General features: G+C 45.0%; 2 protein-coding genes and 1 long non-coding RNA gene across 3 annotated transcripts; 1 reads left to right on the plus strand and 2 right to left on the minus strand.

Moving 5' to 3' along the window:
* The first annotated feature begins 11,643 nt into the window (after positions 1–11,643).
* On the plus strand, positions 11,644–67,430 carry ARHGAP31 (Rho GTPase activating protein 31). The gene is made up of 12 exons (XM_072361519.1): positions 11,644–12,350; positions 44,149–44,251; positions 44,746–44,890; positions 49,924–50,006; positions 50,695–50,802; positions 52,421–52,566; positions 53,444–53,642; positions 55,369–55,493; positions 57,853–57,912; positions 58,702–59,328; positions 59,641–59,945; positions 60,755–67,430. The coding sequence occupies exons 1-12, from the start codon at positions 12,251–12,253 to the stop codon at positions 63,215–63,217; spliced, it is 4,464 nt and encodes a 1,487-aa protein (XP_072217620.1). The 5' UTR covers positions 11,644–12,250; the 3' UTR covers positions 63,218–67,430.
* Positions 52,708–53,869, minus strand: LOC140265516 (uncharacterized). Its single transcript, XR_011906275.1, has 3 exons — positions 53,766–53,869; positions 53,476–53,548; positions 52,708–53,039 (listed from the first exon to the last, which is right to left on the minus strand). It is a non-coding gene; the product is annotated as an uncharacterized lncRNA (long non-coding RNA).
* Positions 67,431–74,113: 6,683 nt separating the features above from the next.
* UPK1B (uroplakin 1B) lies at positions 74,114–86,499 on the minus strand. The gene is made up of 8 exons (XM_072349821.1): positions 86,237–86,499; positions 81,106–81,193; positions 80,392–80,592; positions 78,824–78,898; positions 77,928–78,050; positions 77,453–77,632; positions 75,953–76,036; positions 74,114–75,346 (listed from the first exon to the last, which is right to left on the minus strand). The coding sequence occupies exons 2-8, from the start codon at positions 81,172–81,174 to the stop codon at positions 75,296–75,298; spliced, it is 783 nt and encodes a 260-aa protein (XP_072205922.1). The 5' UTR covers positions 81,175–81,193; positions 86,237–86,499; the 3' UTR covers positions 74,114–75,295.
* Between the last annotated feature and the right edge of the window lie 49,841 nt (positions 86,500–136,340).

Here is a 136,340-nt window from a genome sequence, read left to right on the forward strand (position 1 = left end):
ATGAGAGGAAGAAACTGCAGAAGACTTGCCAGATAGCATAAGATAATAAAGAACCTAAGGAAATTGCAATCTTCCCTGGGACAGCCCACAGATTGAATAAGAAGCTAGATCTGCAGAATAAGTAATTCATTGCAAAGTTATTCACTGAGCTATTGGAATCAAATAAAAGGAGGGAGAAGGGCCCAGAATATGCTAAGGTAATAGAAGTTATGATGCTATTGGCACGTGAGGAATACACTTCCTCGGAAGGGTGACAAAGAGGATTTGGCTTCTTTAGTGGCATTTTTCAGAAGCAGAGCAAGAAGGAAGAAGCTAGAAGAAAAATAGAAGCAGTTTTTATCCACAGCCCATAGATCCTGGGGCCCGGAGCTGAGCTGTCACTTCTTATTTTTATATCCTACTCTCTGTGTGTGAGTGTTTTACCAAGATGTTTTCTTTTCTCCTATTTCGTATTTTCAGCAATTGCTATTGTTCTGCAGCCTACACGCTGGCTCTGGGAACCCAAGGACGGCATGAAAAGCTGAAGTGCAGGAAGCATTGTACCAGGAAAGGGCAGAGCAAGAGGGCTGATAGGGGTGACACAGAGTCCAAGGTCTTCTGGAAACATGGCGCCTAACCATGTCTGGTGCAAGTGCTGTGCTCAGATGCACTTCAAAGCTTAGGTAGCAAGTTTAAAAAAATTTATAACCCTCAGATGTGAAAGCATCTGTGGTTTCAAAAGGCTGTAATAAGTGGTGCTAGACTGGAGTGAAAAGAGTTGTTTTGGGTTTTTGTTTATTTTATTCTGTTTTTGAAGGCTCCTGAGGACAAAGCATTGAGGGTTTCCACTGCTGTTCACTCCTACTCTGGCCATAAGGAAGCAGGGATATCAGGGTTGGAGCACCTCTCATATGAACAAAGGTTGAGGGAACTGGGCTTGTTTAGCTTGGAGAAGAGGAGGCTCAGAGGAGACATCATTGCAGCCTTCCAATACTAGAAGGGAATGTATAAACAGGAGGGGCAATGGCTGTTTACGAGAGTGGATAGAGACAGGACAAGGGTGAATGGTTTTAAACTGAGACAAGGGAGGTTTAGGTTCGATATGAGGAGGAAGTTTTTCACACAGAGGGTGGTGACGCACTGGAACAGGTTGCCCAAGGAGGCTGTGGATGCCCCATCCCTGGAGGCATTCAAGGCCAGGCTGGATGTGGCTCTGGGCAGCCTGGTCTGGTGGTTGGTGACCCTGCATATAGCAGGGGGTTGAAACTAGATGATCATTGTGGTTCTTTTCAACCCAGGCCATTTTATGATTCTATGATCAGTAAACATAATCAACTTTGATACCTATTCCAAAGATTAACTGGAAAAGAGGTGGTGATCAAGGTCACATTCATCTGTGGGTACCCCAGACAGTTTCAGAGGAAGACAACAATAACTTGGAGTGAATAGGGGTGTCTTGGAAAAGTGTCTGTAAAGTTTCCACAAGAACGGTGTGTGACAATGTCTGCTCAAGATGGTATGATATAAAAATATCAGGTAGCAAAATAAGATGATTGGAGCAATCTATTTTAATTGTGTTTCAGATTTGTAGTTATTTCCAAAACCTGATAATAATTACCAGAAAACAAAACAGAACTAAACTAAAAAGGTTGCTTCCTGTCAGCTGGCAATTAAAGCATCCTGATTTAAAACTAAATATAACCTTTCCTCTAAATTTAGTAACTTTTTGCTAGTTGGAGCTCTCTGTGCGTGTAAATAGGACAACCTAATCACTACCATTTATTCAGAGCCATAATTTGCATTTAGTTATGTTAGAAAATAGTGAATGGCTTTGCTTATTTACATGGTAATTATTTTTTTACTTTTGATTTGTGTCAGTCTATCTCTGGATAAGAATAGGAATTCAGTTAATGAGCAGAAAAGCGGCGTTTTAATTCTGCTTTTTATTAGATGATAAAGCTGTACAGGAACTGTGCGGGATGTGCAAGACAAGTTGATCAGAACTCATTAATGAAAAGACATATTATTCATAGGTAGTGAATTCAGTTGTTTATTTTTGGTCAGAACGTCCCACAAGATTTTAGAGCTGGAATAATTTTAAGAAAGTCTTCCTTAGAACTTCCAGAAGAGTCTATAAATTATAGAGAAAGGAATTCTTTCTGACTTCAACAAACTTCTCCCAGACCTTGTACTAATGCCTTAATTCAACGGTGAGGGATTAGGCCTTAAAAAACATCAACATTTCACATTCCTTTTTCAAACAGCTCTATGTTCTGAGAGGAATATTCACTTCATTTAAAGGCCAAAAGCACAACTAAAAGGAAAATTAGGCAGTTCGTCCCTAGCAGTCCTCCCATTGCTCCTCCTCCATTTCACATCCAAACTATGGTTCCTGCAAGAGGCTCCTCCTGGAACAGAATCCACCATACAGCCTCTCAATGCAGTGTTTTGTCAGTGGTCCCTTAGATAATTGATTTCATCTCATCAGCCCTCTTCTTGCTATCCTTAAGCTTCTCAGACATCATTAATTCATCTTCTTCCCCAGTCCTCCCAGCTGGTAAGCTTTTTTGCTTCCCATCCAGTTGGACTTCAGGGGTTCCTCCACCTGTCCTTCCTGCTGTAGAAGGTCACAAGAAGCAGTGTGAAATCTCCTTGATTTCAATCAATTCCTCTCTGGCTTGCTTGTAGGTAAGGGGCTGCAGCATTATCTTAGAGAAGTTAGAAGAGGGAAGTGGCTGCTGGCCAATCCCGCTCGCATCTCCTAAGCAACCACTAAAATAGACGAACAGCCTTTTCATAGTGGCATTATGATAAAGTGATTTGGCAAAATGAGAATATAATTTCCTGTTGACTATTAAGGCTCCACAAACGATCTTTAGTCACTGAGCACAGTGGATCTGTGTTCTGCAATAAATAGCAAGTATGAAATAAACTGCTTTATTACTGCAACATGAACCGAGAGGATCCCAGATTTCTCGACCAGACTGTGTGTACCAAATAAGGAGCTGCTATAGAGACAGGCCTTTGTTTTTTAGCTCGCTGTCCAAAATCTTCCAAGCTTTTAAAGTCTGTGTCTTCAAAATTTCCCTGTGCACTAATGAAGGCTTTAACATTTTTTGATTCTGGTTTTACTGGGAAATTAAAGTTGTTGCAAGAAGTCCCAGGACTCCAGGAGTTGGTACTTTAACACAGTTGCTATGTATGAAAATAAAACTGCCACCCAGAAAACTCAACATGTATAAAACTTGATTTTCTTCTAGAAAGGGCCATCTCCAAATGACTCTTTCAGTCTATTTTATTAGTGATATTTAAGTTATTCAGGTGGTCTGCAATACTTTGAAGTGAAGCAGTGCCAGATCTTGCTTACTTTATCCCATAGATCCTGTCTGCTAAGGGTCAGTCTAAAGGCAGCCTTTCCTTGCCGCATTAGTTTCTCCCTCTTACATGATTTGCCTGTTGTAATGCCTGAATTGCTTTCTTTCCACTTCCTTTTCACTCACAACTTCTGCCTAAGACTGCTGTCCTACAACACCCATCAATTGGTGCCAGGTGCCCGTAGTGTTAAAATATTATTACCTACTTATTTTCTCCCCCAGCTGCATTTTTCCTGTCAGCATGCATTCTCCAAGGCAGCTCTTAGTGCTGGTTCCATTTTCAACTTGCAAATACTTGGCATGACTGCAAGAAAGATGCTACATAACTAGAACTGAAACCATTGGATTTGTCCCAACATCTCTTAAATTTGCCAGAGAAGAGTACATACATGGTGACTGGTGGAGTGAAAGCACAGCATTCTGGCACTGGGGACACGTGCTCCCTCTTTCCCTCTTCTCAGGCAGGAGCACCAGATGCTTGCGTGGTTTGGGCAGATACCTTTTCAGCTGATCACTCCCTTGCCCTACATTTTGCTCCGATGCTCAGCAACTTTCTTCCCCTTCTGGAAATGTTGATTCTTGTTGGCATCTATTTTTTGCAAGCTCTGACCTCTCTGATGCTTTATGGGCCTAAAGGAAAACCCAAACCGCATCCAGCTGAAGGATGTTCCTGGAATTTCCCTCTGGGATACACATCCATTTCTGGTGAGAGAGGATTTGGCTTAGGAGGACAAAAGAAGCAACAAAATTGGAACCTAAGATGATGGAACAAAATCCACTTTGGATGGATATCTGCAATTTCCAAGCTCTCATCATTTAGGCTGCTGTGGATCAGGCAGACCCCACCTCTTAAAGAAATCTCTGCTCATTCTCTTTTCTTCCTGTCTGGCATTTTTTTCTTTCCATTCCTACCCACCCTCCTTTTTTCTTTTTCTTCTTCTTTTTTTCCCCTTTGGCTTCATTTGCTCAAAACAAGCTGGAGGAATCTTAACATGATTATTGCTCTACTCACCAGTGCGGCTGCTTTTTTTTCCTCACTGCCCAGTGCTAAGGTTGCAGAAAATGGCAGCCAAGCCCCACAAGAGCACAGAAAAGAAAAATGGAGTGGTGAGTGAGAATGACATCTGACTGCACCTGTAACACTATATATGTACACAAACAGCCTCTGCTACAATCAAGGCAGATAGCGAAGGCTTTCCAGGAACAACCTGCTGCTAAACCATGCACTGGCAGGACTACAGGATTAGGGGTGAGGGAGAACAGAGAGCAGATCTTCCATTGCCCCTTGCCGCCTGGCTTTGTTTTCTGTTTGCCTTCACCCTCCCCGGCCTTCTAACACCTCTCAGAGATACGCTTGGAGCTGGACCATACCACAGAGCTTGTAAGCCCATGCTAGACCTTGGAGCCAGAGGGACAATCGCTTCCCACTTCCCAGTACAGTATGTTACAAAGGGCCGTTGCAAAGCTTGGCCGCCTGACAGTTTCATTTGCAAGAGCGCTGGCTCCTATCCAAGCAATTCTTTCAGGTCTCATTGTTTGGTAGGAAACAAACAAGGGGAACAGCACTGGGTGGGCACACGAGAAGAGGGTCTAAAAATAGCAGGGCAGCATTATGGAGCCAGGCTTCTTAGCCAAAGCTTCTTCTAGAGATAACAAAGCCCCTCTGCTCTTCTGCAGAAGAGACAGCGGTCCTGCTACAGCTGCCCCAGTTACATGGGAGATGGCTTCCCAGATGTCCTGACCATATTGGCCTGCTACTGTGATGTTCAACTAGCCATAAAAGTTGAAAGCAGTCGATTAAGCTGTGTAAGTAATTGCAAAGTACTCAAAGCACGTTATTTGTTCCAGCCTGAAGTCTCCTGTGCACTTTCTGCTGTAACTCACACTCGAGACAACTTCAGACTGAGTTGGGAAATAACCTGAACAACAGATTTAGACAATGTGAGGTGTCAGAGCCACGGCAAGCCAAGCACGTTTGGCCTGTGATGGAAAGACGATAACTGTGCCATCTTTTTCTGGAGGTGTTGAGATCCTGTAGGATTCAAGCAACACAACGCTGCTGACAGCATGGCAGGTCTGGTGACATTTCCAACAGCAGAGAAAAAGATAAAAGGAAGTGGGCCAAAGAAGTTTAATAAAACCAGCACGGCCTGGCATGTCACCCCAGAAAAAAAAACACCTGCTACAACATCCAGGTGAAGAAATGTTATAGGTGAGGTGTAGCTTTCCCTAAGGGAGAATATGGGAAGCTTTAACACTGCGTACATCCTGAGAGGAGGGCACTCAAACGTCAGGACTCTTCCCACATAGCTGATTTCCCTGCTCAGTAACATCAGCATCCGAGAGCAAAACAGAAGGGCAAGTTGTTTTTCCACTTAGGCACATGCCTGACCATACAGAGTGATGTGGTGAGAGGCAGGAAGGGAAAGCCTGGAAGGGAGAGAGGATATGGTCAGCCTTGTGAAGAAGACAATAGGAGATGACTTGTGCAGACCCACCACTACGCTCCCTACAGGGATTTAGCCCAGCACGTTGAAACAAGAAACAATAAATGTGCCGGAGCCACCACTTGCAGAAACACCTGGCCTTGCTGGCCACAGCTGCTAGCACTCTGCCCATCACAGCTGATATCCCTCTCGCAGAGGTGTTTGCAGAGGGCACATGTGGCTTTTTCAAACTTGTATTTATTTCCTCTCCTCTCTCTTCCTTCCATCAAACCCTGTTTCACCTTGCTAGAGGCAGAAGGAAGGGGTGAAGTAACCGTCTGCCCTAGCCAAAGACCATCATAATAGGAACTCTTCCTTGGTGTGCTAGACATTCAAAGACAAAAGAGGAGTCATAGTTGAAAGCTTGTGCTAAAACAAGATGTAGCCCTTTCATGAAAAAGAAGTTTCTTGTACTTGATCAAGAGAAGACCCCAAAATAAAAGGAATCGGATTTTAAGTGATTTCTAAAAAAAATAGCACGTAACAGGCTAGTTTTTATCCCTGAAATAATGAGCATCTTTTGAGTAATGTTTTTCTTTTTGCAACAGGTTATAACAAAATGGCTCTTCTCTTCTAGAGGAAGTGATCAGAACAGATTAGTGCTTGAGTGAACACCTCTGGAAAGCCAGTTATTTCATCCCTTCCATCCTATCTCTTACAACAGGGACTATTTCTCCATCCTTAGCCTAGCATCACCATTAAAATGAAGGAACTGTAATGAAATGCTGTTGTTGTGGTTAACCCACAACTTCTTTCCCCCAGTGCAACAGTACTGGCAGACCTGTTAATAAGAGGGTGGGAATACAGGCAGTGGAGAGGATGCTGGCATCAGTGTTCTCTGAGTGGCTGTAGCTGTGCTAACCAGAAGTTTAAGCATTGGGGCCTCTGTTGTGTACTAGCAGTGCTGTTGATTGTCAGAATTGAATGTAGGAGAGACTAAATAGTTTCTCTTTCAGTGGTATAGACCTCTAGTTCTACAGATTTCTCATTTCTGCTACAACAGTTCCTATACGGTGAACACTGGTGAAACTCCTAGAACCAGTGCAATGCAAATGTGAAGGAAAAGACACTGAAAGTCATCTGCTCTCTTTCACACTTGGTATAGCAGCTGGACACGGTGATTAAGCAAAAGGAGTCTGAAGTGATAGACAGACGTCTTCAGGATTTTCTTCTGGTGTTAAGTTTTCTCAACTCCTGGCTATGCTTGAGATCCTGGTTATCACCTGTACTCACAGGCTGGTAGCAAGTGAGGAGGGATGGGATTACATTTAAAGCGTTTCCCACATTCATAGATGCTGTCAATTGGCTTTTTGCTTTCCTATAGACTCACACAGTAGCTTTAAGGAAGTTGTTCAATTACTGTAGGCCCCTTTGCTTATCTAATTGGGGGAAACTGGTATTTATACACACTAGGGGAAGATCTCCTTGAGAGCAGCCCGGTGGAGAAGGACTTGGTGGTCCTAGTGGATGAGAAGCTGGACATGAGCCATCAGTGTGTGCTTGCAGGCTGGAAGGCCAACTGTGTTCTGGGCTGCATTAAAAAAGGGGTGTCCAGCAGGGAGAGGGAGGTGATTGTCCCCCTCTATGAAGCTTTTGTGAGGCCCCATATGCAGTACTGAGTCCAGGCCTGGGGCCCACAGCACAGGACGGATGTGGAGCTCTTGGAGCGGGTCCAGAGGAGGGCCACTGAAATGATCAGAGGGCTGGAGTGCCTCTCCTGTGAGGAAAGGTTGAGGGAACTGGGATTGTTTAGCTTGGAGAAGAGAAGGCTCCAGGGAGACATCATTGCAGCCTTCCAGTATTTGAAAGCAGCATATAAGCGGGAGGGAGAATGACTGTTTATGATGGTGGATAGTGATAGGACAAAGGGGAATGGTTTTAAACTAATACAGGGGAGGTTTAGGTTCGATATGAGGAGGAAATTTTTCACACAGAGAGTGGTGATGCACTGGAACAGGTTGCCCAAGGAGGTTGTGGATGCCCCATCCTTGGAGGCATTCAAGGCCAGGCTGGATATGGCTCTGGGCAGCCTGGTCTGGTGGTTGGTGACCCTGCATATAGCAGGGGGGTTGAAACCAGATGGTCACTGTGGTCCTTTTCAACCCAGTCCATTCTATGATTCTATGAAGAAGGGTGGCCAAACAATTCCCATTTTAGTCGGGAGTGTTTATTTGCACTGAGGCAACGTGTTGAGGAATCACCTTTCTCCATGATGTGCTGCTTTGCTCATACTCAGCACAGGGCTGCCTCTTCCATGTTATCCAAAAACTGTTGGCAACGTGCTCACAAGAGGGCACGTGTGAGTTTGGAATGGCTCCGTGGAATGAGGTTTGTGGCCTTCCTGCCTCACTGAACAGGCCATCTCTTTGGTAAGATGCTTGGAGAAGTCTCAGAGCACACCTCTAAGAAGGAAGCCTTCACTAGCTATGTGGCTGTGTCTCTGAGTATTTTCTTTATAATACTATTGCATATTATTGCGCTATCAATGGAGTTTTGCGCTGGGAAACATAAAGCCTTTCTATAATGGCTTTTATATTGTTTAAATAAAGAACAATTAGAGTCCCCTGTCTAGAATTAGAGGCCCTCTGTGCTAGATGCTGTACAAACACAGAGTGAAGCAGCTTCCACAGGTTTAGGGTATGAGCAAGGGAGTACAAAGGGCAGTGAGAACTGAAGGAATAGGAGGAGTTAGGAATGAGAAGTGGTAGGTGCTCCGAGACAAGGAATGCCCCAAATCTGTGCTATGATGGGTGCTCAAAGAAACAAAAGCCTCCACACCAGCCTTTAGACTTCACAATGCGATGGGAGTAGGCAGGAAACCCGGACGGAGAGGGGCAGGGGAGGAAAGAGCATTCAGAGGGGAGGGGAGGGAGGTTGAACTGGCATGTCAGGGTCTAACAATGACCCGTCTGTGTCAGGAAAACAGTCGTACTCAGCAGGGCTATTTTTAGGGGAATTCACCCCTTGGTCCTTCCATTCTCCCCCACCCCCAGCCACTCTTTTGTGCTGCATGGCGCCTGGAAGGTCAGTGGAGATTTCAAAGCCATGGGTAGGGAAGAGCTCCACACCACGAAGGAAATGCAGTGGGGAGGGGAGAGGTGGGTGCCCAGAAATAGCATATCGTGGTCAAGGCTTCTCCCAGGGCTCTCTGGTTGCTTCTGGGATTATGAATAGCCCACCTGTGCAGATGAGGAGGAGCACACAGTCATTACCCATGCCATGTTAATCCATATACACGTGTGGGCTTGCAGGCTGTAGGGTGAGCACCTTGTCGGTGGAGAGGTGGCCCTCCAGCGCACCTTCATGCTACTATGCTGTCTGTAAATTCGTGTTAGAGCTCCTGCTTGGCCTGGTATTGTTTTTATTTTGCAGACTCACTTTTTTTACTCCCCCTTTTTTTTCAAAGTTGGATAAAAATCCCCCCCACATACTTTACTTTTTTGCCAGCTGTTTCAGCTTTGGACTCTTTTTTATTATTCCATACATGTGGCCCAAGCTCTTTTCCTCTCTGGCTTTACCATGTTTTCATCTGAGAAAGCTTTTCCAGGAGGGACACTGGATTACATTTTAACCCCACTGCTCACCCCAGCTATTGCAGACTTCCCTGCCTCCCAGACTGCACAAATCCAGGCTTCTTATTTTTTCCTCTGTGGAGGAGAACATCGCCCCTTTCCCTCAGAAAAAAATCCCCTGGCTCAGCACTGATTTCAGGCTGTGATATGAAACGCTTAGTTTGTAAAGCCTCCCTTGTTTGGTTCTCACTCACCTTGCCTGACCTCCTCCTCCCAGCCTGGGCTCCCCGGGCAATCCCTTCTGTCCTCATGCTGAACCTTGTCCCGCTGCAACACAAGCCACCCTGCCATGGCTCAACCTCTTCTGGTGCTCCTCACATCGTGGCATGACTCTGCTTTCACATTGTCTACCCATCCCCACAGCGTTTTTGTCTTTGGGCATGGTGATTCCCAGTGGTGAAGCTGCTCTGGGTCTCAGCATCATGCGAGATGTGAGTGAGAGGATGTGCTTCCCACACAAAGGGCAAGGATATGGGTTTCTTTTCCTACAGAAGGTGGCCAGGCACGACACCCAGCTCTGAGTGTCCTGTTATCTGTCTGACCCGTTTAAAGCCTTGGCAGACAGGCAGGCAGGATGTCCTGTGGCATGCGATGGGTTTGGCAGCATGCTGTTACAGGGAGGGATCCTGATGTGAGGTACTGGGAGAATCCCAGTTTAGATTCAAGGCATTTTGAAGTGTTGCGTGGGCTTGGGGGGTTCCTGAGAACAGCCATCGGGCTGGTGGAAAGAACTCAGGAGCAGGAGGGTGGGAGCTGACAGGCAAGATAGCTGCTCTCCGATACCCTTCTGCGAATCATCTTTCTGTCAGCCAGCTATAAAACAGGGATAGTGGTGATAATTACAACGATAAGCTGCACAATAGGATTTATAATTGCTCAAGGTCCTTTACTAGGACTGGTGGAGTATTTCCTCACATGCAATGTGATAACATTCAACCCTTTTGAAGACAAATTTAAAGAAAAAAGTTTAAAAAAATAGAAAAAAATTAAAGAAAAAAGTTAAAAAAAAATTTAAAAAAATAGTCGCCACATAAAGGGACAGAAACTGAAAGGATTTTGGCAGCAGAAGGATTGCAATGGAACTTGGTTTATCAGAGAAACATTGTCAAAAGCTTGTCAGAAGGGGTGTGGGTCTGTGGGAGGAGGCCAGATTTCTGTGCTGGTGGGGGTTGAGGTAGGAGGGATTTTGAAGGAGTCCTTTGCAATGTTTCCTGGCCAACTTTCCTTCAAAACAAAATAAAACAAAAACCCCAAAAAACTTCTTGGACCGATTATGGCTGTTTTTTAGTGAAAAGCTGCAAGGACCTGTTTCTGTTTGTTCATTTTCCACTGAGACCCACAGAGTGTTCTGTGGCATGGGGCAGGAGGGGGCAGCGAAACCCTTGGAGAGCAAGGCTTGCCTCCCTTTATGGAGCATACATACCATTGGCATCCTCAGTCCTAGAAGGAGCTCTGAATTTCTGGGAGAGAAAATACAGAGAAAACCTAAGAGACTGCTCTCACAAGCAGAGATGTGTGTAACGCAGAGAGGTGTTGGATGGGTGCAGGATCTGGTGCTGATGGAAGAGCCATCCCATTTTCCTTCTTGTCACACCTGGGTGATGCAGCTTCTTGCCTTCTAATCCCTTCTTCAGCAAAGGGCAGCTTTCTCTGGGAGCTGACCGTGCAGCACAGGAACAGCATCTGTTTCTGCTTGCTGAGAGCCAGGGAGGAGGGAGGAGGGTTCCCGCCTCCCAGTCTTTCATTTCCCAACTTTCTGCTCCCGTCTCATGCTTTACCAATCCCAGCCCATGCCTCTGGAGAGGCAGGCATACCCTGAAGGGATAGAGCCATGGTGGAGGAATGCACTGGGACAAAGGAACTGACCAGTGGTGGCAGGGATCTCCTGGCCTCCCCTCTTGGGCCTTTTTGGGGCTGAGCCTTGTCAGCTCAGGAAGCGCCCAACCACGAGCCTCAGTGGTGCCGAGGGAGCCGTGATTTCCTCCATCAGCCCGTTATCTGCCCATGGCCAGGGCAGGCTTTCCCTCTTCCTCCCCCGTCCTCCAGCCCCTCGCTGCCTTTCCTCAGCCTCTCTCACACAAATGCACTTTACTGCCAAAAAAACGTCCTCTGCATCCCTCCACCTCCCCCCCTCTCGCTCCGCTCCTCCTCGGCAAACTTCCTTTCAGCGTTTTTTTTCAGCTGGATAATCCTAGGATTTGTCAAAGAGGGGGAAAGGAGGGAGAGCGGGAGAGGGAGTCAGGACAGGAAGCTGGTTTCTCATTCCTCACGCTGTCCGACGGCAGGAGGAGGGGAAGGGGGGGAGCCAGCGAGGAGCCTCGCACAGGCTCTTCCCCAGTCCCTTTCCATTAGTCCGCTGGAGGACCCACTCTCCTCCAAAAGCTGGGAGAAGGAAGACCAGAGCGGGACACTTGCGGCTGGCGGCAGCGACAGCCTGGCTGACGAAACCCAGAAGGGTGACTGCAGAGCGTCCCAGGGCTGTGCTGAGGGACAGAAGTCCCCAAAGCCACCACCGCCTGCCCTCATCTCACCAGCTCGGATGCGGGCACCCGTCCACCAGCCGCTTCCCCTCGATGCGAAGCCTTCCGGGAGTGAGCTATGATCGCTGCTGGGCAGCCTACTTGCACCCTGACCTTCCCCTGCCACCGGAGCAGCCCAACATCTGGTGGGGATTAATGTTGATTTCTCTGTCCGGACGCCGTGTGGGACCCCCGATGCTACCTCCCAGGAGCGGGACGCGGGCGGTGGTCTGAGAAGAGCCAGTTTTTGTCATCCCGCACCAGGCCGGGGGGTGGGGGGGAAGGCAGGAGGGGGGCGAACCTCTTTTGGGACTAACCTCATGAAGAACAAGGGAGCCAAGCAGAAACTCAAGAGGAAGGGAGCCTCGAGCGCATTCGGCTGTGACCTGACGGAACATCTGGAGAGCTCTGGGCAGGATGGTAAATGCCTTTTTATTCTTACTTTGGTTGCAGAGGAGTAGAATGCGTGTCCTGGCTTTTGGGTTTTAGTTTTCATCGGCGGGACTGGCAACCGAACCTTTCCCAAAGGTGAGGGTTAGGCAACCTGGATCAGTTTTATCTGTGGGAAGTGGAATCAGTGCCCAGGCACTCACAATGAACGAACAAGTGGAGGATTGCTTTGGTGATGTGCCTGCATGGCTCTTGCATGAGAAGCACAGTGTGTGGGGATGGGGCTGCGTCAGTGCGGGCACAGATGGCCCCATGCACATTGTGATGCCCTCTCCCATCCCCTTGGCCTTGGAGAAGGTAGGCATTAGGGAGCTGGGCTTGGAGAGAAGCGTGTTGCCTCTACTCAGACCCAGTATTCCTGAAGTCTGTGGGACAAGAGTGCAGCAGGACCTGTAGAGGGGCTGGGGACATCCCATCTGCCCATCCTTGATTCCTGGTCCTGTATTGTCCTTTTCCTGGGGTACTGAGGCAGGACAGAAGCTGGAGGTGGTGCATGGCTGGGTGTGAGGTGTGAGGGGCAGCTGAGCCAACATTTTCATTGCTCTGCTTTCTATCTTTCCCTCTTCTCCTCCTCCCCCCTACCACCCTGCTCCCAAACATGAGATCGAAACATCGTAGCTCAGATAAGAGTGATAAGACTAGAGGGTCCCAAGTTGGAAGCAGTGACTCTTGGTTGTGGGAGGATGCATGGTGATTTTTCCAAGAGAGGGTTGGAAGACTAGAGAAGAAACAGAGAGTTTGACTTATGGAATAAGGAAAGATAAATCCACGCCTGTTCCCATCCCTGATGTTAGTACTCTGTGCCAGTTGGAGTCAGTTAACTTTTACCGATGTCAGGCTGCTCTAAGCAGGAGAGCTTCCAGCAGCAATGTCAGCGCTGTGCAGGCAGGGCTGTACAATCGGGTCTTTCATTTGCTGATGAGCATGGCTGATGGAGTGAAGGGAGGAATAGCACTGGCAGCGGGATGGACTATATAGTGGATGTCCTTTCCACGGCACTGGGAAGAGGACAGAGCATATATCACTGAGATAAAATGTTATATACATGCATTTATTCAGGTATGGGGGAAAGCCAGTCATTCAATTTCATTGTGAGCCGACAGTAACAATTACCGTATCCTTTAACTTATATAGCTCTTAACAGCCACTGAATCGAAGCAGCCAGAATAACAGACTTAATGAACTGATACTGCTTTGGCAGTGCAAGATACAGCTAGATAAACTCCACTCGGTGCTTATGTGAGCGGCAGTGGTGGAGGAATAATTTACAGCTGTTTACAAGAACACTGAAAAACAGCACGGGGAAGGCAGGTACAGCCACTATATTCAGCTGGAGCATCAAGGGGGATTTTTAAGGGAGAGACATAATTACTGCAGCTGAAATTAGGCCAGAACAGCAAAACTTATTACCAGAAGCCCTGCAGTTCTTTAAAATAGTTTGTTTGGGCACAAGAAAGAAAGGCATTGTCTCATCTGTGGGATGGTTCATAGTGCCAACCTACTTCTCCCTCAGCACTGAGGAGAACCAGAGAGGACGTGAAGTCCCTTTCCCCTTTGTACAGTGCTGCTATTTGCTGAATAGCACATCCCGTGGCCCAGTGCTGTGGGATCCAGAAATGAAAGACTCGGTTGTTAGAAGTTTATTGAGAAGTAAGTTGTGTTGGATCGGTAGGAATGTAACCAAGAGTGCCAAGGTGGCCTTTTGGGAAGAAGAGAACGTTCAGATGTCACCAGCACGTCGTGAATTTGCAACCTGTACTTTATGAAACAAAATCAGAAGAGCAATAGAGCGTGAGAGATAGTTGGTTTGGGGATAGTTACATCGTCCTGCCTGTTCTCAGAGACAAGCCAGCACTTCTGCAGGCAGAGGCTTTGTCACAGATGCAAAGTACTGACAGTCTCTGCTTGAGATACGTGTGTTTAACTGGTGGAAGCAGGCTCTGTCCGTTCCTTGCTTGGAAGCAGTACCTGTCTGTTCATGGAAGCTGGCAGCACTGAGGAGGGGGAGAGCACGTCAGCTGCTCTGCAGGGAAGGGTTTGAGGTGAATCTTTGTGAAAGCAGGTTCTAGGACAGCCAATTCAATCTGCCGTTTTCCCTTGGGATAAATGGGCAGCTGTTACAGACAGGGGGTGCTGTGTGGTGCGCGTGATGCTCTGCAGAGGAAATGCACAACTTGAGCTCCTGAATGCTTGTGGTTGTTGAAGAGCGGCTTGTGCTTTCTGCAAGGACCTTAGTCCCTGTGTCCCTGCCAAATTCCAGTGGAGAGGGTTATGTTAAGCTTAAGGTATCAGCATTTCCTCTCCTGTCATTTAACCGTTTAATAAATAGCAGTGGTCTGCATCAGAGATGGCTGCGTTTCAATGGAAGGTGATGAGATCCCACTGCTCCCTGATCAGAAAAGCTGAGCCCAGTGTAGTGAGCCTAGTAATGAGCTTTATGATAATACAGTAGAAGCTGTGTCAGACTTGCAAACAGTATTTAAGAGCGGTGTAGGTGTAAATACTTCATCAGGTTCACTGGGGGTAGTTCAGGAGATTACAGACTGTTAGCCCTATGTTGATTCTTCAGATCTGACCCAGCTTAGTAATGTGGACAGATGTTGCTGTCTGGCGGCTGGTTTGAAGCTCGGCTGCCTTGAATTTACCACATTTCAAGTCAGTTCCTGTCACTGCTGCGTTTGACCCTACTTGGCCTTTTCCTGCCAGCGGTCTAGACACAGAGAGCTGTTGTGCTCCTTATGGGGGCTGGCTGTTATCAGTGCTCCCAAGCATCTGTAGTCATGAGTCAGGCCACAAAAATCATCAGATGAGACAAAAATGGGTGTTGGGTTCCTTAACTGCTTTCTGTTTTCTGAATCTAAAGTGCACGTCTGAGTTACGTTTTCAGGTCTTTCTGTTGGCAAGAGGACTAACTCTCTACTGAAATGCTTCATTGTGTTGGACTTGGTTAAAGTGCTGTACTGCTGCAATGGATCTAGTGAGTTGTTAGCACTCAGGGCTTTTAGAGCCTTATTTTGGCCTCCTGATAACCATCCAGGTGTCCAGAGGGGAAAAGCACGTAGTGCTTCTGCTGAACTCAGTGGGAGACACATGTTGGGACTCTGATTTCCTCAATGGCAACTATTTTATAGTGATGGGTGGGCCAGCAGAGAATAGGTGACACAAGGCTGTGCACAACCCTTAACTGAGGTGAGACAATCTGATCTGCTTAAGAAAACAGTCAGAAACAATAGTCTTGCTTTTGGGCATAACACAGAATGTTGCAAGAGGGGGCTGAAAAGTTCAAAGCTGTTAAAATGAGAGGAACTAAGAAAAAAATGAGGTTAATATTCCCAGTACTTCTAATGTGGAAGACTCAGACTGGGTTACGAGGTACTCAATCAGGTACAACTTCCATTCTTTTTAAACAGCAACGACCACAGCATCTATAAAAATTGGATTGTGCTTGTAAAAGACAGTCTGTTCTTTTGTTCTGGAATCACTCCTGACTCAGATGTACCTTTGCATCATTTGTTGAGAGCCAGGTAGGACTCAGAAAAAAAGCTGAGTCTTTCTCTTCCATCTTACTATGATGGGCAAAGATAGGCTATCAGCACAGCAAAAGGCCAAGTCTCAGACTAGGCACCTTATTCTCAGCCTGCAGGTCTGATTGGCACGTCCTAGTCTCCCCCATCAGCCGTTAATTCTGGTGTCACTGTACCCCTCTGTGGTTTGCTGCACATCTGTTTCCTGCCTGATGTTTGGTTGGGATGCAATGAGCTCAGCTTTTCCCTTTAACCCCCTCCCACATTCCCCGCGGCTCCCACAGTGGCACCCAAGCACTTTCTGTCACATTGCCCAGCACTGGTTATTGCCTTTGTTTGTTGTTTGCTGCAGAAGTAGGGCCGCTTCACTGGAGGACCTTTGAAACCACCAGACCCCTCGTATTCTCCTTGCCATGGCCAGGCTCCTGGTCAGCCAGCATCATTCCCTGGGGGCACAGAAGGAAGGGAGCTGTGCTCTGCAGAAGTAGCACAGGGAGACGTTATCAGCCTTTTCAGAGACTGCCCCTGCCTTGTCACAGCTGCATCGGAATGAAAGAGTATGAAAAGTTTTCATTTAGAGCTAGTGGTCTCATAAAAATGTAGTAGTTCTGGCTGGCACTAGTTCCCCAAACAAAATTATAACAGCTTATGAGAGCTGCAGCAGGTCAAGACGTTACAGGAGGATTGGCAAGGGTTTCTGAAGGGAAACAGTAGCAATAATTCAATTAATTAAACCTATTACCATAGGTTTGTCCAAGGAAAGGTGGCCCTGGTTGCTCTCTGACTGGTTTGGGACAGCCTTGCCCGGCTTTGATGCCATGTATTTCATGATGAAGCTGCCTCATCTGAGCTAAGAGAGATGAGAGCTGCCATTCGGGAAGGAAGTTTGCTTTGAGGACAGGATCCCTTTGGAGCCAGCCCTCAAACCTGCAGCCCAGATGTGGAGCAACTTTTCTGGGTCACAGAGGGCTTTCCTTCCTCACGTGTGCAGCTGTGTGTGTCTGGGATAGGAGCAGGCAGGGCTGAGCATGGGTGCGTGCAAAAACCCTTAGCTCACATAAGTGTGTAGCAACTGGTTTGTGCTTTTGCCTAATGCTGTTGAACATCTAAGATTTACCCCATGTCACAGCGTGAATTTCTGGGCTCCAAAGTGGAATTAGATGCTGAAGAATTACATTGCCAGAAAAGATGCATTTGTGTCTGCTTACTTTATTTCTTTTCAAGCTGCTCTCGTGTTGACATATTGAAGTGAATGCATGCCCTTGCTTTTGATTAGGTGCTTTTGGTTAGTGATGCATGCAGAAAGGCCTGGGAAAACTGCTGAAGGATCATTAATGGCGATGTGGAGGAAAAAGACAAGGCCATTATTTTAAAGTCTCCTTGGTAAAATGAAAACGCCACATGCTCGTTTAATCTGCTGCAAAAGAATGAAGAGCTGCCTTCGTCCTGCTCTCGAAATTAGAAACTGTGGCACTGGGGAGCTCTGTCTGAAGGACTGATCTGAAAAAGAAACCTTTTTCACTTTTTGCAGACAGGTTGCTCTCAATCCAGATCAGCTCCCTAACCCACATCGTTCTGGGGCTATGCAAACTCTTGTCACCTGGGTGTGGGAAGAAGCATCAGGGGCTGGGAGGAGAAGGGGACAAGCAAAGCCTCTTTGGGTTGGTTGGAAAGGGATTGGATGTGCTGCTGCAGTCTGCTCTGCATTTCCCACTGCTGATGGAGCAAACAGCCCCATGATTTGTGCTGTGGGGTGTCTGCTCCAGGTTGGGAATGTGTCATCTGCATGTTAAGGCTGCATCCCCTTATCTTTGTGATGGGAGCCAGCAGGACAGCCTGGATCTGAAATTAGAGGCAAAAGAAAGGGATGAGCAAATGGTGGGCTAGGGCCACCATTCCAGTGTGCAAGGCACGTGTAGAGGACAGAGAGGTGAGATGCTGTGCTGTCAAAACGGAGAGCACAGGGGGAAAACTGTTAATAACAGAGTTTGCTTTTCTCCACCCACTCTCATAAGCGGAGCATCATGTTATGGGTCCCAGACATCAGACTCTATGGCAACAAAGTGAGAGCAGCAAGACATTGGGAACAACGGGAGCAGGAGCCATCTGTCTGCTTCTGCAGCTCCACTGTTCCTCCTTGCTTTGGATGATGTTTATGTTACTTACTCAATCTGTTTCTGGTTCCTGAGAGCTGGAGATTTGTGTCCCCGTGCCATGGTGTTACTGCAGATAAACATTCATATCGAGCTCAGCTCCTTGTACTGTATTGACTTTTCGCTGTTAGCTCTGTGATTAGCAGAGAACTCTTCCATGCTGCTTCCTGCTTTCCCTTTCCCTCACCAAGCACTGCGGGAGGCACACGTGTCATCTACACGCCCAGCCTTCTCCTCCGTCCTTGGTGAGCAGCGTGAATCACATGTCTTCCCTTCAGATCCTAGATGAAAAAAGTGTATTTTGATTTCTCTTTGTTGGTGACAGCTGATTTCATCTGGATGTGGGGCAGCAAGGATGGTGCCTGTGATGTGACAGCTTGCAGTGGCTCAAGCAAATACCTGTGGTGGATGAAACGCTGGCACTGCATGAGATGGATGTGCAACGCAGCTGGTGTAGTTGTGAGAATAAGTGATCTGAGTGATCTCAGTGCTCGGTTCTAAAGTTTTCAGTGTGGACCTGGTTCTGCTTTGGAGAGTCTGTTGCGCCCATAACTCAGACTTTGCGTATATGACACAGTTTTACAGCATTTGCTGACAGTCAGGGCTGTGTCAGACATATGATTCAGTGTTTCTGCTTTATCAGTGCTGGGTGTGGGGTGAGGTGGCTTTCACACTGGCCATCCGTGTCACTTCTTAGACCACATCTCCGATCTGCATCAGATGTTGTTTCCCTCCATGTGAAATACAAACTGAGGGTGACTAAGAGGAGAGAACTACCGGTGTCTGCCTCCAGTCTTGAACCACCAGCAGAGGTTGGGTAAACTTGTGACTTTGACACAGCAACCTGTGTGTGGATGTGGTGCTCAGGGTTGTGGTTTAGTGGTGAACTTGGGTGATGGCTGGACCTGATGATCTTAAGGATCTTATCCACGTTATTCTAGGTACCTAGCACAAGATCAAAGCTGCTGACTGGCTCCACTGACGGTTACTTTAAGAGCAACTTTCCATCCAACCCCAGGGCCTCGAGCCCCAGTTATCCTTTGTTAGCATGCCAGAACCTTCAGCTTCTCTGCTGATAACTTCAGTGGATGTGTTTTGCATTGTCAACACAAAAAAAATCTGCAGCATGTTTACAATGGACACAGACAGAGCAGAGCAACATAAATTGAATTTACTCTGGAATTAAATAATGTGGGGCAACTGTGCTGACTGTATTATTAACTTTCATCTGTAATTCAATAACGTAACCCTCTGTTTTCTATATTTAATCTGAAGCCACAAGCAGACTTTCTGGTATTCTGCACCAGTGTGACAGTAGATGTGCAAGTGCCTACCATGGGCTTGAGACTGTTCTTGTCACATGTGTAGCCCTTGCATATAATGAAGTTAAAGACACTGATAGAGAACTTTAGCCTCACTAAAGTGCCAAACCAATGCTATCATGGTGTATGGGAATGAGGAGTTGAGTCCCTAACCCTACAAGTCTTTTGGCACGCACCACTGTAGCAGATAGTGAGGTCCTCTTTTGCCGCACCCTCTTGCCTTTAACGTGATAATAGCTGGATTGGATTCCCAGTTTTCATCCAAGTGGAGACTTCTCTTGCTTTTAACAAAAGAGCACCAGAAGAGAAAGAGCAAAACACACACCTTTTGCTTTTAGTTGCTGGTCCCTTGTTTGCAAAGAGAGGCTCAGCCTTGGTTCAAAATGCCCTGCCTCCATCCTGGTGCCAGCAGCTGTGAAAGCCCCAGTTCCCAGCAATGCTTGGTTGACTGGATGGCCAGTTGGACTTAGGAAAACTTATGTGCATGTGGAAAGCAGCAAATGTGACAATGGCACTGAGCAGGACTTGCTCCATGAGGTCCTTGTCTTTCCTCTATGGGGAGCCCAGAGCTGGACACAGTGCACCAAACATGGCCTTACCAGTGCTGAGCAGATGGGAAATCACATCTCCCTCCACTTATTATTAAGTAATGCTTTTCATGGTTTTTCTAATGGTCCTAGTAATGTGCATGGTTTCTGTCAGAAATTGGCCTTGGCCTCCCAACATAGGCTGAAAATGCAACTGGGGCAATACTGAGCGTCCTTTCTGCTCCGGTTAATACTAAAAATGAATTACCTTTTCAGAAAGAACCCCTATTCTTTAATGCTTTCTGCAGTCTTGCTGCTGGCCAGCTTGAGCAAGTTAATGTATGCTTTATAGAATAGGCTGATATGCTGTATCTTATGAGAGCTATGCATGCCTTGGCTTAATAGAATGCCACAAACAGTGCTGCAAGGCAGCACATCATCCTCAGGTTTATACACATGGAGGTGGAAAGCTGAGGACTGGTGGTCTTACTTGTTTCTGTGCCAGTGCCTGTGTTATGTGTCCTGCTCCATCACAGGGACTGGGCAGGGCAGGGAACGTGTGTGTCCCCATGCAGGATGCTCAGCTGTGGCTGCTGCTCTCCAAAATATGCCCCGAGCAGCTGAGCTGGGTTCATGGCCATTTATCTCCTCCTCCTCTTTGCCCTCTTCTATGCTCAAGGCTCAGCTAACTAAATGCCTTTGGAAATGCTATTATCTTCTGTGCTCTCGGGGGCCAAGAGCAGCTTGAAGATTTATCATCTGGAACAGGAGGCTTTGTTTCATTCTGTAAAGCACAGAACAGTTAAAGAAAGAACAAAAACTAACCCCCGAACAAAATGCGAAACTCTCTCTGCATCTCATGTCCTTTCTCTGTTTTCTTCCACCTAGGATGGTGTGTACATTTGCTTTTGCAATGTGATTAAATGCTGTCAGGCGGCTAAATGGTTAGAGGAGGTGTACCTGCATCTCTAAAACAGGGAATGAGCATCCAGAGGGCCGGGGGACATTCCTGCTTTAACTGCCATGTAACTTGTTTCCCATAGATGACAGACAGGAGGTTGGCTCTGGTACAACCTTCATTTAGAGAATATCACTGTGGTTTTCACCGGACACAGCAGCATCTGTGCTGCCTTTTTTACCTGGAAAGTGCTGACGTGCTCACAAACTGTCCCTAAATGTGGGATGCAGGGCACAGAAGGCAAGATCCAGTCTAGAGCTCTGCAATGCTCATTGCCTGTATTCCTCGACTCATCAAAAATGCTGATAGAGCAAACCCAGAACACTAGAAGGAAAAGGATAGGTCTGCCATTCTGAATCTGAGTATTTCAATTGGGATATTCTTGCTGCTGTAAGAGTTCTGCATTTGCCATCTCTAGCAGTGAGTGCGACCGTCTGTCCTGCTGCAGACAAGTGGCTTGGCAGCATAGCAGGGCCAACCTGTGCATAAAAAAAAACCCTTGCTCCATGTGCACTTCATGCTTGTTTTTCCATTCATCCCTGCAGTCATCCCTTGTGAGGCTCAGTGGTGTGATGGGAAGATGAGCCCTCTTTCTGGACCCCAGAGCCACAGTTCGTATGAAATAAATAAGCTGTCAGCAGGTCTGAATTGCTTTCTTTCCTTGTGCAAAATGAGAGAGGGGAATGGCTTCACCATTTTGCTCATTTTATCCTCTCTACTTGCTATTGCGTTTGCCTCACCCTTGGTCTGGTCAGGTAGTCTCAGATCCACAAGACACTAAATGAGAATGAGCTCTACTGAGAGATTTATTGCACCTTCTGCTTATAATCAAGCCAGAAAAATAGTGCAGCAGCCTTCCTTACATAATCCTGTTCTCTCCCTTCGCATCCCATTCCAGCTGGAAACCAGAAGTGCAGCAAGGTAAAGGAATGAGGCAAAGAAAAAGATAAAACAAATAGCCTGGATCCTCTGAAGAGACTGTGGAGTTGGCTTGAGCTGACAGCTCCAGGTCACAGAGAAGGCAAGGGGGATTCTCCCCCGTTGCTAGCACTTTTGGTTTCCCTTCCTTAACTCTTTAGTTTTCTTCTTTTTTCTCTCCTTTCATTCAAATACCTTCATTGCCAGGATGGCAGTTTGCACACTTTGCCAAAGTCAATATATCAAGGGTCTGTGCCTAAGGCGGGCTTAAGAGCAGTAAATGGGAAGGGATGGTTTTGATCTATTGACTCTATTATTCTTCCTTCCTGGCTCCATTGCAAGTGTCAGTCACACGCTGCTGCCTGAGGTCTGCTATGCAAAGCCACAAAAGGGCTCTGAGCCAGGAAATTCAGTTCCAGATCCCAGCAAGGCTCAGATCTGGGATCCCACCTTGGGCTTGGAAGAACCTGCAGGAGGTCCTTCTGTGGCCCCGGCCCCAAATCAGACAGGCACGGGGACATGGGCACTGCTATCAAACCTGCTTCAGAGCTAGGGAAGTGTAACAAATACAAAGCAGGGTTAGGACTTCTAATTAGTCCTCATTTCTAGCCTGCTAAAATACCCATCTGTCACTCCACTTCAATAATGGGATTTGAGAAGATTAACTGGATATTGCTTAGGCTCCTGAACATGACGGCTAAATAAGCATGTTGCTATTCAGCCTCAAGCCTTGCTCACGGCAATTATAGCCTAAGCAGGTTCACATCTGATTAGTGCTTGCATGGGAGTTGCCCAAGAAGGTCTCCTGCATGCAGAGGGTGGTGATTCAGGAGATGGCAAGCTTAGCCCCACTCAGCATCTCCTATGGAAAGGCTACCATTTGGACACAGAGTAAAACAGGGGTACCAGACTTTTGTTCTTTAAAAACTTCCAGTTTATCTTTTGCTTCTAGGGGAGAGGGACCTTTTCACACACGTACGTACTGTACTGTCTCCTTCCTTTCCCAAAAGCAATTTCAGCTGGAGCTGTGGTTTGTTTGGACTCAGTGTCCCATACTGTCACGTAGCTGGGCTCTGCCCAGATCAACGGCTGCCACCTCCCAGCCTAAAAGGTGGGTGGAGTGAATCTTGTTTTCACAGTTTGTGAAACATTTCAGGATATAAGGCGCTCGTTAAATTATTGATGTTCGCTCTTGGCCACTAAAGACAAACCTGAACTGCAGCTCTGTAGCTTTTGAAGCTCAGCCCTGCCCTAACAGTGGTTCATAGAATCATAGAATCACAGAATCACCAAGGCTGGAGAACACCTCCAAGATCATCCAGTCCAACCATCCACCTATCACCAATACCTCCCACTAAACCACGTACCTTAGTACAACATCTGAATGTTTCTTGAACACCTCCAGTGACAGTGACTCTACCACCTTTCTAGGCAGCCCATTTCAGTGCCTGACCACTGTTTCAGAGAAATGTTTCCTTATGTCCAACCTGAACCTCCATGGTACAACTTAAGGCCATTCTCTCTAGTCCTATTGCATGGGAGAAGAAGCCAGCTCCCACCTCACCACAGCCTCCCTTTGCGCAGTTGTAAAGAGCAATAAGGTCTACCCCATTCACCTCTTGTGACAGATCTGAACTCACTGCAGGATGGTGCAAGGACCTAGCAGGTGCACAATGGGTGACAGCACGGGTTTCCTTCATAAAATTGCGTACCTGTGAAGGAAATTTAAGTGAGAATAGTTAAGAAAACCCAAAAAGCAAAAGACAACACAGGGGAAAGAGTTGTGCACGTTTGCTTCAGAAAAATGGGCAAAATTAGAGAAGATGTGTTCTTTCCACTTGCTAAAGAATGTTTGCAGACTACGAAAGGATTCTGTGGCTTTATGATTTTGGGGGCACTACAAGCACACTTGACCAGCCCATATTATGTCAGAGATATTCTAGCTTTTAAGTCCCTACAGTGACACACATCCCCTCTGTCCATCATGGGGGCAATGGCCACCCCAGCACCCTCCTTCCTGGGTCAGGCTGCATGCTAATGAGCCCTTCTGGCCCACAGCCTGACAGAGCCATGATTCAGCAGCCAAACAATGTCTGATTGTCCCATTCCAGCAGCAGAGGGACAGTCCCCAGCATGTGGGCTCTGCATGGATGAAAGCTGAGTTCCCAGATTGGAGCTGGAACTGCACTGAGCAGGGGAGGAGGCGGAACTCTACCGATGACGTGCCATGAGTTATGTGGCTCATTCTGCCATTGCACAAGGCAGTGAGGAACACCATGGTGGCATCACATGCCTAGAGAGGAGGGCTGCTGGTGCTTCCTTCTGAGCTAGAGACAGACCTCTACCCCAGTATGTGATGTTTTATCTTGCAGCGGAGCATGACATTTACCAACTGACTTCTGCAGCTAGGAGATGGAGAAATGATCCAGCATCTATCTGAGCTAGCAGAAGGGATTACCTAAACTGGAATTTGGCCAGGATGCTGTCTTTATTTCTGCTAATGTTGCAAAAAAGTATTGCTATAAAAACTTTCTGCAAGATTGCAAACTTGATTTTATAGCCACTGATTTAGAAGGGGGTCTATGCTTACAGCACAGCTTCCTCTGCATGTCGTGGGACATGGCTCATTACTGGCTTATGAAAAGGACTGCCCCTATGAGTCACTGGCAGCCATTTAAATTGATTCTGATTTGGAGACCAGGCCCAGCCTTAGGCTGTTGATAGAAGGTAATGATAATGCATCCAAAGGAACAGCTGGGAGGGGAGGAGTGTGGCAGAGAAACGAAAAACAGACCAGAAGGAATGAATGTGGAAAGGGAATGAGGATGAAGATGGAATGGAGAAAGCATGTGAGGAAATCCCAATATGCTTGAGACAGAGAAGGGCAAGGCTGGAAAAACCAGCTTGGGAGCAAAACTGACCATATGGTGAGTGCCAGTGAGTGGGATAAGAGGGAGGACCATCAGTGGGTGTAAGATACAAAATTCTGGCAGCTTTTCAATGGGGGTAGACTAGATAAAGAGAGGCTGTTCTGGGCACAGACAGCCGGGAATCGTGTTCAGCACCAGCTGCCATCAGTGAAGGAAGATGCTCACAGAACCAACGGTTCTTATCTCAAACTCCTCTTCCAGATTCTCATGAAGGACTGATCCAGCAAGAAAGATGGGGGAATTATGCCCGACTCTTTTCAACCCCTGAAACCAGCTTGGATTTGGAAAGTAGAGACGCCACTGAGTTACTGCATTGCCAGTGATTCGGTTTTTCATCAGCTCGTTGCATTTTTTCATTCTCCCTTTGGTGCCTAATTGATTTTAAAATGAGCTTCATTCTCTGAACGGTTCCAGAGTCTATGGGCGTGAGCAACAGCAGCTTTGTCTCGCTTGAATAAGCTCTCAATACTTAATGTTTCAACATGCTCATGCTAGGGGCACGCAGTACATCAGCTTCCTTTGTTTTGGAAGCCTGTGCAATGGTGCTATGAATCAAAACTTTTCCAGTTTTACAGTCTTCAGCAAGTTCCTGCGTTTAGATTGCGCAGCCTTGTACCAACATCGGGTCTTGGCCTGACGCCTTGGCCAGGAGCTGCAACGGCAGAGAGCTGGCTGACTTCTACGGCAGCACTGTAGCTATTAAAATGTAAGGAAGTTTGATTAAGCATGATCTCAATGCCTTTTTCCTGCAACACCCCTTCTTGCGTTCGCAATGTGTTTGTTAGTGTCTCAAAGCCCTTAGTACAGCAAGATCCAGCAGTCAGAAAGACAAAGAAACGCAGCCCAAAAAAGCAACTCCTTGGCATTTGCCTTTGAAGAAACATAGAGCATGAAAGGATTTTTTCTTGCTTCCTCTTGCCTCGCTTCCCCCAATCTTTGTTATTCCCAGCAACGACTGCCTTTATTTATTTGCCTCTGTTTATTTGCCTCTTCCCCAACCACTGGACAGACAGAGGCTTCGGTGGGGAGCGGTCCAGCCCTGCTGCTAGAGAGGGTGAAACAATGGGACTTTAAGTGGGGTTTCTCCAGGTTCCCAACACAGAACAGTTGCCTCTTTCATGAAGCGCCTGTGGGATGAGCTTGGGATTGCTACACCCAAAGCGTTTCCATGCTGCAGTGGCTCTGCGCAATGAAATGCTGCTGAGAACACTGCCTGCAGCGCCCCGAGCTACTGGGGTGTCCAGTTGTGAGAGCCTCTTTCTTCCAAGCCTGTGCTGTGTTTGCTGTCCACATGCAGTCTGGGAGCAGCTCAAGTCTGGAAAGCGTTTAAGAAAGCATTGACTTTTAAAGGAGAAATGAAAGGGGGAAAAAAAAAAAAGAAGAAGAAAATGGCAGGGGTAATAAAATAGAACCCAATGACTCGATGCAGTGTGGCCAAACTGTTTGTAATAATTTCCTTTAAATTCCTTTGATATAGAAAAAAATTAATTACGAAATCATGAAGCAGGAAGCAGTCATCCTGCCAGCCAGTGACATGTACAGATGGATCAGAGCAATGAGAGAGAGATGCAGAACAGCAGGAGACTTGAGAAAACCTTTTTTAGCTCTCTCTTCTTCTTCCTCTTGTTGTTTAGTATATGCATCCATGTCGTGCTAACATTTCTTGCCCAAAAGGAGCTGCGGGAACCTCCTGCTGTTCCTTGTCTCTCCAATGGCAGCACCAAACCTTCCTGCCATGACGCATCTCATCTGTCTGGGCTTCCTGATGGATTTTGCAGTCCCCAGATGTTTGGATACCCTATTCAACTCCAAGCAGGCTGTGAAACATTAAGTATTTTTAAATACCCAGCCTCATAATTGCTTTGTTTAACTTTGCAGCATTCTGAACTCATATAAGGGAATAATAAAAAGCACCGCTGTTTTCCTTCAAAGGATTTTGCCATTGCCACTTCTCAACTTCTGTGCTCACAACGGCTTTTGCCTTTGCACTAGCAAGGTTATAACATTCCTGTTGGCCGGAATCATGTTTTTCCAATGCTCGTTTTCAGAGCTTTCAGACAGGAGTAAAAAAGGACTGGGGTTACCCGAGTGTTACTAGATCCAAAATACGGGCTCCTGAGATCAATTTCCCTGAAATCTGGAGTGCTGGGCTGCAAGGTTTTTATCTGAGTATGTCTCTAGCTTGGCTCCAAAGGAAGGCAGGGTGAATACTACTGGCTAGGAGCCTACAGAAGCAAAAAATTAGAGGCTTTAATATGTCACTAGCTGAGCGCATAATGGATATTCTTTGGATTTTATGATTAGCTGTTGTGTTTAGTTGGCCAATGCTGCCTTCCTGATGCAATTTATAAAGTAGTCTCAGGTCACGGATAGGCAATCCAGATTCAGAAGTTGGCTGGATTCACTTGAGAATCACTGACTTTTGCAACATTTTCTTTGTGGGTGTTTGTTTTTTTTGTGTGAGCAGGGCAAGCTTGCTGATACATACCTGTGACTTCCACGTTCCAACTCCCTTTCCACTCTGAGTCCATCAAGACATCATCCACCCAAATGTTTGCCTGCATACTGTAAAACCAAGGGGACAGTTATAAACCAGGCTGTGCTGTTAAATCATGGCAATGCGCCCAGCATTTCACTTCAAGGGTAGTGTGTTATGTGATTCATACCACCATCCCATGCTCTCCCCAGAGCCATCCTAAAGCCTGGGATGGCCTGAATACTGTGTGTGTGTGTCTAACTCTGCATGGGACTGAGGGCCCTCTGTGCCTGGAGAACCGACACATTGGCCTGTACCCCACAGCACCTACGTCTGCACTTCTTACATCTGCACTGATGTGTCTCCATGCAGTCTCCTCCTTTCTCTGCCTGGGTGGGCTGGAGGCACAGCTGGCCTGACTGGCGTTCCCTAAGGGCTCAGCTGTCCTCTGATGTAAAGCTATGGGGTAGAAGGGAATGTGCAAGGCTTTGTGTCAAAGCTGGATGGTACAGGGCTGTGCAAGCCAAGGGGCTCAGCTAGGAGTGTGCTGTTTGGCTGCGTGTTGTCCCATGGGCCCTTCCTGGCACATGGCTCTCAGTACCCAGAGTGTCCTTCTAAGTGCTCCAACACCTGGAATCTCTACAGTAGTACCCTAGGAGTAGAAGGGATTCACGTACTGACAGAGAAAGTGTCTTACATCTTGTTCCTGTGGCTCTGAAAATTTTTTATTATTTTTACACCCCCCCCCCCCCCCAGCACTTTAACAGTGTACCTCCATTTCAGTACATTGTCTTTTAGCATTGAGATCCTCTAGAAGCACAGGCAGTGTGGCACCAGGCCAGCTCCTGACCTCAGTGACACCAGTATAAATCTGGGATGCTGCAGCCAACCCGTGTAGAAGTGCTTCAAATCTGCATATACAGCAAGTGTGCCCTGTTGTAAAGGGGTCATGAGTTTGTTTGGCAAAACGGTAAAACAAAAGTGATGTCTACGTGACTTGGGTACATGTCAATCTGTCCTGTGACAAAATGCTTTGGTGGCACCCACACTTACCTCTTTATCACCAGAATGAGACACAGATTAGCTCCAGGAATGTGCAAGGGTTGCACCAGAATGAACCCAGCAGGAGTGAGAAAAAAGAATGAAATTTTATGTGGGTTTGCTAACATCAGGTAACATTATTGTTATTCACTGATGTTGGCATTGAAGATGGTGGTACCATCATCTCCCAAAGAAATAGACTGTGTTGGCCTGAATCTCTTGCAGGACAGAATGCTGAGAAAGCATTGGTGAGATTGGATGTGTATCAGAGGAGCACTCAGGTGGAAAGCCTCAATGACAGTGCCTGGATGGGATGTTCTGGGCACCTGGAGCCGAGATATTGTCTGTTTTGAGAGTGCTTGACTACAGAATGACCTTAAATGAAGCCAAACTGCAGACAAATATGATCTACTTTGAGGCTTGCTGCAAAATTCTACTTTGACCAGGGCCCTTCTCTGCTGTAATCAGAGAAAATGAACTGGTTATAAACTGTGGGAAAAACAACATCATGGCAGAAGGTCCATTGAACCTAGGAGAGATGCAGAGTAGAAGACATAAAGAGCCTGAACTCGTTCCTAAACAAAACCACATCCATAACATGATAGGGACCAACCAGGGAAGTGCAGCAAAGCACTGTCTTCAGACAGAAGCCAAACATGTTATGTCAGAAAGATACAGAGCTCAGAGCTGGCATCTGGCAAAGCAGAGAGAGCAGCACAAATGTCCAGAAGTCCCATAAGGCTCCTCTGTGATGGAGATACTTCACGTGGGCAGGGGAGTGATGCTGAGGTAGTGAAGGTTAAACGTGGATCCTATGATGGGGCAGAGAAATACGGTCTGGGTTTGGTAGCCAACTCACAGCATATCTTTGCTCTCATCTCTCCCATGAGCTGCCCTATGATGCTGTGACAGCACACTCATTTTGTGGGTACTCCTCATGACTGGGCTCTTCATGGGCTAACCCTTAGCTTTGTACAGAATGACATGAACCAGGATGGCTGGCAAGTGCCTGTGTCCCACTCTGGAGTGGCCCCAAGTGCCTGTGTCCCACTCTGGAGTGGCCCCAGCAGGGAATATATGGAGGAGTGAGCATCCATCACTACACCCAAGGAGAGACATGAGCTCCCAGCACGGGTCTCTACCCTCTCAGCATTGGCAGCTGCAGGCTGAGAACAAAGTCTGTGTGTCCCCTTAGTGAGCCAGGGCAGCTGGAGGTGGATTTCTTTTCTGTTGATTTCATGGCAGCGTTGCTGCTTCAGGGCACTGCCGTGGTGTGAGGAACAACATCCCAGAGGAGGCACCCAGCAAATTGCTGAGTGCTCCACAGCTACCCAATGTGCATGCCCAGCATGGGAAGCGGTCAGACCACCCTCGTGGCATCAGCAGAGCCATCATGTTTGCTGACATTTCAAGGGAATGCAGAAGGGAACAAAAGCTGGGAACAGATGCCTTTGATCCAGTTTAGAGCTGCAGCTGGAAGATACGGGGCTGAATCAGAAATGTCGGACCCAAATCCCTTTTTGCAGGGATTCAACTTCAGTTCAGACCCCCAAAGGTAAGGTTTGAGTTTTTCTCCAAGGGAAAAAGTCTACACAGAAAAGCGGGTGCCCCGTGAAACAAAGATCAGAGGTAAAGAAAGGAAACTAATGGTCATTTAGGAGAAGAGGATGGAAAAAGCAAGCAGTTTGGGATTACTGATCTGTGAACAGACAGAACATCACAGCGAATGACATCTCCCAGTGAAATCAACTTCCCTTACCAAACCCAACCAACCTCCATTCCCTGAAATGATCAGAAGCAATGCAATTTCTCCCCATATGGCCTCTGGGTCTCACCATTATTGTGGCATTCAGTTATGAGAGAACCATTCAAGAGGAAAAAAGAAGAGAACTGGAAAGGAGACCAAGCCACAGAGCTTGGATCCCATTCCAGCATTCCCAGCACACACGGGTCCTGCTGTCTGGTCTTTTGGTACAAGACTAACTCTTATAGCAACCAACCCAAAACACCACTTCAGTGACCTGCTTGGCACTCTCTGACCCAAATCTCCTGCTGTGATTTTAGTCTGTGACTCCAGATTCTGGCTGAATGTTTGGGTAAGGAGGGTCCTTCTGATTTGGTAGGAGCCTGGGAAGAGTTGAGCCTCTCCCAGAAAAACACATCTGCGTGAGGTTTTCAGCTTGACCTTCGGGGTCAGTGGTTCTGATAAACCAGTTGAAAGCCACGTGTGCTTTATATCAGCTTCTGAACTTTCAGGGGTGAGTACCTATTTATTCAGAATTTGGATGCAAGAAATCTGGCTGTGCTTTTGTTACAGTGATGGTGTCAAAACTGCAAGCTCTATCCTTAGCTCTTCCACTAACTCACTGCATGACCTCAGGCTGCCGGCTCATTTCTGTTTCTCATTTCTTGCACCTATGGGATGAGAATGATACTTCTCCTGTGTGAATTTGTGGCTCCTTGCCGAGGGGTTGGATTTTTGCTGTTGGAAGTGAAGAGGGTTCTGTAAGGCCATGCTGGGGCTTTATCCTCACAATGGGGGGACGTGAGATACAAATAAGATTTCAAATGTGGGTTTGTTGTAACCTGAGGGCTGAAAAGCAAACCCTAGGACACTTGCCTTCTTTTTTTCTTCTTTGCTGACAGGAAGCACACACAATAGTCTGGACTTTGGCTTGCAAAAGAGAACGATGCTGTCATCCTTGTAACTGTGCAGAGAACAGCAGATGCCAGCCAGCCTCTGTGGCTACCACTTGATATCCATTAGAGCTGGCTCCTGTCTTGCACTGCATTCCACTCCATTATTGAGATATTACCTTCATCCCTAAAATCAGCATTAAAACATAGAAACTCCCCATAAATAAAAGTTGTCCCAAAGGTGATAGTACATGGGAAATAATGATGCTGAAGTACTTCACCTTCTGGAAACAACATCTCTGGATGGTTCTTTGGTTGAAAAATTGAACCAAATCCCTTCATTCCAGTGAAACATTTTGATTCTGTGAAATACACTTTTTCCCACTGGAAAATCATTCTGCTGGACGATTTTCAAGTAGCCTTTCTTCCCGCATGCTGCAGTATCCAATTCAAACTCCAGCTGCTGGCCGTGGTCGTCTCTTCTTGTAGCAAGCGCTGGCACTCTACACTTTCCTTTACAATTACCACAGTGTGCTCTTCCAGAAGATCTTGCCGGGGCTTAGGAAGCATTACCTGATAACAACATGGGAAGGACAGTGGGATTATTTTGTCTTTGCTGCAGAGGCCCGTGCAGGACCATTCCCTTCAGAGCATCTCTTGCCTGATCCTGAATATCCAGGCAGCGTAGCTCACGCCCCTTCCCTGGAGGAGGCAATTCTGCAGGCATGATTCTATGTCTCGCTCCTAGGCTGATTTTCCTACTGCTCAACCTACATTTCCCCTCATCATTTCATTCCGTCACTCCCAGTTACAGCCCCTTGATCATCTGGAATGGGCCCTTTCCCTCCACGATGTTTATACCCTCTGCAGACTGCTATTGTGCGTTCACTTCTCTCCTCCTAATTCGGGCCAGCTGTGCCTATTTACCACCGTCACTTTGTTCTTCCCTGCGAGTCAGTCCCTGTAGATCATTAGTCTCTGTTCCTTTTCTCTTCCTCCTCCCCATATGCAATGTGGTATCCTGTTTTCCTTGTAACTGTAGCCATGCACAGGGCTAAAAGATTCAAGGATTTTTCCATTAATAATCCCCACACCCTTTTCCTGGTCAGTACATTGCTTAAGAGTGATTGAGGTAACTCATTCACAAACAGCAAGCTGTACCGAGAGAGAACATGAAGGGAAAATGTGAGCTTGCTGGGATCCCGGGCTGTGCTCCTTCCTTGGAGCAAGACTTTGCTCACGGAGCAGACTTGGAAGCAGAATGCAATCTTGCGGTGTGCTTGGTGTCCTCAGTGCTTGTGGGGTTTATCTCCTCTGGGATTTAGCTGCATGGGGCTGGGCTCCAAGTGTCCAGCAACTGCTGCCCCAGCCAGCTTCTGCCACAAGAATGTAGGTGGGTTTTATGCCTTTGCATCTTGCCCTCTCACCAACAGATTTTGCAACTGCACCTTGAGTAAGAAGCCCCACTTCGATCTCTTGCAACTCTGTTGGTTCTGCCAGGCTTGGGGCCTGTTGCATAAAGCTGGAGTCATTTTGTCAGCCTCTGTGGCAATTTACAACCAGTGGCTGGAAGAGTAACCCTTTATTTAGAAGGTGGCTGGGTAAAAAACAGGAAAGGAAGGAGAAAAACAAGTTACAACAGTGAATTTCATTGAAATATATATCAAACATCCCCAGAGGACCATGTCTTAAAGGGTCTCGGTCCTGTTTTGGTTATTGCTAAGCACTGGGATCCCACAGTAAACCCTCTTCTCACTTCCCCTCTTTTGGCAGTACTTTCAGGTTCAGCGTAGAAAATGCAGGGGGACCTATTTCCCTGGTCATTCCCTAGCTAGGGGAAACCTCAGTTTGCAGAGGAATGTGTCCTAATGTAAGCCAGCTCCTCACCCAGTGCCGGAGGCTGTGGCAGCCGTGCAGCTGAAATACTCCGGAGGGCAGGAAATGCCATTGCGAGGGCTGGCTCTGCTGCCTGCCTGCACTGCGGTGAAGCAAACAGGCGTTTCCAGACTGCTTCATGCACAGTGCAGAGCCTCCTATCACCCTGGGTGTGTTCATAGCCTGAGTGAGTTGCAATTGGTGCAGTATGTGCTTCACAGACCCAGTCCTAAGGGTGATATAAATGCACATGCAAGGGCTCTTCTGCACCTGCATTCTTCCCCATGCAAGCCATGGTACCGAGACGGCAGGTTCAGCATGCTCAGGCACTCCTTGTCATCTTAGCCACCTCGTCCTTCTTAACTCTTGGTGTGATGTGGGGAAAGCCCATCAGCTTCTCTTGGTGGAACTAAGGCAAACTTTAAATGCAGTGGTCCAGGGGGGATCCAAAAAGGTGTTGGGTCATGCTCTCCCTCTCCTCCCTAGGCATGCAATGGCAATGTGCCAAGCTAAAGGGCTTCGGTCTGGTGTAACCCATGTTCTGCAATCACCATCAGCTTCTCTGCTGTTGACGAAACAGCTCTGGCAGCAGCAGAGGTTCCTCCATTTAGAAGAATAAAATCGAAGGCCGTGGTCTAGCATAAAGGTCTTGGCATCTCCCGCAGCTTATGACAGCGCTGCTGAAGCATGGAGGCCGTGACTATAGCTTTTTCTTTTGTGAACCTGCGTTCCTTAGCAGTGGGAAATCGGCAGCTGTAATTAGTCTCTGATGTTCTCTGCTAAGAAGTGATTTCTTCGGTACTCATAAATACCGGCATCTCTGAGACACAGCTCTATTGCTTTGACCTCTTCTCCTCCTACTCCTCCTCATGGAGATGGGCTCCAGATATGTCTTGATGTCAAACATCCCCCCCTCTGCTCCTCCTCTTTACATCCCTACTTTTGTTTTTATTCTCAGCCTCAGTGGAGGAAAATGGCTCCTGCCGGTCTTGGTGGAAAAGGATACATGTGCGGGCAGGAAGGCCATTTGCTCTGGGAGGAAGAGGGGCCTGACATCAACAGGAAGAGCGTCCAGGCGAGAGAGGCCTTGAAAACAATGTCAGCCTGGGGTCCAGGGCTCAGTGGCAGGAAATGAAGGCACGCTGGTGTTTGCAGTGCAGAGGAAATGATAAGCGCTACCTGGTCTGACTTGGAGCAGAGATTAGCGTGGTGAAAAAAAAAAGAAAAAAAATTGAGGAAAAAAAAAGGAAAAAAAAAAAAAAGAAAAAAAAGATTGTTTTTCTTCACACTGGTTCGGAGCCTGTCCTTTGCCAAATGGAAAACAAAATAAAGAGCAAAATATGGAATGTATCAGGAATCCGTTGGGGGGCTTGGGAACTGAGGAGAGCAGTTGTGAAGTGATGAGATTTACTGCTTTGGTAACAGCTGGATATTGCCTTTTTTTTTTCTTTCCTTTTTTTTTTTTTTCCCCCATTGTTAGCACTGAAAATGACCCTCAGCTCGATAACTATTGCCATGCCTATTTATTGAAAGATGGAGGGAGAGGGAGGCTACGTCCCAAATGGAAATAATGGGGTTTTTTTTTGTGTTCAGGAAGAAAGTCATGGGGACAGTTCTTCCCACAGAAGGGCCCATAGCACCCTATAGATAGATACTTCTGACTTGTCCCTGCCAGATGAGGCAGTCTTTTTGGGGAATGAGAAGGCAGCTTTATGCTGGGAGAGTTAATTCAGCTTAATTTCTTTCCCCTTCTCATTAGGAGCTGTAAAAGCCATAGCATGCCTTCTTTCATCATTTTTCCTCTGACGGCACGTTTTTGGTTTTGAAACCTTCCCCCCTCTGCCCTGCAGCTCAGCTTGGGAGAAACCAGGCCTTGTGGTTAGGCTGCATCTCATCAGTGCTGACTCCTGGAGTGGAGGCAGCCACAAGGAGCATGGCAGGAATACTTTTCTTCTAAACCATCCTGCCCAGCATTAGCCTCTGGAAGTCTTGGAGGCTGTGTGACACCATCTGCAAATGATGCTCTGCCTCCTGTGCTGCCCTTGGTGAATCTTGTGGAGGTCAAAGAGCCCTCTTGCAACACAAGATCTGCCCCGAGGCTGGCAGATGGTGCGGTGCTGTTTTCCCTGCTGCCTCTGCAAGAAGCCCTGAAGGTAAAGCATCACATACAGATGTTGGGGCCAGGCTGCTTAGCAAAGTCCTTTAGGGCTTTTTACTCTCCATGACGGATGGAAAGTAAAATATGATCCCTGAGATTAAGGCTGTAAGACATACCTTGGAGGGCTGCAGCTTCCAGAGGTGGAAAGGTACAGCCAAAATGTCCTCTTTCTCATGGGCTACTCTTCTTAACTAAGCTGCTGAGTGAAACCAACTCACTGAGACACCCCAATGCAGAAATACATGCACACATGAGGAATTAATCCCCAAACAAACTGCTTTCCTTGTCTAAGAGCAAGTACTTAGCTCAGAGATTTCTTCAGCATACAGTAACAATATGCAGGGCAAGGCTAAATGAACTTTGTCTGGAATGGGAGAGCACGGAAAATGTCTGTGGCAGTGGCTTACTCTGGCTAGCTGAGCACACTGCAACAAATAAGGGAAGCAGCCCATAGTGAGGCATGTCCCAGACCTATGACATCAGCCTAGCAAGGCTTTTGTGGCTTTTGACTTGGTAAACACCATCTGTAGGCCTTTGGATTTCAATGGAGAACTTATTAAGTTCACTAAGAAGAATTTCCTGGCAATATATAGGAAATCTCTCTCACATATATGTATATGCATACGTGAATCTATTTGTATGTATATGTTAAATATGTATATATACACACACACAAATATATATGCACGCACCCATACATTTACACCAACATGTTGATACACATGTAGATAGACAAGTATTTATATATATGGGTATGTGTGTCTGACCAATCAGTTCTTCTGGCAGAATTTTCTGCATCCCTCTTGAACACAGTGACCAAGTCCTCTGACTGTGGCAATCATATGCCTTGGGCAGAGTTACTTAGGATGGATAGAACAGCAGGTCATTTCACCAGACAAGCATCAGTGATCCAAATCACTCACAGCTTAATCCATTTGAAATAAGGACTAACTTGTCTTCATTCTCATCTGAACAGGGCTGGGAGGAGCATTTAGAGGTGACCTCTCACTGCCAGAAGCAATTTCTACTCTCCATTCTGTGTTGAATGTCACACCGTCATTTTATGTTTGTAAAAAGCTGCTAAAAATGCTCCATCAGTCCTACACTTAGTTTTCTAGGATTTGAATACCAAGGTAAAAAGTAAGAGTTGGATGTCGAGTTTTTTTCTTCTTGTGGAAATCGCAGCTGAATTCAATGGGATTTTTTGTATTGAGTGAGGCTCCTTGGGTCAGGCCCAGCCAGCCTTGCAATGAAAACACTCAGTCTAAATATATGCTTCTGCAACTGTGCAAAGATGGAATGAATTTCATAACGCTTGGCTTTAAACTATAATGTCTGATCATTGTTAGTGTCTTCACACGTTTGTTTTCAATCACACTGACATCATAAAGCTTTATTTACTTTTTTGGAAAGTCTGTTTTAATTTGCCTTTCACTTCTCATTGGCAGCCTTTAAGGGTTTGTTATTTAGGCTCCTCATCTGTCTGTCTGTGATATATAATGATTCTCAACAATTTCTCCTGCTCTTTGCCCTAAGTTGTTGACTATCTGTAAAACAGCCCATTTGGAGTAACCACTAGAAATTGCTGTATCCGATCTTCACCAGGAGAGCCCTAGAGGCAAGATCAGTGAGGAGCCTGAGTGAAAGAGCATTGCTGCATAATCTAGTGTCAGTCTGCATCAGCCCATCAGTGTGATAGAGGGCAAAATGAGAAGGAAAGAAAAACATAGCATCGTATATAAATAGGTGCTGTGAGATTCAGACGGGCAGGTTTTCATCCAGATGAAAGCTTCATCCAGGACCTGCTTCTCAGTGGCTTTGTGCTTTGCAAACAACAGTGACCTGGGCTCTCAGAGGGGAGACTGGTTGCTGTCTTCTTTTAAAACACCTGATCTCACTGGCAGTGCCATTCTGCATTAGCTGACACCCCTGGACGTGTGCTTTAAGGCTGGTGAATGTCTGTCCTGTACGCATGTAACCGACTTACTGCGCAGAAAACATGGAAAGGGAACCACAAGTGTTGATGGGCCTCCAGCCTACCCCTGAGTGCTCAAAGCGACAGCAGTGATTTGCTGGGAATGAACAGCAGGGAGAACTGCAGATTGCCTGGCACAATAAAATCTAACTCAGAAAGGATTAAGGAACAAGCTAACACAGAGCCAGACATGGAATATATGAATTGATCCCTTTGGATTCTCCAGGTTCTGGGTCTTAAGTATCTTTTGTAAGAATCCCCAAGCATCAGTTGAATTGTTTCTATGCTCTTCACAGCCAAGAAATAGTTACAATAGTGTACAATTGCTTCTAGCATCATTTTGGTGCTGTAAGAAGCTGAGCAAGTCAGCATCAGCTTGCAGACTCGAGTAGAATATGGATACTGTGGACTGTTTATCTGACTTGCTGTTAAAGCCCTTCTAAATGAATGCATTCAGGTTAAAAGCTGTCGAGAGGAGGAAAAAAAACTTATGAAATCCATAAATTTTCTTCTCTTTGTTACCAGCAGCAAAGTAGATTAGCATGGCTTACATAGATGTCTGTGCTTGAGAGTCAGAAAAATAGAATGCAGTGTGACAGCTGTGGTCCATAAACTTGTTTATTGATTTGAATGAAAGGCAGTCAGTGAGCACTCAAGAGACTGGAGCCTTGAGCACTGTCCATCCATTCTTTTTGGCATTCTTTTCTTGCAAGCTGCTTCTTCTGGCTCCCCTGAGCTGCAGCATCGGTACTGCCCCGCTCGCTCCTGCATCCCCTCAGCCTCTGACACAGCCTTATAATTTGGTATTGTGCTCAGTATGTGTCATCAGAAATGGGGTTAATGGCAGACACTCTGCCTCACAGCCCACTCGTTCTCATGGTACCAGAATTAAGTACCCCACTTACCTGCGTTGAACAAAACTGCGTACAATACCAATCCCAATCTGCTGTTGGCATATGAATGGTAGCTGAGACCGTGCACAGCTCACTGACCCATGCTGCAAAATCTAAGCCACAAAGTTATAAAAGCTAGGAGTGGAGATATCCTGTTTGGTTATCTGGTCTTTTTTTTTGTTGTTTTCTTTTTTTCAGGAAACCCACAGCAGGATGTTTCCCTAACAAAACTATTCTTGTATTTAGTACAATCTCTTCTCAAAAGTGCCTGCACAACAGAATTTACTGGCTATGTCGAGATACGAGCTGCATTTCAGAGGGGTATGGTGACTGCTGGGGTTGAGAGTCAGGATTGAATGTTTGCTTATGCAGTGCTTTCTCTGAGGTTTTCCTTGGTCTGCTGGCCAGGTCTGCTGTGATCTCTTCCATTTCTGCCCATGTCCCACCCCAGCCACGGAGGTGGCTGGCTCATAGATTCTGACAGTCCCATGTTTTGTATATCTGAGCCCATTCAGGATGGAGCTGCCATTGCAAGGAGTTGTGCTGACCTTCAGGACACTGCAGAGATGTTTCCCACAGAAACAGAGGGAAAAATAATACAAAGAGTGTGACTTACACAGTGATTCAGTAGTGCTGTCCATGCAGACAGGGTCACCTCAGCACCAGCTATTCACACCCTTTTTTAACTGTGTTTATGGCAGTGAGTGGAGAAGAGAGAAGGAAAGCTCCATCAAGATGATTTGGTTTTTAAGCTTGTTTGGTCTTGTTTAGTGACTTCATGCTGTTCAAACATAGGTGTGCATGTGTGTGCTCAGGGTGGTTCTGGAAGCTTGGTGCTTGCAGCCAAAGTAAACGCTGGCAGTTGATGATGAGACCATTTTATTTTTACTTCTTTATGTAAAATGAATTTATTGCTGGGGAAAAGTATGCACAGACAACCCAGAGAATGAAGTTCTCTGTTTGTCCTGGTAGGCAGAGCACAGTTTCCACATCCCCAGTTATGCCAATGCACCTTACCCTCTGGGCAAAGGAAGTTCTCTGCAGTCCCTTCCATCCCTGACTGCTGCTGACCAGGGCATTGTGGAATGCAGAGGAGAAGATGCCTGCAGGCAAGGCAGGATTCATTCCTAGCTTCCACGGGTTGGCACCGTGAACTCGGAGGCAATTTGGAACCTCAAGCTCATTGCCACTTACACAATGCTGTTCCTTTCTTATGATTAAGTGGCTGAGTTAATGCATTGGTGTGTTCTAAAATGTGTACTGTTCTGTTATGTTTGTGCACACAAAGAAACACTGACTGACAGACTGAAACACTTCCTTTCAAGAGGGAAACACCTCCTAGTTCAGTACTTTAAGTTGAAACAAGAAACTGTTCAGATCTTCATTGTCTCACATATGGACATGATGTGATAGGAAGTGTGCATTACTGTTAAGAGCAACGGATGTAAACGTTAAAAAATACTGAAAAATATTAGAATACTTAAAAAAAATTAAAAACCAAAACGATGAAATAAAAATGCCAACAACTTTTTTTATGGCACAGGATTTGTTCTTTGGGGAAATCTTTGAAAAATACTGTTTCTTGCAACTCAAACCCCAAAAGTTGTATCTTACAAGTGAATGAAATGAAACGTCTGTATTTATTCCTCCAGTTCCTTGAACTAAAATTAAAATAGAACTAAACTCCCTCCATGTAGCATAGACAAAGCGCTAAGGAGAATCCGAATAGCTGTCAGTAGTTTTTATCCATGGCAGGAGACTTCAGAGAGAGTAACAAAAGGAGAAAGTTAAAAGTGAAGCCTGCTGCTATTCAGTCCAGTTTTGTACAGTGTGCTCTGGACAAGGTGACCCAGTCCAGGTTAGCTAAGTATAAGCACAGTCTCATTGGATGGCATCCACATTGACAAGTTTGTGTGGCTAACTAAACAATCTCCTCCCTAGGGTCCTTCTGTACTGCATAGAGACTGAGTTTATTCTAGAAGACATCACTAAAGAACACAGGCAGTTGTTTGCATCTCTTGCTGGATTAGTATCTTTCTTGCCTTTTGCTGGCTTTGTAAGATGGGGCAACTCTCTCCTAGTGATCCTCTTAGGGCTGATAGGTGATTTAACCAAGTACCCGCTGAAAGGTCGTGTTGGTTTTGATCCTAGAAGATCAGCCCTGTGACAGATTAAGTCTTTGTCAGACAGAAAGAGATCTCCTTGCTCACTGATGGGAAGCTTTGCTGAGTGCTATGCCATGGCTCGGAAAGAACAGGAGAAGGGAGAGAGCTCTCATTCCACGCTAGGATGTGAGACGCTTAGTGCACATCGCTTGTGCTGGAAGCCTATGGGGACAGGAGAGGGAGAAGTACCAACCAGGCTTGGTAGGAGTGGCAGACAAGTAATGAAGCTGGCATGAGCTGTGGTCATGGAAAAGACCCTGCTGAAGAGAAGTGTCTGTATATGCTAAGTTTGGAGGTAATATCTAGTGAGAGTAGAATGAGTTACTGTGACTGCCCTTCTGGTTTATTTTTGTCTAGGGGAAGAGAAGTATTGTCTTTTGTGTGCAGCATGTTTATAACTCAATTTCCCTTCTGACTGATGCTTTGCTCCACACTCTCCTCTCCTCTTCCATCTGGTTTCTATTGTAGTTTTAAATGAGGACAGTTTGGCTGTCTGGCAGAACAAGCGGGGTCTGTGTGACACCAGCTGCCTCTTCCAACTTCTAAGCTTCCAGCACAGTTTTAATTATAGAAGCGTCAAGATTGGAGACCATCCCCCCTCCCTTTCAGTGCCTGCACGCACACACAGCTCCTGCTACAAATCCCCATCCCCATCTGATCTTCCTTCAGGAGACGCCCACAGCTCTGGGACTGTGTCTCTCTGCATCTACGGTTGGTAGCCAGATCCAAAATGATCCAAATATCTCAAAGATGTCTGGAAGTGGGGATAGACAGCCACTCTGACCCCATGTCCCTCAAGTGCACTAAAGACCCAGCTTTGTAGGAGATCAAAGCTGCTCAGGAATGAGCTGCAGGTTCTGCTCAAAGAAAACACTTATTGTGCCAGTTTCATACAAGTGCTGCATTTAGGGACTTGCTTTGCTGGAATCTGATGCAGTCCTTTCACCTGCAAGGATATGAGGTCAAAGCCTTTAATTTCTGGTTGCAAGTGAAATATGCCCTATGTGGGATTTTATTGACATCACGAAACCACCACACATTTTGGCATAACCAGCTGTTTCTCTTCATAAAAGTCAAAGACCTGGTATGGCAGGAAGTCATGTATGTGAGTGAAGGGCAATGGCAGAAACACAGGAGAAGCCCAGGGCTGGAAAAGAAGGGCAGGTTGCAGGGCTAGAGATACTGACAGAGGTTGGTGCACACTGTCCACCTGGAGTCTCTAAGGTCATCTCTACTGTGGAGTCTTCACTCACTTTCAACAATGAATTTTATATGTTTGCTGTAGATTATTCTCCTTATGCCTGTTTTTATCTTACCAGTCCACAACAGATGGAGCTGGTCTTCTTTGGTCTACGTATGAGAGGTTTGCTTATGTGCCTGAGGCCTTCTGACCTAATTTATCTCCCAAAAAACTTAAACCTCAGCAAAAAAAACCTGTGATTCAATAGGTCTCACTTGTGAGAGGTCAGATTAGATGCAATAAACATCAGTGTATGCATTTTTATTCAGCGCACTTGTTCTTAACACTGGGGTTTTAAGCAGGGTCTAACAAAAGGCACTGTTGGTATGGACTATATCCATGTGGCAATGATATGTTTGTCTACTTGAAAGGCTGTTTAATTGTCTAACAGACTTTGTCACGTAGCTTTCCAACTCAAATAGGATTTCTGTTCAATTAAGTCTTCTTTTTCCAGATGGCATGGAGTGGTTCACCTGTTCTTCTACCCCAATGGAACTGAAGGGAAAAGGATCAGCCTAGCTTTCATTTTACTGCTTACTTCACATTAGTTCCCCTCAAAGATACCCCACCCAAGAAGGCAATCCTAATATGCCACGTACACATAACTTCTTCCACAAAGACAGTGCAGACTAACCAGACAAAACTGAAGGAGTGAGGTCATTGGCTTTTCCTTCTCTTTATTTCTAGCATGCTCATCATCATATGATATAAGTTCTCTGTTACAGTTACAGATAACCAAGACTTATTTTGGGAAAGGAAGATCCTCTTTTTTTGATGTGTCACTTGGGTTTTTCTTAGCAAGACATGTAAGAAATGTTATACTCTTGGTTTGCTCTGTATTCTTCCACATTACCCTGTTATCTGAGGAGCTGGGTGCTGGAGGCACTGCAAAGAATGTTTTTCATGTTCCCTGGGGAAGGCACTGGTGTGAAAAAGTACAAGACTTCCTGGTGAAAAGCTTTTGCCCTGTAACTTCACCAGTGTCCCATGAATGCTGTTGTTGTTGCAGTAGGGTAAGGCCCCTGCCAGAGGCTCAGCTGCTAGTTAGCCTGAACCCAGCAACGTGAAGCTCTTAAAGCTTCAAAAGCTCTTCAAAGCTCTTAAAACAACACAAGGACTTTAGGTGTGATCCAACATGGCTATTTTGCTAGCATAATGAAACCATGCTCAAAACCAAAACAAAACAAAACCAAAACCTACCCTGTCAATGCTCTGTCACTCTGAACGGACTTCTTTGGTCTCTTTTGAGAGAATTAGCCTGTTCGGATCACTCAGATTTCCAAGTAATCATAGACACTTTGTTTGTCCCTCCATCTGGGTTGGCCATGCTAAGGGACACACAAGAAGGACCTCTTTATCTCCTTCAGTGAGAGCTGAGAGGCAGAACAGTAATGCTTCCCTGACTCTGGGCTCAGCAATAGCCTGGGAGCCCTCCTCAGCAAAGCCTGCAGCCCAGTCTGAGTGGTAGTGCAAGCTCATGCTTCTGAGAAACCACGAGCTGCCTCTGGCCTCAGTGGCACCTTGGAGAAAAACAGCAATATGCCAGCCTTTTGTTTTCCAGGCTGTCCTTGTGGTGCTGTCTTTGGATCCTGTGTGATGAAGCGTGTGCTAATATGTCATTATGGCCCTGAACTTGAGCAAGAAAGATCAGGGAAGGTCCAGCCAGAGGCATTATCTCTGTGGTGTCACAAAGATGCAGTAATTGCTATGCCTGGTTTTCCAGTAAAACGTGTGGCTTAGCCTGTTTTCTTCCGTGCAGCTTTCTGAATGCGCAGTGCAGCAGAGTCAGCATTACAGCAAGGAACTTCAACTTTTGCATTTACTGGCTTCTGTGCTTATGGCTGCGTGAAGCACTGCGTTAAATACACAGTAGTTTCTAGCACCTAATAAGGAAGGACTCTCTTACTGTTATTGTTATAGCTGGGGTTGTTATAGTACTGGGGACAGGGAGGCTTGGTCTGACCAAGAGAATGGGGGGTTCCTGTGCCTATATAATGGGAAAAAATAAACATGAGCTTTGGATCCAGGTCTGGATGTAAATGTTGTGCCTCAGATTCCTCTCAGCGTGAAGGCTGTTAAGTCCTTGGCTGGTAATGTTGATGGAGTACTTCTGAAGCCAATGTCAGAATTTGCCAGTGTGCAGATCTAGTCAATATTTGAACTTTATACCCCCTCTGTGGGAGTTTATGAGCACTAAACCATGGGTATGTAGGCTTATATGGAAGTGTGAACGCTTCTCTGAGTTTTATCCAAGCCAATCAGTCCTTTTGGCTTGATTCAGCAAGGCTGGAGCTCTATCCTGGGGAGGGGGAACGTTCCTGGGACCTCATGCTTTACCTCATGCTTTCAATTAGAGTGAAATTGCCTCTTTTTCTGGAAAGGAAAAAAAAAAAAAAAAAAAAAGAAAAGAAATAAAGAAAGAGAGAGAGAGAGAAGGAGAAAGAGAAGCCCTACCTTTCTTCCCACAGTGTTTCTATGACTTCAGGCTCAATAATTGTCTCATGTCAGCATGACATGGCAGAAGAACTGCGTGTCCTCACTCCACAAATTAGCCACGGATATTCTGTGGGGTTTATCTTCCATCTGCCCTCTATTTCTGCTGTTATTGGACTGTTCTCTGAGTCTGCCAAGAGCCTCTGCGATGTGTTTGATGGAACTGTCTCATCTGCAGTGACTTATGAAGGCCCTCAGTGTGTATTCACTATGGGATCACAGAATAATAGGGGCTGGAAGGGACCACTGAAGATCATCCAGTCCAATCCCCTGCTAAAGCAGGTTACCTACAACAGAAAAGCATCCAGACATCACTGTAATATCTCTGGAGAAGGAGATTCCACAACCTTTCTGGGCAGCTTGTTCCAGTGCTGGGCACCACTGAGAAAAGCCTGGCCTCATCCTCTTTACACACACCTTTTAGATATTTGTAAGTATTGATAAGATCTGCTCAGAGTCTCCTGCTTTCTTTTCCTCTCCTAGTCCCTTATGTGCTGAAGAGCTGTGCGGAGTTCATTGAGACTCATGGCATCGTGGATGGGATCTATCGCCTCTCAGGAGTGACATCCAACATTCAAAAGCTGAGGTAAGGTCAATTGGTCTGAATGCCAGAGGGATTCAGTGACATTGCTCTGCATCTTTGTGTTTTTAGTTCCCCGGGCACATACTGGGGTCAACAGAGCTCTGCACTGGTGCAGAAGGGAAATGGCGTCAAAAGTTGGTAACAGGGAAACACAGCATTGCAGGGATATAATACATGACAAAGAAAAACGCCTCCCCTTACATCTGTTAATGGAAAAGGCCTGGAGGGTCTCAGCACAAATGCTGAGTTGTTCTCTCTCACTTTAAAACAAAGCAATCTCTTTGTATCAGATTGGAGGCCCCTCATGGAACCCTGCTAGGGAAACCAGAGACTAGTCAAAGTCTTGGGGCCTGATCTCTGGGCCAGGCAGTGGAAAATAGAGACGTCTTTGCTTTTCAGCATGCTTTGTCTTCTAGCTGTGAAAAAATTATGCGGAGTGGAGTTCCGACATGGTACAGCGCTTACTCATCCACACTGCTGCCTCCATGTTGTTTCAGACAAGAGTTTGTTTCTGACCAATGCCCGGACCTGACACGGGAAGTTTACCTCCAGGACATCCACTGTGTGGGGTCACTCTGTAAGCTGTACTTCAGGGAGCTGCCCAACCCTCTGCTCACTTATGAGCTCTACAAGAAATTCACGGTGAGACCCCTTTCTGCCCTCATTCCTAACCAGCAGTATGGACATGCCGCAGGTTCCCTTGTGACAGCTGTTTGGGTTTCAACTCCAATGATCTGGTTTCTGCTGCGTGCATCTGAATAAACACCTCTCAGTGCTCTTCCCTTCTCATATTGTGCTGTCTCTCTTTCTCTGTCCTTGCTTCTTTCCCCCACTGCGTGTTTATTTTCCTCATTTTCTCTGTAGTTTCCTTTCTTTTGTTCGTTATTTTTTTCCCCACCGCATTTCTTCCCTGGTGTTACTCTTTCTTCCCACCGTGCATCTCCTCCCAGAACTCCTAATTCTTTTTCTTCTCCTCATTACTGTCCATCACTGGAAGCCTCTTGGGTCACCTAGGGCTTGTGATCATAATTACAAGGAAGTGATTTCTTCTTCCCTGTCCCTCCCACAGTCCCTGACACCTGAACAAACGGATTGCTCAACCCACATGTAATGTACCAACTTTTTCTGCATCTGTAGCATTTCCTCAGAGTCTGTCAGAGAGCAAATGATAACACAGGTTATGCCAGCTATGACATATCAAATCCGTCACGCTCTTGTCGTAAATACAAACAGCAGAGGGAAGTGGCAGCTGGCCAAACAGAAATCTCCGACCTTGTTTAAAGGGACTGTAATTCAAAGAGTAGTAAGTCAAACAGCCATAGATTATACATGGATACAGTAGGAGCGGACTGCAGGGAGCTAAAAAATTAGAGCATGAAACCTGAATTTTTAAGAGAGTTGGCTGATTTTGATGACAGACAATATTTTATTAAAAGGTGGCACAGCAGGCTATACTTATCATTAAGGTTACCTGGTTCTAACCCTTCTAAATCCATTTTCGGTTGTTTGTGACACCAACAAATATAAATCCAGTCATTCAGGCTGAAATCATCCACACCAGAGGTGTGAATTTTCAGCTACAAGCATTCGCCATCATCTTCAAACAACTGCTGCGGGGGGATGGGAAGGATTGTTTTTTCAGTGTTAGAAACATCCGTCCTTTGTTAAGAATTTCTATCATCCTACTCTTTCCTATTTTCTGGGCGGTGGAAGGGACAAACACTGCCAAAAATGTCGGATGTTGGAAAGAAGACATTTTGTTGACAAAATCATGTTTAAGCAACTTTAGCTTCAAGTGCTGCTGTCTGCATTTTCTCTACCCTAAGTCAAGCACTTGCAAACAGCAAGCACTGCACAGGAGGCACCCAGAGAGACCCACAGGGTCCACACAAGAAGATATTCTTTAAAGACTCCTTGTGCAAAGGGGCTTTCTGTAGGTTAGGGAAGCCAGGTAGATGCTAGGTGCTGTAACTGAGCTGAGGAACACCAATGCTAGCCTTGCTATGCTGCTTGATAGAGAATAGTGCTAGGTGTCCTGCTATTTTGATGCCGATTTTTAAGTAAGACTTGGCTGTGTTTTGAGGTGGCAGATAGGAAAAACTAAGTCAGAGCAGATCTGAAAAACTGTTCAATACTCTCAGGATATTAGAGATCCTTAGCATATAAGAGAGGCTCTCCAAAATGGAGACAGCAAGAATGAATAGGACCTTGAAAATACAGAGTATTACTCACTCATTCATAGTAAATGATAAGCCTCGTTCTTGCTGGAGTTATTTGGCTAGTAGTCTTTCTGGCTATCATTGCTGATTTATGAAAGAAAAGCGCTATAAAGGAAACATGAAGATTTAGATGGAAACCTTTTTTTTCGGAAAGAATGTTTGCTGAAAAACACGGTTTTGAGCTGATGACTTGCAGGTTTTGGTTAGACACATTTCGTAAATAGTTCTACTCAAAAACAAAAGGGAAAACACTTCTGTAACTATCCAAATGTTTTGTGTTTGTTTTTTTTTTTACAAGCACTTTCTAAAGGAAATGTTTCAACATGAAATCAACACATCCAGCTCCCAAATAAAGCGTTATTTCAGAAAAGGGGTTAAACAGCCTCAAATTGAAATGGAAGTTTTCTTTCACTGGATTATGGATTCATACTGGAGTATAATGCTTGATCAGCATTGAACAATTGTTTGTTAAAATCTCATGCCAGCTCCCCCAAATGTTATCACTTTGAATTGACCTAAAAGTGATATATTTTTTTTGTTAAACTCTGGCTTCTTAGTTTGTCCGCTCCACCACAAGATCCATTATTCACATAATTCTACTCAGTACAGATTTATAATGGGTAACCCAGCTGACAGGAAACACAGTCAGATACAGGGAGGAAAGAAAGAAAAAAGACCAAATCCCCAAGGAGCAGAAAAACCGCTATCGGAGCGTGCATGTGCGTGGGATGTCTGAACAGCGAATGATGGCAGCTGTGCCTAAGCAGAAGAACGCTGGTAGGAGTAAAGGATGCATGCTAATCCCAGCCTGTCTGACTCACTTGGAGCTGTCTCTGAGACGGGACAGGCTCCACTTTGAGTCACCGGTGTGATTCAGACATTTACAGCTAAGGAAAGTCAAATTCCTTAATGACTAGAGAGGGTTTGGCCTTTTGGTCATCAGTCACAGATGCAGCATCACAGTCATGACCTCAGTGGCTACCAACCTTTGCAGAACAGTGCCTTCTCACACTCATCAGTTTGCCATCTCGTGTTCTGGTGATTGGCACTTGTATTATGGGATAGATAAGTTGGCTCTACTCGACTTGTTCCAACCTGTGCATAGAGACTGATGATCCCTCATGACAAATCAGCTGTAGGAAGCCAAACTTGCCTTTTGTCACTGATTGCTTGTTAATCAGGGCTTGTGAACTGTGTATTCTAGAAAAACCAATGTAGTAACAAAAAAAAAATCCTAGATTTGTAGTTGTTTTAGATACCTTCTGCCATTCTTAGAGTGCTCTTTAACTGCTTGAAAGATGAAAGCATAGAAGACATGAATTAATGCCAGGATTAAAGGGAACATAATAAATGGAGTTATTGGTTCTTCCTTGAATTCTTTGTTCCGCTGTTCTAATCCTGAGCTTGGAGAGGGCCTTGGATTTCAAAGGCACAACCAATACGGGTGAGAAATGTGGCCTGGAAGTCTGAATGGCTCACAAACTCATAAGGTCTGATATTCATATTCTGCCTAAGCATTAGATCTTTGAGACCTGGAAGTTAAATGTAGGGATTAAAATCAACACAAGGGGAAAAAACACTTTGTAGAGTCCAGTTGAAATTTAATGTTTTAGATGCACCAGCTAAAGTTTATATTCCTTGAAGCAAAGATTATGGGAGTGCTTGCAGTTAGGTTTTCTGGGGTTATGGTAATAAGTTTTTTCTTCTTTCATTTCTTACTCTTTGAAGTGAAAGGTCTGCCCCTTAACATTCTGATGATCCTCAGAGGGATCTTTCACTCAGTCCCTCCTCCATTCCAAGGCATTGTATCACCAGAATAATAATAAAAACAGGAGGAAAGTTAGCATCACTTTCTCAAATTTCAGAATAGTCTTGTTTCCTGCTTGTAGTTGGAAATGAAGCTCATAGCCAGATCTTTTCAGTTCAGAAGGGCTTGTCCTTTGAAGTTCAGGTATTTTGCAATTGCAGGTAACCTGACACATGGCTACTGTGGATCGCTTTCCTAGGCAGAGATGTGATTCATGCCATGTACGTGTGCAGCTGCCTGTGGGGACATGGCAGGTCATGGAAGAGTTGTACTAGTGATGGCAGCATGGTGACACAGCCCATCTGTGGCACTGAAAGGTTTGATTACCAGCCACCTAGAGATGTTGATGTTTGGATATTTATGTGAGTGTGGGCCTTGCAACTAGGATAAGTATTTGGCCCTCTGTTGTAGAAAAGGGTAAATTCTAGCACAAAGAGTTAAACTATCTTTAATTTAGGTAAAAGAAGTGCATCACCATCTCATGTACACCAAGCTTGTGAATACATGCATTTTTCTTTGCTGTGACACCAGTGAGAAAACTAAAGCTATAGGGCACAGATCTGAATTCCAAGTCATAGGGAGTAAAACACATTCCTGTTCATCTCTGACCTTGAAACTAGCAAGATTTGACTTGGTTGCACATAAGAAATGGTCTGCAGGGAAACAGACGGTGACCTGAATAGGGATAAGTTAGCATGGATGTTGTTGTGGCAAGGACAAGAAGATACTTCTGCAGTTGTGCCTGATAATTTCAGGTTCACGACGTTAAGGCAAAACTTCTGCTGGCAGCATAGCTCCCTACATCTTTCTCAATTCAATCCAACCCCCAGTGGCAGCAGGGCAGGCAAGGGGTTCCCAGACAGTCACGCATTGTTTGAAGTTGCTGGTGATTTGCCCTCCCCAAGTACAAAAACTGAGAAGTAGTAGCTGAAGAGATGGATACCAGTGCAGTATACTCCTAGGAATGCAGACAGAAATTATCATGTCTCTTCAGGCTTTTGTTCCATAGACACTTGATCACGCCCAAGTTGTATAACCTTCATTCCAACTAATCCAGTCTAACCTTGAGTATAAGAATACATTAACTTACCTGGACTGTGATTTTACTTCTCTCATCATAAAAGATGCAAACTCACACAGACTCCTTCTAGCTGTCTTTAAATGTCAGGTGAAAAATTGCTTATTTTTATGAATATAGAACATGCACATCCAAGCTGTTTTCATAACACAGGACCTGAAAGACCTATTATTTTTCAACACAGTTTTGGGTAAGAGGGATTCATTATTTTTCATTTTTCATTATTTTCACTTCTCTCTTTCCCTTCAATTCTACTTCACCCATCAATACACAAGTATAAAGAGATAAGAAACATCTTAATTGAAGCTCCCAGTTCTCAAACCCCATCTCTGCTCAAAACATTGACCACCCTGTCCCAAGGTGTGGGGAAGGCGTACCAAGACCTGAAATAACAGCACAGCAGATTTCTGCTGTGCTGGGAACACAAAGCAGTTGTCTCCTACCAATAGCTCTGCAAGGTAACAAGAGAGCATTCCCTCAGAGACAGGCTGTCTCATGTGACACTCCTTGCCCCTCTTCCTTTTCCCCTGAGCACACTGACAGGGTGAACTATTTCCTTTTATCTCCACAGGAAGCAGTATCACGCTTCCCCGAGGATGAGCAGTTGGCACGGATACAAAATGTCATCCGGGAGCTACCACCATCACATTACAGGTGGGAACATATCCACCAGGGCTCTGAGGAACAAGATGGTGGCCCTTGGCATTAGGGAATATTGATTGAAACAGCAACAGAGTTAATTTCCTGACGTTAATTCCCAACAGCTGACTCACTGTTTCCAAATCTGACAACAATCTGGCATTTAAATGCCATCAAAGTTGTTATTAAATAGACTCTCCCTGTCTCAGTCTATCCTCTTTCTTGGGTGCAAACACCATAGCACTCTTGGACAGTGTCGTGGGTGTGGTGAGAAGCAGATAATCTGCTGTAGGTACCTGAGCTAAACCATCAGCCTTTTCAGTATCCTTCCCTTTCTCCCATCCAGATGCCATTTTCTTTGCACACACTATGCTGAGGATCGTTTAGTTTGTGTTTAATCCTTGGCCACCTCAGCGCAAGGCTGTTCAGGCATTCACACCACCCCATGCAAACCCTGGTTCTGTAAATCCTGTCCTACGAGGCCTTTTGGGTCACTGCAAGCACTGCCCTCCTTGAGGAAGGGAAAACCCTGAGCTCACGGTTGAGTCTGAGGCCTGCTGTCCCAGTAGACAAGTATTGGTCATCTGAGCTGAAGGGAGATGGTATAGTAGGCTACACTATACTAACAGCTTATAGGTGACATTACCATGTGCACGCTGAGGGATCTGACACTTTTTTCTCTATTTGTGTAAAACCACTGTAGAACACTGGAATACCTGATCAAGCACCTGACTCACCTGGCCTCCTTCAGCAGCATGACCAACATGCACACCAGAAACCTGGCCTTGGTGTGGGCTCCCAATCTCCTCAGGTATGGTAGAATCCCCTCAGCCGGAGCACGATGTTAATCAGCAGCACGTGTGCCTAAAAACCCATCCACTGAGAGAAATGAAAGAGCAGGAAAAAACAGAACAACTAAAGGGAACATCAGAGCAAAAACAAGTAGCTTTTATAAAGAGTTCTTTCAGGTTGAATAATCTGAGGTTTTACTGCCAGCATCCAAGGAAAGTTGTGGTTTTGCTTTTTTTTTTTTTTTTTTCCTTTTCAAAAATAAAGCTGTTATTTGTAAGCTGAGTACATTGATTTAAAAACGAGGAGTTAGCTCATCACTGTGGAACGGAAATGACATTTCCGATGGTGCCAGTACTTCTGCAGTGGTGTGGTGTGAGACATCAGCGCCTGGAAGACAGGGAGACAGAGCAACAATATCGCAGTCCTGTGTCCAGCACTGCTTGAGTAGAAGTGAAATAAGGTTGGTAGACGTAAATGGCAGCTAGCAGTGTGTTGCAAGACCACCAGATAGATTTTGTTTGCTTTGCCTGGCACTCTGCTGGAAAGAGGCCCAGATAAGATGCAGGCAGATGTTTGGCTGATATGCTGTAGAGCTGAGCAGAACAAGAAAATGTATTACGTGAAAAATTTATATTGAAATATTTTGTGTCTTGGTGAAGTTGCCCTCTCCATTCATCCCATACCTATGTGTTCAGTGGACTGAACTATGCGGGGTGAGTCCAGGATTGCTGCAGGGCAGGCAGAAGGGACATTGGCAAGAGAGTTACAGGCAAATCACAAAAAAGACAGAGACGCTTCTGGAAAGGAATCAGATGTTGACTCTGCTGAACATTAAAAAATAGGAACATCACAACTGAGATGTTTTCATTCTAGCATCTGTCCTTGTCAAAAACCTGAAGTCTGTTTCCTCCTGCAATCTATTTTAAGTGCAAGTCTCAAGGAGGATAAGAAAGGGTCAGGCAATGCAACAGCGGTCTCCTTACATGGTTATCCTATTGGCAATGCCCCAAGCTATTATCTAACACACTAGTCATTAACTTTACAAAGGATCCATTGCCCAGTGATTATTTCTTCAGCAACACTTTGGCATGTCAAGATAAGGAATGTTTCTTTGCTGAGAGCAAGAATAAGAGTGTGAGAGTGCAGGGGGCAGTGAAGAGCCTATTGGGACACACAGCAGAGTGTTGTCAAAACTGGCATGGGGTTGACATGAGCAAGCTTCTGAGAGATTTCACTCAAATCTTCCTTGGAGAGATGACTCAAGCATTGCATAGGGGTCTGGAAGTAGCACTTGAAGGCTCTTGCGTTATCTTTCAGACTCATCTTTGGAAGAGCTAAAGGAGGACCAAAGTTGGTGAAAAGAGAGCAGTCTGAAAATCCATTTTATCTTCTACTGAAAGGCAAAAAGAGGAAATAGCATGGGGAGGAAAGAAAATAACAGAAGTGAGAGGGGAAAATGGAAAAGGATTTTGAAAAGAGTGAAAAGGCTGAGAGAAGAGAAGGGCCTGGTGAGGAAAGGGAAGTAAAGATGCAGCAAGAGCAAGCAAAACATCCTTGTTCCAATCCTTGCAGGCAGAAAACCAGTCTCTCCTTCCCAGAGGCCACATGTGGTAATGCTGACTTCTTTCTCCGTGCAGGTCAAAGGAGATAGAGGCTGTTGGCTGCAATGGGGATGCAGCTTTCCTGGAAGTGCGAGTCCAGCAGTTGGTGATTGAGTTCATTCTGAATCACGTGGATCAGATCTTCAGCAACAACAGAAAAGCCAGCTCTGCTGAGAGCATTGGTAACCACCTCCTTGCATCATCCCACATATCACTTACCCTATTTTCCAGCTCTAACTGTATCTGCTGTACACTAGTATTTCAAAATCATCAAGGCTCATACACTCTCCTGAACAAACCTTGATCCCAGTTGCTCACTAACGTAGCCCTCCTCACCCCATCTCCAGCGTTTCATTTTTAGACACTAGCTTCTTTCAACGTGCTCTCAGATCCCACATGGCTTAACGTTTTCTGCAAAAGGAAGACTGACAAGCTTCTTAGTCTGGGCTCAGGTTTTCTCTCTAAGACCATCAGCCACACTTTCAATAGTGCAGAAGGCAGGGAATGAGGGACTGTGTCCTTACTGTGTCCACCAGTACAGCAAAACACCGATTAGCAAATTCTAAGGCTTCTGGTTTTACTGCAGGTTCTCTCCATAGCCATGAAATGCATTGGGAAGGTATAGTAGTGCTGGATTCTAGAACAGCCCCCTTTCCTAGAATAAGACAGGGAGAAGGATGTGGAAGTGAGGAAGAATTAGTCACCAGGCATGGACTGGAGACTCAACTGCTCCAAAATCTGGGGAGGGAGGAGAGAGGGGAAGACGTATAACCTGGCACTTCTCAGAGATGCCTCTTTCACACCAAAATATCTACAGCAGGGGCAGCAAGCCTGTGTAACACAGCCTCTGATTGGCAAGCGTGGCCCCTGCTGGTAATGCACTCAGATGAATAAGGTTGCTGGGGAGATGGAAGGCTTATCTGACAAAAGCCTCTCTCCCTGCACGTGCCTCTCCTTTCCCCTCTCTCCAGAGAAGCTGTCCCCGTGAAATAAAGACATGAAGCTCTTGCTCTCATCTCCTCTCACCCCACAGCTGGAATGTACTTCCTTTCTTTACAGAGAACGCACCAGTTGTGAAAAATCTGACTCACCCTTCCACCTCCCTGCCGATGAAGCTGGTGAGCCTGGAAGAAGCGCAGGCTCGGAGTCTGTCAGCCTCCCACCCTGCCCGGAAGGAGAGAAGAGAGAACAGCTTGCCTGAGATTGTCCCTGTAACGGGGTCCTTCTTCCACACAGTTGTTGATCTCCCCGACAGCAAGTAAGTGCTAAGAGGGATGTAAAGTGCGAGCAAATAGAGCAGGTTTCCAAGCATAATTAGGAATGAAACTTCTCTTATGACAGCCCCACACCCTCACACGTGAGTGGAGAGAAAATTGCATACCCTTCTCAAGTGGCAGAGTTGAGAAGCATTTCATCTGCTGGGTTCATAGCTCCACTAGTGCAACTCCCTCCACGAGGGCAGAACCTCTTGCAGGGGAATTAATTGTCTATGCACCTTGTGCGAGCACAAGGTTTGGCTAAACGTGGGCTGGGCTTGTAGCAGGTCAGGACACTGCTCTGCTACGAGTTCCACCTGCTGGTGGCTGGTTTGCAGCACGCCAGGTGGCACTGACTTGTGTAGCTCCATTCTTCTCTGTGTTCCTCTTCAATCGTGGCCAAGCAACATGGAAAAAATTCTCTTCTAGCCCTAGAAGATATTTACACAGTGGCATCAATACTGAGAAGAGTCCTATTTCAGCTGACGTTGCTGCAGTTGCTGGCACTGGTGCCCAGCCTAATTATTAATCTATTGGTCTATCTATCAGTTGATGTATGGCTACTCAGCTGCCTGGTTCTGAGAGATTATAGCCCCTGCAGCGGGAGACTCATTAATCTACTGACCCATAAAGCACTGTAGCAAAAATGTTTCTTCACACTTGATATATTAAAGGAAATATGAGCCATCTAACAGAATACTGGCAAGAAGATAACCAGTTTAAGACAAAAGGGTGTATTGCCCCTTTACAGTGTGTTATCTTTTCTCACTTAAAGAGAACAGTCCTATCACTAAGATACTAATTGTCTTCGTAGGACTGATTTGTGCTCTTCTGAATATTGTTCTGAAGGAAAAGCAGAACTGTGGAGGTAGGAAACCCATTTAGGGGAGCGAGGCAGAGAGGTAAAATGGTTCTTGCTCTTGAAGATTGAAGGAGGAATCAGAATAGGTTTGTGAAGGAACTAAAAGCTAAACTAAACAATATTCACAGCAGAAAGCTGGCTTTGGGAGCAGCAGCTTCTTTCATTTTAAATCTGGGATTTCCAAGGAGACACAGGGAACTGGCATTCCACTTCATCTGACATTTACAAGAAATTGATTTAATTCCCTTAAGCTTTCTCATTTCGGTTATTACATTATACCAGCATATGATCAACACTTATGATTAAATTCAGATTGGCTTGACAGGCATTAATAGCCACTTGTATTCTGGGATCCTTTTATTTTTGCAAATCCATAAAAGCTATAACTCACAAGGACTTTAAAGGATAGTTCTGTGCACCACAGAATAGTACATGTTCCATCAGTTCTCACTGGAATTTATCTTGCATTCTGTCATTAAAGCCTGTCTAAAAGACAATTTTTCTTTACTGTGTTGCAAGACACTTTTAGCCTCGGAAACCTCTCCTTTCTGGAGGCAGGCACAGTTCATCGCTCAGTCAATCACAATTGCTGTAGAATGATGCCAGAACCACCTCTGTGAAGACTTGGCTCAGATATCTGTCCATCCATGACACAGCTAAATCAGCAGTACAGAGAAATGACACTCAGAAAAGGGAGAATTCCTTATGTAGCTATTTATGCATGCACTAGAATTAAAAGAGGTGAGAGGAAAAGAGGAGCAGCATTGAGTAGAGAGAGCTCAGATGCTTTTACTGGATACTAAAAAGATAAAAGTCTCTGAGGTTAGGTAATTTCCTGAGCCCATTTTTTTTTTTTCTTTTTCCAGGAGAAAATTATCTACCAAGTCCAAGAAATGGAAGTCGATATTTAACTTGGGCCGTTCTGGCTCAGAATCAAAGTCTAAACTGAGTCGAAATGGGAGTGTCTTTGTAAGGGCACAGAAGTTATCTGGTAAGAACACAGTTTTCAGTTCACTCTTTCTCTCCACAGCTTCTTTCTTGGCACTGTTAGCAAGGAGAAACCTATACCCACACCCACATGACACTTATGCTTCAATCTAATGGAGTCATGTTTTTTTCCTTGTTTCGTGGACATCCTATTTTTGCGTGATGGCAAGAAGCACCCTTAAGGATGATATGCCTGGCAGCTACATCAAATATTCCATCTTGGTATGTGATAAACAGACTCCCATTGCCCAGCTGTCATATTTAGGGGCTAGGAAGTGCTATGCGGTATATTGGGTTGGATTAGACCATTCCAACTCAGCCAAACCCTTACATTCCTTACACAGCACTGGTGAATAGTTGTCCTTCCAAACTGTCCTTCCACCAAAAGGCACTGAATAGCCAACTGTGTTCAGCGCCTCTGTGAAAGACAAGGAGTTTCTCTGCCTCCTGTATCTCAGCACTTTGAGTGAATGGATTACTTCTGCAGCATTGACAAGGGAGATGTCTTTCCTCCTGGCTGTAATCCGAAGTTCTAACCCCTCCCAAGCTTCAATATCTTAAGTGCTCTGCTTCCTAGAAAATCACCTGGGAGTGTAAATTCCAAGCATTCAGAAACGATGACTCAAGTTCTAAAAACCGTGAAGATAACTTTAAAATAATTATTACCTTTAAAAGAAATCGTAGCCTAATTTTACCTAATTTTATGAACAAGTATTTTTGTGTTGGTTATTTTTTTTTAAAACTATTTTCAAAATTGGGAAATTACTTATTATAAGGAAAAAAGGTGTGATTTTTTACATGATCTCATGACCCCAGGAGCTGGTGTTTAGAGTAACGCTACCAAACACTGCAAGACTTACCATAGTTAATGTTGACAACTTACTTACCACCATATATAAGAGAGGCAGTCTTTAGATCAAATACAAGTGTGAAGCCAAATTCTGGATGCAGTCTTTTTTGGAACCCTGCCTTCCCCATGTTTTGCATGTACAGATGGCCTCACATAGGGTGCCCACTGCAGACCTCAAAATAGCTCTCCATCCTATTTTGATCAGGGGATCACTTTCTCACTTTGATAAGGAATACTCTGTCCCAAATCAGCACTTGCTCAAGGATGCCCAGGAACGTTTGGAGCCCAGTGATTTTGGGGGCTGAGCCTTGTTTCAAGCACAATACTGAATGACAGGCGGCTGTATATTTTCGCCAGCAGGTGCACAAAAATGCTGAAGCATGTAGAGATTTAGGCACAGTGACAGTGCATTAAAGCAACATTTATTGCTGCCATGTTGTATTTTCACGCACTCTCTGCTTACAGCATAATGTGGGGGAAACACATGAACTTGCTGTTGAAACTCAGCACATGCTTTCCCACACTTTGTGTCTATGCACAAGTCACATAAAATGTGAGCTCTGCTGTTTGAATTCTGTTCCTCTGGGAATGCAGCGCCAATGCTCAAGACATCATGCCATATGAGTGAGAAAGGTAGCCAGGATTCTATACAGATGGGAAAGGTAGCTGGAGTTTCTCCTCTGCTCATGTGAAAGTCAGTCCCAGAAGCCTTAATTAAATAAACAAATGAAGTCCAATAAGCCCTCTCACTTTCTCCCTTACCTACTTTGTGCACCACTGTAAATAGCAAAGTTTGCTCCCAGACGTTTTCCAGAGCTCCACAGATCCTTTATGGGTTGCCAGAAACTTGCTGTTCTTGCCAGCTACTTTCCCCTCCATCTCCCCTTTCGGAGCAGTAACAATCACGTGTCTCTGAAACCTCTCAGGAGCAGATGTGTAAAGCATGTGGTGACAAATGGCAGATCATTTCTGGACTAGTAAGTCCAGTGTGGATGACCAGGAAACAAGCTCCTTGACACTCTCATGAATTTCCTTCAATGTCTATTGGAGGCTGGGCATGCTCATGCCAGCAAGAATCTGGGGGTGGAACGTGAAAATAACTGAACTTTTACTATGAGGAATGAGAGGTGGGAAGGCATTTATGCCAGGTTAATTAGAAAGTCCCCACAAGCAAGTGAGATGCAACTGGGGAGGGCAATGGTGCATGATGGCTTTGGGGACGTCAAACTGCTATGCAGTGGAGATGGTGTTGACTGGCTGGGTTAAGTATAGCTCTCCACATGCCTGGCAGGTGCAAGGCTGTCGTTAGCGCTAGCAGATCCCCAGCTGTGTGGACAAGTGTTGCGGGTAGTAAACCGCATGGTGTACATACAGAGGGGTAATGCTTGGAAATGGAAAATAACTTTGATGTCTGTCTGGCATGCCCGTCTATATGCAGCCTTTGTTCTTTATGGGCTGAAGCCTGCAAAGCCGCAGGATCTGAATCCTGTTTTCTAAAACTCATTTTCCACAGAAAAAGCAACCATTCGTCCTGCGAAGAGCATGGACTCACTTTGTTCCCTGCCTGTGGAAGGTGAGACATCAACAGTCTATGCTGCATGGATGAAGGGTTGCACTTCTGCACTCTCGGCTCCCCCTCCACGCCTGCATGTGGCCCGTGTCTTTCCTTATTTCACTGTGCTGTGTATCCTTATGTGCTCGTGCTGCTGATATGGGTCCTCACCCTTCTGTGCATGCATTTTTAACCTTCAACTGTGCATGCACCTGACAGTTATCGCTGTACCTAGTTATGTCTTTATTAGAAGTGAGATTGCCTTGATCTTGTTCTTGGTTGTTCTGATGAGCACAAAGTTCCCATTTATTATAAGGAAAAATAAAGGTAAAGGAAGTGAAAATTCTTGTAACAAACCAATGGAGCTCTGAGGTATGATCTCTGTGGGCAGTTCATGCTAGCTGTAGAGTTGGCTGAATTTTATTGAAAGGTGCCTCTAATAAAAATCCTAAAAGATTTCCAGAGGAGGGCATCCTATTCAGTCCTGCCTGCTCAGTGTGAAGGAGGCCACAGGGCTGGAGCCTGGAGACTGTTTAGTGACCCTGATCCCGCATCCCTCTGGGGAAATGTGGATGCTCATGAATCATAGAATCATAGAATATCTCGGGTTGGAAATGACCCTAAAGATCATCAAGTCCAACTGCAACCCAACCATACTACCCTACCTCTAACAACCCTCCGCTAAATCATGTCCCTGAGCACCACATGAAGGGCAGAACCCATTCCCTGAGGGATGAAGGGGGGCTCCTCAAAGAGGAAGACTGATGCTAGTTATTTGTTTCCCACTGACTGCCTCCTATCCTCCTCTAGGGGAGGATGACAAGAGCAGATTCAAACGGACAGTGACTACTGGAGGGTTTTTTGTCCCAGTGATGAAAAGTCGGACAGGAGGCACAGGCAGCTCATATGACCTCAGCAAGGAGAACGAGTGGGAGCGGGAAGGATGTATCATGGCAGCCAAAGGAAACTCAGAGCTGAGTGGGGTAAAAGCTCCCTGCCGGACATCGCAGGCAAAGTGCCCCCCCGAGCAGCTGAAAGTCTTCCGGGCAGCAGAAGATGCTGAAAACGAGCAGACTTCCCCCAAAGGAGGCCGCATGTTCTACACCTCCGAAACAGCTGCCAAATCAGGCTTTCCCAGCAGTCTCTTTCCCTTGGAGGCCTCCCCTCGGCACCAGAGGAAAGCGCTGAACATCTCAGAGCCCTTCGCTGTCTCTGTCCCCCTCCGGGTGTCTGCAGTTATCAGCACCAACAGCACCCCATGCCGCGTTCCTACCCGGGACAAACCTTCACTCTCCAGCCTTGAGGAGCTGTCTTCCCTTGTGCCCGAGAGCCCCAGCCCCTCTACACTGGAAAGTGGAGTCTTCATGAAGATGGAGCAAGTTCCAGAGAGGAAGGAAAAGCCACCTGGGCCTCTCCTGCCAACGGCAGCATCCAGAGGTAAAAGTGTGTTGGGGCAGTGGAACTAAAGCTTGGCTGAGTTGGTATTTAACCTGTTCTCATGGCAGGGAAGAAAAGCAAACTGCTCCAGGGCAGGCACTGGCAGTCACAGATTGGCTTGGCCCTTGCTGAAGTACTGGGGTTGGGGAGGTGGGTGTCCTCACGACACCATCCTGTTCTGCCTGGAGGGATCTCTTCAGCTCTGTTTGTTCTTCTTGGGTCACAAGAGCACTGTTTTGTTGCTGGGAGCGCTGCCAGACGCGTGCTTTTGGCCACAAGTACTAACAAAGTTCATTTGTGTTTCTGATCCAGGTTCTCTCCCTGAGGAACTGGTAGTTGCCAGAAAACCCGAGACCTTAGAAACTGCAGAGCCAGCAGCAGAAAATCAGGAGACGTTACACGGGCAGAGCAGCAGCACAAGCAGCCTCCAGCAATCCTCAGAGCACAGTCCTACTGTGGAACAAGCACCAGCCTCAGAGGTTCATATGGGGCCACTCACTGCAGTTAAGACAGAGCAAGAGAGGCTTGAGATGAAGACCATCTTCCCAGAAGGCAGTTGCAGCCAGCAGGAGATCCAGAAGGCTAAGCCAGAGGAAGGGTCACGTGTAAAGGATGTGGTAAGGAAGAAGTCATAAGAAAAAAGCTGGGGAACAATGTCATGGTAGTGACTGTGACGCTGTTCATAGTTTCACTTTGTGCCCATAGCTGTGAAAACTTGGTCTGCGATCTAGGCTAAGCAGAGTCAAGAATTGACCTTGCACTGATTTCACTTCTGTCCATTTAAGCACTTGGTGATTTATCTTTGTGCAGCTACCTACTGTCCGCTCTTTGTTTTCTCTTCCTGCAACTGTGACTGCACTCAGTACAGTCTGTCAGCTGTGAGACTCTCCAGATGTGAGACAGTCCAGGTGTCTGATACTTTTGACCCAGGGTCTCTGAACTCTTCTTCTATTTTTTGCTGTTCTATTTTACTGTCCTCTACAGCTTGAAAATTTCTTTTTTTATTTCATTTTCTGGACACACTTCCCCTCCTCCCCCCCATCCACACACACACACTTCCTCTGTATTTCTACCAAACCTTTATCACCAGGTTTCTTACAGTGGTACTCATCGCAGGACATCTATTTAAAGATCTGTTGGCATATGCTCTTTAACGGATTATACATTCCAGTATGATTTGGGAATGCAAAACCTCTGGCAAGGCTAAGTGAGCGCTGAATGGGAAGAGCTGAGAAATAGGCTGAGATATTCTAGTTGCTCATTCACCTCACTGGGTTGATTACTGTATGTGTGTGTGTTTGTTTCTATTACCATGAACATGCTTGTCCAGGAGCCTGTCATTTCCAAGAGTCTGTTTGAGGAAAATTGAAGGGTATTTGCAATAAGTTGTGAACTGCCAGGTCATGGCATTTCTTCTCTTTTTCAGACTGAGGAGGATCCTGCAAATGCCCTTCTAGAACCACTGTGGCCCGAGATACAGCATGAATTGAAAATAATTGAACCTGAAGAAGAACTCCTGCTCTTTCCAGCAGCCGTCCCCAAGACAGTCCCAGTTTCTGAATTCTCTTCTTCAGTACAAACAAATATTTTTTCCTCTGGTCCAGAGCAATGTACAACCCTGTCTGAGCAGAAATCTGCAGGCAGAACCCCACAGACCACAACTCAGGTGCCTTTATTTGATGCCACCAACACAGAACAACCAGACAGCCACCAAAACTACCAGTCTGATGTGAGTGCACAGCAGAGCTGTGCTTCAGCCCTCCCCAAACTGGGAACTCCCCTGACTAGCATAGCTGCTCCAAAGAACCAACGTCCAGTGGTGGAAGACAGTATGCGTGAATGTGTCACTCCTCCCTTGGAACTGAATTTTCATAGTCAACCAGAAGTTAATGAGCTTCCTTCAGGAGATGAATTTTCTCTTTGCAAAGGAGCACATTCAGAATCGGAGAAAGGAAAAGATAGCACTTGCCAGCTGCAGAAGGAAAGTGATGATCATACCAAAGTCCAGACTCGGAGCGAGATGCCTGAGATAGTGACTGCTGATAGAAGGGACACATTATCCTCCAAGGCACTGAATGGAGCTGGAATCCAGGAGCTGAAGGAGGGCAATGCTGTCAGTAGAACTCACGATGCTGGTGACCAGGATGATGAGGATAACTGGGCAGATAATGTACAGAGCTTAGAGCTTGTGGAACCCTGGGAGGATCACCAATGGGTCACAAGTCCACTCCATTCCCCAACCTTTAAGGACATTCAGGAGAAGACGATACCAGAGTTTCAGCCACAAGATCAGAGATCAGAGGCAGGCCTTTCCCTTAGACCACGATTCAGTCGCAGCCTCTCTCTGGATAGTAAAGATACAGTGATGAGTTTGTGGACTATCCCATTCTCTTTCATAGATGCCCCTGAACAGCAACAACCTAGCAGTGACATTTTGCCACTGGCTCACGAAATGCCCAAAAAGCCCATCTCTCCAACTAGTCTGGGCAAAGCTAAGCAAGATGAGAATAGTACATGTCTTCCAGAAGAACCTCTGAAAACTGATGAGCTGAGGTATCCAATCAGCAGGGAGGAAACACCAGCTAAGCAAGAACCCTCCAGAATCCTTCTTCCAGAGCCAGAGGGAAAAAAAGTGGATGTAAGCAAAGAAAACCCTTGGAGGTCAAAGCTCGAGCCATCCTTACCATACCAAAATGCCCCAGACAGTTCTTTACAGGCAAAGATCACAAAGGAGGAGTCATCCAGGTCTCGGGACATTGCTCTGGCAGAAGACAGTGTTACGAAAGTGTGCTCTGCCTCTGTGTCACTTCAGAGTAATAAAGATGAAGAAACACCTCGTAAAGTGAAAACTAGGCCGTCATCCCTCAACTTGGATTCACTCCTTCCAGCTCCAGATTTCTTAACGTTTGAAAGCCTGGCCATGCCTTCTGCCACTGGGAACTTCCTGTATGGACAGAAGGAAGTGAAAAGCAGTGATTCAGTCCCATCTCTGTCAACTACCTGCCCTGCTGGGGCTAAAGGTGTTTCCTGGCGCTCTCCTTTCAGTGCCCATGCAGATCTAGATTTAGATTACCTGGCAGTGGCACACGCTACCACTGGCCGTCGTAACTCTGCCCCTGTCAGTGTGTCAGCAGTCAGGACCTCCTTCATGATTAAGATGTGCCAGGCGAGAGCAGTGCCTGTGATACCACCCAAGATTCAGTACACCCAGATCCCTCAGCCCCTGCAGGCTCAAAATTCTGCTCCACAAGTGGAGAAGAAAGAAGCAGAAGCCAAGCAGGCTGGCAGGCAGTCTCAACGAGTGGCATGGGGCCACCTGGAACCCCCCAAGAGCCCAGTGACAGAGAAGAAAGCCAAAGTGGAGAAAGAAAACAGTGACCCAGCTCAAAAGGACTCAACGTGCCCCTGGAACAACAGCCTTGGCTCTCCACTGGAGTCATCTCAGTCCAGCCATAACCCTAGCCTGGATGCCCCTGTTCTGCGCCGAAAGCGCACTTCCGAGGGGGAGACAGGTGGAGATAACCCCCAGTCTTCAAAGATGGAGAGGCCATCAGGGTTCTCCAAGCCTTCCTATAGATCTAGGCCTGGGAGGCCCCAGAGTCTGATTCTCTTCAGTCCTCCTTTCCCCATTATGGACCACCCCTCCTCTTCAGCAGACTCCAGGGTGTTGTTATCACCCATAAGAAGCCCTACTCAGACCTCCTCTTTGAGTCCCATTTGTGGTGATCTGTCTGAAACTTCGCGGACAACACCTGAGGGAGTGATGCTGCGGAACAAAATGACCATCCCCAAGAATGGCCAGAGACTGGAGACTTCTACCAGCTGCTTTTACCAGCCACAGAGGCGCTCTGTGATTTTGGATGGACGAAGTGGGAGGCAGATTGAATAGTAACTGCTTCCCTTGCTCTCTTTCCATGGTAGATGGGATGGGAGTGTCTACACCAAGACCAACTCTGTTTCCATTTTGCTGTTGTTATTGATATGTTGTGCAAGAAGAACCCAATCTTTACCATTTTCTGCGAAGAATCTTGCTATGGAGGGTCAGTCTTTTTGTCTTGCTTTTCCTTCCCTTTCTTATCCCTTTCTAGTCCCTCACTGTCTGCTTTTTATTTTTTTGTAAGCAATTCCCAAGGAATATTCTCATTGTCTAACAAGCCCTGTGGAAGCCTTATCCTCTCCATAGAAAACAAAGGAAAAATAAATCTTGGGATAACTACAAAATGGGGCTGGGGAGGGACACTGTTCTAAAGCACTGCAGCTCCAAAATGCAGATAAGGTGAGGAGGTAAGTTCAAAAGTTTGGAACCTCTTTCTGTCTTTTCCTCACAGTCAGCGAATGGCCATGTCTATCTGTCTCTGCTGTATTCTTTGGACAGTGTAAGTCAATATTGTAGGAAACAGAATAGCTGAAGCGGAAGGTGAAGCTGGCATGAGCAAGACACGAAAGGTGTAAGACACCCAAGGATGTTCCAGTAGCAAACATGCAGCCCAAAGGTGCTGCCTCCAATGCTTCTGTTGCATCATAAATGTGCTCTTTCTAGCATGTGCAAGGCATGGAATGAAAGCTGAACAGGAAACACTTAGTTGTTCTTTGAATTTTCCAAGCCATGGTTATGAGATTTGTTGAACTCAGCCACACCTTCCTTTGATAGGCTGAGGAGCGAGTGTTCAGTGGTAGACTTCTCGGACTGGTATCAATGGAAGTGAAAATATGGCCAGAATGAAAGCCAGTATCAACTATTTTTGTCATTGCTTAAAGCCGGAGGACAGCTCAGCAAATATATCCAGTTATGCTCCACACAGCAGAGGAAAGCAAGAGGATCTTCTGAACTGCATATCCTTGCGCTATTGCGCTCTTGTGTCCTGACTGACATAATCCTTGGCCCTTGTTCTTTCATTGCCACTGTGTGGCATGTCTCCAGGTGCTTCTTCCTCCTTCAGACTCCCGGTCCTTACCATTTTACACTGTTTCTATGAGAGCATGGCTGGTTTTCACCTCCTTGCTCCTCAGTGCCTTCAAATTGATTGAGGGTATGGTAAAGAGGATGATTTGTGGGACTGCAGAACAGATCACGAACAATATTCTGAGAGGTGGATTTGAAGTAAATTAAGCTCTCTCCTGAAGGGCCGTTATCATTACAGGCAAATACATGTTCATATAAGCAATAGCTGCCATGGGAATAGAATTAAAGCTTCCTTTATAAAGCCTCTAACTCTTAAGTTAACTGCAGGCTCATCTGTTGCCTGGTACGTGATAATGGGCAATTGCAAAGCCAGGTACAGTCTGTACTGTCTCTGCAATTTAAATGCCACTAGTGGCTACAGAGGAGATGGGAGCACAGGTATTGCTGCCAGCACTGAGATTGTCCTTGTAATGGTACTTACAGGGACCATCATTCATGGAGATGTCTGATTTTATAGATCCTCCATTGTGTATTATGGGCTATAGTTTGAATGGAGCATCTGGTAGGAATACTATTAGCCACCACAATGAGTGTCAGTCAGAATTTCCCAGTGGATGTATGTTTAGGGCTTTTTTTTTTTTTCCCTAAAATACTGGCATTCAAAAATTGTTATCAAACTTAGCCCATGAGATCTTGGTCTGTCCTGAATGTGTCACTTAATTAGTGTCACTGTGGCTGAAAGGCCCAAAGTCTGTACCGTGCTTTGTCCGCACACTTTGATTGCTAAAGGAGAAAGATGCCAGGGTGCTGCTGAGAAGCTTTGGCATACAGTTGCAGGGAATAAATCTTCAGCAGGATTTTATCTTGCCAGATGCAAAGGGAACGTGAAAAAACAAGAGGGCTTTTCCCTGTCACAAGTTGCTGTACTTGATCCTCCCCATTGCATTCCTCACTCACATATTATGCAATATGAAAAGAAACAGAGGAGAGAGCTAAGTCTGTGCTGTCAGTTTTGTTGAGGAAGATTATTAATTCAGAAAAGAACCCAGAGTTCTTATTTGGGTCCACGTTGTCTCACAGATGCCAGCCCATGCTTTACCTGGGCAAGCTGTGGATGTCAGATCCAGCATATGCAGCTTCATAATGATCATATTATCTTCCTTCCAGACCATAAAATGCCTGTGCTGCCTGCCATTAAAACCAGGGGACTGCCAGTCCTCCATGTTCCTCATAGTACCGCTCTGTGCTGCCTTTACATGCACCCAAGTGCCTTTCCTGTTGCCTTATGGGAAAACTTTTAACCACCGTGGCCGGTTAAAGGTGAATGAGTTGGGAAGGTGTGATACGATGTATTGTGGTAAGGTTTTCCAGAAAGTAAAAGTAACGGAAATGGTGCCCAGATTTTTTGGCGTCAACAAAATAGTTTACTTTGGGAAGGGATTTATATTCTCTCAGTTCCTAGAAGTCTTGACTGCCAAGGCATCTGGAATGGAGCCAGCCAAACTCATAAAATAATGTGTCAGAAGAAAAAGAAAATGCGATGAAACCTTGGCACCTTAAAACCATTCTTTCTTTTCCTTCTTGATCTCATATAAGCTGATCTATGAACAAGAGGCGAGGTCTGGCAATTTGTATATAGTACGCTCTTAACAGTGTTCCAGTAAGTAATAGTTTTGGCATAATTGGGGAAGTTTCTGCAAGAGAAAATTACTGGAAAATTATATGTAATATTAAAGATCAGCCTCAAACGAAATCTGTATCCAGACTGTACTTTTAAAAGGTGCTTCAGAATTTGAGCTCAGATTCAGGTCCTGGGTTTTAATTAAGCACGGATTCTGTAATGAGATTTTTGTTGTGTGTAGCTATTTGCAGTTTACTCTGTTAACAATTTCAGCTCCAGCCCCCAGCTGATAGATCAGCTTTCCAAGATCCTAGCCAAGGGGGTATAATGCAGGCACATCACAATAGCTTTATGGTCATAAGTGGGCTTGTATCAAGAGCTGAGATAAAGCCCTTGCAGACTCTATGGAGCTGGGAGCACTTGCTTTGTTGCACAGGTGTCACCAACCACAGCTGTAGACTCAACTTCTGCAGTTTCCAACACTTGAGAGTGGGTCCATATTGATACCACGTCTGTAGTCAGCTTCAAGAACCAGGACTTGATAGTTGGACAGAGCCAAAGGCCAGAAGCCATTGACCAATGAGTAATACTGACTGTGGTTGGATCTTCCCAAGAGCCCACTTTACTGAGCCACTCCTGAGATCATCCCCAGGGTCAGACCTGATGTCATCTTCACTTTAGGGTAGCTAGGTTCTCCTCTGCAACCCTGCCGTATCAGATTGAACCTGAGACTGGAAGCTCTTCTGAAGCTCAGGGATTTGCAGTTGTACGTTGTGAGTACCAAATTCCTGTCCTCCATGGTGACTCTTTAAACACAAGGTTTTAAGGAAAGATTGTATTATTGTTTTTTTTTAAATTGTTCCTTGGTTTTGTTTGCTTGATTTTTTTTTGTGAAGCATTGAGAGGGAGAGAACTGTGTAATGGGATATGGGCCTGGCCCCATATTTGAAGTTTTATATGAGAGCTAAGTTGGTTGCTCTCAGCATTGTGGAAAGGACCTTCCTAGGAAGACGGTCACATCATCTGCAGATTTGCAAGGATTATTTTAGAGGCCCAGGAACATTTCATTTCCTGTGAAGAGTTTGGAGACCTCTCACTAATTCTGCAGATGGACTGGTCTGAATTGTGGCGTGGTATCACAAGCTTTTGTGGACTTCTACTAGCAGGAGATGAGAAGTAGCTAAATTTCCCTTATTCTTCCCATATAGACAGGGGTTTTGTGCAGCTTCTGTTAAGTTCAGGAGTGTAGCTAAGTGTGAAATGGTTGGGTGAGAAAAGTTTGGAATTGCCTGATGGAAAAGAGGGTCATGAATGGTATTAGTCCATGTGGGAACTACCTTATTTGAGGGAGGGTAAACAGAAACGAGTACTCTATTTTATTTTATAATCCATATTCCTCTGGGGCTGCCCATTCTATGCTTTCACTTCTGAAAGACTGAGGCACTTCTTTTTTCACCTTCAGAGCTTCAGAGGAACTTAGATCTGCATTAGAGGGCATTCATAAAGCCCTGAGACATCTTCCCTCACCCAGAGTCCAAAAGGTGCAATCAAAGTCTTTTTTTTCTTTATGAATTCTGAAATGCCTGTAGTGGTGAATATTGTGTTAAATTTATATATATATATATATATATATAAGAATATTATATATAAATGTATTAAAAAGGAAATGTAATTAAAATGAAGGAATTGTCTAAAGAGAATCCTACACATCTGTGAAACTTGGGCTGATGCACAAAACTGTTTTGTTTTGCAACTTTTCTAGCACCAAAAGCATGAGACCAACTGGCTTTCTGTCCTTAGAGAATCTTAATTCATTCTGGCTAATCTGTGGTGGGTAAAAGGTCTGGAACTGCCTTCCTCAGTGGGATCATATCCTGGGAGAGGAGGGCATAAATCATGAGAAACCGGAGTGTAAAGACTGCCTCAGCTTTCAACCACAAGCTTCTCCCCAGTCCTTGGAAGCACACCCAATCTACTGGAGCACACATTCCCTTTTGGGCATGCCCAGGTTTTGCAGTTGTACCTTTTGCTTCTCTCCATCTCTAAAAAATAGAATAAAATCTCCAGGGGGTGGGGAAGAAGCTGCAGCTGATCCCAGTTCTGTTCAGCTTATGCTTGATCCTAATCATATAAAGACTTGGTGGTAACCAGTTGTGCTCCAAGAAAGAAATGGAAAGTTTGTCACCAAGATCAACTGGAGATGGAATGGGACTTCCACAGGCTTGGAAGGAAAGGATGGTAGGAAGCAAATGCTTCCTATGGGCTCCATGCAGTAGCCCAGAACCTTGGATATTGCTCTTCCGGGCACTGGTCTCCTACAAAACACTATTTGCTTCCAGGTCAAGGGAAGAGTTGGAAATCAGACACTGTGAAAAGGACTGTCCCCATCCTGCTGGATCTGGTTTTCTCCTGCTAGCCCTGTTGGATTGTATGTTTTGTTAAGCTTTGTTCTGTGCGTGGACTTGTCTGCCTTTGTGCCTTAATGCTTAAAAAAAAAAAAAGAAAAAAGAAAAAAGAGAGAGAGAGAGGGGGAGAAAAAAAAGGAAACAACCACCAAAATAAAAAAAAAAAAGATGTTTTGCCAGGTCTCAGCCATGAGATTAAACTGGAGTTTTTATAAAAAACAGAGCTGTGCCCTGGTGATGTTTGGAAATATTTTGTATCATCTCCCAGGTTTGGTTTACAAACGCAGCGCCAATGGGTTTGCTTTTCTTTGCGGTGGGATTCGGACCCTTCTCTTATTGTACGAGTGGCCAGGGCACTGAGCTGTGTTTTTCTTGGTCTGCCTGAGGTGGTGAATGCTAAGACCCTGATGATGCATTTTTCTGACTGGAGGTTCTGAGGGCTGCAGCTGTTCTGCAGCCCTGAAAATGAAGTGAGGTCTTGGAGACTTCTGCGGGATTACCGTTACCTGAAAAGCTTTAAAGTTTCCATGAGTATAATTCATCTTTTTACTTAGTATTTCAGGCCGATGTTTCAGTGATGCATAATCACACCCTCCTGTTATTACAGCTTGTGCAGAATCCTGCTGTCTGCTGTAATGTAGACCCACAGAGAATAGGGGGGCAGAAGTAGTATGGGATGCAAACACTTACCGAGTCAACAAGGGAAGATGAACAAGTAAAGTTACTGTGAAGCATTGGATGGATTATGTATGCATTGCTGTCAATTTGTAAAGGATAAGCAAAAACTTCACAAAATTATTAAGTTTCCTTATTCTCTGGATTCTTGCAGCATCCTCATTGATTCAGTCTCAGCTCTAGTGTGGAGGTGAATGTTATTAGTGTGTTCATAATTCTACTCCAGGGGAAGAATAAGACAGCAACAGAACAGCCGGGAGTTCTTCTGGCTGTAGTGTCAGTGGGCATATCTGCAGTTTATCCTGCTCCGTGTTCACTCCCAAACAACAGAAGAATCATTAGGTTTAATGAAATACATTTTTTTTCCTATCAACAGCTGAACTCAGGACTCGACTCCCTTTCCTACAAACTACATGACTTCAGTTTCCCTTTAGGAAAATGCCTGGGTTGTGCTTCCTGCTTTCCATGGCAACTGGCACACAAAATGGAACAGAAAACCATGTCTGCTGAACTCCGCAATTGCTGTTGGCCCCAGCCAATTATTAATGCTGTATGAGAAACAGTATTTGTGTATTCATTGTGCCACAGAGCCTAGCAATGACTTGGCAGTAAAACAGGAGAATCTCAAACTGCCCCCAGTGCTGCTATTACCAAACTCGAGCAAAAGAGGCCCTATAAGTCCTGGTCGTGCCCCAGTCAGCGCTGTGCCCAACACGAATGTTCCTGAATGCATGGAAGTGCTTGAACACAATTTCAACCAATTCCTTTTGCCTGCTTTCCCATCACTATATGTCTGAAAGTCTGAGTCAGGACAAGCATCTGCATTGGCTGCATTAGAAACATCAATTGGAACATCATAGATACTTTCAGAGAAGTCAAAGCCAAGATGAAGCTAGTTCCCATATTGATTGCTAACCGGGAGACAAGATAACACAGCACCAAAGAGAGCTAAATACTTGTGTTTCATGCATCCCACTGTGGGAAGTCTGACATGCCTCTCTGGTATCCCACTGGTTGGAGTTTGAGGTCAGCTGGTAGCAAAGGTAAGGCAGGCAGCTAGAGAAGAAAATGCATCCCAGTGGGGGAAACTTAGGTTGATCTGGGACAAGGCAGCAACAAGAGCATGATGATAATGTCCAAGATGGAGAAAGGCGCTGAGATCTTGGACTACATTTTCTTTCTGAGCAGAATCAAAATCTTCAAAAAACTCGTGTGTTTCAGAGTTGAGGATTAGAAATGAACAGGAGCTGCGAAGCTCACACCTGGACAGGTCTTAATGCCCCCAAAGGTCAGGTAGAACTTGAGTGTTAAGACAAGAGCATTTGGGTCTTTCCATAAGGAAAACGGGCAGCCGCTTTCACATGTCATATTTGCAAACTGCAGAGTGAGATAAGTCATATTTTGCATACCTAGTAAATTCACAGGAATTACATCCTGTACTTTGGGTCCAGATACTTCTTAGAACTGGACATGTTTTCTCACATCTGCTGCAGGGAGCACGTATCTCTCTAGCATTCAAATCCCTTATCTGAAAAGACCAGGAAATATTTGAATTCAGTGAGAGGAAAAGACTTCAAAGAAAGCTCAGTAGCTTCTTAAGAATAAACCACAAGGAACAGGAACATACGAACAACCAGAGCTGGAGAAAGGAAAGTAAAACACATGATAGTTATTAAAGAAGGAAAGTTTCCTGAAAAGTAAAACATGAAAAGGAAGAAGAAAAAAATACCCATAAGGCATAAGAGTTGAACCATTCTGGAAAATATCAGAAAATCAGTGTTTTTTCTTGGTCCACTATAGACCTAGACTTATGTTAATGGGCATGGTGGGGATGGGCTGATGGTTGCACTTGGTCATCTTAGAGGTCTTTTCCAACCTCAGTGAGTTTATGATTCTACTATTCTAGGTGACTTCTTTCCCTCCTCCTTTGTATGAGTCCGTTTAGATTAGAAGAAACAAGGGCTCACAACCTGCAGTGGTTTTACCTTCTCCTGAACTTTGTGCCATCCAAGGCGGTGTGCACTGCCTGAAAGATAGAGATGGAAAGTTTTCATCCTGCATTCACATTCGATAAGAGCCCCAAACAGACAGAGCAGTTCACTGCCCATCACCTGAATTTCTTGCAGAGTTTATCTCCACCAGTGCACGTGCACGAACTGCTGCTGACCTTGCCTGTGCTGGAATTCAATCTCGCGTGCAAGCCCACATAGTCAGAAACACCCTCACCTTTTTTTCTGCCATGGAAAAACCCTCAGCAGTCATCCTAAGCTCCCCAGGCAGTGGGCTCTCCTAAAGATGGATGCCACAGATCTCAGGGAGAATTCCTGCAGGAGGTTCCCAGCATACCATACGTTGCACAGGCTTTCCCCAGTTGCTGGAGAGAGCAGGGCTGCCAAGGGGTAGAAGAAGGAGGTTTCGTTTATGAGTTTGTTTTAGGTCACACTTGGTCCCAATAAGCATTTTTTTGGCATAGGTCCCTCTTGTAAGGAATGCAAAAAATGAAGATGGCAGGACAGTGAGCAGGATGGGAAATAAATCATCTGAGTCAGAGGATACTGAATGCTGCCAACAGCCTGGTGCAGGCTTATGCACTGAGCTGACAGCTAGATGCAAGCACACAAGGCACCGTGTGCTGCGAGTGAACCAGCAAAGCAAAGAGAGATGGGGCCTGAGAGATGGCATGCAAAGAGATTTCATAATGGTGAAGGATAAGTGAGGGGAAAGGAGGAGAGGAGTAGGAGAGCCTACTGAAGAAATGGGGACAAAGACAGGCCTGTGGAGCTCCATAGCCTGAAGGAATGAAGACCTTCAGCAGGGCTGGCTACAAACATTCAGCAATTTGAGGGAGTGTTGGGTTTTTTCTTTGCATGCATTGGAGAGGGGTGGCCAGGATTTGAGATACTTGGTGGCTTAGAGGTCAGGCTGCTCAGTCAAGTGTGAAGAACGGATATTTCTGAGTGAGACTCATTTTTCAGAACTGGAATATTGCAGTAAATTAATAATCTAAAAATACAGCTGGGAACTGTGGGAGAATTTAAACATGGATTTTTGCCAGAAGAGAACAGTGAATATTCACACCTACAGAGAAAAATATATGCAGAGCAAATCTGCAAACAAACCACACAGCTTCCACCTGGTGGAATTATTTCTTCATCTTGTTTTAGTCCAGAAGTTTTCTTGTATCTCTGCACATTGCCTGCTCCGATGACCAGATTTGTCCACAACCTCCAGCAGAAATCCAAACAGCTGAGAATGAACAGGATTTCTTTACAAGCCCCAGCCAACACTCAAACCTGTTCACCACCATTCCTGTCATGGGCTCCATCCCTTCCTCACCCTGCCCTGGCATCCCAGGTAGGGAACTCATAGAGATTGGGATCAGCCTTCAGAAGCTGAAAATAACCAGAATAGCTAAAGCTGGCTTTTTCTGGTTGAAGTGTGGCATGCTTGGCACTTCTGCACAGATCCACCATTTCAGAGGCCGCTGGTGCATCACAACTTTTATGTTTTTTCTCTGTACGCTCTAAATCATAATGTGCCGTGTGAGCTAAAGGCCCGAGAAGCAAAAGGTAAACTTGGCTAACCCAAACTGGAGTACTGTGTCCAGGCCCGAGGCCCCCAGTACAAGAAAGGTGCAAAGCTCTTGGAGTGGGTCCAGAGGAGGACCACTAAGATGATCAGAGGGCTGGAGCACCTCTCCTATGAGGAAAGGTTGAGGGAACTGGGCTTGTTTAGCTTAGAGAAGAGAAGGCTCCAGGGAGACATAATTGCAGCCTTCCAGTATTTGAAAGCAGCATATAAGCGGGAGGGAGAATGACTGTTTATGATGGTGAATAGTGATAGGACAAAGGGGAATGGTTTTAAACTAATACAGGGGAGGTTTAGGTTCGATATGAGGAGGAAGTTTTTCACTTAGAGGGTGGTGATGCACTGGAACAGGTTGCCCAAGGAGGCTGTGGATGCCCCATCCCTGGAGGCATTCAAGGCCAGGATGGATGTGGCTCTGGGCAGCCTGGTCTGGTGGTTGGCAACCCTGCACATAGCAGAGGGGTTGAAACCAGATGGTCACTGTGGTCCTTTTCAACCCAGGCCATTCTATGATTCTCTGAACCTGGCAGGCTTCAACTGCCATTTGTGCCATAGGTCAGTAGTATCATTTTCAACCGGTAGGAGTAGTGAATACTGCAGTGGCCTATTCAAGGTAGTTTCAGTTTCATCTCTCCTATAAAATCCTGCTGAATTTTCTCTGTTTTGAAAGCTGTGCTATAATCTAAGCACATTTAGATGCTGCAAGAAGAAAGAGACTTCTGGGTCTGAAGTAAAAGACCAAAATGGGAAATAATATTTGAAATTACCTGCTACTGTGGTCTTAAAGTTTTCTGTGGGCTGTTTCTCCAACCACATCCATATGGAGAAGTCTCTAGCGTGTTCCATACCTGGACATGTTGCTTATTAACAGATCTATTTGGTCTACAGAAATAATCCAAGCAGGAGATCTGTAGGCAGGTGAGCAGCTCTCCACAAAGCTGCTATGGCTTGAGAAGGTTTTGGAGAGATTTGCCCAAGCGAGGACGGAGACAGTGTGCTGTCCCTCCTCTCCCATTCCTCTTCTCTCTGCTGTTGCAGCAGGTAGGGATTTGCAGTTCACAAGAAGGAGCATTCAGGCAAGTCTTTACTGGTGCTGCCTAAAGAAATCTTTGGATTTGTTCAGATCTAGGTGTTGTTGTAGCTATCAGTTACATACACACAAACAAACAGCAAGGACATTTATAAAACAAACCCAGATCACTGACACACATGGTGCCTGTGCTCTATCCATGTCCTCAAACGTCACAAAAAAGGGCCGAAGACTGAAGGCTTATGGAAATAGCTGAAAGTCCAGACCCTCAAGGGCAGTTGTCTCCTCACTGAAGCAGTGACCCTTCCACACTGTCTTCCTTTCTGAAGGGGTTGATCCACGGGGATTCTCCTTTTTGAACGCACAAAGAAAACCCCTCTGTGCTTCAGGCACCTGATTCTCCTTCAAGCCTTTTGCCTTCTCTGTCTCCCCCAGTACTCCAGTGAGGGACCACTGACCTGCACACCTTTGCATCAGGGCTCTACGCACTCAGACCTTCCTCACAGTCCCAGATACATACCTTCATTTCCCTTTCCCAAACACAGAATCACGAGAGAGAGTAAACATTTTTCACTTCCACTTGTTTTTAATTAGCGTTTTTGGCAAACATACAAAAACAAGGAATGACAGTAGCTGGTAAACTGTCACAATCTGAGACAGCACACCTTAAAATGCTCTACCCCAGAGGATGTTTACACGAACATGTAACTGAAGCATTCACTCAGAAAGACTCCAGATCAGCCTGTGCTGAAGTAAACCACCACTGCTGAACTGACTGGATTTGGTTCAGAGAGCACCCTGTTGGCATTTTTTCACAAGATTGTTGCCATTTTTTTTGCTGCCTGGCCTGCCTGATGTGGGGATGTGGGATGGGGGGTGCAAAGGGGACACGAGCACATCCGTGTAGGCAGCGGGGTGATTGAAGGGTGTGGGACAGCTCCTGCCACAAAGCCAACTGGAGCAGAGGACCCCTTGTAGTCTGCACATATTCTAGTGAAATCTTGTGTGAAGCACGTGCAGATTTTGATGGAGGTGCTCACGGAATTTTTCATGGTCTGGCGCTTCTGAAGGTAGAGAAGCAGCAGTTTCGTAGGGACAGGACTTGAACACAGGCAGCACATTGCAGAGGAGTGAGCTAGTCTTTCATTGAGCTTGGCTATCAGCAGACTTTTCATCTGTGATATGTCTTTGCTGCTGACACATTTAAACTCTTAGAAAATCTTCCTTACTCTAAGGCAAGGAGTGATGGAGACCAGGAGCAGAAGTTGAAAGATAAAATATATTAGAGAGTTCTGCAGTCTTCTCCCTTACTGCATCCGCCTTTATTGGTCACAGGAGGTTACAGCTTTACTCAGGCAGTTCTTGCCAGAACCTATAGCACTATGATTTACATTCAGCCTAGTTTGAGAGAGGGACTTTTCTGGAGCAAGCATATGTGGACATTTTCCCCTCTGATGCCATCACAGAACAAATCAGATTGTGTCTTATCTTAGCTCCAAGGATTTCTCACACAGCAAAAGAAGGGTTTTGCCTCAGCCAGGAGACATTTAGACAGCAGAACAAGGGGCAAAGAAGGAACAAGTAGTGCGTGACATTCATGTGTCATGTTTTCTGAGGGGCTAACGCAATATGGGAGAGGTAGTGGGAAAGCTTCAGGTCCCCAGCAGCACAAGGAGAATGGAGCAGGAGATGAGTGAATGCATTTTCTTAGAGTGCTTCAGGACAAGGCTGAGGATGTTGAGCCTTCAGTACGCAATTCTACTCCAGTAGAACATGGTTCCGAGGAGAACGCAGAACTGAAAAGACAAGACTGCTGAGTTTCTCTTCCCCTCATCCCTTCCCCACACCTCTCCCCCCAGTCCCATGTAATCCTACTGATAGGAAAGGGCAACAGAAATTCTTGATAAGCAAAGTTCATTTGGGAACAGGGAGCTTAAAGCTTTTTTATCTGCACACAAACTTCACAGTGCAGAAAGATGTGCACGGACATAACTATTTGACCAGATCACTCAGCTCACTGGGGATTATCTGTCACGAAACTGCTGAACCCTAACTATTTGCGAAGTCTTTGAACTAGAAATGGAATTATCTGTCATGATTACAGTTTAGATGATCCAATACCCTCCAGAAACAAGAATCCGAAAGCTGTTTGCTGTGCTGCTTATTGAGATTGCAGCAGGACACAGTGGGCCAGAAGGCCATCTAGCTCTTTGAGCATGGAAGCCAGGGATGGTGGGAAACTTTTGTAGGTAGCCCTGTTAGTGGAGCAGGCTACAAGCACATTGGTGATTAATAAATATCATCTTCAGATGCTTTTCAGCCCCGTCACCCACCTCCACCCAAGTGGGTGTGAAATAGTTAGGAAAGAGAAGAGGAAATAAAAACAAATAGTAAGTACTCACAGTCCAGCAGAGGATGGCAAAACCAAACCAGGCAACACCCCAGGCCTGCCTGTTCAGTGGCCCAGAAATAACATCGTAACAACCCTGTAAGGCAACCATGCATGAATCAACACAAGCTTTGAGCTTCTGTTGCTCAGTTACAAGCTCATCCACCTCCAAAAGAGAGTAAAGTGGCACGATCCTCTTCTATTGTTATCTGAGTAATTCAAAAAGACAGTCCAGAACTACACATTATTGACATCTTGCAGATAACCTGCATATTTCTAGCTCCAAATACAAAGCAGACCCATCTTAAACACTTCAAGGACAGTTTTCTGTTCTATCCACTTGCCGAACACAAAGACAGTCAACACAGAGCTGGACTCCAGAATCCAAAAGGCGTAGGCAAGTTTGGAAACCTAAACATCTTCTAGAAATGCTTATTAGTGTAAAATCTCATGCTCATGGCCCCGCAATCTGTCTGAACAGGAAAAGCTGGTTAACTGTAAAGTTCAACAAGTGATGTGTTCAGTAAGTGGGTCTCACTGTAGGAAACACTTCTCAGAGATGCCCTACTATTCATTTAATGGGGCACAGTGCCAGAGGACAGCCCCTTCTTATTCTCTTGCCATCTGTTCTTCATTACTTTTGACAGCTGCCTAGAGGAGGAGAACTGCTGTCTTGCTCACTCATGTACGCACTCATCTTTTGGCAATGTTTGATTTAGCCGGCGACCACCTGCATGTATGAGGTACTGCTTCATATTGATAGCGTTGGAATAGTTTTTTTCCAATTCATACACTGAATACTGTATTAAGTTTTGGCTTCCTCACTATAAGAAAGACATTAAGGCACTGAAGTGTGTCCAGAGAAGGTCAACAAAGCTGTGAAGGGTCTGGAGCAAATTTCTTAAGGGGATTGTCTAAGGGAACTGGGATTGTTCAGTCTGGAGAAGAGGAAGCTCTGTGGAGACCTCTTTGCTTTCTATAACTACCTGAAAGGAGGTTGTAGTGAGGTTTGGGTTGGCCTTGTTTCCCAGTTAACAGTGATAGGATGAGAGGGAATGGTTTCAAGTTGTTTCAGGAGGAACTGAGGTTGAATGTTAGGAAACATTTATTCTAAGTAAGAGAGGTGAGGCAGTGGCACAGGCTGCCCAGGAAGGTAGTGGAGTCACCATCCCTGGAGGTGTTCAAGAACTGTGTAGATGTAGCTCTGAGAGACATGGCTTAGTGGGCATGGTGGTGATAGGTTGGCAGTTGGACTTGATTATTTTAGAGGTCTTTTCCAACCTTAATGATTCCGTGTTTATTACTAATAGTCAGAAAAGCCTTTACCACAATCTGTGCTGTGTTCTACTTGGTCAGGAACTAACAAGCACTGCTTCTTCTTCAGAAAGATTTTGGACACCTTTTGGACACTTAGCTTACAGGAGAGGAGGAAGGCTATTCCCTATTTCCTTCCCATCCAGCAAGGCACTTTTGATCAACACATGTTAACTGGAAAAAAAAGGTAAAATCTTACATCGCTGTTATAGAAGCCGGAGACTCCAAGCTTGCAGCCATCAAGATTGATGGGTTCTCCTCGGGTATCCATGACACAGCAGTTGTGTGGCCAAGGATAGTCCGCATCATTGTGTGTCATCCGAAAAGCAGATGTGTACTCCTGCCAGTCCGAGGGCCCATGCACCCCGCAGCACTGGTTCTGTGGAGTGAGAGGAGGAAATGGTCTTCATGGGCCAAGGTCACAGCCCTGCATAAGGCTGTCCCTTGCACAAGGTTAGGCATTAACCACAGATTTATGGGAGAAATTTTTGAAGTGCTTGCCTTTGTCAGTCTGCCATCTGATAAACAAGCAAAATGGGGAGTGTGTCAGGACTTCGTCTAAGGTCCAAGGCAGATGTTATCCTTTTTACTACTGAGTGGCTCTGAGGAGGTCTTGAAATTCCAGAGCAGCAGAGCATTTAGTAATAAGTGATAATATTCAGTGTTATTATTACCTGGAGCATGAGCTTATCCCATATCTTTGTGACCCTTTCGGTCATCCATTTGTCACTGTTATTGTCTGTCTCTGACTTCAGATACCTCTCCAGCATTTGCTTCAGGAAGAGGTTTGGAGTAAGCTGCAGGAGAAAACAAGTAAACAGACAATCAAACAAAACCACCACCAATAACAAAAAACACCACCACCAACAAAGGAACACCAGAAAAGAACGAAGAAACTGTGTAAATAAGTGGCCATGCAATGCAAATCTGTGGGTGGGTTTGCTTGCTTCAGTATCCAGCTAGATAAAAGGAATGCTATTCCCCCCACCACTCCCAGTTTTACACAGAGGAGGCTAAAGAACAAGATTTAAGGGGCAGAAGCAACAAAGACACAGAGCATGAATCTTAAGCTTGTCCTTCCAGATGTCAGATCAAAGGAGATGTGCAGAAGCAGTGGTTTATGCTTGATGTTGCTTGGAGCTGAGGTGCCTCAGGTCATTTTCCCCACCAATACCTGCAATAACCCACGTCATCTTTCCCTTGCTAGTAACACTGCCTGTTGTGATGCTGAAGGTTTATATGAGAGATAAATCAGCCTGTAGCTGAAAGACTAAGTACTGCATTGATGATTCAGCTAACCCGCACCTTTATTTCCTTAGCTGCAAGGTTATGAACATTTTGGAGCATCAAATATAACAGAAGTGTTCAAAAGAACAAAGATAATTCCTTCATCAGAATGAACGTTGAAGACTTTCTTTGTGAGGTCCTACTCTAACTCAGCAGCAGTCCTTTGAACTTATGTTGTACAACCACATGGGCCATTTACTCCACTAAACAGGAAACAGCATGCCATAAAACTGCAACATATTCCAGTGCAGTTGCATGAAGACATGAGAAAAGCAATACTCACAAAGTCTCGGTGAGTTGCTGCCGTGATGCAAGAAGCCATTTCAAATGCATAAGTGATCAGCATCAGAATAATATACTGTTGGAGAGAGAGAGTAGAGTTAGCTATTGAAGAAAAAGTTAAGCAGTTTATTCCTATTCTGTATTTCTCAAGTTTAAGCCCCACACCCTGTTCAAGCCAGAAACTTGAATTGAGCTGTACCAGTGTCCCCAGTCTTTTCTGTTCCTCTGAACATTCATGTAGTCCTTCTCTGTGCTCATTTCAGTTTGCAGTTCACTTTCCTGAAGGTGCGTGACCAGAACTGTACTCCATCTCATAGACATGTTATCATCAGAAATTTGTTGAATAGCATCAATCCTACCCTATCTTTATGGATGATACTTTGCTTGATATGCCCAAGATTAGCATCAGCCATTTTCTTTGCTGCATCTCATTGGCAAATTTTTCTTCTGTTTGCAAGCTGGAAGCTTCTCACCAAGAAGCTGATCCATCCTAGCAGGAGAGGCTATACTTCAGGGAAAGAGAAGGTGCAATTTAATATGTTGTTTAGATCCTCCTGACTTTGCATCCTCAGATTTCTTCAGCACTCGTGCCTTGTAAGGAAAGAACCTTCATGAAAACTGATCCTAAAGAGCACCACTCACACTTCGTTTCACTGCTTCTCAGTGCAACCCCTTTCAGTCTTTTCTGTATTCCCTTTTAGAGTTCTCATGCCTCCATTCCTTCTCCTACACTTCAATATAGTTTTCCCAGATTCAAGGTACTTGTTTTCTTCTTCCACCAGCGTCTGCCCGGTACCACAGCCTTGGGTTTCAATCAAGACATCAACATTCAGAGTTAAGGAAATTTTCTTCCATCACTTGTTGCTGGTGAACTTCCTGGCACAAGAGCTCAGATCTCTGTCTCCTCTTTAAAACAGACACTCTGCCACCCTACATTAAGCTAAGATTGAGCTGATTGCAGAGTTTTCAACTCTACCCTCCCGTAATGCGCACACCAATTAATTTCACTACTGTCAACCCAAAGGACTGAGTGAGAAATTGTAGAGGTTTGTTTACATCTTAACATTGTTCTTGGCTTATTCAAAGCTATCTATCCTCATCCCTGCAATTTCTGTTTGCTTGCTGATGCATAATGTCAGCTGCACCCATTTTTGGTATACTAACACATACTAATGCCTTGTAAAGAAGTCATTACTTATCAGCTCCTAAACTAAATGGTACGTGACAGCTGAAAGGCAGTAAGGAGAAACTAGAATCTAAACCACATCCCAGCTGCATCTGATTGCACAAGTGCTTCTGCACTGCTTCAGGGCCAGGTCAGGGTCAGGATACGTGGTTTAAACCTTCATTGTGGTTTTTGCAATTAATTCCCCCACACTAGTTTGGGATCTTCCCATGCATGTGTCCTCACAGATATCACCTTGTGGGAGAACACAGCCAGAGAGAAGAAGAACCTTCGGCTTCTCTTCACTAATAAAAGTTGTCTTTGCACGGTTGGTAAATACCAAGACGAGCAGGGAAAATTAGCCAGTATTTTTGAAGGTTGGCAGGAATCAGTGGTACACTTACCACCAGTAGCAGAGTCTTGCTGGATTTCATGACTCCAATGATGCCGAGGATAGACAGAGCAAGAAGTGCAAAGCCAACGAAGATACCAATCCAGGCTGCAGCGTAGATGTCGTCATTTTCAGTGGCTTCCAGCAGAGGGTAGAGACCGTGGGGATCCGACACGAAGAAGATGCATTCTGCTGTCAGGGCAATACCACACATCTGAGAAGCACAAGTCAGGGAGAACTATTAAACTGAGGGAAATAACAGAGTCATGAAAAGAAAACTGCATTCATTCTATTCAGCCTCATACCAAGCAGGAGCTCCTCAACTCCTCCACTGCCCAACTCTGCAACCCCTTTTATTACTCCTTAACACAAGAACTGCAAGCAAAACTCTGCCAGCCTGGACCCCAAAAGTCAGGCCTGGAACTTGAGAATGTTAATTAAAAATTAACACAAACTGTCCTGTCACGATATGGAAGGAGCTGTCTGGAAAGATGTTGATCAGCAGCAAGGGCTGTTCCTCTAGAGTCATGTTGGATTTGTGGATCAACCCCTGCTATCCCCACCCAACCGACCTGCCAGCACAGCTCTCCTTTGTCCCTTGCCTCACTCTGCATTGCTCTTCTTACTGGTCGTCTTCACATGTAAAAAGAGATTTCTTGGCTAGGAAGTGTTAAGAAGTTTCATACTGTAAGGAAGATGCCACCCATCCACATCCCACTTCACTTACCCCAATGACCACATTCCCCAGGATTAATAGACCCTGACAGATGCGTATGCCATTGTCAGTTTTTGCCATCTTTAGATCTTCATGCAAACTGAGAAAAATCAAAGACAGTCATCAATTAGATTGGTACAATAGGCTTCATTTAGAAAAAGAAATTACCCATGAGGAGAGGATAGACAGAATCCATCTGTCTGTACCCCTCCCACTCCTTGCTTCATGGTAGTTTTAAAGGGAAAACCTCCCCAGGCATGAAGTTAATAACTGAAATGCTCCCTGATAGTAGAGCTACACAGGAGTGGGACGACTGCACAGTGTCTTCAACTCACTTTTGAACTGTTTTATCCCTGACACACCAGTACCCATGCAGACGTGCAGCACAAGCATGGCTCATGTTGACACATTTCCATCTGGCTGGAAACAACAGCTACTGGGATAAACACCAAATGAGTTCAATTTCCTCACCTCACTTCTCCTTCAAAGAAGCCAAATTTATTAGAGGGCACATCACACATCTTATTGGCCATTTCCTTTTGGCCAGCACTACCATGGAACCAAATACAACCACAGAGATAGAGTTGTATCCCACATACATACCTACGGCACAGGGCTTGGTATCACCTTACTAAGGGTATTTCCCTCTTTCCCCCCCATGCTGAGAACTGAAGCTGGGGCCCCCATTCCCAGTCAGGTATGAGGGACAGAGCTGCTAAGGCTGCAGCTGGCTTATGGGAGATGGGCCAAGTAGCATTCCCACCAAATTCCTGAGAACATTATATCCTGCAGGCTGGGCCCAGGCACTCCACCTTGAAGTCAGCTCCCTCCAGAGAGAGAAGCATAAAGGCATCATTCTGAAGTGTGAGACCTCTTGGAGAAATGAGCCCAAATTCCAGAGCTGATGATGCCCTTCTTTCAAAGGGACAGAGCACATGTGTGCATGGCAAGGAAGAAGAACTCCAATCCGGAGACAGCTGCATGTATTGTGATGTTAAGAAAATACAAGCAATGAAAGAAAGGCTGAACTGGGCCCAGCTTGAGAAGGCAAAAGGCAAACAAGTTTCACTTTCCCACTGGAGTACCTGCACTTGGGACCCCTCTTCCTGGGGCTACCAGCTCTGAGATTCTTCAAATAAACTTTTGAAAATGTAGAGCAGACCCAGCTGCTCATTAACCAGGAGAAGTTTCTTGATGTGCAGGACACTCTGGGACCTCTCTAACATAGGCCATCTCCAGCCTTTCAGTTCTCAGTCCTCAGCTGCCTTTTGTGACTGTCAGGAGAGAGTGACAGAGAAAAAAGCCAGAACTTCCCATCACCATTTCTGCAGCAGTTTGAGGTTCTGGCATGGAGAGATCTATGATGCTTTTACCATTACACTAGCAGCAGCAGAGCACATAGGTATTTTTCCAGGATAGAAAGAGAGGCCATTATGTCCCAGATAAGAAGCCATTTTTACTCCCAGCCAGGTGGTTGGAGACTGGCCCAATACATCTAAAGCTGCATGACGCTGTACTTGAATGTGAATGGCAGGCATGTGAAGTCAACATGAAGCTGCCAAACTTGCCCTACTTATTGCTAGCCAGTATGTCCAGGTGTCACACACAATGCCTTGCTGGTCAGAATCATAGAATCATTAAGGTTACAAGGGCAACTAAGATCATCAAGTCCAATTATCAACCCATCACCATCATGCACACTAACCATGTCTCAGTGCCACATCTACATGATTTTTGAACACCTACAGGGACAGCAGCCACCACCTCCCTGGGTAGCTGTGCCACTGCCTTACCAATACTCAGATCTGGACCTTGGCAGTGCTTAGCCACATGTTCTCCGGATCCTGACAAACCTGAGACAAGCACTTGTCCTCTACATATCTGAAAGCTGTAGAGGCTACAGCCTAAATCGCTGCTCACACTCTGGAGATTTTAGAAAAGCCTTTAGTTATTGCTGGCTAAAGGTCATCGCAAATCAGGGGGCAGTCCCAAAAGCAAGGTGCAAGAATTCTATCACATGAAAAACTGGGTCTGCTCCAGCTGCCATGCAGAGAGCTGGGTTCTGTGTCACGTTGCACTATTATAGATCAGATCACTTGTGATTAACAAAGCCACAGCCCTTTCCTTAGTATTACAGAAACTTCTTTCTCCTACCTTTCTCTCTTACGGGCATCCCTGCAGTGTAACAACAGCACTCTGACCAAAAGGATGCTAGACCTGGCTTGCTCTTGGCTGCCAATGGCATAACTCAGCCTTTTATATATATATATCATATATATATATATATAAAATTAATATGAAGACTCTTGCACATGGACTCCCCACCCATCCCACATGCTTCCCACAACTTGGATTTCTTCCTGTCTTGTATCCAGGACTTGGCTTGCTCTTGCCTCTCCTTGAGCAGCTATCACTGTAGGCAGACCAGCCTGAGAAAGAGAGCTTGATCTAAAACCTCTGTGGGGATGGTTACATAAAGCAATGTTCAGAGAATAGGAAATGGAAAAAGGACAGAAGAGCTTTTATCGTGGACCTAAAAATGAGCAGTGCAATGGAAATCCCTCTTCCACTCCCTTCTCCATTTAGAAGGACCAGTATCAGCACTGGGATGCAGGTCTGGAGAGAGGATCCAAAGCCATCACAACAGCTGGATCTGATGACAGCTGAGTGCCAGCCCTCCAACACAACCCAGAAAAGAAGCTGCAGGAGATCTGGGGCTTCCCACCCCTTTATGCCTCAGAGGTAAGCCACATTAAGCCAAAGCATTTGGGGCAGGTGCATGAATGCTGAAGCACAAAACCAGCCTCTGGGTTTGCCTCACACAGAGGCATGACTCACAGCCACCCACCCAGAGTGACACAGGGAGGCAGTCCCTGCTCCCAGAGAGACAGGCAACAGCAGCTTGTGCCTGAGGACTGAAATAATTTTGGAAGTAGGGAAGCCTTCTGTGTGGGCTGGTTAAGGTTAGTTTTACAGCCCAAACAGTTTCCTGGAGCTGCAGGCAGATGTTACTTCCATGGCCTGAGAGCTTTCTCAAGCCCTCCTCCCTTCTTCAACTCACAGTGGCTTGCAGCAGGTCTGGGGGAGCCAAAAAACAAGCTCCTTTCTGCAAAGACTGGTTCCTGCCCTTGCTGTTGGGTGACCAACCCTATACAGGGCCACTGCTGGCACTATTGCCTTGATTCAGGGTGATTCAGTCTTTGGTGTATCCCTAACACCCATTGGCCTGATTGAACTTTTGAAGCATCTGCATCCTATTTTTACAGGTTAAAAATGGATTTTAGAGGCCTTATAGATGACAGCTCCTTGCTTTAGTCTGGTCTCATTCCATTTATAACCAGCTGTGGTGGAATCACAAAGCTGCAGCCAAGAGATGTCCAAAAACACACCTGTAAGCATCACTGGTTTCTACAAAGTGCCAAAACTCACCTCAGCACTTGTGAAGCATGGAGTACTGCCTTCACCGCCCCCACATGTATACAGTCTCCTTCCTTGGAGATACCCAAAACCTATTTGGACATGGTCTTCTGCAGCCTACTTTGGGTGGAGGAGACTTTCAGAGATCCCTTCCAATCACAACCATGCTGTGATCAACATATCCCTCTCCCCAAGGTCTGAGGAGGCCTTCACCACCACTGCTCTGCTGTCAGCAGGAGGCCAGAGGGAGGACATCTTACTTCCACCACAGGCAGCAGTTGGGGTGCTCAAGCTGTCGCCCACCATCACAAGCACATCAGTACAGGGGCAGGGACAGGGTGATACATCTGGAGAGCAGCACAAGGAGAGATGGCTGGGCTCAGCAGAGCTGTGCCTCACCCCCTGCTCCCACCCCACGTTTCAGCATGCCTGTGCACAGCGTGGCATTCTTCTCCCTTGGTGTAAGGAAGCGCGGACAAGGGGCCCATTTGTGCAATTTCCCATGGGCTCTGCAGCCTCCAGATGCCTCAGTGGAAAAACTAAAAGCTCAGAGCCGTCTAAGCGCAACCAAACAAACGCAGCCTTTCAGCAACTGAAACCTCTGCCTTGCCCAGGGGCTCTGCCCTGCCCTTCACCCCATCCAGCCACCTCTCCTCCTATCCCTCAGGCTTTCCTGGCCCCAAGGGACAGACTGTCCCTACAAGCACGATAAGTGACAGGGTGCCAGGGGAGGGAATTTAGCAAGGTGGAGCTGCTGGCTGTACTGGTGCCATGGGACAAGACGCCCTGGTCAAGGTAAAAACCCTAAACACAGACCCTCTTCACAACCCTAAACCATGATAAGCTTCCATGCAGCAAGGCCTGAGTAAACAAAATTCACTGTTATTGTTGTTCATGCAATTAAATGACTGATTGATGAATTCTTGGACCTTTGCTGCATAAAGGTGGATATTTGAGGGCATCGACTGGCCATCTATTTATCCTGAGGCAAACACCTCCAGCACACATACTCTCCTCTGTCATCGCCCCACTTTCCAGCAGCACACAGTCACCCCTGGCAAAGAGCAGTGTGGTCACCAGGATCCAACCATGCTGAGAAAGGGAAGAGCCAGACGGTTGTTTTGCGCTACCAGGGGAGAAATGTAAAGCAAAAACAAAGCTCAGCATCAAGCAGGGGTCAGAGACTAATTAAGTTTCCTTTTGAGAGAGATTGCTATGAAACGAAGCCTCTGTGAGCAGAGAGGTGGCTGGTAAATCATCAGGCATAATTACCTCAGATATGGAGCTGGGAGGCAGTTTTTTCCTCTCTCCCTCATTAGTTCAGCAGAACCAAAACAAGAGATATTTCTTCTTGCCTTTCCTATTTTCATAAGTGAGGGGGATTTGTCTTTCTCAACGGTGATTTTTTTTTTCCCCGATACTCAACTATGTTGGTAACAGATCTAATTTATTTTCCCATTCCCTCCTCCCCAGTCTTTAGGAGAATAAAAAAAGAAATGAAACAAATTAAAACAGCCATACAGAAGGCAGAGTTTGCAGCAGAAGGAAAGAAAAATCAACTCTTAACAATCTTAGGCAGTTAACCTTATCCAGGTAGCAGCCTCCCTCACACTAAACACGGTCCAGAGACTCAAATAGAAATCATTTAACGTAAAAACCTCTTTTTCTTGTACCAGATGCTTTTCGCTTCTCTGTCTAAAGAGGTTGGCCAAAGCCGGGTACTCACCCTTCCCTGCTGGTGATGCAGAAAACCAGACCCACCTGCCCGGCTGGTGGATTCCCTAAGAAGCCTCTTTCCCCCTCCTCAGCTGGTCTTTAAGGAGCCTGGGTTGCTGGAGGAGAGTGCTGTGTGATTGGTAGGGTGCCCATCACATGAGGAACACTTCTTTTTTCTAGCCAAACCTGTTCCCCAGTTCTTGTGGGACCAGAGGGTGTCTCTGTGATTCTTAGATTGTATCGGAATGTTGCTGTGCCAAAACCAGAAAGCTTAAAGAATTTCACTCACTGTACTCTCAAAGAGGTGGACGGGTGACTCACCCGCATGAGATACTTGAGCTTTAAAGAGGATAGGCAAATTTGAAGGGTGTAAATCTAAATATTAGCACTGCTGAGCTTTTGTTTGAACAGAGCGTAGAAAGAATGCATGGATGAGAAAAGAGAGAAATTAATAGTAGTGTTTTCATTTAATTGCTTTGCATGGGAAAAACTTGAAAAATACGGGTAGTTTGGGTTGGAACCACCGTGATGTTCTTCAGCTTGGGAATTCCTTTAGAAACAAATGTGTAAGCATCGGCTACTGTGTAAGATGCAGTGGATAGCTAGAAAAGTGGAGCAACCGTTGCATTGCCTTGGGCCCAATGGTTTTTTTAACTCATTCAATCTTATGAAGAGTGAGCAAAATCAAGAACATACATATGTACGTATCTGCCTGTGATGAACTGGGACTGAGAAACAGCAGAAAAGGCACTTCTCTCAACTTACTCACACATTCCAGTCCAAGTGTGCAAGAAATAATCATTCCCATTACTGGAGCCTTGAGCTACAGCTGCTTGTATTTGGTGTTCTTCGTCTGTGATGCAAAACCTAACCAACCAGTGAACCTGGGATGGGTGATTGAAGCATCACATTGTTAGAGGCCATCATGAGTCAAAAACAAACATAAGAAGATATGTACACACTTTGTAGCCATCATGTCTTCAGGGCAATTAGTGATAATTGCAATAGCCCCAATGTTTTACAGGTCCCCACGGTACCTGGGGACAGCCAGAGAGGTCCTGCCAAAGAGAGGTCCAAGACGGATACTTCCCATGGGATTTCACCCCGAGGAACGGACCATGTTTTTGGCTTTTCCAACACAAAGTGAGGCATCTCAGTGGTTAACAAAAGAAAATCCAGCTGTTGCAGCCAGCTTGATCTGGTAGACGGGGACAAGAAATGTGCTGGTTTGGATACTTAAAAGTGGGGATGTATATTTGCCTAGACCTGAATAACTCAGAGCCAGCTGCTCGTTATTTGTGCTTCCAACAACATGCGTGAAAGTCCAGCTTGGTTCAGCACTCTTGGGGGGACTGTGAATTTCACACCAGTGGTGGGTTTCTGTTTGTGAGTTTTTGTGGTAGGTTTTTTGTTTGGTTGGTTGGTTGGTTTTAATTGTGTTTTGTCAGAGACAAGCTATGAAATGACATGCATATGTGTGCACAGCAGAGGGTCAGGGTGAGACATGGCCTGAGCAAGAAGTGTGTTGGAGCTGACAAACTGTGCAGTGGGAGTCCAGAGTACCCTGTGGTATGCTTGCAACTGCTTCAGCCTTCCCTGCAGATGTACATCTGTGCTGGCAACTTTAGATGAGAGTGTGCCAACACATTTGTATAGCTAGATCCATACATTTGTGAAAGTTGTTGTATTTGCAAACTCTACGGGCTCACAAATGTCTACAAAACATCAGCGTGTAGAAAACCATAAGTGCATGTGGTTTCCACACACAAGTCCACACAGAGATCCACGTATGTGCACACCTCTGCTGCCTGTAGTTTAGAAGCAGAGTTCTGAGCTGAGTGTGAAGACACTGCAGTTGGGGGTTTCACTGGGCAAGACAGCTGGAGGTGGAAATTGACATTCCTTGGGAGAATTATCACTATGACCATGTGCATAGTCAGGGCAACGTGAGAATGTGCCTGTTACCGAGTGTGCCTCAGTTTTTCAAATTTGGCATGGGAGGGATGCTAAAGAATGCCTAAAGAAAGAACAAAGCTTCTGATAAATGCTGAAGAGATGCTGTGGGCCATTCCAATAGGCTGACCTTGCTCCTAATCCCTAATACCAGCTCATCTTCCTGTATCTTTTAAGTGTCTTCTCTTCACAACATGCAAATAATGATTTAGGGCTGAGAGAGTGCGAGAAGGGAGGGACTGTAAGAACAAGGAAGTAGTGGCTGAACCATCGAGGTACCAGGAGTCACTCCTGTGCCTGCCTCATGCCATCGTCATGAAAAAAGCACTTTGTTCAGCGATGCATTGCAGAGGTGATGCCCGTAGGCTGAGGGCTGCTGCCTTTCCCCACAGATCCCCATATCCTTGCTGCAGTGACCTGCCACCCAGGGTGTCGCCATCATTGCTCTGTGTCACCCGGCTTTGCCCTTGCATTCCCAGAAGGGCTGTGAACAGCTGCTTCCCATTCTGCACTCCAGCCTTCTTTCCTCTGCCAGATTAGGGGCTGAGGCTTGCTGTGGCCACCCGAACCCTTCCCATGTTGTGGCTGGGTGCCAGGTTCTCCCTGGAGGAGCAGGGAATTCTTCCTCCTCCCTTGCTGTGGGGGGTGAATCTGCAGGGGACAGATGTCCTCTAACCTCTCAGATCTGTAGCTGGCCTCCTGCCTCCACATCCCTGTTGGGCCATGGCTTTTCCTGCAGCTGTTTTCCCCTTTCTGCAAGGTTTTACCCCTTTTCCTGACACTTCTTTTACCTTTCAGCCTCAAGAGAGAGGGATAATTCAGGGGTGCGGGGGATAAATAAGTGAGCACCACCTACAGAGATCAGGGGAGAGAAACTCTGTCCCAGAAAATGTTTACCAAACAGTGCTGAGTGTGTGGAGACAAATGGCATACCACCAGCAACAACCCTGGGCTAATTATAGTGGGACAGGATAAACCACCAGGCTTCTGGGTTGGCCGCTCCATCCAAGCCTGAAAACACACAGAGTGAAAAGCAGAACTGTATGTATATATTTAGTGCAATGTGGAATGCAGTAAGTAATTTCTTTCTAAAACCTCAGGTGCCTTAGTTAGGTGCACTATAGAAAAGCCAGATACAGACATCTTTGTGATGCTGGTAATCCTGGAATGTTGCAATTTGGCAGTGCATAACCCACCCATGAATATGGCGTTGCATTCCTCATTGCGAAGAAGAACACTCTTGATCTTTGGACTTTCTTAATATGTTTGCGAAGGTGGGAGTTACACCTTATTTTTCTTAGTTTATGTGATGGGAGTTTTATTCATGAACTCATGATACATGGTTTATTTCGAACACATACTTATGATACTCAGTTTATTTCAGTGTTGTGAGGGCTTGCAGCTTTTGTTGGTTGCATGGAGCCCAAGCTACTGGAATCACGTGATGATTACATGACAATCTGAACTCTCAGCTTTTCAAAATATCCCTTCTTCTCCTTCTGACAAGTGAGCAAGCAGAAAGGCCAAACAGGTTGGACAAAGTTACTCAGTCTGAGAAAGAACTGGGTTCAGGCTGGGAGCTGCCTCCATGGGGAATTTGGGATTACAGCTGATTTCAGCTCCTCGGTGGTCCTGGCTCAAAGGCTTAGAGAAATGGCGGGTATTTATAAAGGCTAATCTCTGCTGATTGCTACTACTATTGGAAAAGAAACTCCAGAGGGTGCCTTCCTGCATGCACTGCTAGAGATTTGGGCTTTGAATCTCTCCTAAGTAAGTCTCTTTTACTCTGTTCACTATGAAGGAAACAGGTAGGAGAGCCTTTCTGCAAAGGAAAACCCAGACAAAAATGTCTTCATCTTAGATCTGTTCCTCTCACCTAGGACTCTGAGGCACTTAGAGGTCCCTTTTTGGTACACGCTGAGATAAAACAAGCATGGAGGAGCCTGGGGAAGCTCTGAGGTCAAGCCCTGCCCTGGGCCTGTCCCACCAGCCAGTTTCTGCTGGTGTGATAGGAGAGCCAAGCCCTGACGGAGCAGCGTTCCCCAGCCAACACCCCTGATGGCGTAAAAGGGTAAGTAAATGGGACGTGAATCTCTAGAATCTCATCTTTAGCTTCCTGTGGAGGGTCTGCCTGTCTGAGCTTGGTCTTTCATGCTGAGCATTTTTCCAAGCAGCAGGGAAACAGCAGTGGATATGACTCTGCTCTCCTCCTGGCATGAAGAATGACCTGGGTGGGCTGTGGTCCTTGGAAGCATAGTGGCTATGAAACACAAATAAATCAGAAAAAGAATGAGTACTGTAGATCTGGGAAGGCATTAGAAAGTATAGAGCACACTACAGCTATCCTGGGGGCTCACAAACAGTGTCGGGAAGTATTTCTTATCCTACAGTCACACCATCTCCAATCTCTCAGCTCATATGCTGAAGAGCAGCACAAAATTCACAAGGGAGACAACTCTCTTCAGTCTTCTAGAGTGAAAGCACTCTACAGGGAGAAGAGTTTTACAAAGTCCAATCTCCCCTTTCCTTGTTGATCTCATTGCATTCCCACAGATAAAGTCTACCTCTTTCCTGTAGGGGACAATCACTTCATCATTTCCTTCAGCACTAATACTATCTTTCCTTCCCAGATACCATCTACCTTTTCTCTCAGGTGGTCGAGTTGATGGATGTGAAACTCAGAGCATATGTTTTTTACATCACTTTACTTTGAAGACTGCTGTTTTTGTTGCAGACCTGGAGAAGGATTTGTGTGCCTTTAGTTGCCTTTTGCAACTTTGCTGGTTGATCGGATAAAAGCTATGATTCCTGCCTTCAAGCACTGTCCTACCTGAGTCTCAGGAATAGCTTAAGGGTGTTTTAATGGGTAGTTTTCCCCATAATGGTTAGAATATGCTCACAGAGAAAAATGGCCAAGAGAGGAGATAATTTAGGGCAGGCTAGCCCACTTCAAACAGGAGCCTGGCAAGGGAAGGGTCAAAGAAGGACATTAATCTCAGCAAACTTGGACAGAGGATTACCTGGGATCTTGCAGAATGTAGAAGCAGGCGAAAAGACTTTTGAGAACACAGAATTGCCCTGATTATGCTTTAGATAGCTGCTTTAAAAGGCTGGCAGTGTCCAGGGAAGATCAGCTAGAAAGTGCCTCCATCTTGCTCTTGGTTGTGAATTTGTAGGTGATGCTAGTGTTGATATGTGTACTAACATGTGGTCCCAGATCCTAAGTGACCTTGGCACTGTGACTGACTTTTGATTCTAATGTTTCAGTTGTATTTCATCTAACAGACTGGGAACAAGCTGTTCTGTCTGGACCTGATGCCTGCACTGCTGTTGCTGATGATTAAAAATATATCTTCCAAAATCCCTTGTCTGTCAGCAGTAGAAAGAGGAACTCTTAGTTGGAGATCTTCACTGCTTGTTTGCATGGGGCCAATGAAATTTCTTCACATTAATTGTCCCAGCTCATTACTGAAAGGTGTGCATGATACTTCATTTCTCCCAAATCCATCCTTTTTGCCTCTTCAGCACTGGCTGCTTCTGATTTGGGAGGCTGTAATGTGCTGGCAGTGGAGCACTGCCATCTACGTACGGTTGCTTGTCACTGTCCAGTTCCTAATATACTTGCTGTAAGCCATGTGCTATAAGCCTCTGTCTACCTGATTTTTCTCAGCATCTCCACCATCCACCTTGCTGTAGGGCGGGAGCACCCAAAAGGAAGAGTCAAGTTACATTGCAGCACAAAAGGAGGGACACAGGGGATTAACAGAAGGGTGTTGGGTGGTGCAGTGCTAGGGAGCTCTGGGCTGGAAATAAATAGTACATGTGACTCGGATGAGTTTATAGTGCTCCCAGGCACTTGCCTGGGCAAGGGTGTGGTTGGCATCTGATTGCTTTGACAGAACTGTAGGTACTATCCTGAACACGTCCTCTGAAACTCTTGTAAGGTTTCAGTAACTAGCTGGAAACTTCCCTGAGAAGACTACAAGACTCAGATCTTGCCACAGAATCATAGAATCCTTAGAGTTGGAAGGGACCTTTAAAGGTCACCTAGTTCAACTCCCCTGCTATGAACAGGGACATTCACGGCTAGATCAGGGTGCTCAGAGCCCAGTGACCTTGAATGTCTCCAGAGATGGGACATCCACCACCTCTCTGGGCAACCTATTCCAGTGCACTATCACCCTCGATGAAAAAGACTTTTTTCATTATATCCAACCTAAATCTACCCTCTTTTAGTTTGAAACCATTTCCCCTTGTCCCATCATCACAGACCCTGCTAAAGTCTCTGTCCCCTTCTTTCTTGTAGCTCCCCTCTAGTTACTGAAAGGCTGTTACCAGATCCCCTTGGAGCCTTCTCTTCTCCAGGCTGAACAGCCCCAGTTCTTTCAGCTTGTCCTTGTAGGAGAGGTGTTTCATCCCTTGGATCATTTCTGTGGCCCTCCTCTGGATGAGCTCCAACATGTCCATGCCACTCCTGTGCTGACAGCTCCACATCTGGAATCAGTTCTCCAGCTGAGGTTTCACCAGCACAGAGTAGAGGGGCAGGATCACCTCCCTCAAACTGCTGGCCATACTGCTTTTGATGCAGCCCGGGATACTGTTGGCCTTCTGGGCTGCAAGAGCACATTGTTGGCTCGTGTCCACCTGCCCATCCACCAGTACCTTCAAGTCTTTTTTGACAGGGCAGTGCTCAATGCTTTCATCCCCTAGCTTGTATTGGTAGTGGGAGTTTCCTCAACCCAGATGTGAAACTTTGCACTTGGCTTTTTTGAACCTCATGAGGTTCTCCTGGGCCCACTGCTCAAGCCTGTCTAGGTCCCTCTGGATGGCATCCTGTCCCTCAGGCATGTCCACTATGCCACAGAGCTTGGTGTCGTCTGCAAACTTGCTAAGGATGCATTCAACCTCACTGTCAGTGTCACTGATGAAGGTATTAAAAAGTGCTGGTCCCAGCACTGACCCCTGGGAGACATCACTGATCTCCATCCAGCCACTGATCACCACTCTCTGTACTCAGTCCTACAGCCAGTACCTCACCCATCAAACAATCCACCCATCTAATTCATATATTTCCAATTTGGAGAGAAGAATGTTGTGGGGTACTGTGTTAAAGACATTACTGAAATTCAGATAGATGACATCAGTGGCTCTTCCCTTGTCCATTGACACCCCATAGAAGGCCACTAGGTTGGTCAAGCAGGTCTTGCCCTTGGGGAAGCCATGCTTATTCTTCTGTATCACCTCCCAGTCTTCCACGTACCTTAGCATAGCTCCTAGGATGATCTGTCACAGAGGTGAGACTGACATACTGGTAGTTCCCTGGATCATCCTTTTTACCCTTTTTAAAAATGGGTGTGATATTGTCTTTTTTCCAGTCACCAGGGATTCCACCTGTGTGCCATGAGTCTCCAAGTATCTTCTAGAGTGTTCTGGCAACTACATCAACCAGTTCCCTCAGGACTCTGGGGTACATCTCACCAGGGCGCACAGACTTGTGGATGTTCAGGTTCCTCAGGTGGTCACGAACTGATCTTCTCTCACAGCAGGAGGAGCATTGCTTTCTCAATCCCTTCCTTCCAAATCAATTGTTTGAGGGCTGTGTGTTGAGTAGTTCTCAGAGAGGGCTGAGGCAAGAAAATTAAGTGCCTCAGCCTTCTCCTTGTCTGTTGTTACCAGCTTGCCTGTGTTACTCACTAGTGAGGGATACACCCTCTTGAACTTCCGTTTTCTAGTTGAGGTACCTGTAGAAACCTCAGAAGTACCTTTCTTGTTCTTGGGGCCCCTTGCCAAGTTTATTTCAAATTGAGCCGTGGCTTTCCTGACTCCAACCCTACACAGCCTAGCAGCTTCCTTATACTCTTGCCATGCTGTCTGTCCCTGCTTCCACTACCTGTGCATTTTCTTATTACTCTCTGGTTTGACTGGCAGGTCCTGGTTCTGCCATGCTGGTCTCTTGACTTCTTTTTCTTACTCGCTACACCTGGGAATGGAGAGCTCTTGTGCCCTAGGGAAAGCTTCCTTAAATATATGCCAGCTCTGCACTGCACTCTTGTCCATGAAGACAGTTTCCCATGGGGTTTTGTTGACTCACTCCCTGAAGGGCTGGAAGTGAGCTTTCCTAAAATTTAGCATCCTAATTTTACACTTTGACTGTCTCATATCTACCATAGCACGATTGCTACAGCCCAGGCAGCCACAGGCTTTCGACTTGCTCATGACTACTCTTTAGTGACAGCTTTTCACATTCTATTCCTTTCCTGATGTAGATGGTAATGCACCCGCCCCTTGTTCCTTGCCTGACACTCTGAACAGCTTGTAGCCACCAATAGCCACATGCACACAGAATTTGACCCGATCAACCCATTACCCAGCTAACCACAACTTGGGTTTTAGTTTCAGATGGGAGATCTACAGAGGTGTGCTTTTGGCCATCAAGCCCTTTTGAATGGACCTTTTCTCCCTTGCTTGTAGCTACTGCCGGCCGTACCTTGAATTAGTCTCCGAAGGGCTCTAGCGAAGGCTCAGCCGGTCTGTGCTGCCCTCTCGTGGACATACGTAGGAAAGGCTAAATTTCATCCGGTTTATTTCAACCTGCCACTCTAGCAACAGCTGTCGCTCATGATTTCTGAAAAGCTAGAAAGGTTTGTGAACAACTTCAAAGAGGGGCTCTGAAATGTAATTATGAAAACTAATTCTATTTACAGTCGCTTTGGGCTCCTCCCAGCTCTTACCTTTCTAAGGAGCTCTGCTTTTCATTTGGAAACATTCAGCTATTAATAGGGAAAAAGAGAGGGAGCTGTTGCTCTAGATAACAGCTGGAGCTTCTCCCATTTACACTTTCATCCACCCTGTCAAACATATATTGGCATCATGGCATCGTGACATGGTCAGGGAGTCTCTCAGGAGGACTCAGTTGCGCTAATACAGATTCAAACAATAAGCAGAGATGCTATGTGCTGACACAGGGCCAAAAGCTGGGTTCCCTGATGGACAGAGTTCTCATTGCTTTCAGTACTATGGAGTTTCATCAAACTGTTGACACTTCCTTTCCTTGGATCTCCTTGCAAAGAGACAGGATATTATGCTAGACCCAAGGGGATGCTTGAACAATAGCTGGACAGAGTAGGCATCATTTTGCTCTTCACAGGGCCTCCTGTTATGTTGTTTATGGTGTTTACATAACTTTGAGTCAGTTTTAAAAATCAGTGACTCTCTGATCACTCACCTGCGCTTTAATATGGACATCTCCCTAATGTCTACTCACCTGTTCAAACACCAGTGCCTCCTCAAGGTGGGAGCAGTATTTCTTCGGTGTCTGCTATGATGTGTTTTCCCCTTTAACAAACAATTGCGCTATCCCGTGTGTCTTGATTCATCTCTATTTCCTGTTTTATGTAGAAGATAAGCTGAGAGAAGGGAAGCAGGAAGGACAGAGTTCACCTCTTGTTCTTTCAAACTCCCTAACCCTCAACTGGATCTCAGCTCTTAACTCTTAAGAAGATTTTCTAAGTATTGAACTAGGTGATTCCAAATAAGACACTTCCCATAAAGGCCTGTCAGTTTATAGCGAAGTCTTCACAAGCAAGGCTAAGCTGGTTGTTGCACCCCTTTAGCTACATTACCTACATTTTCACTCTAGCAAACTGTACTAGTGCCTGTCCACCACTGAAAGTCTGTCTCTGTGCAGACCTATGTTTCTCCATCTCTTGTCACTCTAATCAATGGCAATGAAGAGGTTAATTTTGGTCTTGGAGTAGGTAACAACACCCACACAAAAAAGCAAGTGTTTGTTCCTTCTCTGGTATTACATCACTGCAGTCAATGAAATTATACCAGCAGTTTCTCCCATCTTCTGCACTGGGAATCATAGAATGGCTTGGGTTGGAAGGGACCTCAAGGATCATCTAGTTCCAAACCCTGTGCCCTAGGCAGAAAAGACAGGAAAGCTCACCCTAGACTCCATATATAGTGGAGATACCCTTCTTAATCCCTAAAGGCATCTAGTTTTGTGGTAAAAAAGGCTGACATCTTCTCACCCAAGAAAGGAGTTGCACGGGGAATTGGAATGATGGCCTCAAGGAAAGAAGGAAGAGCCACTCTGTTACTTTGCACCTGGCATTTCTAGAGCAGAGTAAGTACTGCAGTGTCTGCATTCTCTGGTCTTGAATCATGTGTATAGAAACCTCCTGGGGTTGTTTTGCCTAACTTTTATTGTTCTGGAGTGACCTTCCAGCTCATCACCTTTCCCCAGGAGGGAGTGATAAGTGGCTCTTCCTCCAACCCAGGTCACTTCAACAGTCAAATTCTCCCTTTTCATTTGTGTGTGTAGAGATATAGCCCAAAACTTCTGATGAAGTTGCTATGTAAATGCTGCCCATTAAGGTAGTTCCAAAAAGTCAATGCAGCCATGAATAAAGTCTGACTTTAACAGAATGGCTCTTCTTTTTCTTCTGCATTTCTTCTTCTGGCTGTAAGAACAGTCAGGAGGAAGTTCCCCTTGAATACAACCTGGAAGGCATTTCAGACAGGGTTAGATCAGTTTGCCCTGGTGTATTCTAAGCTCTCCCAAAATCCCTCGTCTTCAGCTCAGGTTCTCCCCAAATCCAGGCTCTTTATCAGACTTCATGCAGAGGCTAATTTCTTCTATTTTAGACACTCAGGCTCGGAATAGTTGCTGCTGAGTACTTTAAGTTTCACATGATTGTGAAACTTCAAAATCAGTGGCATTAAACTAACTTAAAATTGGTGTTGCATAGACGTGATTCATATCCAGTGAGTCACAACGAAATGTCTCAAGCTATCTGTAAGCGGCAGACCATTGAAGAGCTACCCTTCCTGTGCACTGCAACTAAGAAGCAGAATAGAGACTGTGTGAGAGTTTCAAAGGATTTTTAATCAGCAATTACAAGATCTTTAATGTCTTCTTTTCTAACTTGCTAAGAGGCAGTAATGCTGGCAACTTACTACTGCTTGGGTACGTCAGTTGGTTGAAGTTCTGTACAGAGATAGCAAAAAGTGAATCTGGCATTTTGATCCGTGACACATATTTCAAGGCGTGTACAATTTCTTTCTATAGGATTCACATCAGAAACGGTCTGAGCGTCACAAAACAGTGCTGTTTGTCATCTGGAACGGACATCACACTTCTGCGTCAGCTCATGGATAAACAACAAATCTCATCTGTGAAAATACCGCTCTTTTCTAGGTGCCCAGATCAAACTACAGAAACGACACCCTTGGGAACAACAAACTATTTCCAGCCTCTCCACCTCCCACTCCACAGCGTATTTCTATCCATTAACAAAACAAAGCAATGCACAGGTGTGGATGAAAAAAAGTCAAAACACTCTTTTAGAAAGAATGCATGCCAGTGCACACACATCTCCCTTGGGGAGGGGGAAAAACAAACAGCAAATGTTAGTCACGTTGCTTAGCACACTACTGGAGGGCATTCAAATCTACAGTGACTAGAGTGACACAGGGACTTATATGGAAGAGTTTCGATGACACACAATGAACCATTAATTCCTTCAGAGCACCCAAGGCGAGAAATTAAATGACAGTTTAACGTCATGTTGATAAATGCCCACTTATGAAGAAGACACATGGATCCAATGGCTTGGGAAAGAAATCATGGAAAAAGGACAGTCACTCTGGAATTAAGACCACAATACATGTTTCCATTTTAAATCTAATCTAAAAGCCTTCACACACACAAACATTAGTGGTGCATTAGTGCCTTCACGTGAGGTAGAATTTTCCTAGAGCTAAGGTCTTTTATTCAGCAAAACTTTGAAGCAAATCAGAAAGGACTGTGGTGGTGTATCAGCCTAAACACAATAGTCTGCACACCACATATATATATATATACACACACTATACATACACATAGATATATATATATAGTTCAAAATACAATCCAGTTATCTACAAGGCTTGAGAAGAAGGAAGTAACACTTCCCCTCACATGTCTCATGAAGTTCCCTGGGATTTTCTATTAAAGCCCTTACCCAGGGTGGGTGTATTGCCCCCCAAGACTACTGCTTTCTCTTGCCATCCATGCAAGAGAGTTGCAGGCCCACACAGCTGCCCTGAGTGCAGCCACATACACTGCTGAACAACTGCTGCTTCTCAAGGAGGGGGAGCTCAATCCTTAGAATGAAAAGACAACCACTCTCTTGTTAGCACTGGAGTGAACTTCTTGCTACCATGTAGTGACTTTGTTTGCACAAGATAAGGAAAATTTAGGCCCTGTGATTGCTGAGGAACTCTGCATAGGGCCCTTCTTGCAAAGCTTTCATTACTTGTAGAAAGACTATTTTCCAGCTTCCAGTTTATCTGAAGGAGAAATTAAGGATCTTTCCTTTCAGTACTCACTTAAAACTGACGTGAAGCTGAGGGCATACGGCTATTGTATGATAATATATCACAGTTCATACGGTCTCCATAAGTAAAACAGAACAAGAAAATACAATATGAAAATGGCAGAAACAGAGGAATCTCACATCTAAGTGACACCAGAAGTATCTTAATCCTCTTTTACAACAAAATTCAAAGACATGACCACACCTTCATCTCTTGGAAAGTGTGCTGATAAGTGATGATAGAGATCAAAAGGCCTCAGCCAGTATGTTCATGTAAAGTTGACTATCTTCCACTCATTTCCTGTTCCATGGAGATTCATTATTAGCACTTCTACATTCACAGTGAGTGAATGTACAGGGCCACTTATAAAACCTCGATCAGAAATAGATGAGACTGAAAAACAATCACTTGGTTTCATTAATGGTCCAGTTCTTCCAGTTGTTGATGATAAGCCTGGCTTTCAGGAGCATCTCAGTTCTTCAGCAAGGCCTAGACACCTAAGTGTGTCTGGAGTCTTATATAACCTATGAAGATCTATCTGGATCTTTAGCTACCTTTAGGCTTAAAAACCTGCCTGCTTTGTGAATGACAAAGATGCTTACTTGCCTTTAACTTAGAAACACGGGAGTTAACCACAAAACCATGACACACATCTACTTTAAGATGTTTTAACCTGGAAAAGTGAGTGTTAACTCATCTTTTTTTGAGAGCCTTTGATTGAAAGGCAATTCTTCCTCAAACACATCATCTGCATGCCAAATACTTGCTTCAGTTATTTCCCAAAGTTTTGGGCCCAGGCTCTGCTGTGGTGTATCGCACAGCCTGATCATCAGTCTTTTAGCTACAAAGAGATAGATGGAAGATAAGTTTCTATGGTGCTCCCCTCATAGCCAAAGAGACTTTTGGGAACATGCTACCATCCATCATGAAATTAGAACACTTGCCTAAAAAAGACAAGCATGTAAAGACAAAAAGCTTTCTGGAACCTAATGCACATACATATGAAATGACGGCAAAATAACTGTATGTGCTATTACACATTTTCAATGATCTGCAGGCAAGAGTCAAGAAAGACAAATGTCCCTTAGAGGGTGAAAACCAACACTTGGAAAATATGAAAATGAGCACTGCAAGTGTTTTGAGAATTAAAAGCAGTTCAAGAGATGTATTTGCAAAGTGTCATTCTTAACTCTGAATTTGCTGTGCTACCAGTGCTTCGTCTGGGTTGGTTTAATCACCTTTCACTTTCCTTGTTGGCAATACCTTTTGAAGCCACAAAGCCATGCATGCAACTATTGCTTTGCAGTTCTGTTTATCAAAATACAATCTAAACTTGCAGTGATACAAGCAAGACAACATCAAAAAGCAGAGTGACCTGAAAATAACAAGGATGGTTAAGGGAGGGATAGCTGCTGCCACTTGTGTGGAAACAATAGCGAGTTATCTCCATGTATCAGAGGAGCTTGGGGGCAGCAGAAAAACCACAGACCCAGCCTCTCTGAGGGTGGATTTCAATGTGCTAGATGGACATCGGTGTTACTATATAGTTTGAGACAGTACATCAGTGCATCATGACAAGGAACGGTTGTCCAGGATTACTTTTTAATTCTACAGTGTATTATTTCTCTGCACAGAAAAGCAGAGACTAGAGGTGGCCTAAATGTGGAATTTGTGCTTTTGTACGTATAGTCCAGACAAGAGTTCAGCAGCCTAGACTTTTCAGGATATGCCACATGCGCATGTAGGTCCATGAGCTCTTTCAGGTTTGAGTTTGCACATCCAAACTGATACTTGGTTGCAGGACTTAAAACAAAAGGGGAAATGCAAGCATACAGAACAGAAAAAAATCAGGAAACAGTGATACCAGCAGACTTTTTCAAGGTACTTCCACTGGTTGTAAAAGCACGATGTTGGAAATGCCCAATGAAATACCTATGCCCTATGAATACAACAGTAAGGTCAGTAGAAGCCCAAAGGAGTGCCCAGGACCTCTTCCAGAAATTCCTATGTATCTTTGTGCTCCTCTGATATTCCCTTCATTTCTGCCTGCCTGGCATTTATCATGGACTGCACCTGGGAAAAAAGAAAAGGAAGAGGGTCATTTGGGGACATACTTCTCTGCCACCACTGCCAAGAACCAACCTTTCCATTCCTCTGCAGGTTCTGCCTACATTCTGTACAGGATGAACCCAGCAGCAAGTCACAACAGTGGTGCTTCTCCTTACTGACAAGATGAAGTGAAGGAAAGGACCCTCTCTCTTTCTATCTGCTCTCTTTTTTTCTAATCTCCTTCTTTCCATAAGGAGCTCCCCACACTTGTAGCGTTAACTTCTAACTCAGTCCCAAACTATCACTCTCTTGACAGCTGATTTTCCTGTTTTAAACTCTTCCAGGATCAGCAGGGATCATTCTCCTGAATTGGGGTACCTTGCAGGAGAAGTGTTCCCTCCTTGCATGGAACAGAGGAAGTCAGAGAAGGGCCACAACAGACAGAGATAAGCCCTACCTGTGTCCCCAAGCTTCTTTCACATCTCAGATAATGATCTTTCAGGGCTCAACATCCCATTCTCCCTTCAACACCATGATCTTCCACACACCCATCCTGCTGTACATTTCAACACTCTCCCTTCAGAGCACAAGTGGGCCCTTGCACCTTGGGCACTCTGCTCCTGCCCTGTCCTTCTCTTCCTCCCAGCTGAGCAGGCACACAGTGAGAGAAAGGGTCATGAGTTCTCTGTTTTTCCAGCATGGTCATCAAAGCTGGCTTTCTGCTATGCCTATAACAAACAGTCCCTGCTGAGCAACATAAAAACACCATACCTGCAGCAACATGAACTGCAAAGGGTCGTCAGGTTTCTCGTACAGCAGTTTTGATGTGATCTCCTGAAACAGAGATAGACAGAAGGGAAGAAATATTGATCCTTAGGATGATGAGAGGCTGCACTTTCTGCTCCAATACTAGCTGAATTTTAAAACATAATCACCCCTTTCAGTCCTTGGAGATGACCAAGTGTCCCTTTCTACTGCTTTTCTTAAGTTTAGATTGAAGAAAGCCTGGGACAAGGAAGGATCCAGAGGAAGGAACTGATTGGTCTAAGCTAACTTTAAGCACAGTTTCTCAAGCAAACCTCTGCAGGAAGAAGAGAAAGAGAAATTTCACCTGAAATATCTGCAGGATATTATGTTTCTCCACGTAGTTAACAGAGGTTTCAAAAGGGTCTTCATATATCACTGGCTGCTCTGCCATTTCACATGCTTTCTCTGTTGGTTTAACTACAGCTGCTGATTCATTCAGAGCCATTTCCCTGCAAGACTGTGAGGATTCAGACATGGATATTTTGACTTTGAAATCAAGCTGTTCACCCACAGGTAATCTAATCCCAGGTGAGTTTCCGCTTGGTGTGGGAAATTGGCCTTCAGAACCTAGTGAGTTCTCAGCAACCAGACGATCTGCATGCTTTGTGTTTCTGGTCACATCACAGACGTCTGGTCTACAGATGCTGGTGTTTCCATCACAGATCAGTCCTTCAGTGATAGCGGAGATTCAGCTATAGGTGGTGGTATAGCAGCCAGCAGTATGCTAGATTTCTTCACTTCCGTTTCTGAATGGTCACTGAGATCTTGTTAGAATATTTAACAACAACAACAAAAAGACAGAACGTTTTAAATGTAGAACCATAGAATCATCAAGATTGGAAAAGAGCACTAAGATCATCTAGCCCACCTCAATGCTACATCTTCATGTTTCTTGAATGCCTCCAGAGACAGTGACTCCACCACTTCCCTGAGCAGCCCATGGCACTGCCTTACCACTCTTTCTGAGAAGACATTCTTCTGAATATCCAGCCGGAACCTCCCCAGGTTCAACTTGAGGCCAATCCCCCTCATCCTATCACTTTTAGAAGAGGCTGGCCTTCACCTCACCACAACTTCCTTTCAGGGAGTAGCAGAGAGCAATGAGGTCTCCCCTGAGCCTCCTCCATACTGAACAATCTCAGTTCCCTCAGCCACTCCTCATAAGACTCGTGCTCCAGACCCCTCACAGCTTTGATGCTCTTCTTTGGACACACTGCAGGGCTACACTGAAGCCCTATAGACCAGTTACATCAAATTACTGCATCCTTCTGGAAATACGCCCCTCTTAGATCAAACGTTAGGATTCTAGGAGCACCAAAAGGCTTTAATTTCTGTGACTGGTTGCACTTTCTGCCCAAGAGCCCAGAAAAAACATTTAAACTCAGCCCCGAGCCTTCACCATGTTGTAGGACTGTCTGTGCCCAGTGCACAGGCACATTCCTAGGGGTTCATCCAGCAGCTGGCTGGGTACCGCGTTCTGTCTGTGCCCCACATCCCCACTCACGGTCTGTGACTGAGCTCAGGCAGCACGAAATCACACCGACACCACGACAGGGGCAGACTGGGGCCAGGAGGGCGGATGAAGTCATGGGGAACCATGCGACCATGTGAGGCCGAGCCGCGGTGCCTGGGACGCGGCGCGGCGCTGTGCCGCCGGAGAGGCGGAGGGGATGGCTACCGCGGCCCGGCCTATCTCTGGCCCCCGGGTCGTCCCGGTGCCACCGCTGCCCTCGCTCACCAGTCTCTGGCTCTCCATTGCCTCTTGCGCTGCACACCGAAGGCAGGAGAGATGGAAGACGCCGGGAGGTTGCCGAGGGAACCGATGTCGTCAGGCCTCGCCCCTTTCTCTCGGTAGGTGGTGCCTCGCGGCCTTCTCAGGGTGGGACGGGAGTGCTGGGAAGGGGGTGAGCTGAGAGGGGTGTAATTGTAGGTGTGATCCTAGGCCTTGTTTTGGTCCTGTACCGGTCTGCCTGAGGGTAGGAAGGTGTTACAGAGGCATCTGGACGGGCTGGGTTGCTAGGCTGAGCCCAACGGGATGAAGTGCTACAAGGCTAAATGCCAGGGCCTGCACTTGGCCACAACTCCAGGCAATGCTATGAACTTGGGGCATTGCAACTGGAAAGCTTTGTGGTGGAAGAGGATCTGGGGTGCTAGTTGACAGCCTGTGGTACTGATCCTAGTCTCAGTGCTGGCTTAAAAGCATCTAGAGATTGTGGACTTCGGGTGCCCTCAGGGCCCACATGGCCACCACTGGTGTGAGCCTTCTTCCTGTAATGGCTGCCTCCATTTCTGCTTTGTCCCCAGCATTGCTTGTCAGCAGCCAGCCCACCGTCCTCAGAGGTCTTGCTACCTAGGGCTGCCAGCCCCCGTGAACTGCGAAAGCAGGCATCTCTAATCTGAGAGTGGGGACATGGTGGGAATTGTGTGTAGCCCTGCCTGCTGCAGACCAAACAACCATTTTGTGGGGATATCACTGCAAGTTCAGTGCCATTAGCTTTATCCTTTTGATGAAACAGGCCCTGACTTGTGGCCTTTCCGCTTTACTAAGCTCTATTAAAGGAAGCAACAAAGTACATGATATCTAATTTGTCTTGTTGGCCCTACTGGTTGGTATCCCAGTAGTGAGGAGGCCTGGAGGAGAAGGGCAGTCCAAAGCAGAGACAAAGGCCTATACAGAGGATGTGATTAATAGCTTGTAAAGAGAAGCGAGGAAGCAAGAAGGTAGTGGAACACTGAAAGGCTCGTGCGCACTCAAGTGAGAGATAATTTTTCCTCTTGGTTTTACACAAATCTTGGCAATATACTGTGTGATGAACTCAGAAGAAGCAAATAAACAGATTGCCAGTTTCCCCCAAAGAGGAGATGAAAGGAAAAAAAGATTAAAGCAGTACTGGGTTTCCACAGAAACTAGCTTCTGAAATACTCTGGTTCGTGCTCCAGTGTGACAAGAGCTGGATTTGAAGCATGAGTGGTTGAAAGTGCCATGGGCCTTGATTGGGGAAGAGTGAGACAGAGGTACAGGACTTCAAAAGCTGTTCTAAGCTAACAGATGTCACTTATATTCACTTAGAGTGTATTTTTCAATTTGAGATCTTAAGAAGTAGCTTCCCCGCTGCTCCCATACTAGGTTCATAGCATTGTCCAATATGCTGACTGCTAAGATCCTGAAGATACTAAAATGCTGCTGTCAAGACATTACTCAGCTCCTTTGAGCTTCTCTTGCCTCTCTCGCTTGCCCTTGTGACTGCTGTAGTCCCAAACATCATGTGGACGCTGTGTTTTTGAATATGAGTTCTTCTGTGTGTGTGTATTCACTTGGAAAGATCTTGAAAGATGCTGGATGAAACTGTGGAGGGGTATTAGGCAGTTGTTTGCATGGACTATCAGTGAGATTTCAGGATCTGACTTCTTCAACCTCCACTGATCGTCCTGTACTTACTCACGTGGGGAGAGAGAGTACCGTATACTGCCTGGTTAGGATCTGTCAGTTTTGATTTGTGGACCCTGACAGATTTCCTCCAGGAGATGTGGACCAGTGGCTTAAGTGTCTAGGGACACTACTTTGCCTTGTACACCCTTTAGAAATACTGTTTGTTGTTGTTGTTGTTCTGCAGCAATCTGTATGTGTTTAAACTCACATATGTAACCCTTGTAGCTGTGAAGAGGTTTTAAGTCTTTAAGTCAACGAAGTCTTGCTGCCAGTTTGTCCAAGAAAACAAAGTCCAAATACATCAGTTAGCTGTTCCCTGCAGCTAAGTGTTTGCGCATGGCTGTAGTGTTCACAGAGCTGCTGTATCCAGGGTCTGAAAGGAGAGCTGTAAACTGTTATATCTGTGTCATACTTAAAGAGGGCAGTGTTTGCCGCAGTAACTGCAGTTGCGGGTTTAGCTGAAGTAGGCATCTGCTTTCAGCAGTGTGCTGAGCATCCCAGTGCTGTTTTCTCCACAGCATGACTCCCTGCAGAACTTCTCCCATAGGTTTCTCATCTCCATCCTTTACTGGACAGGACTGAGCAGTTTTCAGCATGCCACTGGCTTCAAATAGAGTCCTGCTGCGGGCAAATCTCAAGCCCCATGTTTTCCTTTCATCCATGTCTCATTGGTAAACAGCAGAACTCTTCATTTCCAGCCCCACTATCTGCTGCAGGAATCTGGCTGCTGAGGCTGGAAAGCTTGGATTTTGTACAAGGAAGTAAGATGAATGACTCTATTAAATAAACATCACTGTTTTGTTCATTCTTTCAAATGAAGAGATTACAAAAAATAAAAACAAACAAACAAACAAAAAAACCCCCAGAACCAACCAACAACAGAAAAACCAGAAGATGCATTTTAAATACGTGAAATGTTCTGAGCAAAATAAAGCCTTAAATGTAACATAAATCACACGACTTTCTTTTTTTTTTTCCTATCCAGGCACATGGAAAGCAAAGCCGTATTATTATATCATTATTTATATTGCACCATATGCTAAGTCTGGAACTTAAAGACTTTCAAATAAATAAGAAAACACCAGCTGCAGATCAGCAATACGCTCCTTTATTGGGAGTCACTGTGTAACTGTGGCTATCACTCCTGCTGTTAAGTTAAAACTTAAATAAATTGTCACAGAAATAAGATAGCCATTAGAGATTCAGTGTCTGTCTCCTGGGGACACTTTTTCTAACAGCTGTAACAAAGATCTGCTGCTGGTTTTGTCCTATCTCTGTAGTAACTCATTGCATTTGTCCCTGCAGTATCACAGGGTTGTTCAGTAGAGATGGTTGAGCTGTTCACTATAAATAATGTTGGTTAACAATGCGGTCCCTTTTGGGTTAATAAATTACGGTCTAACCACTCCTGAGAGTCTTTGATTCGTTTCCTGGAAGTCTGCAGTGAAGAGTTGGAACAAATCACTTTCCACAGTCTCTTTACTTTGAATATTTCTACTTATTTTATTGAGCTGTAAATATATGTATATGAGCCAAACCCTGAAAGTGTCCATCCTGAACTCCCGTCGCTTTATCTGCTACTTGAAAGCCATAATGGGATGTGCGAGATGAAGCACAGCAGAAAATGACGTGTTTTTTCTTAGGCACGGAGGGCCCAGCTCAGTGCCAGGATGCGGGATCTGTCCTCTCTGGGGTGCAAGAGCTGTTTTCTCATAGAGGCCATGGCCTCGTGGTTTCCCATATCCTGTGGCTGCGAGGCTTTCTGACTTGTGGTTTTGCAGTGTTGCAGCCAGATATAGTTAAAGCTTTCCTGAGGTCTGCAGAGCAAAGGGCAGCATTGTGGCATAGAGAAGAGACCAAGGAAAGCAGGCTGCAAGAAGGGATGAGATGGTGGCTGGGGTCTCTACCCATCCACACACTGATCTGTGACTGTAGGTGCATTGTGGTCTTGTCCCACATGTCAGTAGTTGCACAGCTCACCGTGTTGAGAAATCAAGTTCACTACAAACTGTGGGGATACAGTTCTAAGTTCCACAGAGCCATATGGAGGGAGCCAGTTCCCAGATGAGGTGGTGGAAAGGACTGGAATGTGAGAGGAAGAGAAGCAAGCAGGGGCTGCTAACTTATACCAGCAGCCTTTGATGGGGACCAGTTTCTACAGCAGTGCCTTAAGGGAGAATACACAAGTGTCCATTTTCGTACAGAGAATCTGTGTATGTGCAGCAACCACTGCAAATTCTCTATTTGGCGCTCTGCCTGCATTTCCCAGCAGAGAGCAGCAGAGCCTTGTAGCTGCTTGAAGGGGCTCAGAGCATCCTCCAAGACTTCTTGTACTGCTTGCTTCCTCAAAACACAACAGTCAACCTTCATTGAGCTTGCAGGCACGTCAGACCTATCAAGAGCATTGGTGTGAGCAAACAGAAAACATGCGCTACCAATCCCATAAATTTGGTGCTTTCATGAAAATCTGGGTTTTCAAGGAGAGTAGAGGAGTCTTTCTTTAGAGGATCGTCTACAGCTTATATTTGTATCCAGAGCCAAAAAGGGATACCTCAGGTGTGGCTTCAGAAAAGAGATAATACTCGTAGGAGGTTAAGCAAACCCCTTTTACAGCTGAGTGGCATAGACTAGGTAATCCTTTGAGGTTTCCTTCAACCCCATCTTTGGCAGCACAGGAAAGAAGTGTGTTTGTAGGTTCAGTGTTTTGAAATGTATATTTTTTGGAAACCTGTTTAGTATGGTCTATCCTTTTCCATTAAAAACGAAGTTTCTGCTGTCTCCTTCTTGTTCCCTCCTCACTTTATGAAGTTATCATAAATGTTATTGGCAGTAAAAATGGATGAAAAATGTGAGATGCTGCTTCTTTGCCAAGGTGTCAGAAGTAATTAATCTAATTTAGAAAAGGTTCTCTAGAAAAAACACCAAACCAACAGGATTCGTCCCCCTGTTTGGAAACTCATCTCCCATCCACTAAGGAGATTTGATGATTGTAGTGAAGGTGGTTCAGTGATGTTAACTGGAACAGATTCTGTCATCCACCAATCACCCCATTTCCAACTTCTGAAGCACAGAGCTATTGCAGTTTTATACTTTCCCGTGGAGAATAATCCCAGACCTTCTAGGATGACAGGCACTTGTAAGGGAGAAACCTTTAGGCTTCTCTTGCCCTTGCCTGGCACCAGAGGGAGTGGATGCTTTGTGCTGACTTGTGTCTACAGTGAACCCTTATCCCCACCCTCCTTACATCAACTGTGAAATCCCTGCAGGAAGGGAGAATCCAGGCTTGATGCTCACCTGAGGGAGTGGTGCCTGTGGAGGGCGTTGAGGGCAGGGATAGCAGTAAGATAGAGGAAAGACACAGATTTGCTTGCAAATGCTACCATATTCCTGTGCTATGACCCCATTTTTTTGCCTTGGAACAGGGAGACAACATTAATAGGCTTTTGGAAGGCAAATGTATCACGCAGTGACAGCAAGGCCCTGGGTAATGCTGTTTTGAAAAGTCTGTGAGTAGCATCCTGAACCCCTCAGTGCCTTGTGTTCAGTGTCCCCTCCTTCCTCTGCCCAGCCTGCTCCCCTACCCCCTCTCATTTGGTCTGTATGTACGTGAAACTAATTTAAAATGTGAGACAAATCAACCCAGCCCTGGGGCCGCTGAGCTGGTCTCCACAGCCTTCCACCACTCACCCCAGGTGGGATCTGTCCTTCTTTATGGATGCAAATGATGCTTCGTTTTTGAATCATAGCTATACATGGGAAAGGTGCAATTAGCTGCTGCAAGGAGATGGGCCCGTCTGCCTTGCCTTGTTTAACAGAGGCTTTAATTAAAGACCCCCTGATGCTAGAAAGCCACATTAATTATTCATCTGAAAACATTTACATAGAGTCCCCCGTTTCCCTTCTTCAATAAATTATCAACTTCACGTCTCCATAATTCATCGAAATGACTAAAAATACATTGTCTCAGCCTCCATCACCTCCCTCCTCACTCCAGTGTTGTCTGTTCCAACTGTGATGGCTTCAGTATCGTAATGTGAAGTTCTCCTACAGCTCTTAAGTAAAAACAGGGGATGGAGGAAAAGGGGGAGAGGAAGGGGGAAAGATTTGTCTCCTCACAGGAGTCATGGAGATGGCAGTGATTTTTCTCATTTTCTTTCCCACACAACTGCCATGAGGCTGAGGTTTGAAGAAGCCCACTGACTATTTCTAATGAGAAAAAATCACTGAGGAAAGAGAAAAGATGTTTCTAGAGGCAATTTCTGTGCTCAGCTGCAGATGATCCTGCGTGGCCTGGAGCGCAGCAGTTAACCTCCTTGGATCTCTCCATACCTGACCTGTTGTCCAGATCAACCATCCTCTATCATCCCTAGAGAGGGATTATGCTTTACTAATTATGAGCCATTCAGATATAGCTGTTGTAAAGTGGAAGAAAGCAGGCAAACTTAAGCAGAGGGAGAAGTTCTGCAGTAATTCACAACAAAGATGTAACTGTAGAGCAACTGAGGGAAAAATCACTGCAAATAGTCTTCTTCAACACATTTCACTTCGTGATAAAGTGAACTGTCAAACAAGAGAGGGAAAAAAAACAGTCCTCTGAGGGCTTGTTTACATGGAGAGTTAAGACAAATTAGTGTGAGGTGTGAGTTAATGCACTGAAGTCGAAGTGCATTAAACCCCTGTGCGTGTGCTCTAATACAGAAAGAAAATAGCCTCAATTCACTGTGGTGACAATTAAACAAAGTAAAGCAAGGTCACTTTATCCCTGGACGTCCACACAGGGCTTAATGTGCTTTAATTCATACGCATTCATGAAACATCTTCGGTTAATTTACCTTAACTTTCATGAATGCAAAGCTTGGACAAGTGTATGCTCCACCTGACTTTGAATAGCTCTTGTTCTCTGCAGGAACAGGAGTGGTCTGGTGCCTAGAGAAATGAGACCCAATGTGCTTTCTAGGAGCTGGGGGAGCTGGTGGCTAGAGAGAGCTAATCTAAGATGGTGGCTGTATAGACCAGAGCACTTGTACAATCCAGGACAAAGACTGAAAATAGTGCTGAACTGCTGACACATATCATAAAGTGTTAGTCTCCTGATTTCTGTTTTGTTTCCTTTTCCCTGCCCTTGTTTCTGGGCTGTCTTCACCCAAAAGTGAATAATGGTGACAAAACCCTTGTGGGTCATGAGAACGTGCCCAAATCTTGACTCATCTTGTGTGAAGGACTGCTAATGTTGGCTTATCTCATCTGTTAATGATGTGCTTTAACACAGACTTTATTTTCAGTCAGGCTAGAAACTAGCTGAACTAGTTAATATAAGAGGTGCCAACTGAGATAAGCAGTGCTATATTCTCCTTTGACTGCATCTTTATAAATACAATAGAGATGGATGTATGACAAATTGCCAGGTTGTCATAGGTTGGGAGGCAGGATCTTTGAGCTATACAGTAGACTATACACTGTGTTGGTAACCTAACACTACCTATCCTTGGCACTGGAGTTTGGAGAGAGATCTTCAGAAACCTGCCAAGGAGTAAAAGAGCAAAGTTCTACACTGTCATCTCAATCCAGCACTTGAGTGTATGTATATTTGAGCTGTGTCTCACTGACCTGCTCAGGAATAATGAACTGGTAACTGCTGGCCACATTGTATGCCCTCAGCTGCTCCAGGGATTAAGGACCAAAGGCAGAAAGAGTGAAGCAGAACTTTCTGTTGGTGGTAAAGCCCTCTGGGATGTGCTGAGGGATTTCTTAAGCCCTTAAGGTTCTGAACTGTTAAAAAAGAAATGGTATTCAAAGAAAAACATTAATATATTCTGCATTATTTGGTGATCTTATATAATGCTTTCTTGAAGCTGAGAGACTAAAAACTTTCTGTACGTGTTTCCTGGAAGATGATCCACTGAGGTCTTTAAATATGGAGATGCTAGCTCTGATTCAAACTGCTCCTCATAAATGCCTGGTGGCTGGGAGGGCAAAGGAGTGAAGTACAGCAGCATTCCACACTTCACCAAAGATGAATTCCAGAAAGATGATGAATGACAATTTAAGAAGAACAAAACACTTCTTCTTGTAAAGTAATGGGAATGAATACATGCAAGAGAATGTGAAGTACACAAATTTAAATACAAAGGAGCACTATTGATGGCATAGAGAACAGAAGGAGAAGTAGTGTTGGCAGCGGGAAGAAATACTGGCTTTTCATAGGCTCATTCAGAAGTGGGTTACTTTTTGGAAGATCTTATTGCCTTCCTCCATGAATAGCGTGGAATAATATGCTCTAGTTTGTTAGCCCCAGCCCAGCCCTTGAAATAGGCACTGGTTTTAGCTTGGTGTGCTGTTAGCTCTGGGGGGTGACGTCTTCCCAGTGACCAGTGCCTTGGAGGCTGGAGGTACCATTTCATAGGATCTGCTGGAAAAGGAATACCAACAGAGGTCATTCTGATTCTATGTGTACCTCTAGAGAATGGTAGGTAGCACTAAACTCAAAGCTTGCTAGCATTCAAAGGGAGTCAGATACTAAGTATTGCATTTACTGAGATAGAAATGTCATCTATTGCTTACCAATTAAATTGTATTTCAGACTATATTATTAAGGAGTCTGAATTAACAGATTTCTGTATATATGTCATACACAGCTTTGCAGGCATTAGGAATAAACTCCTGTCCTTCTCTTCCATCTAAACAAATTGGATTAAAATTGTCTGCAGTGAAGTTTTTTAGCACTTTATAGAGTCTATGGAGAACCCTTAAAAATTGCACGGGCTGTGGCTTCCATCCAGATGTATTTAAGTATCAGTTGTCAGATACTCCACTCACAGTCCAGTCTTTACAGTTTAATTTGTATTGAACTTAATATGCTTCAAAGTAATCATTTTTGCCATGTCTCTTGTGAGATGGGAGAATAATTGGCTTAAACAGCAGAAAGATTCAGTTAGACATCGAGAAGCCTTTACTAATGGTACAGTAATACTACATAGGAATAAATGGCTTGAGGCCTTCTGCCTCTAGAGGATTTATGATGAACATGTCAAAATGATGTTGTCTTCTCCTGGAAGGAGAGCATAGATTGTTCTTTGAGGTTTCTTACAGCTTTATTTTCTGGGATTCTGCACATGCCCACAAAGTTTTTTTGCCAAAAGTAGCGGTAGCAGCTTTTTCATTGCCACTGCACTGTCACTGAAAATGCTACCTTATCATCATTGCTCCAAAGGAAGAACAGGCTGCAATAACAGGATGCCAATGAGAGCATCCTTTCGTTCCAAGCTGGCAGAAGCAAGCTATTTTGGAAGGTGGTCCCATAATGCATAATCCAGCATCCTTGGTTGAGCCAAATAGTCTTCCCAGCTTGTCAAACGGGAGAAGTGTTACCACTGTAATTAGAGACATTAAAGCAATCAAAATGAGCATACAAGCATAATTAAGGCGCTATTGGTTTATGTCCCCTGCAGGCATTCTTTTAGAACAAATGACTTTTTGGTTTAATTTAAGCCTCTTCCAAAACATCACTAAAACAAAGGAGGAAGAGAATTTTTATTCATACATTGAATAGTAAAACTACATAGTTTTTAGTCTTATGGCCTTGCTTACAAGGGTAAAATTTTCCCACATAGACAAAAGTAGAGAGTATTGCTGCATAAAAAAGGTATAGCTTGAAAAGAATAAGTTGGATCTTGACTACGAGAACCAAACTGGAACAAGAGAGACTTCCCTGGCTCTGGATCAAGCTCTACATAAAAAAGGAATCAGCTCTGTTGTGCCACTGTAGGACATGATGTTCTGAAAGTCCCTTCCCTCCCTCTGAAGGTACGGTACACAGAATAATTAACAAGGTTGGAAGAATATTTTCCAGTCTGGATGGGAAAAGAGGAGAGGGAAATGAAGAACATCAAGTGAATGTTGGGAAGGTGCATCTCTTCTGCTCCTTTAAGACTGGAATAGGATTGCATTATGGAAGAGGTCCAGTCCTTTTCATAGAGCTTGCGAGGTTAAACCTCAGAGAAGCAGGTATTTCACCTCCAGATGGACTAGTGAGCTCACAGGTATTTGTAATTTGTTGCTTTCATAGAATGGTTTGAGTTGGAAGGGGCCCTTAGTTGCCATCTGGTCCAACTCGCTGCAGTGAATACGAACATCTACATCTAGATCAGGTTGCTCAGAGACCTGTCCAGCCTAATCTTGGATTTCTCCAGGGATGCCTTGGGAAAGATGGGCTCAGCACTCTGCGTACCCATGTGTGCTGGGGGTTTTGGTGGTGACAAAGAAACACATTTGCCAACCATTAGAAAAGTGGGACTACTTGATTTTTCGCTCTGCCAGATGAATACTTACAATTGTGAGCCTTGTGACCAATGTGCAGATGCCACGTGTTGGGTTGGCAGAAAGTGTGATATGCACATGCAAAAGTGTACATATCTTTTGACCTGGCTGCCTTCAGCTCATAGAAAGACTGAATGAGAAACAGTAGATGATCTTCATTTGAGGTTGATGTTAACTACCCCACCGGTGAGAGGTTGGAGTGTCTGCTCAGTATTCCTAGTGGTCTGGGAAGAAGACTGAAATTTGGCCATCTCCATACGTATTTGGTTATGGTATGTTTTCAGAAATGTTTTCCTCAGAGGCAGTTTTCCATTTATTTATTTTATTTATTTATTTATTTTGCTGCACTGACAGTCTTTGACTTGTCCTGGGATGAAATACTATGCAAAACTTCAATTGGACTGATATAGCCCAGAAACATAAATTCAGCTAATGGAGCAACTGGGAGGATATGGCCACTTCCATTGAGGACCTGCCTTTCTAGCAAGTCTAATAAGTTGTCCTGTTAGCACCATAGAATCACTGATCAACTCCAGACTCAGCTGTTTGTGCACCAGCCAGGTTGAATGGCAGCTCCACAGCTGCCATCCCCCACCACTGGGACCCTTACTTAACAGCCGCTACAAAACAAACTCATCAGACATATTCCTCCGTGCAGACAACAATGCAAGCTGCAAGTTCCACTGGGTACAGCTGTATCTTTCTGGTCCTGGCACTGTCTTCACAGATGGAAAGTGCCACCAAGCATCTGAATGTCTACAGGCTGGACAGCTGAGAAAATATGAGAAGTCTAAGCCATGGAGAAAAATACCAGACATTGACTCTGAGTTTTTACTGTAGTTCTTCATACTAAAACTGAACCGTGGTAACAGTTGATAGGAATAGCTTTCCTTTCCCAAACTGACTTTCTTATGCCAAGGTCTGTCCTGTTCTTGAAAATGTTGCTTCCCCAGTCGCTTAGCTTGAATCTGATGTACTTCCTGGCTGGGGAAGGAAGCACAGGAAGACTCTCATGGTGGGATATCTCCTGAAGCACCTCTTTGTAGAGTTGCAAATACCAGTCCTCCACCTCGCTGCTTCTGTTTTTCTTCCTTGTCCCCAATGAGTGTTATCACAGCTGATGTGCCATCTGTACAGAACAGACTGCTGGCTCTTTCCCTCACCCCACACCCTCTGCAGAGGCAAGGGGCTGGCAACTGGCTGCGACAGACGTGCAAAAGGACAAGGTGAACGTCACAGGCAGCACCAAGAAAATCCAGCCAAAACCCTGTTCCATATGGGGAAAGTGTGCTTTCAGCTGTTTGTCCTTCAGGGAAAGCCGTCTCTGAAACTGCTGTTACCCTGGCTCTGATGCTAGGCAAACTCAGTCCCATCAGAGATGGTGAATATGGGGGAAGCAGCAGGTAACAGCGTCACACTGGTACAAGGAATCTCGTGATGCTTTTACTCCCCATGATTATGATCTTAATGGCCAAGCAGGGTGGAGTGTAATGAGCAAAGGTAGATGAGAAAAGGAAAACAGCTGAGACAAATGATGTTTAAATGCGATGGCTCATTAAGCAAAAGCTCTCTGCTATGTTTCTTTCCTCCGTATAAACAAAAGGGACAATGGCCATAAGTGAGAGGCAACCCACTGGCAATGGGAAGGATTTATAGAAAGTAATGCACTTGATTTAGCAGATGCAGCACCAGTGGGCAGAGAGATATTTTGCATCAAGTAACTCAAATAAGGAGTTTTGCAATGCTTTTGTATGAGGCTAAGGGCTCTTTATTATTATTATTATTTTTCATCTAAATCCTAGGGGCTTCCCACTGTTTGAATATCAAGGAGCAGTGCCGTTTTTCCCACACATTTGAAGCCCTGCTGTCTCCAGGAGATGTTTGGGAATGCAGAAGTAAAGGCATCATGGGCTATGGATCTCACAGTAATGCATTTGTGATCCTGTCTGTCCTGGCTTACTTATGCTTGCTCATAGGGCTCTGAACCTGACCGGCTCCTGGTGTGTCTTGTGAGCTGTAGGCCTTAAGAGACTTTGAAAAGTTATCCTAAGCAATCTCCTTCCAAAAGGCACAGGCTGATTTACCAGTATCCATCCTGTACAACTTGTTCTCAAAGCATCAAAGCAACAAAGGCTCTGCACCTCTGTGTGGCTGTTCCAGTGTTTCATTGACATTGCCCAGCTTGTCAGCGTATTGTCCTATACAGCCAGGATAGGGAGGACAAACTGTTTCCTCCCTCTTTGTCGAAGCCTTTGTATTGATTTTGTAAGACTGCCTTTCAGCATTCCATTGACATGAAAGAAAAGGTCTCAGTAGTGTTCATCTGTCTTAGAAGGCAAATGGCTGCTCAGCATTTGAATAAATCACATCACCGAGGGGATCTCCCTGAAAAAGAAGCTGCCATATTGAGGTTTCTGTTTTGTTGTTTATGAGAATACTACAGGCAGAAAATGGTCATCAGACAAAATTCTTGATCCCTGAGGAATTTCTACCAGTAAGTTCTTGGGCTGGGAAGCTGGCCCAGCAACCCAGCAGGAAAGAAAGGAAGGGCCCTGGACTTCTTTGCCAACTCAGAGTTTGTCAGAAATAAGAAAGAGCACATGATTACTTCTGATATTAGGACATCTTAGGTGGCAAGAGAAAAATATCTTGACTGCTCTTTTGTTTTTGACCATATTCTTCTGCCTAAGAACCCTAGTTTACTCAGAAATTACACTGCTCAGGACTAATTTGCCCACTTGGTTGCTGTAGAAAGTATGTTGCCAGCTTTCTCCATAAGAATAAGTCATAGGAGCAAACCCAGAAATATCAGATTTAAACAGTCTATTCTATGTCTGTTTCTAAGAAACTAAACAGATTCTAGAATTCCCACTGAAATGGGAGTGCACAGCAGCAGTGGTATAGGCCCTTTTGTCTCTTGTGTTGTGCACATGACTGTGCTGACATCGTAAACCACAGTAAAACAACCAACTCCATTCTAATTGCTGCAACAGAAGGTCCTCTGTCTCCCAAACATCATTTGATCCAAGTGGGATTGAACTGACTTGAAAGCAGCTTTCATCAACACCCTCTCTGTTCCAAGTGAGGAGCTTGCACCTCTGGAATTGCCTATTTGCAAAGCTCATGGGAAGACAGCAAGCAAAATATAGCGTTTGTATGGAAAGGGTTTATTGGCTAAGAGGTGGCAACTCTGGACAGGAGAAATACTGCCGAGATGGTTAATTTGCAGCGAGGAGTTTAAACATCCAGTTCTCACTCCTGTAGCACTGTATCTGATGTTTAGTGGATGTCAAAATGTTGCAGTTGAGCAATGCCTCGTTTTGTGCATACGAATCAATGATACGATTGGTTGCCCTCAGACAGATTTTTGTTTCGAGTTGCTGAAGCCGAATTGCCTGGATGACACGAACCAAAGAAATTAAAGTCTCACTGATTATGATGTCACAAAGCAACCTGAGACTGCAAAACAGTAACCTACATCTTTGATTTCCTTGACTGTGTCTGCACACTCACTCCTGAGCTGCAAACTTCACCTTGGCGTGCACTCCGTCCATCAATAACAGCAAGCTCCTATAGAAAGAGGTTACCAAAGTGTAATCTCTGTTTCTCCGGGAACATCAGCAAGGTATTTAAGAACAGTCCTTCCACTTCGTTTCACACCAGCAGAATGGATAAATTATCTGAAAAACAAGTCATGAGCTGGAATCTCTTCTGAATGATGTATTCACAAAATATTCAGTCCTGGAATGTTAGTGTGTTGTAAGTATATGCAAATATGGACTTCTCTTAAATCTTGTACCCACCTTGCTTATCTTATGACATCTCACAGTTTTGCTGTGATGCATTTCCCAGATCTTCCTTAGTTCTTTCCAGATGGTCTACCTCCAGTTTCACATCTACGGATGACCATATTTTCTTCATGCAGCTGTTGAAAGCAACAACTGCTGTGACTGATTCGAAACGTCTCCCCATGGACAACTCCAGGGGGCTCCTGATGACAAACAGCATTTTGGTTCTCATTCATGTTCTGCTGACATTTAAACCCACCAAGAGTGACCAGAACAAATGGGACCTGACTGTCTTCATAAATTTCCTCGAGTGCCTTATGGGAAGCAGAACGTGTTCTTGCCAACGACCTCTGAGACTGCAGTATAAAAATAACTCAGCACACTTAAAAAGCAACAAGAGGGGAAGGATGCATTTTATGTCAATTCAGTCAAAAAGTCCTCAGAATTAGTTGCCTGAAGTGTTTGGGAAAGCTGACAGAGTATAATAGTGCTGAGACTATTTTCTTGCTTCTCAGCAAACACAGCATTAATCGTCTGGGCTTAATATAGCCTTCCACATGCCAACTGGGTGCAAAATTATGGCTAGTATTAGAAAACCACTTACCATGTGGACAGGCTTAAAGCGCAATAAGCTGTGGGGTGTAGATGCAGATGGAGTGTGCCTAAGGATGTACTGTGACCTTGAGAATTGTATGCCATGTCTTGGGAGATATAGTGCCTCTTTATTATGGGCCCTGACAGAGATGGAGTCCTTCATAAGTGGTGGGGCATGGAAGGACTTGGCTTTGGAGTCAGGCTTGAACTTTGGGATCTGAGTGTATCTAGAGATTTACTGGAATTTGTTTTATATTCCGTCATATCTGTATGATTGATGTATAAACCAAAATACATCAGGATTGTTCCAAGGAAGGGAATCCACAGCTCTAGGTGTTTACAACAACGTCACATATAGAAATAACACAGATCTGTAAGCATCCTTTATGCTTTTCTATACCCAGCCTCGTTTGGTTGATTTGCCTTCTGCCAAATAGCTACATTAATTTTGATAGAAATGGAGCAGAAATATGGCTGAGCATCTCATCTGAGACTTTGTCTTAGCTTTTGAAGGATGCAGAGTATTACAAATAAGGTCAAAGCCTTTAACACCCTGTATCGTAACATCTGTACAACACAGCTTACAGGCTGTTATTCCAGTATTACTACCTAGAACGTGGGCTCAATTGTTCACTGCTTATGTAACACTCTTTTTTTCTGTACATGAATTACATCTCAATCTTGTTGTCTCTCCATAGATTTTTTGAAAGCTATTAATGAACAGTTTTGTCTAATGAGTTACAGGTTTTGCAGCAGATTCCATATCATTCTTGCTGTAGTTGGTCTCCTTCGTTATACAGAGATCTCTCTCTGTGATCTCTGACGAGAGGATTAATTTTAAGAGCACGGTGATAAATATACTGTTGGTGAAGTCTTTTGGACAAATGTGAATCTTTGCTAAAATTAGAATACATTCAGCCTATCATTTCCATAGTTATCCAGATACTGACATACAATGACAAGCAGAAGACTGTGATTCACGAATCAGGATTTTCGATAATCACCCACCACCAGTATTTAGATAATTATGTCTGTACTGGATGTTATGACACATCTATCCTTCCTACACATATTGCAGGTTACTGAGACAACTCCTTTTTATTACTAAAATATACCTTCTCTGCCTTAAAACATTACAATTGTGCAGACTTATGTTCAGATTTCTTTTGTTACTTGGCCACATGGTGCTTTGGTGAAAGTGATGGGGCTCAACTTGTATGGATTAACGCTGAACCATAAGTACAGAAGATACTGCCTATGGTTGCTTGTCTGACTTCTGGAAGGATGATAGGCTTTGCAGCAGGGCTGGAATTGAGAGAAGCAAATAAAAGGAAGGGGAAATGAGAACATCCCAGTCATTTCTAACAGTCATCTTCTTGCATTACTGACCAAATTCTGGGAGGGCTCAAAGTGCCATTTCTCCTGCTTTGATCTGTGTTTCTGCTGGTGCAGCTGCACTGAGTGTCACCGAGGCCCACTAAGCCGAGGGGACAATTCAAGTCTCAGCTCCCAGCTGGGAATTGGGATCTGACTTGTTTTCCTTGAGCGTGGAGATGGTGCTTAGCAGGCCTTGGTATCAGCTTCAAGTGACAAAGCCTTGGCAGTGTTCCTCAGCACCCTACCAGCTAAAGGTTGCCCACTATGCTCCTTCCTCTGGAGGGTGCCATTCCCACTGCTTTCACCTTTTTTCCTCCCCATACCAGGAAGAGCTCCCTGGCTTTTAGGTGAGGGCAAATCATGGCAGATATATGTTCTCTTCTGAGGCTTGCTCACTGGCTTAATTAATCCTGAAATGTTGCTGTTGTTATTAAGGAAGAAATGTCAAGAGAAATTAGACCAGCTGGTAACATGAGAATGGTGGAAGCCAGGACTGCACGACACCTCACTTTCCTGCAAAGGTTTGGTTGCCCTTCCAGAAAAGGCAGCATGGGTCTAAAATGCTGTGAGCTGTGTCAGCTGGTCTTGGCATAGTCCACTTCCACAGGGACCCACTGAGTGGACAGAGAAGAGCCAGTCCCCAAATAAGCAGGGCTGGAAATCTGGCCAGCAGCAATGGGCACGGCTGGGCCTTTGTGAGAGTCAGGACAGTCCTGGGTTACTGTATGTCTTAGGGTCCCTGCTCTCTGAAATACAAGGCTGCAGAAAACTCTGTGGCTTAGCTCAGCTCCTCAGGGAGGAGTGGAGCACTGCTGAGTGGCTCCTTTATCTTCTCTTATTCTATCTATCAGCACCTTCAGCTGCTGTATCTCACCACTTCCTTCACCTTTATATCTATTGACTGGAATGATTTTATACACCAATCAATTTTGCTAGATTTACCAATCACTTTAATGCTTTTTTTTCTTATTCCTTTTTCCTTTTCTTTTTTTTTTCTAAAGCAAACAACCTTCATATTTTGATGTTCCATTTGAGCTCTTTTTTTTCTGCTGTGATCTGGCTTTAAAAAAATGAGAAGCTGGAGTAATAATACACGGTGCAGCTGCACAATATGGAAGCACTGTAAATACATATTTCTCCCTATATGAGCATCTCCTCCTCTGTGCTTTCCTGTGGGACTTGTAGCTTGTAAAACTCCAGATGCCACAAGCCTGGAATAGAACTTACTATATGGAGAACAGACTATGACACTTAAATATTGCCCAGAATTCAGCATTGTTTTTTCTGCAGTATGTTTTGGGCATGCAAGCAAGTACAAATTCTCTTCTGCTTGATGCATTGGCAAAGAAGTCTCTTTGTTCTACCACAGACAGGCACTTACTTGCCAAAAGGATGTTGCTCATGTTTCAGCCTTAAGAGCAAGACCTTGCTGTGGCATGACATATCTGTCTTGCAAAGCTCAGAAATATTTGGCTTAAAAGCCAAGTGAGAGGAATGTATTTCCTCTGTTTTGAACCCACAGACAGCATGTGTAGTTGCACGTGTCTTAGATTTCTGTCTTGCTGTCTGTTCTGGGCTTGGTGCTGGAGTGCTCCACTGGGGCTCCTTGAGGGAACAAGCCATGGGCTGGAGTGGGTCCAAGAAGCAGAGGAGAGACCAGAAACCCTGGGAGGAACAAGAAGAAACAGAAAAGGTAGTTGGTGTTGTGTGAGTTGTGCCACTCCACAGGGGACAAGGGGAGCATCATGGTTCAGTGGATCTTGGAAAAGGAGATTAGCAGTGGTGAGGCAGGGCACCGATAATCTTGCAGATTGTGGGAAGGAGGGGGGTTGTTTTTGAATGGTTGGATCTTGAAAACACCCAAATTTACACTTGAAAGCACTGAAGATCTTGTCAGGGCCAGGTGTACTCAGTCCATATTCAGCACAAACCTATTAGCATTTATCAGCAGCTTACTTGTGATACTTGGAATTACTTACGATACTGCGATACTGTGATACTGTGATACTTGCATCACAGATGGAAACAAACTATACTATACTGCGCTTGTAAAAGAGAAACTATAATATGTATATTGATGTAATATAACATAGTGATTTAACAGCAACTTAAGATTTGAGATGGCTACATACATTTGATTATTTACTGCATAGAGGGTTGGATGAACACCTAAGAGGCCCTCCCATTTTGTTACAAAGTTCAAAGTGGGCTCCCTTGTTTTCTAAATTCCTTGAACCACAGAGGTAAGGAGCCACTCCTAGTCCCAAACTTGGTCTGTGATTTATGTCAAAGGGATTATATGTGCATAATCAATATAAGATATAATCTTAGCAAGGCTAACAAATCCTAAAACCAATCTAAGATATGTGATCTCAGTGAGGCTAACAGAGCCTAATACAAACAATTAGTCACTTACTGAGGAACTGTATTAGCAAGGTGTCTTGACATCAAAAAGTACAGGATATCTGCACATGTTTAATCTCAAGGGGTGCCCCTACTCAAGAGGAGATGTTGTCCTGTAGCTGCTATTTAGGAGAGCTGAAAGGGGGCTCTTGGGCTCCTCAGTGTTTATGAGGTCAGATGTTTGACTCAGTCATAAGTTGCTTTTATTTTTTTTATTTTTATTTTTATTTATTTATTTATTTATTTATTTTTCTGCTCATGCTCAATTGGCTTTCTGCCATTGAACAAGTAGTCATCACTTCTTTTAGCCCCCAGGTTTGAGGCAGATTTGTGGTTGTTAGCCTGTCTTAGCAAAAGTGTTGTCAGTGCTGTTGCTTATTGTCCACTGTGTAAGGCCTTGTCTGCAAAGGCAGGTGAAAGGAGGGAGTTGAGGGAAGGAGGAGCAGGGGGGGCAAACAGTCATACCTTGCAGTCCGGTGGAATCACAGATCAGATATGACCCAAACTGCCTGTGACTTAGACTACACCAGACTACAGCTGCTAGTTCAAGGCATTTTAATGCAAGCACACACAGAGCCCCTCAGTGCTTTTGTGCTAGGCTTCTTCTTGTGTATTGGATTAGTTTCTACCTGAGCAGGAGAGATGCAGAAATCTTTGGAGCTTGGGAGCCCTTCTACCTTTAGTGGAAGCCCTTGTCCTTCACTTCACTACCATTGGTTAGGGCACAGCAGACTACTGCTGCAAGTGTGGAGTGTGCTGCACTGGCAATCAAACAGTCTTTGGTCTGGGGTTGATGCCAGTTGACTTCACCTCAAGCATCCACAGGTAAGCAGAGGTTGCTGTACTAATAGGAAAGACAGCTGCTCCAACATGCTGCTACTTGTTGGGATTTACCAGCCCTGTCAATCTGCCAGGGAAGCTGCGAACGTTTTGTTCCTCAGCCTGAGCTGTATAAAATCATTCAGGTCATCAACCAGTTTGCTGCCTTAAGCTAATCTGTTTGGTTTTGTGCTGTTTTTTTCCCCATTACTTGAGTTTGGGGAGACGTCTGTAAACTGCTCTCCTAGAAGTCCATTGGATCCCAGTGTCCTTGCAGGAGGACCAACAGCAAGCTGAGGTTCATATCTGCTTTTCCACTGCTGGGGCTGTCTGAGGGAAGACACCTTTCCATTGCCTGAAACCATTTTCACTCGCAGCCTTGCCCTGGATTAGTGAAAACAGAGCAATCTTCTTCCACCATGAGTGCTGCCATGCCTGTTAAAAGTGGCTTAGATCTGTTTTTTAATTTGTAATTTTCTTAGAAACTTAACTTGGGTCTTAACAAACAATTTCAAATATTATAGAGTGATAGCAAAGGAGGGGAACCTTCTGCTTAATGTAACACCAGGGCTGTTTTATGATGGACAAGCTCCAAGCAAAATGACTGAAAATGTGCGTATTCATGGCCATTAAAGTCAAAATACAGTCTGGATGGCCTCATAGCTTAAAACAGTGAATGCAGTGGTCAGAACTGCTGTAAATGAACATCCATGAGCAAAGAAAGACAAAGTTTACTTAAAAATGTACATTGACTCCAATTATTCACTTGGATGCAGTTTCTCCTTAGGTTGACTGGGACAGCAGTGGCTGGAGTGGGAGAAGGCAAAGTAAAAAGGTATAAAAGAAAAGCAATAGAAAGCATTCTTTCATGTTTCACCAATGGCTGCTGAACTACCAAGCGCCTTCTCAGAGGGTGGGAAGACGTGATCTTTATAAGATGGAACACCCTCTGGCAGAAACAGTGACAAGCAGGGTTGCCCCTGAGACCTTCCATGCTGGTTCTGAAGTATGTCCCAGGGCTGTCATATTGCAAGATCTTGAACAAAGGAGAAGGACCCCACCATTCACTGTGAGACTGCAAGGCTGTAGGATTGGAAGGACCTGGCTGGGTCAGGAGGAAAGACTTACTGGTGGTTCTCCTGCCCTCATACCTGTGCTTTAGAATAAACCTCTAGGAGTTAGCTATCATTAGTGTCTCAACAAATTACGCTAAGATTTGGGAACCAGTTCCTCTGGGCACGTCAGTAAACTTGGACTTTATTAGACATCTTCCAGAAACTACACTGAGTCTTTGCACATTTACTTCAGTGTTATTAATTTACAAGAGTTACTTCAATTAGGAGACTCTGTTAACTTGTAAAACTTTACTTATTTACACTGTTTCTTGGAGATGGATTTTCTCAAAGTGTGATGATGATGTGCTTAGGCATTGCAAATCCTCTTGCTGCTTTTGTCAACAGATAGGTTGAGAACATTAATCAGAGAGATGCACACTTCCTGGCAGTGGCTTTACTTTGGACCCTCACTGCAGGGCACATACCTGCAAGGCACCAGCTTTCCCCCAAGTATGAAGGAGCTCTGCTCATGGACATCAGCCTTTCATGGGGCTTGGAAACCCCAATGGAAAGGCAGCAGCAAATTAGGGTGTTTCTCAGAAACTCTATAGGTAAGATGCAAAATTATGCTGTCTTAGCTTCAAAAGCAACGTGCTCTCCCTAAACCGTTTGTTTCAGCTCAAGGCAATTTTCTTGCACCATACACATCCCTAAAGCACGAAGCTCTAGCAGGGCAAGAAACAGGTTTGGGACTCAGTGTGCTCCAAACCACTTTCCAGCTGAATGAAAAATTATAGTTCAGATTAACCCTACCGTGAAAGGAAACACAAAGTGAGGTGGACTGGGAGTTTTGTGACCTCAGGGTTGACTGGATGATCTTGAAAAGTATCCAAAATACTCCCTGCTTGCTTAGAAACCTCCAAGTGTTTTCAGCCTGAGCCAGTTATTCAGCGCTGTGTTATGTGAGTGGCAAATGTGGTAGGTAAATGCGGCTGATCTGGGAGTTGCTGGTATACCTCAGTGGTATGAGGAATTTGGCATGATTTCTGCCCTGCCCCAGCCAGATGTGGTATTCATCCACATGTCTGCTGCAAGTGAGATTTAAGGAAGAAAAGCTTCTCTTTTCTGCAAGCTCTGGGCACTTGGTGAACCCTCCTCTCCCAGACCAGCAGACACTTTATGATGTATGGCTTGAATCTACCCAGCAGACTGGACAAGTTCTGCTTCCATGGTGGATTTAGTGAAGCAGTGCTGGGGAAGGTGAACCTACATGCTAGCTGGTTTGGGCAAGAAGAAAACCACTGTCTCAGGTGATGAGAAATGAGAATAACATCCAGCTGCCCAAGCAGACAGTGAGACATGAAGGGTTTGGTATAGGTTGTGTAGAAATGAATTTATACTCCTTTTGACCCATGTACAGTGTTATTCTGTCTGGCCACTCAGACTTCTTTATGTGTCACATATATAATATATATATTAGCACTATTCGGTGTATCGACAGCTACCTTCTTTGGAAGCTGCAGGGAAGGGATAACTCACTACCTTTGTATGTGGCAAATGCCAATAATGAAATCGGATTCGACAGGCTTCCCTTTCCAAAGAACTCTGTGGTTTCACAAATATGTTATTAGCATGTTAGCTTTTGCCACTTGGAAGGGGTTTTAAAGTCAACATAAAAGCGAAGTTTTTCAGCCCTTCCCATAGCTGATTTTTCTATAGGTGTCTGTGCAAATTCCAATCCACGTGTTAACGCGCATGCAAGGATGTTGCTAGGGAACTTGTGAGGGCTAAATGAGGAAATGCTGTTAATAGAGGCAGGCGAAAGAGCCTCGAAAGTCTTCCTTTGCAGCTTTGCTGCTGGTTGCTGTTATATAAATAAAGGTGATTGTGGAACTGGGTTGGGTCATCTCTGGTATCAATGGGTCTTCTTAAACAGAAGCCAAAAAAGCCTTAGTTTGGTTCCTGTGGTAAAGCCCTGCTGTAGCTCCAGCCCAGGCGAGCTACCGAGCATCATCTGCTTTGGGAAGAGTTGGGCAAATGCTTTCTCTCTGGGTTAGCTTGTAGGGACTCTGCTCTGCCTCTTTTCACTGTGCATATTTGGCACTCAGCGGTGGGCAATTGCAGACCTTTCTGAGCCCCAGATTGGGACAGCATTTTTCCATACTGAAAATACTGAGCAGTGTCTACGGCAAAAAAGGAAGTGACTTTCTACCAGTGCCTTTGCACGTCTTAGTGTTCAATTCAGCTCTAATGTAAACTTGTGTGAGAGGTTTTTCTCCCTTCTTCTGTGCTGTAGGAATTTTATAGAACCCAAAAGATGCAAAGTGAGTGCTTACATCATACATTTAGAAGTGGCCAAAAACTTTTGGGTCAGATTGCATATACATACGTTTAATACATGATCTTCCCAAATTAAGTCTTCTTTTCTTCCCTTCCTAAAGGCACATGATTTCTGTAACAGGGGTTGATCACATTGGGTTATGGAGTGCCGAGCTTGCCCTCTTTTGGAGGAACACAAAACTGTGTACATTATGTATTTCCCAAGCATTGTTAGGGTTGACAATCCTGGAATCCTGACTTATTGCCAATTGAATCTGTGACATTCTCCTGCTTTAGCTTCTCTTAAGTCTTCCTAAATACATACTGTTTCTCCTCATGTCATCTCTTGTTGCATTTCTTTTATTAGAAACAAGAACAACAAAAAGTCAAGTGAACTCCAGCTGAAGAAGTTCTCTTTGGGAATAACCATTTGTTCTCTCAGCCAAGAGTGACCTGGTGGTGCTTGGTTTTAGTTGGAGAAGGAAAGTGTTTTGTGTGTTGTGCTGTATGAATGACAGCAAGCTGTGCACCAGATTAGCTTTTTGGGGAATCATTAGGGGTGGAGTTGTTCTCCATAAGTCCCAAAGTAAGCTCATCTATGTGGCTCATCCAGAAGGAGCTTTGATAACTCTGTAGCCCATCACATGCAAACAAACATAGAAAAAACTGGAATATTTTAGTGAAGTTAAAATGTTTGTTGAAACAATTCTCTGCTCCCCTGCTCCCTAGTGTTCAGCTCCAAAGATTTTGTTTTGAATCTTAAAGAAGGCTTTGCGTGCCCAAAAGATGCTCTGTTTTTTTCCATTTCTTAGCTGATCTAATAAAAAATGATTCCTTCCCTTACAAACTTTGTCTCATCTACAGCCTAAAGCCTTCACAAGTGCAACAATAGTACCACTGTGAACACAGTTGCCTCCATTTCAATGAATCCAACTGTGGAGAACTCAAAGGGAATTAGCTGTGCAACCATTTAAAAATGACTCAAATGCATTTCTATGCACAAAAATGTCATAGCATTAAAATCATGAGTCTTTTCAGGACATGTGTCCCTTTAATGCAGCTGGGAATTGCCTTTCTGTAATAGCATGAACCTCTCATTTCTAACCCTTCACAACCATCAGGCATTAAAGTTGAGAGAGTTTTTGTTGTACAAGGTTTTTGTCCCTAGAAAAGCACCAGTAGCCCAAGGCTCAATCTGAATCTTGTCTGTCCTGAGTGGGGATGATTTGGGGAGAAATGCCTTTGAAACCAAGGAGTTATTTGTAACACTAGAATACATCTCAGTGAAGAGGGATTAATGGATAGATAGAGTAGAGCTGAGCTGGTGAAATATACATGATTAGTTCAGTTTTGACAGGACTATATAATTTATAGCCTGGATAACACCTCCAATTAGGCGTATCGCATTCTTTATTTGTATGACTGTAAAGTAGAGGAATGCTACACGTGAATGTCAGCTCCAGCATGCTTGTTGCTGCACAATCAGAAATAAAGATACAGTGTGACAGACAGTACCTGAAATTTACTGCGACTGTTTTGGAAAGCAGTGAAATATTGGACCTGTGAAACTTTTACGCAGAATGAATTCTTGATCAATTCCCTACATTCCCCAGCTTTTGTCTTTACTGTTGTTCCCTCCCATCATGGAGGCCGGGTTTAGTCCCAGGAATGAGTAAGAAGAGGAAGGCTTTTTAAGAGGGCAGGAGAAGAACTGTGAAGATGGATGTCTGGTGATGCTGTAGACAATGGGATCTTTGGGTGCTGAGGTCACCAGATGTCGAAGTTTTGCTTGTGAGGCCCATGTGTGTTCCTGCCTTCTGGTGGGCTGAAACTGCAACACAGGACTGTGTATTTGCCTGTAAAGTAAGTCACCTGTCTCAATCAGAAACAGGCCACTGTGCCTCATTGCACTCATGGTCAAGGGGATAAGGAAAACCAGCTGGATGGAGCTTTTGGCTCCTAAGAGGGCATTAACTGCTCTTGCTGTTTGTCCATATCTAGAGGCCCAGTGAAGGCACTGAGGGAAAGCAGGCTTAAACTAAACTTCAGCCCGTTCACACTCAACAAAATTGTTAAATGGATTTCAGCCCAAACTCCTCATTGCTGTCGCTGCACCAAAGACCTCACTTGTTATACTGGCGGGATATGCAAGGCTGCTGTGGGAGCTCCACTGTGCACCTCATGTCACGCCTCGGGGCTCCTGTTCACTGCACAGTTTGTACTCTCCGTGTTAGTGATTTAGGAAGTATCGCTGCATAAATCATCATGCAGGGAAATAACTTCACATCTCTGCCAAGTGTCTGTTTTCCTGTAGTCTTCCCCGGTATTTCAGACTGGAATGGTAATGAGCAGAGAAGACCGCAGTGCTAAATTTGTGTGGAAGTGAGATGCCAACTCCTTAAGAATTCATTTATTGGGCTGCAGGCCAAGGCATATTCTGGCCTTTGGTTGCATGTTACATGCTGCATTTACTTAATCCATTGCAGAAGGTTTGAAATTTTGTCTCTAACATCATGAAAGCATAATTGCATAGCCCTCTAGTTTTAGTAGCAATACATACCAAGGAGTGGAGTGAACAACACTATCAAATAGTTGATAGTGTTATTTGTCTTGGGAGGATGAAGGTCTGCTCTGTGGCTCTGGAATCTTTCTGGGAGAGGTAAGATAAGGACTATGCACCTGTCTCTTCGCAACATCAAAGTCAGATTTATGATGTACTTCTGAAAAATCTGGTTTGCATCTGCTTGCTTTTGCCTTCCCAGAGAAAGCCAGCTGCCTTGTTCTCTTTCAGGAGAAGGATTCATCCTTGGAGTTGACACCGCCTTGAAACTGTTATAGAATATAGTATCCCTGGTAACTGGGGTTGATGAAGAAGAAATCTGTGGTGTGTTAAACCAGGAGTTGAGTGAGTGGGGGTGGATACTTCAGAAAAGGCATATGCCACGTTGAGAAAACTTTAGTTGGTTAGCAAGCCCTGTGCCAGTGTGAACTTGCTGTGATTCTCTATGGGATTAAATCGGATTGAGATCAAGTACTCTCGCATTGCTGTAGAGGTTTTGATTCTCTGCCACATGCAAACAAGGAGAAGATGGGAGACTTGGTCTTTTTCAGCCTTGAGGAGAGAAGGGTCAGGGGACCAAGCAGCTGTCTGTCCTTGCATACGTGGAGGTCATCAAGAAGGCAGAGACGGGCTCTTTATTGAAGATAATTAATGGCTGGAACAGGTTGCCTGGAGAAATTGTGAAGTCTGTCCTTGGGGTTTTGAAGAACTGACTGGTCTAAGCCCTGAGCAGCCTAGTCTGAATTGAATGTTGACCCTGCTGAGATTGTTAATTTGCCAATTATTCTTCTTCTTCCCCTCAACTGAGTTGCCTTATAGGCAACACTCTTAATTCAAAGCTTTAAGAAAAAATAAGCTTTTAAATCCCTTCTCTACTGGAGAAGCACTAGGACTAGAATATCTCCACAAAAAGATGCAACCTGAATAAAAACACTTGCTCTAAAAATTCAGTTAAAAAAAAACGTGAATCTATGTAATAACTTAATTTTTAGACGTATTTGTACACAGTGGATGGTACTGGGAGCAGTAACTAGGACTTTTCAGATTTTTTTTTCATATTCATATTCCAATTGCACCCCAAGGGGCCACTGGTAATAAGACCCCCCCATAGATTGGTCCAGTGCATGCCTTTGAAGAACATACAGATGAAGAAAAAAGTGAATTTATTATTAAGGACTTAATTTAGCTAAATAGAGCTGAATCCGTGCTACCAATCTAAAAACTCCAATTGGTTTCCAGAAAGCCTGATCCTCCATAGTTCTTCAGCTGTGTATGATGGACTGCGTGTTCCCCCAGAAGAACACACAGTCTCTGACTGACCAGCACCCATTTGCTGTTATCTCCTGTCTTTTGAGAGCTCCCAGTTTTCAAAAGGATAGCCTTGGTGGAGGTCACACGTTCCCTGCTCCTGATGCAGCATAGGGAAATGCAGGCATGGTGTGATAACTGAGACCTTGAAAGAAGGGACAGAGGATGCGGTGTAGAGGAAAGCAGGAATGGTGTGATAAGATAGAGGGTGAAGGATAATGCTGGGCACCCCAGCTTGCTAGAAATTAGATGAAGAAATGTGGGCCTCAGAGCTGGGCAAAAACAGTCCTAGGGTTATCAAAAATAAAATAGAACAAATTCCAGCATGTATAAAACTCTTTATAAGCGGTAAATTTGGATGCAGTGGGGACTTATAGACTGAGGAAGAAGGAGTAAGGCATAAAACATTGTATAAAAACATCTCCATATGGACCTTAGATGGAGGAGAAAGAACACATCAGCACCATCCTACTCCCTACAAAGAGAAAGAAAGGGTATTTGACAGCAACAGTGTGTAAAATAGTTCCAGATGAATTAGCACTCAGATTTTTTTGTATTTTTTTTGTATTTTTTTTTTAGGTAATAATTTTCCTATTTTGCTTTTTTTTCTGCAATGATGAGATCTGGGCAAATAATAATTCTTTGATTAGACTGTTAAGATTTCAATTATGCTGACAGTAAATTCTTGAATTTACATATAAGGTCCATTTCCATCGTGTCTATAACGAGATTTTGGATGCAATGACAGCAGTCAAACAGCTGAAAGATAGCTATGGAAAAATCAACAAAAAACAAACAGAAAAGAAACAGTGATTGGAAGGGGTGATAATTTCCTTGGGCTCTGGTTGTGCCCTCCAGCATGAAACATGTTCCCTGTCCTGTGGAAATGTGGTATCCCACTAGGCCAAGCTCCTTTTGGGATGATGCTTTTTGGGAAAACCAGCAAGTGGAAGGCACCAGAGACAGCCACCAGCTGCAAGTCAGATGGCACTTAGGGAAGTATGTGAGATGTAGCTCTCCTCTGAGGATGAAGGTGAGCAAACATTTAAATTACTGATTCTATTAGTGAACTCAGGGCTCTGCGTGCTGTGTCTGTCCTTTTCCATCTTTATTTCCTTTTTCTTAATGTGAAAGGGACCCAGTTAAGATCCCCAAAACTTGCATTCTGTGTGCTGTGCTCAATCTATGGATATGCTCAATCTTTGCTGTGTTGCAGCCACAGGCCCAAAACCGAGAAATTCTTTTGCCAGTGTGATCCATTCTGTCCCAGACCATTTTGCTGAGATAAGCAAAAAGGCAAGCCGTGTAGTAGGTTTTGTACTGCTGAGCGAGGCACCTCGCTGAGACCACTGCTCTCATTTCTCATACTGTACCCGTATTGTTGTCGAAAGCATTCATTTCCATTCACCTTTAGGAGTTTCATTTGCATAATCATTTTTCTTGCAAGGCTTCAGAATTGGCTGATCTGGACTCTCCACTTCAAAATATCTTAACTGTGCTTTTCAATATGCACACAATGCGGTGAGATAGAACAAAACAATCTTGTTGGGTTACCATAGAGACCTGCAGGGTCCAAGAAGGGTTCCTGCTCAGAATCGGACTGTTAAAGGGACAAGAGGCTGTTAAAATTTGATGGAGGGTTTAATCCTTGACCAGGCACTGGTATAAATCAGCTCAGTGTGGATGAAATGAACTGGCAGTCCCCATGGCTTGCCTTACAGACAGCACTCCTCGGTCCAGCTGGCCCAAAGGGGCTGTCATCTCAGTAGTTTCAGCAAAAAAAAAGGAGATGGAGGGAGGGGGGGAAAGGTCCAGGAAATTCACTTGAAAATGTTAAATCACTTTAAGCTTTTCCTTCATTTCTCTCCTCCTTTTTATTTGAGCGCTAATTAAGAGATTTCCCTTTGCACTTAGACAACCAAACTTTGCTTTTTAAGCATACATTTTTTAAGCACTGCTAAATGAGGTGCTGGGCTGACAGCTCCGCTCTGGAGACCCAAGTCCTGCATTCTCAGTTGCAGGCATAATAGTTGGACTGTGGCTGCATTCCAGCACTGACCTGTGGAAACCACGCTTCAGGCCGAGAGGATGCTGCAGTCTATGAGCCTGACAAGTTTGCAGTGTTGGTGCTGTAGGTGCCAGCTATAATGATGGTTCTGTGCAATGGAGGGAGAAGAAAATGGCTCTCTGTGTACATAAAGGAGAGCAAAAATTGGTTGAGAGTAAGTTCAGCAAGAAAACCTTCTAGCAGTTAATACTCTTTTTGCCTGGGACTCAATGTCTGGGCTCTCTATCTGAGCTTGAGAAGGGTGCTCACAAGCTTTGCTAACCAGGCCCTAGTGCAATATGGAAAAGTGGTGCTCTGTCCTATGGTAGCTAACTGTAATGGGCCCTGGAATCACAGTCCCCAAACAGACCTTTGAAAGAGCACTGATGAACTTATTTCATAATTCACCTTCTACCTTGTGAGGCTGTGGTGGGAGATTGGGAAAGGCAAACCTGCCTCGTGTTAGAATTGGAGCCAGAAGCTCCCCAGAAGCAGTCCTCAGTTCAGGCCCTTTGGAGACTCTGGCTCCAGGGTTTGCCCTAAACTCTGGCGTTAATGGAGCCACCTGCCCATGGCCTCATTACTCTGTGAAGATGATAAGGTCTCAAAGAGAAGGTGGTTCTGCTCTGTCTCTCCCTGAAACAAACCATTTCTGGTGTAGGCTAATGGGAATCATGCACACCCTGAACTGCCCAGGGAGCCATGGAACACTATGCCAAAGCAGTATGCTCAGCAGAGCTAAATTCGCCCACATCCAAGACACTTTAACTCCTCAGGACAAATACCACACAGCCCGTGGCTACCCCTAAGCAACGGCAGGCAATGCTGTCAATAATAGCCTGGAAATTTGCATTCCTGTCAGCAGTGATTTACAGGGTGGTTCAAGAGTCCTTCCAGAACAGGTGAAAGGAAAGTCAGCTGGCATGGGCTCAGGACAGCTTCCTCACACCACAGCGGATGCCACTGTGAGGAGAGGTTTAATGAAACTGAAGCAAAGCATGGGCAGCTAGAGATGTTAGCTGGCAAGTTGTGTAGAAATGAAAGCTTCATTTTTCATCTTACATTGCTTTATTTATTATGTTGCTTCTAAAGAGGTTTGGTTTGCTCCCACGTTGTTCCCTAGATTTTAGAGGGGTTGCCCTTGGGGTGTGGTTGGCTCCCTGTGTTGGGGGATCAAGGCAGACTCAGATCTTTAGCATTTGTCACATGGAAGCATTCTCCCCAAAATTAAAAGTGGTTTTGGTATGACGGTGATTAGTGGCATCACGTTGTATATGTGAAAAAACCCTTCCTTCCACCAGGGGAACTCGGCCTAAATCAGCCTTTCAACCAATAGTGCATAACCCCTCATTGCTGCATGGGCCACCTATTTACATATGAATACTTTGCGCTGCGGATTCTAAATGGCTGAGCTGTCTCATGCCTTGGTACAACGACAACTATGGTGTAGCTCAGCTGCAGAGTGGTACGGGCAAGATCATACTGTCGAGCCAATCAACCCCCCTGAACCAGGAGCAGCAGTGAGGGTGCTAGAGGGATACCTGCAGCACTCTGTGGGCCTGGCAGACAGTGCTGTATACCTTTGGGTTTTCCACATTTCCTCAGGCTTTTCTAGATTACATGTAAAAGTAACTTCTAATCCAATATGTTACTAATAAAGCCACCATGAGCAAACCCAGGTTGAAGAGCAGTGGGCCATAAATTCACTGGCACAGACAGTTCAGCCACCCTTTCTTTTCCTTGGGCTCTCTGTTAATTTTTTGTCCCCATACAAGGAAAAGCAAGTAAGACACTGAAAGTGTGTTTTGTATAGTTACTAGCCACTGACGAACAGTTAAGAACTGTAGGGAGCTGCAATATATTTTATTAGACCAGTGGATGCAATAAGGAAAAAAAAAAAAAAGCATACTAAAGATGAGTTTTCAAGCATAGAAGCCCTTCTTCAGGTCAGTGTGCCCAGAAGCTCACTGCTGTTTTCCAGCTACATCAGCTTTTCTAGTAGAAGTTATTGCATCTCAATAGAAGTTACCGAGCCTCACATATCTTGAGACCATCACAGCTATGGCAACACTGTTACTCAACAAGATTCTCTAAGATCCACTTTGTATCACAGCCACGAGGATATGTCCACGTGAGTCCTAAACTTCAATGTATTTCTTCTCAGTTTTGCCATCTATTTATTTACTGTCACGGCTGTGTGTAATAAATTCGTTCAGCAGTTCTGGAAAAAAAAAATAGAAGAGTGATTGATTTTCATTTTCTGAGCTTTATGGAGTATGCTACTTAGAAGACTTGTCATTACCACCGTTCGCTGGTGTTTAGTGGAAGATTTAATTCACCTACTGTAATGATTTGGGGAAGTCTGTCGATGTACAATTTAGAAAGTTATTATGTAAATGGCAGCGTTATGAAATGCTTTTATGAGGGTGCAGAATCCACCATTTGCTAACAGGGGCTGCAGTGTGTCTGACAAGAGGCAATGGGCAGTCATTAACCACAGCAAGAGCTGCACATCCAAGGAAAAGATTTGAGTTGAAGTCTCGGGGACCAATTTGTTCCAAACACATCTTTGAGGACTGAAAGGGGCAAGAGGGAGATGAAGAACTTTAAAATGTTATGTTGAATGACGTGCTTTGGCTCTGTAGACATGCAGGGTTGCTGGGAGGGAAGCAAGAAGGAAGGAGAGGATGATGTAGATTTTGTAGAGTTAAGTTTTTGTTTTAACTGGTTTTATATTATTATTATTGAAAAGGTATGGAGATGGTTGATTGCGTATGTCTCTGAAGGTCTGTCACATTTCTTTTTAGACAGGATTAAAACAGGTCAATCTGCAAACTCCATTTCCTCTGTCAAAAGGAGATAACCAATTCCGGTCTCTGAAGTTATTAATGATCAACTGAGTAAATTTTATCCATCTCTTTATGTCTTGGAAGGACACTTCACTGAAGCTGATTTTGATCAATTTATAAGCAATGTCACCTTCAATAAATTCCTATCTGACAATAGATAATCCAATAACAAGCTGGGAGACAGCAAAGGTGATGTAAGAGTTGGCACCTAATAGTGCTCTTGAACCCAACTGCATCCCCATTGGATTTTTTTGAGCTATGTTAGGAGGGAAAGAAAAAAAATAGAAGGACCTCTTTGAAAAAGAAGCCTTATTTTCAAATTTGTTTCAGAACGTTTTTCTCCAAGACATGAGAACTGCATTACTTATCATAATGCTTTCAAAAGAAAAGGGAGTGGTTTCATTTGTCTCTCCATGTCCTTGCCCAGCCTAGCATGTAAAGCCCTGGCAAGCGTCTTGACCATCCAATGTAAGGATCCTGTGGGCTTGGGAGTATGCAACACAGCTAAACCTTCTGGTGGTCACCAGTCAGCATCTGGTGCTTGGGATATGCAAACATACCTCCTCTATCCACCTCTACTATTCCATCAGTGTCAAGGAGGAGATCTACTCTCATTGATGGGAGAACAGACCGATGGAGCAGCAAATACATCTGCTCATAGCTCTAGCATCCAACCAGCTGAGTATGCTGCACTCGCTAAATAAATGTTTGGCATAAAGTCTAATACTTTGGAGAAGGCTCAAGGGCAGCTCAAGTAGAAATTCAGAGTTCCAGGAACAATTTTGCATCACCCATGTCCTTTCTGTACTATCTGCAAGCTATTTTTGGAAGTGGCTGCAAGGTGGAGAGTGGGCCAGGGTGAGAGGACTGGCTGGTGCATCTGAAGACTGCTATTCCCTAGGGCTGCTCCATCCTTCTGCAGCAGATTGTTCTTTCAGTTGCTGCAAGAAGCAGCTAAAGTCACTTGCTGTGTCACTGTGCTATTCAGGTATGACTTAGTATCTGTTGCGGTGACCAGGTCCTGAAGGTGATTAAAATACTTCCTATTTCTACCAGCTTGAGTCAGAAGGGAGTCATTTGGGTCCTCTCTATGCAGAAATGCTTTCTGTGACCACCAGGAACATTATGTTCACTGAGCTCTTTAGGAAGCACATTAATTCAGCCACTGTACAGTGTACAGGGCAAACTGCTCTTTGCTGTTTACCTGCCAGCTGATGCACAGCGGGGTACAGGAACAGTCCAAGGCGAGCTGGGATGGCATTTGCCAAATGCTAAAATACATGCTTATTTCCATCAGATCAAGAGAGCTCCCAAGTCTTGGCAGATCAGGAAAGCAGTGCAGCACTTTGAGTGAGAATATGCGTCTTTTCTTCTTTTTGCTTGGTACATCCTTGCATCTCTTCATTCCTTGATGCTATCTGATGGAGTAAGGATAGTGTCTCAATGCACTGTGTGACTTTTCTTGTGCACACAGTGCAGTCTGTGGGGAAGAAGACTGTGTTTGAACAAGAAACCTTCATAGAATCCCACTGTAACTAGAAGGACAGCCATGGCCCTGCTTTCCTACAGGCACTCAATGTAACACCCACAAGGATGGGGGGCTCCTGTTGCCACTCCTGACCAATAAGAACAATGTATTCCTCTACTCTTTTTTTGGGTTAAAAATTCAGAGGGCTATATGAAGGCAGAGCTCAACCTATTCCAGTTAGATGGCATCTAGTTTCCCATCCCCTGCTTCCATGGCCACCAGCTGCTCTGTTCCCTGTTACTTGAAGTCATTTCTGTTCTTCTACACTCCCCCCTTCTTGGTCACAAAGTGGCTGTATAAAAGGTCATTATGGCTTTTAGGGCAGTTGGGAAGACAGAAACCTGAATAGGAGGGTCAGCTGGACACGAGGTTGTTGTCAGTGCCTCTAGCTGGAAAGGAGGTGTGGAGTAACTGCAGGAAGGAAACTTTGGATAGTGGAATGAAGTAGCCATGTCCTGTGCTGAATTGTTGTTGGGTTTTCCTGCTTATTTTCTCAATGCAAAATAAATGTGGTGAGACTCAGGCAGGGAGCTGGGCACATGCAAGG

The sequence above is a fragment of the Excalfactoria chinensis genome, chromosome 1 (genome assembly GCF_039878825.1).
Source record: "Excalfactoria chinensis isolate bCotChi1 chromosome 1, bCotChi1.hap2, whole genome shotgun sequence".
Classification (NCBI taxonomy): Eukaryota; Metazoa; Chordata; class Aves; order Galliformes; family Phasianidae; genus Excalfactoria; species Excalfactoria chinensis.

Coding starts and splice junctions, on each gene's coding strand:
- ARHGAP31 (XM_072361519.1), top strand. CDS start 12,251: ATGAAGAACAAGGGAGCCAAGCAGAAACTCAAGAGGAAGGGAGCCTCG. Junction 57,913..58,701: donor TTGTTCCCTGCCTGTGGAAG/GTGAGACATCAA, acceptor ATCCTCCTCTAG/GGGAGGATGACAAGAGCAGA. Junction 59,329..59,640: donor GCCAACGGCAGCATCCAGAG/GTAAAAGTGTGT, acceptor TTTCTGATCCAG/GTTCTCTCCCTGAGGAACTG.
- UPK1B (XM_072349821.1), bottom strand. CDS start 81,174: ATGGCAAAAACTGACAATGGCATACGCATCTGTCAGGGTCTATTAATC. Junction 76,037..77,452: donor CCGGCTTCTATAACAGCGAT/GTAAGATTTTAC, acceptor GTTGCCTTACAG/GGTTGTTACGATGTTATTTC. Junction 75,347..75,952: donor TTGCCATCCTCTGCTGGACT/GTGAGTACTTAC, acceptor TTGTCTTTTCAG/TTCTGCGTTCTCCTCGGAAC.